The 128,860-nt window shown below is 46.3% G+C and overlaps 1 protein-coding gene across 3 annotated transcripts; it reads right to left on the bottom strand.

Moving 5' to 3' along the window:
* Positions 1-13,098: 13,098 nt before the first annotated feature.
* Positions 13,099-105,821, bottom strand: SLC8A3 (solute carrier family 8 member A3). 3 transcript variants are annotated; one of them, XM_088536588.1, is made up of 7 exons: positions 104,025-105,821; positions 36,006-36,112; positions 25,964-25,981; positions 16,090-16,214; positions 15,852-15,951; positions 14,132-14,407; positions 13,099-13,523 (listed from the first exon to the last, which is right to left on the bottom strand). In XM_088536588.1, the coding sequence occupies exons 1-7, from the start codon at positions 105,788-105,790 to the stop codon at positions 13,147-13,149; spliced, it is 2,769 nt and encodes a 922-aa protein (XP_088392714.1). In that variant the 5' UTR covers positions 105,791-105,821; the 3' UTR covers positions 13,099-13,146. The 3 variants fall into 3 exon arrangements, with proteins under 3 accessions (XP_088392714.1, XP_010224343.2, XP_088392715.1); XM_010226041.2 differs by lacking the exon at positions 36,006-36,112 and adding an exon at positions 34,532-34,635; XM_088536589.1 differs by lacking the exons at positions 25,964-25,981; positions 36,006-36,112 and adding an exon at positions 34,532-34,635.
* Positions 105,822-128,860: the final 23,039 nt, after the last annotated feature.

Raw genomic sequence — 128,860 nt, 5'->3', positions numbered from 1 at the left:
ATAATTTCTTTTAAATACTTGGGACATATTCTGTGTGTTGAAATTATTTGGTTTAGTGTATAATTATAAATGTCCCTGTTATTCACTAATTCTATTGTAGGAGAGAAGAGTGAACACAATTGTGCAAAAAAAAAAAAAAACCCTCACCTTTTCTTTATATGTTAGTTTTAGGAATTAAAAGCTCTGGGTTTTCTTTTTCTTTTTCTTTCTTTCTTTTTTTTTTTTTTTTCTTTTAATATATCTACATACAGCAAAAGTAGCAGATTGGATGAGTTATCTCATCCAACCATTGGAGGAAGTCAGTGCCCCACAAGACCAGGGGGAGCACAAACCTGCTAAAAGTCATTATCTTTTCTTCTGGAAATGCCTGTAAACCAGCCGACCCATGCTGTAGTCTGCAATGTAAATCCTACTGCAGAGCTCCTCCCTGCCCTCTAAAAGGCTGGCATTCCCATGCAGTTTGCGATTGAAATGGAATCAGCTCTCCAAGGAGGCCAAGCTAAGAGTGGCTGTTGATGTTAGCGCCGGTATGGTGAGCATCCATGTCTCTGTGCTGGAACTGACTTTGCTAATGGATTGTGGTCCAAGGTTTTCATCGTCTCCCTTTCTATCTTTACACAAGGAGTTTGGGTCACAGCATCTTCACTTGCTCTGTGTGCACAGTCCTTGGAACAGCTTCTGGCAACAGCTGTGCAAGGCCCAACCAGCATCCATGTGCACTGTCTGGGCAGGAGCTAGGTTACGGGTTATGTGCTTGTGTGTTGGAAGTTCACACAGACCGTCCTGGTCCCAACTGGGAAAAAACAGCCATCCATGGCCAAGCAGTTGGTGGTTGGTGCGTTCATCACCAGCTTCCCTCTTCTCATCTTGCTGTTCCTGCCCAAAACTGGCCAGGGGGCCCCTGGCTGTGAGGCAGGTCTGATCCAATGCCCTTCTGTGGGACGTGGCACGTATCTTCTGCTCTGCCTCGCAGCAGCAGCATCCCACCCCAGCTGGGCCGGGGTGAGGGTCAGAGCTGCACCTGAAAGCAGACCCTGGACATCTCTCCTGATCTCTACAGCTCTGCTTTGAGCAATACCTGACAGCAGCTGGGAGAGAGAAGCAGGGATCCACAGCGCATGTCATGGTCTCTTCCTGCCAGAAGCAGAATGCCTCGCTTTTGTAATTATTTTTTTTCTGATTGGGGAAGTAGAGAGTTGGAGGGAATAGCATTAACATGGCACTGCTTTCCATGGCCTTTTGGGGGAACTACTTCAAGCACAAGATTAAATCTGTATTGAACTTAAACTGCCCCAGCACATGTCTGCCTATGGCATTGTTTGGTAGACTGAAAGACATCTGTTTGATTTTGGTTTTGTAATAAAATAGATAACTTTTGTTCCAGTGTCTTGTGGTGGTTTCTTGTAACAAAATGGTAATGGGTGAGAAGCAGTTGACGTCACTTCTGGAGTTCTCTAAGACTTGAAATTAAATAATAAAAAAATAGAAAAAGAATTTAAAGAAGATGCTGCCTTGCTTTCTTACATGGGGTTGGCATAAGGTCCTACAAAAGGCCTCCCTTCCCTCTCCATGCAGTAACTCTTTGAGGAAATAGAAAAAATTTTGAACAAGTTTGCTTCAGCCTTTGCTTCCAACAGCGATATTGCCTGCAGACTCGTCTTCCTCCACCACCTTTTTCTCCCTTTATCTTTGACATAATTTTAACAAAATCACCATGCAAAATGCTGACCTTTTGACTTCTCAGCAGCCAGCCCTTGCAAGCAATTTCAGGCAAAATAGCTTGGCACTCCTCCAAAAGCTCGTAGTACATGGGACAGCAGCATCTGCAGAAGTGCTGCTACTTTGGAAAACACCTTGGGAACAAAGTGGGTTTAAAAACCACATCCCCTCAAGTCCTGGGAATATAACAGCAACTGTAGTTCATGGAGCAGTTACCTGAAAACCTGGGCCTGGCTGCCCTGGAGGGAGGGATGTATTGTGCCACTCTGCATCAGAGGGCTGCTTTCTTGGTTTAGTGATGGGTTTGTTTTTTAATGGTTCTTTGCTTGTGCACACCAGAAATTGTCTAGCTTTTTTTTTTTTTTCTTTCAGAGAAATCTGTGCTATGTGTTTTAGCACAAACATAGTCCTCATAGTCTGTAATATAAGTGGATCCAGGTCACCTTATTAAGACAAATTCAATCACAGTGCAAGCGAGTTCATTGCTTACTGTGTTTTGATATGTGAAGGATGTAGATCTGACAACGGCCATAGACCTCAGCTTGCAGTAGCTCAATGCTGTGCTTCAAGCTATAAAAACTGTGATGTTTGAGTGTATGGAGCCCCATATAGAGTAAGCCTCCAGCTTTGCATTGCACAGAGGACCTCTGCTGTCTCTCAGTCATGGTGTGGTTTTGGCTGGGACCATACAAGTAATGCCTGTTGACTTCACTGTGTCAGGAAATTGCTGACACAACATTTGGCTGAAGAAGTGGGGTGATTTCTGAAGTGACTTGGATGTTCTCATGGTGAGCTGGCAAGCTGTAACAAAGTTGCATAAAGGTGGCTGAAATTGGATCTGTTCATCTGCAGTCCAGCTTGAAAATGCATTTGCTATGAGCTGCTTTGAGTGTTTTAAGTGTTCACAGAATCACAGCATGGTTGAGGTTGGAAGGGACCTCGCTGGAGATCGCTGGAGAAAGAGACTCCACAACCTCTCTGGACAGCCTGTTCCAGGGCTCTGTCACCCTCACAGTAAAGATGTTCTTCCTCACATGGAGATGCAACTTCCTGTGTTTTAACTTGTACCCATTACCCCCTCTCTTGTCACTGGCCACCACTGAGAAGAGTTTGGTCCCATCCTCCCCACACTCACCCCTCAGGTACTTGTATACACATCCCCTCTCAGTCTTCTCTAGGTTAAAGCAGCCCAGCTTGCTTACTCTTTCCTCACAAGATAGATGCTCCAGTCCCTTAATCATCTTCATCACTCTATGCTGGACCCTCTGTAGAAGCTCCACATCCCTTTTGTGCCGGGAAGCCCAGAACGCTGCCTTCTCTGCATCCTCCGCCACCAAGGCAACCTCCCCATTCAGCAGCAGACTAACATTTTCCCTAGTCTTCCTCTTGCTGCTGATGTATTTGTAGAAGCCCTTCCTGTTGCCCCTGACATCTCTCACTAATTTCAAATGGGCCTTGGCCTTCCTCATTGCATCCCTGCATTCTCTGACAATGTTCCTATATTCTTCCCATGTGGCCTGGCCCTTCCACATTATGGACATGCTCTTTTTATCATTAAGTTTACCCCCACAGCTCCTTGCCTATCCACACAGGTCTCCTGCCTCTGCCCTCACCTTGCTCGACTTCTTCTTTCAGGAATGCACCACTCCTGAGCTTGGAGAAAGTGGTGGTTGAATAGTAGCCAACTCTCCTGGACCCCCCTTTCCTTCCAGGACCCTGACCCAGGGGATTCCTCCAAGGAGCTCCCTAAAGAGGTCAGAAGGTCTCTTGAAGTCCAGGGCTGCAATCCTACTTCTTGCCCAACTTCCTCCTCGCAGGATCATGAATTCCATCTCATGGCCACTGCAGACAAGACTGCCCTCAACCCTCACATTTCCCACTAGAACATCTCTGTTTGTATTAGGTCCAGCAGCGCCTGTCTCCTCATTGGCTCATCAACCACCTGCATCAAGAAGTTATCATCTGCAGTGTTCTGCAGGAACCTCCTGGACTGTCTGCTCCTAGCTGTGTGACTATCCCAGCAGACATCAGCGTGGTTAAAGTCACCCACAAGGCCCAGGGCCTGGGATCGTGGGGCTTCTTGCAGCTGCCTATAGAAGGCCTCATCCACTTCCTGTCTCTGGTCAGGCAGCCTGTAGTGAACACCCACAGCAGTGTTACCGCTGTTGGTCTGCCCTTACAGCCTCACTCACAGGCTCTCGCTTCTCCCTTTATCCTCCCGTATACTGAGCTCTGTACATTCTAGTTGCTGTCTCATGTAAAGGGCAACTCTGGCACCTCATCTTCCTGACCTGCCCTTCCTGAAAAGCCTAAAGCCATCCATGGCCACGTTCCTGTCATGAGAGCTGTCCCGCCATGTCTCAGTAATTGCGATGAGATCATGACCCTGCAATTGCACATGCATCTCTAGTTCAGCTTGTTTATGCTGGTGCATTTACAGAGAGGCATTTGAGTTGGGCTCCCAATGTACCTCCCATTCTAGCTGGGACACCTGCACCTTGACCATGCAGGCCTTCAGAAGTTCTCTTATTTTCTCCTTTAGTCTCTTCAGGCTTAGGCTGCCTTTCACAGGCTCTGGAGTTAGGTTGCTGTGAGTGGCATGACAGGCCATCCCCTACCTTATCACCTGATGATACTCCTCCCTCTCCCCTCAAGCCTAGTTTAAAGCCCTCTCGATGAGCCCTGCTAGCTCATGACCCAAGGCCCTTTTCCTCCTTTGAGAAGAATGGATATCATTAGATGCTATCATGCCTGGTGCCATGTAAGACTTCCTGTTGCCAAAGAAACCAAAGTTGTGGTGATGGCACCAGCCACAGAGCCATGTGTTGATGGCCTATATCCTCCCATTTCTTTCTATATTGCTGTCAGTACCGCGAAGTATGGAAGAGATTATGACTGCACACCTGAGTTCCTGATTGTCTGCCCCAATTCCTTAAAGTCCCTTTTGATAGCCCTCAGGCTGCGTGTTGCCGCTTCTTCTCCTCCCACACGTAGGACCAGCAATGGATAATAGTCTGTGAGTTAAACCAGGCTGGGAAGTTTCCTGGTGACATCCTTAACCCAGGCCCCCAGGAAGGCAGCAGACCTCTCTTAGAGGAGGGTCACATCCTACATATCGGCCCCTCTGTTCCCTGAATAAAGGAATCCTCCACGACTATAACTAACTCGCCTTCTCTCCCTTCTGCCTGTGGTCACAATATTTGAGGTTTGCCTTTCTGACTGTAGTACTGTTTTTGGAGGAGAGGGACTCTCACCTTCACTCTCCACCGAGTGCCCTTCCTCCTCCAGGGCCTTACACCAGTTGACTAGGGGTACCTGATAGGGTGATATGGGAGAAGATTTTCTCCTGCCACCTCGAGTCTAGACTTTTATCCATGCATTGCTGTGCAAGTGTCTTCCCCCTTGTGTTAGCTGGCGGATGGAATCTGTAATAAATTGTTGCTGGCCACTTCCTAGTGCCTGCCCCTGTTTCTCCGTCTCTGACTTGCAGATACTTCTTAGCTTTTCAACCTCCTCTTTTAGCTCACCTACCATGCTGAGCAGATCTTCTACCTCAGATGTTCAAATGTTTGTTAGAAGCTCCTTCTGCTCAAAATGCAATTGCTCTTTGTAAAATGAATTAATCTAAAATACTTGGACTCCAGAAGAGAAAATACCAGATATTAATGTATTCAGCAAACTGCTGGGCAGCATCTGTCAAGAGATGTTCGAAACAGTAAAAGAGATTGGAGATGTGATGACAGAGTTGTGGGTCAAAGTTCCAGTAAGAAACTATCCTGCTATAAAGGAAATGAAGGGAGAAAAGGTACAGATTAATATGGGGAATCAGGTGCCCTTTAACATCTTGAGGCTTGAAAAGGACTAGCACAAATCCTGAAAAAAGGGCACTTTTACTTACTTAGCTAAGACCCAGAATTGAGGAAAAGCCTGAGAAGGCAGGCATGAAATCAGAAAGCTTAAAACCTAACGTTCCTAGCTAAAAGACATGGAGGGAGAAGACTGTTGTAACATGGACGATGACCCAAGACTGTGATTTAAGGGAACATGGAGGGCTTAAGGCCTTCTTTACTGAGTCTTCACAGGAAAAAGTTAATTGTGACAGGAAAAGTTAATTGTGACCACTAGCTCCTTAGTGGAATTTATTTTATTAAATAAATAAGGAGCACTTCCAGCGTTAGGAGGAGAAAGAGGAAGTTAATGATGTTTAGCTCACTGAGCAGAATGAGAGCAGGACCCGCTGAAGCTCTGCCGAGGGAGTTCAAAACGCTGGCTAGGGCCTTTCTGACTCATGGATCATTGTTTCTGGAGCATCGCAGAACACATGTGCAATCCCAGAGGGCTGACACAGAAACACCACCTAAGAAGAGGGGAAAAGTCTAGAGAGTTATACACCTACCAACCTAACATTTCTAGGAGAAATTTACAAGAGTGAACTGCTGAACGAGTATTCTGTATTTGCTTAGAGAATTATAAGATTAAAAAAATGGCCAATATGGGGTTGTTAAGGTTTTGTTGAGGACAAATTGTATCAAACAAATTTGATTCTGTTCTTTGACAGGATAACTGGCCTGGTGGCTAGAGGGGGAGCAGGAGATGTGATATATCTTGACTTGGGTAGGGCTTCTGGCACTCTCTCTGAAGATATTCTCGTAAGCGAGCTGAGGAAATGCAACCTATTTAGACTCACTATTCATTGAGTTCAGTGTCAGACATGGAGCCCCATGTGAGCGTCTGTGTTGAGTGTTTTTTTTTTTCCCCAAGCACCCAGGTTGTACAAAAACTTCTGTGCACAAGTAGAACCAGTGTTTCTGCACTGCAAGCCTCTACTAACAGCAGAGACCTCTTCCAGGGAACACATCACTTTTTGCATTTTACACCCTAAGGAAAAAAAAAATCTTCCTTTTACTTCAATTTTTTTACAAATTTCAAAGTATTTCTGAGACTGAGCATTCTCAGTCAGTACTGAGTACTGAAATACTCAGTACTTCTGAGTATTTCAGAGTATTTCTGTGGGTTTTTTTGTTTGTTTGTTTTTTCATTGCAGCCTTCAAACTGAGCCTAATTCTCTGTGCATTCCTAGCCACAAGTAGCAGGCAGGCCGTGATTTTTCCCTTGAGCCACAGCTACCATGCAGCATTGCCACGTGAATGGCATAACAATAGTATTGCCGTATTTAAAAAAAAATGGTGTCCCTACAAACTCTGCCCTCCCACGTTCATTCGCAAATGGCCATCGCAAGCGGAGCTGTAGGGACGTCGGTTCCTGAGCCTTAGAGCCTAAGGAATTATACATGAAGCAGTCAGGAACAGCAAATGGCAGTCAAAATCCAGGGACAACACTTGAGATTTTTTTTTTTTTTTCAAAGCGAGACAAGGGATTTAGCCCCACAACTTCTGTTTAAATGGAGTGCCCAGAAAGGGAAGGCGGAAGGAAGGCAAAAGCTTTCAAATATAGGTCAAAGAACCTTTATTACTTAACATAAAACCCTCACACAAGTGCACTGCTGTTTGTTAGGGCTGCGTTACGCCTGGAAAGCCCCATTTTTCTTTCTATACGATTTCAAGATTATGGATAGAAGCACCTGTGAGTAGAACAAGCCCGCCAGCTAGAGGTCTGCCTAGATTTTTTTCTGCATTTCCTGGTCTGAAGAGCACATTTAAATAACTCTGGTGCAATTTTGCATTGCTTATTAGTAAGGCGGAGGTAGGAATTCTGTGTGTTTGTTTTTAATAACAGCCATGTGACATGTCAACAGCTCCTTATGTTACACCAGGGAGAAATCAGGACAATCCTCTTCTGTATTGTTTTTCTTTTCCCTCACTAAATTGGATTTTCTGGGATGCTGAAGAACTCAAGATAGCCTCAGATATGATCAAAGATCTTTCTTTGTTAAAAGAGAAAACAGTGACTCTCTCTCTATAAAACACCCTCACTCAGAACAGATCCTGGGCTCAATTCTGGTGGCAGCAGTCAGAGATGGCAGCTACTCCGTGGTTATGGCTTTCCCAGGAAGCCTGGGAGGAAAGAAACACCTCCCTGCGCTGGTTTTTACTAATGAAAAAGAGTCCAGGAGAGCTAATGCTAAACCTAATCACTAATCCATGCGATGAGGAGCAAAGTGGTTTTACAGAGAGTTAGAACTCTGAAGACAGCATTTCTGAGTCACTTAGGACAAAATTAAAAGCCTGAGTTAGGTTCCCCAGGGACCCTGTGCTGAGTTGCTGGTTTTTGTTTGTAAACCTGGACAGCCACTCGGTGCCCACTGCCCTTCCTCCAGGGCTGGCACACGGTGCTTTTCACTTGGCCAGCGCTGCTGCCAGCGCAGAGCTGGTTTCAGCTCTAAGGCAGCTGTTGCAGAGGGCACCAGCGAGCGCTGCGGCGCAGCAGCAGCTCCTTGCGGGGCCCATCGCCGTGTTGCTCCGGAGGGGCATTCCCAGGCACACGGCAGGGTGGCCGTCCTGCGAGGCTGCCAGCCGGCTCCCCACCGGGTCCAGCCCTGCTGTGAGCTCCCAGCTTGTGGCCCGTGACACGGTGTTCCTGCCTCCCTGAGCCATGTGCAAGGTCCGATGCAGCAGGGTGCATGCTTGCCCTGGGGGGAAACTAACCCAGCGTGCTCCTCAGTGACAATGTATGGCCAAGTCACCGTTCCTCACCACAGACACAGGCACAGTCTGCATCACCAGGCTGCATAGATGTGCTCATGGTGTTAAATAGCTAGATATTTGTAATAGTTCGTTCAAATACTGGAAGCCCAGGGCTCAACATGGCAGAGCCTGGGTTTGGTCATCGTGGCTTTGACTGGTGACATGTTGAAGCATGACCACCTATATCCCAGGCAGCTTCTCCATCACCATCTGTCCTGCCACAGTTTTAAGACGTAAAGGAAAAGCCTTTGCTCTTGCTTCCTGCACTTTATCTCAGCCTGGTCTGGGCACAGCAGTACTGAGTGAGGGGGCAGGAGGGGGGTAAAGCAGAACACACAGCTGATGAGGGCTTCTCTGAGGACTTTGCAGGTGGTGCTGCGTGTGGTGAGATGCTGCTGGGACAGCTGCCTGGTGTCCCAGCCCTGATACCAGGGACAAGTGATGTACAGATCAATCCAATAGCCACAGCTGTGGGATCAGAGGAGAAGCGAATAACACAGCAAGAACATTTTTGTGTTTATTTGTGCTTGTGCCAGGAGAGCCATGATCACACCACAAAACAGTAATCACCAGCAAGGTAACAAACCCAAGCCTGGAGCGCTGCTTGCCCTCATCACTGGCTTAAAGCCTTTGCTCAATAGCTCTAATGAATGTTTGTTACTTGGGTAGAATAGCTGATTCCAGCTCCCGCTGGGAGAGCCCTTTGGATTGGCACCTGGGCCTGCACACCTGGGCTGCCTGAGATGCTTCTGTGGCGAGCACTGGGCCAGGGGTGCCCACAACCCAGCTTAAAAGGCACCACAACACCCCCAAACATGTACAGAAGCAGCTCTGGCCCCTCTCCAGCCCACGCACTGGAGTCAAAGGCAATGGTTCAGGTTCTGTCCTTGGAGCCAGCAGCTGCTTGGCTTTGCCTCCATTTCCCAGGTGTTGCCCAAGTCTAGGGCTTCCTTTGCAAAGCACTTAGTGTTATTGCTACACCAAGAGCAATCCAGAGGCACAGGAAAGCCGTTCCTGCCAGCTAACATTGCAGGGATCCGTATTGACTGTTGGATTCAACGAGGCAAAGGCAATCTCAGCACTGTGAGGATGTGCATGTGATGATCTCATGCTGTGAGGATGTGGCAGACTGCACCTCCCTCTGGGCATCAAGCCTGAGGAGTTAGTGGTGTTTGGCACCTCTGTGATGTCTGCTGCCTGAAATGCTCTTGGGGGACGTGGGGGAATGATGGTGTGCTGCACTGAAATGGTATCTATCTTGGAGAGCAGAAGAGAGAAAGCGGGTGAGCAGGCAGCAGGCAAGGCTGGCCCATCTGGGACCACGATGGGTTTCTCCAGCTCTCTGGCTGTCGTGAGGGAGCCATGAGCACAAGGCAGCCACAGTTCCCAGCGCTTATTTCTCCCCTCCCTGTCGCTGGCACCACGAGTTAGCCATGGCCCTCGAGTGCCTGCCACCCTCCACCCTGCAGGGATGGCCCTCCTCTCCTGCTTGCCTCCATCAGGGCCAACATCACATGATGCTGAAAGCTGCTTCTGAGGTCACTCTTCACTTGAGGACCATGGTAAAGGCCACCGCAGTGCCCTCTGGCCTTGGTATGGTGCTTTTGGGGGTCACAAACATAAATACAAGTGCAAAAGAAGCAGGCAGCAGTGACTTGGCACCGGGAAAGGGGCAGTTTGAGGATGCACTTGAACACAGAAGGATTCCCTTCCATTCCCTTGGATTCCCATCCAAGAAGTTCAGGGACTTCTCTTTATCTGTGGGTTGATTTTGGTTTGCATAGACAAGGCACTCCACATTTACTCACAGAGGGGTGCTGTGCACCTGCACTCCAACGCCAAAGCCTGCCCATCGCCCAAGTGATCGCCAGGAACAACACAGGATCACACAGTTCATCATGGAAGAATTTCCATGTATCTCCTCAGGTTGAAAAGGGGGCAGGCAAACGAGGAAACCAAAACTCAAAAAACAACAGCCCCAGAAAAAGAAAATCCAAAAGGCACCCTTTTTTAGGTTGTATATTCTTTAATGATGTAAAAAATGAAAATAAAAGAACCGCTCCACTGATGTTGGCCTGGCGCAGCTCTCCTCCGCGCACGGAGGGCAGCAAAGCTACCATGCGGTTGGCAGTCGCAGATGCTCCTCCCTTCCCCTGCAGCCTCCCCCAGCAACGTGAGCACAAGAAAGCAGGTGAAAAACGACAGGAAAACAGCATTTCCGCTCCCCAGGCCTCGGTTTTAGCCAGGAATGGGTTAAAATAAGAACCTAACAGAATTCGTATGTCCAAATTAAAAGCAATGATGATCACAAAGCCCCCTTGAGAGCTGCCCTTTAAAACCCTGCAGCGTTTGAGTCCATTTGAGGACCTTATTTTTGGAGCCACAGGCCTGTGCTCTGGGGTCTCAGCCTAGATGGCAGCAGAAGCAGTAGATGAAGGTGGCAAAAGCTCCTCCAGGAAGTTCTCAGCACTAGTAGAGGCCAGGAAGATGGCAAATTCAGCAGGCATCAAGACTTCATTACCATCTTTTTCAGGCCCTTTTCCAAAGGCCTTGCTGAGGGGGCAGAAGGGGGGATGGTCACTGTCTTCCAACCTGAGAGCTTGCATCCACTGCTAGCGTCAATGGCCAGAGCTCCCACTGCTCACACAGGTGATAAAGATTTGTATGAAACAAACCATTCATCTGTTTTTTAAGGATCCTTGTCACTCTCTTCCATTCCACCTTCTATAACGCTGCATCTTCTTTTTGTCCATGACAACCTTGCTGCTTGCTCCCATTGCTTTTTTCTTTCTTTTTTTCACCTTGCAGACACCTTCTCCCTGCCCCTAAAGCACTGTTCAGGCAGGCAAGTATCATTTGCTGTTCTTCTTCTTTTACTTGCTAACTCCCTAGGTTTGGTTTACTATGGTGAAATTTACAGAGACCATGTTTTCCTTTACAGTACCTAATCTTCCTGATAAAGCAAAGTATCCTCATCTTGAAAACTTTGTTTTTAAGAGTAAGGTTTTAACACCCTCTTTCAGTTGTCTCCCTTAAGAAATGTTTATAGATAGCACTGGTTGTATAGATATAGCTATCATTTTTATTTATTACCAACCCAACATTTTATTTTGCAGCTGTTGATGTAATTAACGACTTCTTACTATTTCTCTCTTTTTCCTTAAAATGAAAAGGGTATCTTTTTTTTTGGTTTTTTTTTTGTTGTTGTTGTTTGATTCTGTTTTCAAATGCACTTCAGATGCTACAGGAGGCAGTTTCCAAGCTCATACTTTCCATGGGCTGAAGATCCCTAAAGACGGGGGCTCTGTGCAAAGCAGGGGAGCGAGCTAGGAAAACGCAGAGACTCTGTTTGGGGTTTCCTGCTCTTGTCACTCGTTGGGCTTTCATTTTGTTCCTGTTGTTTTTAAGGAGCCTGGCATCATCCTTGCTCTGCACAGCAAACACTGGCAGGTCACGGCAACCAGCGGAGCCTCCTGCGGGAGCACACAGATCTGGGGAGGCTGTGGATGGGGGTTGATGGGGATCATCAGGACCAACAAGGAGCCTTTCCCTTTTGCAGACCTGCGTGGCTTAAGAATGAGCTCAGCCTGGCACCAAAATGCTTAGAAACCTCTTGGAGATGGGTCGTGCCTGGAGGCATCTTGCTTGCGCCAGCACGTGAGAGCAACGTGTTATTTACACAAATTCATTTTCACTTGCAAGGACAGGGGCTGCTCCACTGCCCTGGCAGCTGAGCAAACACCACCGCAGCGTGAGCATAAGGAACGCGGGTGCCTGCTTCCCGGGCCCCGGCCTTCCCCACATGGCAGCCTGTTTCTCCGCATCCATTTATTTCTTTTGTAAATTAACATGATTTTCTCTCCCTGCAGTACCACAAGCTCAAAGTTAATTATACAAAGAGAAACGCCATAGTCAAAATATACATGATACATATTATAGTAGAGGGTTGGGGGTTGTTTCTTCCCTTTTTCTTAGCCCTGGCAGGTGATTTGAGATGCTACATGCTCCAGCCTCTGTCACTGAATCGTTCTCTCTGTGGACGTGTGTGTATACATGTTTGTATTAAAAATATATCAGTCTTGTGATGGTCTTAAAAAAGAAAGACATGGAAGGAGGTGCGGGAAGAAATGGTAATAGTGAAGTTCTTGCACTGTGTCACTGTTTGTTTTTTGTGGTTTCAAAAAATACGCATGTTCAATTCCCGCACTGATGGCAGCTTGAAGCTTTTGATTTTAATTTTTTAACATTTTCACCTTTGAGTAACAAAAAAGAAAAAAATAAAGCAATATGCCCCCTCTCTAAATAAAAAGCAATAAGCAAAAATAATAATAATAATAAAAATCCTGCTCGGATTTCTGCAATCGAAAAGCGTTTTAAAAAAAAATAAAAAGAGATTATGCCTCCTTACAGTGGAGGGGTTCAGGAAAAAAAAAGGAAGCAAGAACCTACAGAAGATGCGACCGTCGAAGACGGCTGAATTTCTGAATTTCACCGGATGGGGTCGGCGGGCGGGTTGGCTTCGTTTTACTCGAACGCCGCTGCGCTCTTGGCATTGGTTTGATTTGGGAAGGGTCTGTGGGTGGGTGTTTTGTTCGTCTGCCCGCTCCACGATGTGCTCTGCCCTTCCGGCCGGCCGGCGCCCGCGGGCACCGCGCGGGCAGCGGCGGCAGCGGCCTGGCCTGGCAGCCGTCCCTTCCGCCGAGGCCGCGCGTCGAGCACCGGTGCGCAGTGAGGTAAGGGAGGAGGGGGACGCCTTCCCCCGGCAGCACCGTCCTTCCGCCGCCTAAAACCCCTTGATGTAGCAGTAGGCCTCCAGCGTGGCGAAGAGGATGTAGAGGAGCCAGAGGCTCACGAAGAGCAGCATCGTGGCCACCTTGCAGCCGCGCGGGCCGCCCAGCTCGCCGCCGAGGTGCGGCCGCCGGCGGTAGAGCAGCACGCTGATGCAGATGAACGCGAAGATGGTGAAGAGGGTGACGGAGAAGGCCAGCGTGCCCGCCGACACCTGGAACTCCTGCCCCTGCGAGGCCCAGTAGATTGCTGCCACCGACCACGCCAGCCCGATGCCCAGGAAGACGTTGACCGCGTTGCTGCCAGTGACGTTGCCGATGGAGGCGTCCGCGTACACGTCCTGGATGGCGGCTGCTTTGCTGGCAAAAGTGTCTGGCGAGGGGGAGAGAAAAATAGTTATCAGCGGCTCAGGGAGGAGGACGGGTTCATGGTGGGACAACCATGTCACTGGGTGGGCTCCAGCAGGAACAAATGCCAAGCCCTCACTTCGAGGGGGTCAAAGTGACCAGGACAGCCTGAGGACTGGGCTTGAACCCATGGTTTGTAGCACCTTCACCAGCGGGCAAGTGCTGGTTGGCCACCTCTTGCTCCGAGTCTCTCTCTGGATGAGGTTCTTGCCCCAGCCATGCCCTCCCAGCACTCACCACTGTGCACCTCAGTGGGTCATCTACCCCACGAGGCAGGACCCCTTGGCAACACCAAGCAGGGATGAATGCTTGGAGGCAGGAGTGAGCAGACCTTGCCCACGAACAGGGAGTCACTTCCCAGCCCAACCCACATGCCAGCTAATGGGACAAGCTCCCAGAGAGCTTGTCTGGGAGCCAGGAGGAAGGGAGAGCCCAGCTCAAGCTTTGCTCAGCACATCGGCTTGTGCGGAGGCTCAGGCAGCAAGCCCAAGGCACCGCCGCCAAGGGGTCTTGCAGGGTTTGGGGAAGGCAACTCTCCTCTTAGCATTGTGCTTTGGCCTGTGGCCTCCTCACCTGGAACGGAGGTGCCAAAGGCTACGAACACGACGGCCGTCACTGAGTCCTTGAGGCCAATGGTGCAGCCGAAGTGGGAGGCGAGGTCTCCGATGACCGCGGTGAGCATGCCGATGATGAGGATGGAGACGACGAAGCAGGCCCAGCCATTGCAGTACTCTGTGGGGGGCACGCAGGCAAACAGCACCTTCCAGAAGACGGTCAGGAAGTGCATGACGTAGTCAAAGCAGGATGGCAGGCGCTCCTCGCCAGACTCATCCTCATCTTCATCGCCCGCTGCAAACAAGGCAAAAGGAGAGGATGGATCTCACGACCAGGCTCCTGCAAGGCCACCCGTCCTACACCCCAGCTGATGCCTGGTCAGTGGACCAGTGGGTGCAAGATCACCAGTGGGTACACAGCATCAAGCACTACCTGGTGTGTAACTCCTTTGTGGAGCAGCCTTGGAGCCACACGGAAGAGTGCACGGAGTGCTGCATGGGGCTTGGTGGGAAGCTGCCGAGGCTCCCAAGCACAGATCTCCGCTGCCTGACAGGGACCATGGTCACAAGCCTCCCCACACCATGGCCTCTCGCCCCTCCTGCATCATGGCTGCCCACCGGGTCCTGCTGGGCTGCCCCACGGCAGGATCCAGTGCCACCAAAGCCCGGGGACCCACACCCTGACGTGGCACTGGCTGCTGGCAAGTGGGTTGGGAGGCAGAACTGTCTCCTCTTGCTCCAGTGTTATCCCAGTACTGGTACCCGGAGAATGAGACCATGTTTATCACCATAGCAACCCAACCCTTATCCTGAAAACTGTGAGGACCAGTCAGGCATCCCGGGTTCCTCTCTCCGGGGAGACAAGAAAACGCAAGCACTTGGAAGCGAAAGGTAGGTCTGCTTAAAAGGTTAAAAACACCACAGGCAGCTAGGTACTATATAATTAATCTGTGCAACCCACTGTTGATTAGCATCATGAAGTCACACAGGTAAGTGACACTTGGGAAACTGTAGAAGGTTATAGAATTGAGTGCAATGACTGTGGTTAGGAAAACCAGAATGACACAGTCTCTTGGTCCTGACTTCAGAGCATAGATACATCAACATCCAGCTCCCAGCAAGAGCCCACATCTGTATGAGGTAAAAGGAGCAGCCTTGAAGCCCCATGGAGAGGGTTATCCCATAAATGCCAGCTGCGAGGAGTGGCTTTGGAAGCCATGAGTTTCCCAGACTGCCCGAAGAGCAGCTCGCAGGTCTCCGGGCTTTTCTGATGTCTCTGCAAGCCTTGCTGAGCACCAGGGCTCAGCACCTGAGCCCCAGCAGGGCTCCACGCAAGACTGGGCCAGTTTGGAAGACTGCCAGGAGCAGGAGATATTTTAAAAGTGCAACATCAGGCACACCAACATGAAGCTCCGTGACCAAGGACAGGAATCTGTGGTCTGCACTGGTTATTAAATCCCTAAAGCAGAAGGAGCAAAGCCTGTGCAAGCAATGTGTCAGAAAACTGGCCTTCGGGGAATGATTTTCCACTTGAGATCTCCTATTTGCAAAAGGCCAGCATATTTGGAGCTAATGAGCTCCTTGGACTGATTTAGCTGATGACCAGCCCACATACCACAGCTGGACATCACCAACTGGGCAGATGCTGTCTCAGGTGGCTCCTGAGTGTAGACAGATGTGGTCCCCATCTGTGCAAGCCTCTAGGGTTGCTGTTAAGGTCAGCTCACTGCTCATCTCACCTGCACTGACAGTAATGGCCTCCATGAACTGGTCCCTCCAGGAATGTGTGCCTACAACCAGAGCCAGGTTTGTCTTCTTGATCAGCTTGTCCACAGTGCTCTGTTGTGGGAACAAAGATGTGGAAGATTAAACCAGTTTATCAAACACCAGGTCGTAGCAGTCAAGACTGATCTCACAAGTGCCCAGTGGAGGCCTCTTCCTTTCCCTTCTTGGAGGACCCCTGGAGCAATTACTGACCTTGAACTCATAGGACTCCTCAATGATAACTTCTAGCTTGGGATGCTCGCCAAGTATGGGCTTGCCCATCTCTGCAATCCTCTTGGCTTCCTCCTCTTCAACCGTGAGCTTCCTGTCGGCCACTTCTGTGAAAGCAAAGTCAGCACTAAGTGGCAGGGAGCATCTCTCGAGCTCTAGGGAAACACCACAGAGGGATTCCCTGGACAGCCCTTGTGCAAGCCCTTCCCAATTTGCTAAGTTGACACAGAGCTTTGGGTGAGTGGGTGGGAGGGGGACGACATCAGACTACAGAAAATAAAGGACAAAGATTTCTGTATATTAGTTAAACACCAAGAATCTAAGAAAATATTGTTTTGATTAAAAAAGAAAACATGTCTTATGGTTTCAAATGGAATTTCCCTTTCATCAGAAAATCACTATTAGCACTCTGGGCTATTCAACACTTTATCTAACTCTCAGGTAATACATACACATAAGTCAAAACACACATGAGCACACATATCTGTGTGCATATATGTGGGTGTGTGTATATATATATATATACACGTATACACACACACACTTTATTCCTTCTTTTTGTGCAGCAACTACTTTTTTGCCACACTTTCCTGTGAGACTCCTACGTTTGGAAAAAAATAAACAGGAAGAAATAAGCTGGGGCCAAGTGAGTTTCTGTCCTCACATTATTGGATGTTTAATGTCTCCTCTCCCACCCATATACCCAGGTGCCAATGGAGTAGGAGTGAGAACAGCACCCCACAGAATATTCTGCAAATGAAGGCTGCACATGCAATCTTTGTATACCTTTTTTTTCTCTAACTCCCCACTGGGTTTTGTATCATCACCCAGGAACACAAATGTTTCAGAAGAATATAAATATCAGATCCCAAGGGCACATACATTTACTCGTGTTCAATGCTCTCCTAGACTCATGCCCCAGATATGGGTTCCATGAAGCTGGGGGTGTGTGGATATAAGGCTATGAAGATCAATATGAGCTCAATGTGCTCTCTAAAATCCAATAAATTCAACACCTGCCTGAAGAAGAGAGCCCAAAGCACAGGAAGACAAGTTTGGAGAGAGGAATATCTCATCTGCAGATATTCTGCAGATTTCAGAGACAGATGCCTGAAGAGTGAATACATTTTGAGGGCTGGGTGCTTTAAGAAAGCATCCTGAATCCTGACCCCCCACAGCAAGGCACAGCACAGTTCTTGGTGGGAGGGCCACTGCTAATATCCAGGTAAAATAGTAAGTCAGCGATCAGACATAACAGGACTCAAGAGGGAACTGGCTGAAGCATCTTTGTTCCTAATTTTGCATTTAGCTTGAGGATAGCAACCAGACGGAGCTGGATTTGGCTTCAGAGAGTTGTTCTTGCTGGGACAAATGAGAAATCTCTTACTGGGTGGAGGCATCAGCAGAGAAGCCTAGTGTGCCCTCAGGGTCTGTACCAGCAAACCAGAAAAGGAAGGGCTTAAAGTAGACAGAAATGCTCCAACAACAGGTATTTGCTCAGGTGGAAAAGATTCACAGAGCTAGAATAAGGCTGAGAATGCATTACTTGAATGATACCACCCAGTCCAAGTTGCCACCAGGACCACCAGCCAGTCAGCAGCTGACCCCGCTGGCTTGCAGAGGCAACAGAGTGACCTGCCCGCAGCTGCAGATTGTGCCACTGGTCACTGACATGGAGGAGTCCTGTGCGGGAGGAAGGCCACAGCTCTGGCACAATGTAGGTTGTGGGTCCCACCACTACTCCTTTCCCAATACTTAGGATGCTGCTGCAAGGAGGATGTGCTGGCACACAGATCCATCCCTGTGGTGGAGGCAGCTGTGAACCAGTGAGGACTCTCCTCTTTTATCAACAGTGATTGGGAATGTCAAGATCTTTGTGCTTACTAGGAAAAACATGCAGAGAATGAAGATGTGAGTCAATTAATACCTGTGCCAGGTTTTCTGGAAAGAATGAACATGGGTTTTCCTTGACTTCCTTGTGGGTGGTCAGTGTGAACAATTTAATTGCAGCCCAGCACCCAGGTAAGCCTGCATGGTAGCTCTGCAGAAAGGGGGAGCAGCACAAATGAAGAGGATCTTATTCTGCCTGAGCAGTGAGTCATATGTTAGCCAAGGTTTCCTGCAGCATTTACCAACACCACAGGTAATGCCTCAGCTGTTATGAGATATCTCTTGATTGCTGCAGGGTTCATCAATCCTATCCAGCCTACCTCTTACTCCACACAAAAATCATACAGAAATTGCAAACTCTGCATGGAGTCTATTTATAAACTCTGCCTTTCCTCATCAACCCTGCTAGATTGACTACAAAGACTGTAAACCTTGTAAGACCTGCAGAGTCTATAAAAAACATAAGAACTCCTATGGCAGGTAACATTACTATAACACATCATAGAAGCAGAAACAACTACAGCCATCATTTGAAATCAATGAAGTTAATCAAAATCATCACTGCCTAACCCAAACACAATGTACTCTGCACCTGGGAATCCCCAAAAGTTTACAAATGCTGACAGACACAGAGCAACAGCAGCGCCTGGAGAAAGAGATGGCAGCAAAAAGGCAATGCAGAACAGGAGAGACGTGGAGGATGACTGCAGGCAAAGGCCGGGCGACCCAAGGGGAAGAGACAGCTCAGCTGGAGAAGGGCAGAAACAGGAGTGAATCTGGCACAAAATGTTCTGCATCGTGCTATATTTGGAAGCACGAACTGATGATCATCAAGAACAAGATTCAAGTTACTCATATCCACTTAAGCAGGGATTTAGATGAAATCTCCTTTTCCAAGACAGAGATCTGGAAGGTCCAGTCCACCTCTGTCTATACCTGCAGAATTACAAGGTGTATACATTGTGAAGAATGCAGATGCTGATACAATAGTCTTCCAGCCTTACTACGCACATCCTTGCTCCTATTTGAGATCTACTGTAATCCAAAGCTAAGGTGACAAGGTGCACAGAGCTCTGCAGTGGCCCAGTTTGGCAGACCCCTCAAGAGCACGCTGACGTGTGCTGACAGCACCCAGCTGTCAGAAAAGCACAGCAGTCGTCCCAACAAGGTTGCAAAGCCCAAACGCAGGGACGATGTGGCTTACTACAACCTTCACTGAGAAGCAAATGCATCAGAAAAACTGCAGCTCACAGCTGGCAGTGCACTTCCTTGGGCTCTTGCCAACTAACTGCTGTTGCAGTGTGTAGAAACCAAAAGTCTGGGATCAGAGAAGAAGCCCAGAAAAAGGGGAATATCTGATAGAATTTCCTGGGCTTTACAAATCCAGGAGAAGCCCTAGACTAAAATCTCAGTCCCTGCATAGCTTAAGTGATTTGTCTTTGATATTGTAAGAAAATGCAGGGCCTCACTCAAATATTATCCATCTAGAAAAGTCTGATCTTCCCATGCTTCAATAAGTGTATGCATTACAGAATATACTTTGGTTCCCAGTAAGGATTTAGCTCAGACCTTACCACATTTATGCTGTTTTATAAACCTGTGCCAGACGTGTCAATGTGAGATCTGAAACTCTCTGAAGCACAGGAGTTTGCTCAGCTTCTTCTGACTGCGTGCCTGAGGTTGCCAGACAGACTGCACCAGAATACCGCCGTGTCACTCACCAGCAGCAAGAGCTTCAGCTGTTGGCAGGTTACTTTGTTGCCTCTTCAAGCCACTTGTGGATCAGCTACTGATTTGATGAAGATAGAAAACATGCCAGGCAGCTCTTAGAAGACAGTAAAGCCATCAACACTTCTATATCCAGGAATAGAAACAGAGCTCTGGCTGTCCTGGTCGGACACAGTGGTAGGAGTTGGGATGATCATGGCAGCACTAATAGAGGGGCCACCTGGAAAGTTGACCCGACTTCTGGCAAGCTTGCATAGCAAGTGCGGCACTGGGCACTCAACCAAATTAATGGTGTTTGTACCTACTACCACACCACACGGCTGTGGGACTTGGACTATTCCAGAGGGCACCTCGTTAGCTGAAGACGTGCCACCAGAGGCACCTTTGGGGCCTACACTGCATAAGCTGACGTGCCAAGCTGAGCAGCGATGGAGCCCAGCAGCCTCCTGACAGCAAGCCCACTAAGACATCAATAATACAGGAACCACCGTCATGGGGCATGGGGAAGCGGAGCGCCGAGACAAGAAACACACTTGCCCAAGAATGTATATCAAGGATGTCCTGTGGGGGCAGCGGATTGACTACTACTCCCAGGCTAAATCTGCCAACTTAGCTGCCAACCAGCTGCAGGAGAACGGGCATAGGCAACACATCTGCAAGTCCTGCCTGTCCGTTACGATGGTGGTGAGCTCAGAAGGGTGTCTCACAGCAGCACTAATAGAAGAAGCTTAAAAGTAGTAAAGAAGAGTTAATTCCTGAATTATTGATAAAGAAGGTGGTTACATTTGTAAATGTGCAACAGGAAAGAGAACCTGCCAGGCAAAGTACAGAAATGTAACACACTTCAAAGGTGAATCTGAAAGCATTGTATCTATCCTTATATTTTCACTGAGTTTATGTCCTATATTAAGAAACAAACATAGTTTAGTAAGAGTCGCATACCAATTTTGTGCCATAGCTTGCTCAATGTACTCATGCAAGTATACACAGATGTCACATGCCAGCCTGCTGATTCTCCTCTGAAGATGTCAGTGACATTTGTGGTAATAAAGACAAGCTGTGACATTGGAGGTCCAGTTAACGTGTCTCTTGCCCAAACCTGCACTCCCCATACGACTAAGGCAAAGGGCTAAGCACTTCCAAAGAACAATATCAAGTAGCTGCGTGAACCTGCTCCCTCTTCCCACTTACTGCACAGGGAACCTCAACACGAATAGAACGACTGCATGAATGAGTGCCAGCCTCACCAACACACTAGCTGCTGGCCTCTCCCTGCGTTGGGCCTACATGCAGGCACGCTCTGTTCCCATGGGAGTTTAAGTGCAGAGGCAAGTGCTGTGTGTAGAGACTCAACACCTTTCCCAAACCTCATGCTCTCTGGTGGTGAGTGGGTATGTCATGACCTGTCCCATTTGCACAGGGAAATGCAGGTGACATAACAGTAGGCAGAAACCCACCAAAAAGGAGGCTGGATCTGTAACCTGCTGCATGGGATGCCCTTAGAAAGAAAGGAACTTTTGCTTCTGGTCCTGGTTTCCTCATTCATTCCTCTACATCTCATTTTGCTCTTTGCTACAGAATGGCATTGCTGTGGCACATTCTTGGGCCAGCAAGGCCAGGAAATGACAGATTCTCCTGCACTGCCCTCAGTGCTGACCCCCAAAGCCTGTGAGAAGTCAGAGATGTCTCCCATTGGCAGCTCTTGAGAGATCACAAATTAGCTGTGCCTAACACCAAAGTCTCCTAAAAGGTTTATAAAGCTAGACAAATGCTCAGAAACATATGTCCTATATGACCATGTACAAGGTAGAGAACCCAGGAAAATATGGATTTGGGCTTGACTCCTCATTAATCTGAGATTTAACACGACAGCTCCTGCCTTTCGCTGAAGCACTTTGGCCAGCAGGTTCAGCGCTCGAGCTTGCGCTCCCAGCTGCAAGATGGTGCAGCCTCCACAGAAAATGTGGGGCACACTCTAGCATGTGCAGACGGCTCTGACTGCAGAGTCCTGAACTTGGGGAGAAATGGGTGTAGAGATGGGGGGTAGAAGGGGTCCTCCAGGAAGCAGAGACAAGGCATCTGGAGGGTACTTCTGCTCTGCCCTGCCCACACCCATCCAAGTGTGTTAGGCATCAAAGAAGGCATCAAGAGCTGTGATGAATAAGTGAAAAGCAGGAGGGAAGAAAAGACGGAGTTTTAATTTGGAAGGTCACGTCTGTCAAGGTGAGTGCTGCCAAACTGCAGCTTAATTATTAACTAGCCCCGATTTCTGTTTATATCAGCATCACTACCTACCTTTCAATGCAGATTGCACCCTGGACTTCCAGCTGTCAACCCCAATTAAGCCTGATAAGGTCTGGATGCACCAGGCAAGAAAGGGAGCTCGCCAGGGCCTCCTGGGCTGCCTCCCCCTCCTCGCTGGGGAGGGGAAGGTGGGGATGGAGAAGTCCCCAACACCCTTCCAGCCCTGCAGTGCAGGTGTGCGTTAGCCTTGGCCACAGCAGCACGGCTTGCTAAGGTTAGGCAAGCAGGGCCTGCTGCGTCACGTACTGCGTGAATATGTTCTGCTCCTCAGTGCAGGTTGCTCACCGCTCCGAGAGGAGCTGCTGCAAGTAGGGGAGAAGACCAGGTCTGATAGAATCAAAAGTTGGATAGGAGAAATGAGAAGGGCTGCAGCAATGGCCACATTTCACACGGGCATGGTGCTAGGCCCAACATTTCTTTGCAGGAAGCGACCAGAGGTTTCTGGTTAAGTCACTCTGTGCTCTGATTCTGAGTTATTCTGGCCCATTCCGAGTTAATCCAGATAGGCAAGGTAGGACAGGCAAAGGAGGGTTAGCGCCTCCCAGACATAGCTCTGCCACTGACATGCTCTGCAGCCTCGGTCACATCCTTTTCTTTTTCGTTCCTCAGCTTCCTCAGAATGTTCAAGACTCTTAGTCCTACAAGGGCACCCTGAGACTTAATTCACTGCTATTTGCAAAATGCTTTCAAATCTACACGACATGTTTTTGGGAGGATCAAACTACTGCAAAGAGGTCCTTTATTGGTATTTCCTCCAGAGAAGGCAAGACAGAGCCATGCTCACACATGATGTATTGCTCCTGGAAGGGGCTTGCTAGCAACAACACCTTCAGGTCAGCTGAAACCAAATGGGAACTGGACATTGCCTGTAGCCCCCCTGACACACCATAAATCAAAGTTAGACAAAGATCATTTCTGCAGGGTTAATCTGGCCATCATACCTTTTGTACTGAAGCAGACAACAAGGAAGGTCCCATAATGCTGCTGGAGAGGTAGATACCTATCACCTAGGAAATGCTGCAAGATACAGACCAGTTTGTATTCTCTGTCACTTGCTGAATAAATTGGATTAAAACCAGCAATGTATTCATGGAAGTCTGCTACGGAGGCCATTTCCTACCCCCTGAGCTATCCATTTCTGGAGTGGGCCTGTATCTGCATGAAGGTCACCCCTTCTGGGGACTGCGCTGCCAGGAAGAAATTAAAACGACAATTAAAGTGGGATTTCTGTTGCAGCTCAATAAAATATAATCCCAGCTAAACAAAGTAAACATTGAGCATGAATGAGTCTCTCTCTCCAGAGGGCTGTCAATCCATCAGTCACAACTGGGGAAGACTGCTGGCTAAAAGACGCTCTGGCTTCTGAGGTTAGCATATTGATATGCCCTTTAATGAAGCACATGCACACCCACAAGCACCAACACTGTGTGCTGCTTGCTAAACAGGGAGGAATCTGCTTACTTAGCCCTGAAAGCTATTTCTGTGGTGTGATACATCCAGTATACATGCCTCAGTGTCCTTAACGCCAGCTAGGAAACTCTACACATTCACGAGGGGAAGGCTAATGCACAGCTAAAATACAGGATTAGAAATTGTGCATAAATTTCTGGCTCTGTCTCAAGATTATTATTGACCCAGCTGTCCCCAACAGGACAGCTGATTGGCATTCTTGCTCCAAAGAAATGGCTGCTTGGACAAGACATAGGTTTCAGCCAGGGTCTATCTATATGCCTGCAGTGCAGTCAGGGTCTGAGGGCTCCTGTGAAGAGGATGGTCTGGTAGATTGACCTGGGGCTGTTCAGCCCAGGTGCCACACTCAGGGCAAATGTCACAGGGCTCTGGAGCAGAGGTGGCAGAGAGAAGAAACCAGGGTTGTAAGGGCTACTTGTTTCTAGGGGCTCCGTGGCAGATGCAAAAAGCCTGTGCACTTGTGTGCGTGAAGATGCACGTGCACGCTGCCGACTGACACACTGGAGAAAGTGGAGACCTCTAGAAAGAATCCGAAGGTGGCTCAGGAACGGAGCAAAGGTATGGAGCCAGGTCCGAGAGAGGCAGCCAATGGGACCAGGAAGAGGTTGTGTGAGACACTTCCAGGAGGAAGGGATTCTACTGAAATGTTCAATAACGCAGCTTTTTACAAAGATTCCTGCATTTCGTGTAATCTAAATCTAACATGACACAGACTAAATGAGAACGTCACTTCTATCTGCGCTTATTAGCCATGATTGCTGCTGAGTGACACTCCAACATGTGTTTCGGTGGTGGGATGGCACGCTCAGCCTTACCAGCATTCGGGCTGCCTGCTGGCTTTAATGGTGTGCCCAGCCTGAGCTCTGCAAGCCCAAAGCGCTCCTGGGCAGGTGGGACACTCTGTCCAGCCTGGCAAAGGGGTGGTAAGAGAGGACACGCACCTCAGGGGCCTTCCCCTTTCCTCACAGGCAGAGATACGGCCTTTCCTTTCCTTTTTTTTTAAACTGAAAAGGGACTTTCTATAGCTGGTGACCACGTTGTCCAATAACACCTGCCAGTAGCAATCAGTTTGGATCACAACAGAGAGGGAAAATTATATTATTCTAATACAAATTATTTGGTTGCTGAGGTTCTGATCAAATTAGGCAGCTACTGAATTAAAGCAATGAAATTACTGTGAAGAGGCTGTGCTCGACTTAATTTCAGTCCTCCTGGACCTGAGGAAGCAACAAAGAAAAACGTCTAAAGTGGTCAGAGGAGTTTTCCATAAATACCCCAGGCTGATATTTGGGGAACCTGGGATTTCTGCCTGTCACTAGCAATTTCCTAATTAGTCCAATATATTATGGGCTCAAGCCATTCTCTGGACAGCAGATTTAGCATACTCCTTAAAAGCAGAGGAAACTAAGGCTTACACAACAGCTACGCTGCTCCTTTGATCTGCAGCACAGCTCAGGCACACGAACATAGTGCCTTAATTTCATGTAGAGCAGAGACTCGCGGTAAACTTTAGACCCAAAGGAGTACAGCTGCCTCCTCATTGCAGCCCAGTGCAGGACCCAGAACTTCTAAACTTGAGTTTTTATTTTTCAGCTCTATTTACAAACCTGCCAGATTCAAATTCCTCTCTGTGCCCTGATTGCTGGGCCTTATCTTTTGACAAATGTTTCTTTAGGACAAATTCAACTGTAATCATATCTAGAGTTGGAGGAGTAAGAAAAATACAGGAAGCATAAATCATACTGCAATGTGATCAAGAGAGACCAAATAATGGGGATTTCAGGCAATGAAGGAGGATTCAGTATTAATGTATGTAAAATCCTGCCACATGGAAAGGAAATAGAGTGCTGAGCCAGTGCTGAGGGTGAGGAGGGAAACTGTTGATTTATACCATATCCTCAGAACACTGCCCTCATGTTGGGCACATTTCCGTGTGCTCTTGCTCCTCAGATGGAAAGGGTGTGAAAAATATTTAAGTGGATTAAAAAAAAATCACCCCTGTCACCTGCTGCAGGTAACATCACATCCATGCTTAGGGGAGAGACCCCTGGAGTGCCCCATGCTGGTACCGGCACCACCCTCCTAGGGTGACTGGTGCCACCGTCTCCTGCAGCTTGCAGGAAACTCCCGCAGCTCCTGGGTGCTTCAGGGCAACCAGAGCTGCCTGAAGATAGTGAAGTGACTACCTGCCAGTTACCCCAAACTACATGTTCTGCTTTGCAATCCTAGTTACGTCATTTCTCAGAACTGTGGCAAAATTCTAGAACCTAATGAAAGGTTTTTATATATCAATCACTTTGATTTTTTAATACATTGTTCTTGCATAGTTCCTGCTAGACATTAATACCTTGAGCTGGGATTGTCCTCGCTACTGCAACAGAGCAAACTGAAACACATAGGACCTGACTGAAGAAGATGAAAACAGAGTCAAAGCAGAGAGAGGAAAGGAGAATAGCAGTCTTACCTTGAGTGAGCAGTAGAGCTGTGGAGAAAGAAGAACAAAAGAAAAACAGGAAGAAAGCAGAAAACAAGGAAAAAGTTAATATCCCAATGGGAAGAGCTGTAAAAGCTGTTTGGCAGATGGCAACTTTCAATGAGCAATGAATGTGGCTTAATGCGAGCTCTCTATAGCCGCATGCTAGGTGCAGGTTGGTGAGCAGGCCCAGTAGCAGCAAGATGGAGATGAGGCTGGAGAGAAGAGGTGAGGAGTGGGGCTCTGGGTCCCAAAAGTATCCCCCTGCCCCCATGAGCAAAGGCAGAGGGATGGGATATGGGAGGGGAGTAGCAGGGAGGGGAGGGAAGGAGTGTGGGGAGGCAGTCACACTTGCCATCAGGACCTGACACGACCCAACCTGACCCAAAGGCATTGGCGGTGTCCCTGCCACAGGCAGGAGCTCGTGGGTGCAGAGGAAAGGCTTGACAAAACCAGGGGGGTCTTGCTAAACCGATGCAGTGTTGCTAGTCACTCATGGGGCCAAAAAGAGAGGAAGGCCACGGATGACGGCGAGCACATCGAGAACCTCATCGGGGATGTGTTTATAAAGTGGCTGTTGGCCTCAGGAGCATCATGAAGCAGAGCAGGAGGTAATGCTGCCATGCACCAGCCCCAGGACTCCCCAGGGATATCCTGACTTGCCTGGGTCTACCCCTGCACCTCACAGGTATCGTTCCCAGAGGTTCTGGATGCCAAGTTGGAGTACAGGCAGGCGTAAAGCTTTGAGGCTTCACGGGTCTCTTTGCTCCCAGCTGCATATCTGCCTGGCAGTATTGCACGGGCATTTGCTGTGCAATGCCATCACAGAAGGATGCAACTGCATTTACACAGGAATGCGACTGCATGGTCCTGTGAGATCAGAATGCGAGTTGGGGCAGAAGGAGAAGCGGGGAGGAAGATCCTTGTAAGGAACAAACTTACTCTGACTTTCCATAAAGGCATAGCCTTGGACAGTGGTTTCATGCTCCTTTCCTGCCTTGATTTCCCCACTTCCCCAAATATCACAAACAAACATCCTGCTGGATTCCTCTTAGGTGATACCCCTAGAAAGTCACAGCCTACGTCCAAGTTTCAAACTAATCATAACAGAGTCTGTGTAAGGTATCAAACAGCCAAAAAAACAAAAATCAAACCTCCTTTGAGAGGGGCTGAGCAGCAGCTCCATGCCTTAGCTCTGACTTCTACCTGTCCTTCAAACAGTAAACTGGTCTCTCAAGATGTGTTTGCGTGCTATGATGGTATTGTAATTACTAACACTTATTATCATGCACTTTTGGTCTCTGAAGCTCAAAACTCTGTACAAAAACTGAGTCACTATTAACATCCCCATTTGACAGATGGTGAAACAAGCATAGAGAGGCTAAAGGGAACATTCTGCAAACTCATAAGCAGGCTGGATTCCAGAAGTACTAATTTACCAAGGCTTCCCGGTGCAGGCCTCCGAAATGCAGCCACTTTTACAGAGGTACCTAATTTTATCTATGCTGGTTTGAAAGTGATTTCCTAAGCAATTCCTCAAAGGTCACACGGCCCATCAGAGGCACAGCCAAGGAAAGTAATCCCAAGTCCTGGCTCACCATCTCTTCTGAGCTCTGCTGGATAACACTCGTGGGCATTGCTCTTCATTTAGATTGCGAAGAGGCTCAGACCAGTCAAGATCAGCCACATGATCTGGCACTGCAAAGAAAATGCCAGCGGCCCTGCACATCAGCCTTGGGACACTATGGAGCCTGGCAGCAGTTCAGCGCCCGTCTGCATCAACATATATGAGCGCGCATGTATATATGTATATTTGGAAGAGGAAGGCTACAAATGGACAACAAGCCTCTGAACTCACTGCATCTCTATTAGCACCTGGGAACTGTTTTAATCAATGTAATGATCACTTCATAATGAGGGCACTCAGGGGAACACACTTATCCATGTGCGCCAATACTGCGTACTGGGAAAGGAGATTGAAAGGAAGGGAAGATGAAGAAGTCACTTGCTGAGTATCTCTAATGTTTCGGTCAATCCTTTTGAGAGTTAAGAATCTTTGGGGAATAAAGTCATGAACAAATCCTGCAGCAAGTAGCATGGCCACAGAGCCAAGAGAAGCAACAAGGCATTTGCTCTGCCTTCACAATCTCCTACCCTCACACAGCTTTGCCAGTAAGTTCCAGGTCAGGCACTGCTCCTCGTAGCACTAATCCGACTCTCCCACCCTGTCACATCTCCATGCTTCCTTGCAGCCTCGTTGCTCTCCCACAGTCTTCTGGTCCTCCAGACCATGTGGGAAAATTTAATTTGTATTTTTTGCAATTACAACCATTACCACAATGTGTCGATTTCAGTGTTCAAATTTAATATAATGAGATACATCGACCCCTAAGCTACAGTGGTTATTAAAAAAAAAAATCACTCATTCCTCATGTATTTTAAAACTGTTATTCTATAGCTTTGGGATTTAAGTTTATTTTTTCTCCATCTCCTTTTGAGCCTGCAAAAGAAGTATTTTTCTCCCTTTCACTTATGCTATGATACATGAATATTTGAAGAAGTCTATAAAGCTATGAATGAAACATCAAGAATATGGCATGCAGAAAGCCAAGGGATTATTTTATCTTTATATTTCTGAGTGAATGCTGTGCATGCAAGCAAGAAAATGATTTCACGGACTAAAGCTTCCTTCCTGCACACGTATCTGCTAATATGCCCTTAGTCCTGACCTGTAATGTTTCCTGACAGTCCATGTGGGGATGCTGTACCTGTGCCCTTACGACAGTCCCTGTGCTGTTCCCATCCTGCAAGGTTCCCTCTCCTGTCCCCAGCCCAGCCCAGCCGGCCTCGCTCTGTCTCCAGGGCATGTCCTCTCCTCCATTCCTGCTCCTCTTGAGTGGCCAAGTTGGTTCACCTCAGGTCTGCAGCATGGCCTCATTGCTATTGGCATCTCTGGTAGTCTCAGAGGCTCGACAAGCATACTGCTATAGGGAGCTGCTAAAATTAGCTCAGCATTCAAATCCAAAATAGCAAATCCATGTATCCCTTACCTAAACCTTGCCCAGCGCGAGTGCAGACAAATACATGTACCTGCAGACAAGGCAAGTGACACTAACTCTGCTTTTCACTCAATCCTCCGGGGACATGAAGCCTTGTCTTCAATACAAAAAAAGGGAGTGGGCATTTTCAATGTTAAAAGGAGGAAGCACACAGGAGGGATACACAGAAAAAGGCACGTAAGCTCAGCGTGACTTCCAGTATTGCTGCAAGTACCGACAGGATTGATGTAAAACATGAAGGTTTCCTACCTCAGCCTGGCCCCTGCATATTAATTAAGCCATTGCCTTGCACAAATGAGTCTGTTAGTATGAAACATCAAACGTGATCATGTGCAAAATGCCAAACGCTGCCTGTCGTATTCTTGATTAACGCAGAAGGAAGTAGGAGCTGGTCACGGGAGATCACGGGGTGCTTCCCTGGGATGAGTGCCTGGGCGCCCAGGCTCTGCACTGGGAAGAGGCGATGGCTGGGGGGACTCCCGGCAGCAGAGGGGGAAGTTGCTGCGTTGTAGCCATGTGGAGCTGGGAGAAAACAGCCCTTCACACACGGGTGCTTCCCAGACGCAGCTTGGCTCTTCACTGTATGGAAGCTGCCTTCCTTGTGCTGTTCTGTGATACTGCATTTGGCTGCATCCCAGCTTAAATTCTGGATCTCAGTTACTCCTTTATTGGGATTTCTCTGCTCTGCAGGCCTGTTTCTTTTTAGTTAGGCAAAGCCAACATTTTATGTATGAGCTCTGTCTCCCTGACATCTTGGAAAACCTACAATTTAGACCTCAACTTCGCAGCTAAAAAGATAATGACTAATAAAAAATTTAATCTTCATGTTTCCTACATGCTAAGGGGTCAAATTCTGCTGCAGTAGAAATGCTGGTGTGAAAGGGCATCCCAGTTTCCTTTTAAATGATGGAATGCCCTTTTCTGCCTCCCAGTACCTCCCAGAGGGACCTGAACACGCTACATCCTTTATTCTGTACTCTTTCTTGATTAACATAACTTTAATATTAACACATTGCCCAGATCCCATGCACACCTGGAGGAGCTCAGTAACCATGCAAACTGAGGGGTGAACGATGAATGTTTCTGGCTATTACTGCATCTCTAAAGGGTTCGTCCACACTGCAGAGCATGGAGCTCTAATACAGACCTCTGCACCAGTGTCACACACGCTGGACATGCTTGGCTCGCGTGGCTGGCACTGCTTCAGAAGTGACCCACACAGCCAGCTAGTAGAGCTAAGGAGCCCAGTGCCTGGCCCAGGGCTTGTTCTGCTTCTGCAAGTCCAGGAGATAAGGCCGGGGGTCCTGGCAAGGTGCAAACATGTGGTTAGATGCTCAGCTCGCTGACGGGGTAGCGGCCACTCCTCTTCCAGATGCAAGAGTCCACAGACTCCGACTCCACACCAAGCTGAGGTGAGCAAAGAGTTTCCCTAAAGGACTGTGCAGAACTGTAAAACTGTTTCTTTTCATAGGCTAAACAAGTCTGAGATTTTGCATCATTAGCCTGAATCCTATTACTGTTGAGGGCAATAACAAAGCTCTTACAGACTCTGAGGAACAGAACCAGGTCCATTCTCTCCATCAAGAGAACCAGCACCATTCAGCTTTATCACAGTGCAGCATGCAAACGGTTTTTACAAACGGGAAGAAGATAACAGAAATCTAAGATTTCTTTGATATTCCCTTTTACAGCTGATAGGAGAAGAAGATTCTCTGAATCTACCCATACTTCAGGAGCTGCAGCCATGTGTGCTCTTACATATTGATGCAGCTTAACTTATCTCAGCATGGTCTTGTACCAAGCTACATCATCTTCATCAATATTTTGAATCAGATAATGTGGTTTGTTCAATCCAACCTAGGAACCCATCTTTCTTTGCAGTTTAATCCTTACTCTGTGCATCCCAGCCACATCGTCTTGCTGGGACAGGCGGCTTTCCTGTGAGTGGTGTAGACACATGATTGAACAGAGATGTGTCAAGAGACTTGTCTGTACCAGGTGACTCTGTGCTGGGAGGGCTGAGGGGACTTCAGACAAAATCTCCCCAAGACAGGTCACGCCATCTATTCAATCAGGGCCATGGGGCCTCTGTGTTCCCACTTCCAGTAAAGTCATATCTTGTAAGAGACATGGTTCCCAAAGCAAAATTTTGCAAGGATGTTGCAAAAGTTTAGCGCACTTTTGCAAGAAGGATGTTTTACAAAGTGCAGCACTCCGGAATCAGCATTCATGCATCATCCCTGAGGCTGAATCTCCTACTGCTGTGCCACTGACTGAATTCTCATGAGGAGGCTCCCAATTACCCTCATGAAACATAATTTTCCAAACTAAATTTTCATCATTACCTGCTATCAGACAGAATCTTCCAAAGTAGCCTCACTTGTCATTCTGGCTTCATCAACGCTAAGGCTAACCACAAGTTAAGCAGAAGACTTGACTTCTTCCAGAAAAAAAACGTGTAAATTTTGCTCCTGTAATGCAGGACTGCATACTAAGTGTGAAAGCTGATGTGTGAAGACAGTAGAAACAGCCTGGATTTCTCTGAAATCCTGCTGGGCTGAGAGTAACAAAAACCTAGGTCTGAGCTGCGAGCTAAGTGATACTAGAGCTGCCATGAGAGTAACAATCAACCCAAAAGGCAGCATCTTGTACTAAGAGAAAAATCTTGTTTCACCACAGAAACATTTTAAAAAGGTGTTGGAAAGGAAGTTTGGCCAGAAAGGTGGCTCAGCATGCTGTGAGGTTTTGAAGCCCAGCACTATGCTGTAGATTGGGATTTGTTTTGTCACTGTACATACAGAGGAAAGATGAGACAGGAAGGATCCAGAGGTTAACTCCTTAAAAAGGAGAAGACCAAACAAACAAACAAACAAACAAAAACCCAGGCAAGAACCCTGGGGGACAGTCAGCACGATGGAGCACGATGAAGCACACACTTCACTCTCTTGACAAGTGGCTTCTTTTCGCTTATTAATTTTAACTTAACTAGCTTAAAGCAAGCACCATCTTTGCTGACATTCTTTGCATCTAATACACCCCTACCGAGGCAATATCGGTTTTCATCACCCAGAAGGGGTTGGCAAGACACTCATCTCACATCTATTCCAATCTCTCTCTGAATTACCTGAGCACATCAGCTGGTAAAGTAAAACAGTCAGCAGCAGCACAGGTACCCTCTGAAATAGCACAAGGGATTTTTAAGAATACCAGGCTCTAGAGCCAAACCTGAATTCAAAATAAACTCTCCAATTATTGACCAGGATGGTTTGAAAAGCACACATCTACTCACCTGATCACTGGCTCACCCTTGCTGCCAGTTCTGCCTTCCTCCAGGAAGAAAGGACAACACACTAAGCCTCAGGCACATTTCATCCAGTGCTCTCAGTTTTTATGCTTAAGAGGAGCTAGCAACTATGCTCTTCAAAGTAAAGTCCTTGGGTAAGGGTGGAATCCTGGCACGAAGCTATGACAGTGCAAGGACGATTGAGATGGACTGGTTGTCTGTGCATGACCCTGACAGGAGATTACTTCAAAACATAACTTGCCAGTCAGCTGAGGTGAGCAACACACTCTCGCTCCCAAAGGGGCAGGAGGAAAGGTTTTGAGGACAATATGAAGAGCCCCAAAACATCAGATACTCTTATAGCACCGAGGCACAGCCTCTGTATGAGAGCACTAAGTGGGAAGCAACAAGACGACCATCTTATCTGATGATCTAGGTGTGTTCTAATAAGTGTGTTTCTTTAAAAATTGAAGTGCAATTAGCAAATATAGGGACGTAGACTGCAACACATAACAAAAAACAGTCCAATCCTCTATATCCTGAAGCATGTGTATTTAAAAAAAAAAAGGAGAGAGAGAGAGAGAGAGATTCAGGGCTCACAGAGACCAGAATCAGGGCAGAAACTTCAGTGTGATGCTCTAGATTGTTGACAGTATAAGCAGGAGAGCGAGTCACAAGCAGGTGATTTTCTTTCTGTATTTCACACTGGTGAGATGGAGGCGGGAGCCCTATGGACAGAGAAGTGCAGAGGAGACACCAATGGTGATCCAAGAGCTGAAGGAAATACTTTGCAGTCACAAACTGAAAGGGCTATATGTAACATGTAGACACCTACATAAAGACTGAAACACTAGGCGGTTCTTTAGCCTAACATAGAAAGGCATGTGAAGAACCAGTGGCTATAAGCTGAAGCCAGACAACTTTCTTCTAGAAGTCATGCCTAGGAAGTCAAGAGCCTTACCAGAAGTCAGACTCAAGGGTCTGTGCTCAACACACAACATAATGTCCCTCATTGCTTAGAGGCCACATGAAAGGGTCTAGGGGCTTTAAATTATGAATACACTTTGACTTTAAACTTAACAAATCCATGGATGCAATGTGACATTATCATGCTAATGCAAGCTGTGTCTATCCCAAATGTCCTGTAGAGCTGCGCATGGGAGTGAGGACAGGCTAGAGGATATTGCTGTGTGCCTGAAAAAAGAGACACAAGACATTTCAACAAGGGAAAGCTGTGAGATATCCAGGCAACTGCCAGATGTTCTCACCACCTGCAGCAGTATACAGGAATAAAAATAAGCCCTTGGGCACATGCATCTGACTTTACTACATATCAGACACTCAGAATGTGGTATTCCTTTTTGTTAAATGCTTCTCTTTTAAATATAGCCCCTCCTGGGCCACCCCAAAGATGATGAATCCAATGGCAAAACTCAGCAACTGAGAAAGAGGACACAACAAGGACAAAGCTACACATAAGGGAAGACATGACTAAATGTCAGGATTTCTTCCCAATATGATCCTGATCTGCTAAGGGATCCTCAGCCTCACTGTATCCAATCCTAAACTACAACATCGACAGTGCTCCACACCCTCTGGATGAAAGGCTGTAATTATTTACAACACTTTTTTTTTTTTTGTTAAGATGAAAAATATTGAGATGTTTGCTTGTATTTTAAAAAATACAAGGGAAAAAAGTTAGCTCACACCTTCCCTCTTTTCCCAGGGCTTTTCCTCGCACCACAGGGAAACCCAATAGCACCAATGCAATGCCCTGGCAGGAACGACAGAGAGAAGGACAGCAGAGTGTACGGGGTGAGCTTAAGAGGCAGCCATGCATTTTGCCCTTTCCTTGTCTAACATGTTCTCTAAGGTCCTGCCAAAGGAGGAGGAGAGGGGAGAACAGCAAAGATGTGCTCAGAAGGGCTCAAACCAAACCAGGAGGAACCCAACCAAAATAACACAGCCTCAAAGGACCAAGCATTGCACAAAAGCAGGATCAGAAGTAGGCTAGGCTCTAAAAGGCAGAGATGACACCAAAACAGGGTGAGAGCAAGAATACAGGAGGGCAGAGAAGAAAAGTCAATCTGTCTACAGGAGAAGGAGAAAAGGAGGGAGGGGAGATAGGACAAAAAGGGTTATATTTTTGGAGCTGGGGTTTAGAGACTTGATTCTTTTTTTTTTTTTTCCATTTGTTTTTCATAAAGGATCTCACACCTGATATTCCTCGTTCCATCCATTTCGGTTCACCAAGGGCAATGAAGAAATTCTCCTGCCTTTCGTACTCCTCCTCATCTACTATTTTAACCCTTACGGTCTTCCTGTAGGGACAACAAGAGAGACAACCGTGTAGAGCGGGTCGGCCGGTCGCAGGAGACGCAGCAGCAGCAGCAGCGCACGCGTCCCGCATGCAGCCCGGTGCCCGCTGCCTGGGCGCTGTGCCGGTGGCCTGCTCGCTTGGCATCGGTCGCAGCTGCTCTTCGGGGAGGGTGTTAAGGGGAGATGGGGCTGGCGAGGGGGAGAGGGAGAGGAAGGAGGGTTGCACCTTGCTGATGGTTAGTGGGAGGTGACTTTTGCAGCACTTTTTTGTTGTTGTTGTTTTTTTTTTTCTCAGTGTCACATGGTAATAGAAAGGGTGACTGGAAAGCACCAGGAGCCACTGCACAGTACACAAGGCATTTTAGCTGGAAGGTCAATTGCTTCTGTTACCCTCACAATTAGTAATAAATCTGCAGGGACTCTGGGCTCGGAGACCGAGAAGGAGAGAGATGTGTGCTCACAGACACGCTCCCCAGCGGGGGCGAGTCGGGTCTTCGCAGCCAGCCCACAGCTCTGCCAGCTTCAAAGGATGCTGATATTCCTCATTTCCATTTTCAAAATGGCATATCTTATTGCTTCTGCTCTTTGATACAGTCTGCCTCCTCTTCCTGCCCCGAATGTTCCCTGACCGAGAGACTCCGCTTTCTGGGAGAGCAGACAGCTTTGCTGGGAGCTCGCAGAAGACAGAATGGCACTAAAATACCTCGGAGACTTGAATGAAAACAACCTTGACACTGGAGGAGAGCTGTCTCCTTCTCCCAGCCGCCAGGTTTCCAGGCTATGTCTAGCACCCCTGCCATGCACAGGGCTCAATCAAAAGTGGAGTGTCAGCTCTCTGCCCTGCCCTGAGCCGTCACTCATAGAGTTGTTCTGGAGGGCTCACAGTCTTTACCCAGTCCTTCTGGGAATTTATTAGGAGCTCCTTCTCTGCCAGGCCTTGATTCCTGTGTTTTGCTAATGTGGGACTATCAGGACACCCCACAGGGTGACAATCTCCTAGGATGCTGGATGCCTTCCTAACAAGCGCCTTCCCACTGAGGCTGCAAGACTTGCTTGGGCTGCCTTAGTCCCTTCCATCAGTAGGAATGATGGAAGGTCCCTCTCCGAGCCACTGCAAAAATATTCACAACAAGGACTGCGCTCTCCTTCTCTCTCTCCTTCCCTTGTCCCTTTTCCCAGGCCCCCCACCACACTTTCCATCCCACTCATGCTCCAGAGGTACCATGTGACACAGGTATGTGCGCACAGCAGTGTTTTGGACAGAGCAGTTGGAAACAAAAAGAAATCAGAGGAAAAGGAGAAGAGGAGGAAGGGCAAGAAAGAAAAGAGGAAAGAAGAATGTTAACGTTAGTCTGCAGGGCCAGTACTACACCTTTATGTAAACTCATATCCACCATGCGTGGGCTCATCAGCTCAAGGAAGAAATTCTTGTTTTTTTCATACTCCTCATCATCAATTACCTTGATGTGAACTGTTTTGCTGTGGATGGAAAAATAATAAGTGTCATAAAGAGGGGAAGAGAATAGAGAAGCAGAAGTGGAGGAAGGCAAGGATTGGCATGGGAGCATTAGACAGTCATAGTTTTCTCACTCACGGAACAAGTTCAATATGAGAAGGGCTAAAGCCCACTACTGCCAGTGACACTGTCCTATCTTCTGTTTAAGCAGAGGGCCTGAAGACAGGACACACTATACAAAATGTAGTTGAACACAGACAGCTCTGGCCCCCTTCCAAATGAGCACACACGCATAAAACACACGCACAAGTACACACCACGCAGGCACCAACTATAACCTCCATATTGAGAACTATCAGTCTTTCAGGGACACCTTGAGTGACCACATGGGAAGATGCTGCAACCGTTAGCTCTGAGTTCAAGTTAAAATGAGCCATCGGTGAGGCGGGTTAATCAGCTGCCTAAGGAAAAGCCTATCTCTGCAGCTGACTCTTGAGTAGTGCTATTTGCTGGACTAGCCAGGCAGAAAATGCTGCGTTTGTCCTTAGTCAAATTTCTTATGAGTTCCAGGAACATTCTGGGGGAAAAGAATGAAAGAGCTTGCCATGACCTGGTTTCTTTCACAGAAAATAGATGTCTTAAACAGAGGTCATATTCCTTGGTTCTCACTCCTATACACACGCACGCACAAACACAACAATCTAAACAACTTGACGGCTTTGCCAATTATGCTGTCTCCCTTTCAGCCAGTGTCGCTCTGATTGTCTCAGGCTGAAAATTATACCTGCACTTTGCTTGCTTTCTTATCAGTTGAAAGGCTTGCTAAAAATCACATCCCTCACCCATGATGGAATGGATTGGTGCTTTCATTCTGGGATGATCTCACGCCCTCTTAAATTTAAAATTGTCTGCATATGCACCAATGATCACGTATAATTATATTCTCGTATACATGCACGTGTTCGAAACGGGCATGCAGTTGTTATCTTGAGGCTCCTAGCCTTTCAGTCAGCCCTGAACCCAAGCTGGAACTCCATTTTTTTTAAATCAAAAGTCAATTCCACAAAAGTGCATTTCCATTACCCCAAAACAACTGGTCCCAAGAACTAGGCAAGTCGCCCATCTCACCAGGGAATGACTTCCCATCCAGCAGCTTAGCACCCACAAACACATCTCACCCCCAGCCTTCCCTGACCATCCTCAACATTTAGATCAGTCCCCTGATGAATTTGGTATCTATAATTTGTCTTGGCTGTGTATAGAAAGGAAGAAAAAGCAGGGCTGGAGATCACAGAGCCTAAGCAAGACAGACCCAGTCTTCAAATTACCATGAGTGTCTCAGTTTCCCCATAAGCGAGCTGCTCTGCTAAGGCATTCACAGGATTTTGGGGAAGATGTGGATCTTTATGACTGTCAAATACAATCAAACCTACTGATATAAAGTGCTGTAGACATAAGAAACAGCATTACGCTGTTTGACCCTTTGCCTTATAGGGAAAAGGACTGATGCACTGCAAAGGGTGTATGTTAACAAACACTCCTAGTGCCAGAATGTGCGGCATCTGGAAATCTCTCATACATATTACGAGTTGGGGACTTGAGTTCCTCCCTTCATGAGGACAGTGACGATGACTTCTTTGGCTCTCATGAGAAGCTAAAGGAGCCCAGGCCATCTGTGGAGGTACTGCCTGGCCCTCTTGCAGTAAGGAGTTGGAGTTGCTGAGCACTCTGTTGAGTTCAAGGAGAGCTGAGCACTGACTACAAACTCCAAGTTTACTCTCAAAACTCCGTTACTAACCCTTACTGCTAGCTTGTCACCCATCATCCACCAAACCCTCAGGGTGGGGTAAACATGAAGATTTCACTTGTTCAGTGCCGTAGCCCATACATTAGTGACCTTGTTTTTTAAAAAACAAACAATCAAACAAACAACCTGTACATGGCCTTACTGTGTTGAATATCAGGCACTAAATGATGCACAGTACCTTTGATCCCATAGCGCTCTGGAGAGTAAGCACTCCAGGCCCGAATCCCCGGGATGCTGTGGTTATTACAGACCCGGCTGCGTCAAAGAGCAGAAGGAACAGACCTTGGACTGTCACCCTTGCTGCCAGGCCTGGGCAAATGCAGTAGCACTGGCCCATGCTTGCTAGCTAACGCCCAAGCAACTGCTCCACTTAAGAGCAGCTGAGGGAAAGAGCACTAGCAAATTGTATAATACTTAAGGAAGGCTTTTCGATCCCTGAAAATCATCATTTCACAACACAAAATAGGAGGGTTGATTAATTTTTTTCCTGCACTTGGCATGCCTACTGGCATCATTAACAACCACAAAATCTGATTCCTGAGTCATCACTGGGTCTCCACTCTGGCTGTGGAAGTCCTGCTCCCTGTGCTGCCTCTTTTCTCACCAGATCCAAACCCTGCCTGTTAATGACGGCACAGGGGACTAGGGAAAAGTTTTAACAACCTTTACTATATACTCCAGTGCTATGAATATGCAAGAAAAGCCACCTCAGATTCTTCTTTATAAGCTAATTCATCTTTACTTTCGCCCCTGCTTGTTCTGCAAATAAGCTGCACTAATGCTAGCAAGCCTCCTTTCCCTTCTCTAGTCCTGTTCAATCTCTGCTAACACAGACTGAAAGATTTTTAACAATGTGTCTCTTCTATAAATGTTGATGCTCTGCTAAAACTTCGTGAGGATGATTTCATTGCATTTTCTTTGGAGAGGTTGACTGGATGACTTTTTTGAACCACGTGTTGTCTAGGTCTCTAGTATTTTGCAAAGGCTTTTCAATTTGCTGAATTAAATCTACATCTGATTCATAGCTCTGATCTCTTTTTTGCTCCTACTGCAGAACAGAAGATGAGGTTTTTGAAAGCAGCTAGAGCTTCCTATACTCCATTAGCTTCGGAAAATCCCATTCACAAACAGCACTGCTTATAGTTTTGAATGATGGGCAACTTCTGTTCTTCTGAGCTTTTGACTTTTCATGACTTTTAGTTGCTAACTTTTCCTTCGGCCTTTTTTTTCTGAGAAAATATGTGGAGTATTGAACACAGAAGAAATTGGTGTTTCACTTTAAAAAGCAGAACAAGTAGATATTTGTTTGTTTTCTAAAAGGTGTTTTCAGTGTGAACAGCCCCACGTTACTCAGCATCCGCAACAAAACTAGTCCAAAAAGGATGCAGACGCTGTTTCTTGGAGGCCATTTTGGTATCGTGACTACAGCTTTAGGCAAAACGTACAATAAATGCACATTATTTCAGTCTGTCTTTTTATAGCAACTATGTTTTTATGAGGCAGCTCTGCCATTTCCGTGAGTAGTGTATGTGCATACTGAAGTGGAATACCCATTTAATGAGAAAGCGTGCACGGAAGATGATCTCTGTGGCGGTATGTGTGGAAAGCCTGATTTTACGCAATGCACTCAACAGCACAATGAATACTCAAAGCTGTGGACTCGAGAAGTAATGACTCACTGTATGCACATTCTGTTAAGTGCAGAGTGGTCTATACAGCCTACTAAGTAGTTCCATAGGGGTGAGATTTTTTTGAATCATCTTTTTTAATTATAAAAAATTCCAGGAAGAGAATTGAGTAGATGTCTGTAGGGAAAATGCACTTTTAAATGTTGGCGTTACAAAAAGAAACCCCTTGAGGTGCGCAGCCGGTGTAGTCTCCTGAGGTCACTGGGAAATCTTTACTCACACCAGGGTGGCACTGTCTCACACTTGGGGCCAAACAGATCCACCTGCTAATTCTTGAATGCTGCTGACAATGAAACAGGAGGAAATTCCTTGTCTCATTTGTCGACAGACTAAAAATAGTATACCAGAGAAGGTATTTTGAAGGCTGTCCAAATACAGAGGAAGAAGTAAAATAACACGTACACTTGAGCTAGTGACGTTGGGTGACCGACCCATGTGCCTGTTTGCCATCCATCGGAGAGAACACTGTGAGGCACAGGGATTAGGGCCCTACAAATTTCAATACCTAGGGCCAAACTTAGGCAGAGGATACAGAGACTCCATACACAGATCAGAACAAAGTCCCATTCACCAGCTAAACTGCATACATCAAAGCCTGTGCAAAGGCAGCCTTACAGTTTTAGGCCCCAAAGAGGATGAGCTGCACGAGGACAGTGTTCTACCTGACCAACATAGCTTTGATGAGAGCTCCTCCTCATGGCAGACCACATGGCTTCTGCGACCCATCCTCACAACCTTAATGTGTAGGATGGCTACTCAGACACCCTGGCATCAACCTCAGTTGGCCAGCACAGCCTGGACAACTCCAGCTAAGCTCTCAGCCTCTGCCAGTATCTCTCCACTCCCAGCGACCTTCCAAGGGATAAAGGAGCTAGGCAGAAGTGAAAGAAGAAACAAAAAACTTTCCAGGGACTGTTCAGTGACACCATGAGGCGGGTGACTGCTTGCAGGGCAAGTGCTGCATAGTATGGAATATTTAACATTTCGCTATTATTTCGCAGCAGTGGGAAGAAAGACCCTCCAGGCCCGAGGCCACCCAGTAGCCTGCAAGGAATGGGTCGCCGGGCTCAGCTCACTTCCTCGTGGGGAAATGCCCTTCTCTCAGCTGGCTTGTTGCTTTGGTGACTGTCACTGCAGAAACGTCAGTTGTGATGAAGGGCATTTTGATGCCTGTCAGGCTGTTCGTCCAGCCCAGTGCGACTGGGTCAGGATTGCCTGTTCCCAAGCTCTGCAACTTCTGTAACCACTCAGACCATTTTGCTTCTCTCCAGCACTACAAAAGCATCTGTAACTACATCCTAAGCTGCAGTAAATCATCTTGAGGCCAAAACACAGATTGCTCCCTTGCAACACTGCCCTCATATCTCACCTGCAGCCACACTGAGAGCTACCTCCTAGAAAAGCCTAGAGAGCTGAGGAGATGGATGGGGAGAAGGACCAGAGCATAACACCACCCCGGGAAGACATCACGTTAATGTGACAGATATGACAGGAGGACACCAAGAGGCAGAAAACAAGCAGGAGGCTGAGGAACGTTTTGCTGCAAAAACGTAATGACAGTTCCCTGGAATTAAGAGAGGCAGACGCTGGCTCAAGAGGGTCTCACAGCACAGCAGGCCTGACAGGAGTGTTCCCCGATAGAAAGCGAGAGGTCGGAAGCACACCTTGCTCAGCCGGGCAACTTTCATTTCCCAGCAGCTGATCCCTCTGCCTAAGGGGAAGCAGGACGCTTTCCATCCTTCCTCTTCTCCCAAAAGCTTCCTCATGGCTAAGACATGTCTAGGACACTTTGAACGCTGGGGACAACAAAGGCTACCAAAAATCTCTCCTGGCAATCAACTGCCTTCATTAAACGCCAACAGGAGCTGGACAGGAGGAATTAAACAAAACTCAACCCCAAAGCTCCACAGCCAGCACCAGCCCACAGCTTAATTCAATCTCAACATTTACATGGGTTGACTTGTGGAAACAACTCTTCAATTCAGGCCTCAGTAGCCTTTTCAACAGGCTGAACTATGTTTTTAATCTGAAAAAGCATGGGTAGCTTCTCCTTCTCCATGGAAGTCTGGGAGTCAGACTAGGCCTAGAAGGGACAATCACCAAAAGGACTGAAAAATAGGTATTTCTAGCCTGGCAGGGAGCCTCCTTGGTCTTCCATCAGATCTGTTTCTGTGAGATTCCCTACTCAGCTCAGTTAAGTTGACCCGTTTTCATGTTTTCCATCAGTTCTAGTTGAGTCCCCAGTCCTCCTTTGCCAGACACAAGAGGAAAAGCAGGCCTTTCCACAGCATGCAGCTCAGCTGCTCCTGATACTGCTAGCAAATAACTCTTAAGAGGGCTGCTGGGTTTTTTTTTTTTTTTTTTATCTGCTCTGGAGGCAGTCTTTCCATGTTAGACAAGGAGACCTATCTGCAGGAAAAAAAAAAAAATACAAAGAGCAAACTGTTCGGCTTCTGATTTGAAGTCATAGGGGACCCAGTGTGTCTACAGCTGTACCTCTACTCTTAATTGGGAAGAACAAGGATAACTGAAGGACTGTGATACAGCAGGACAAGATGAGATCTGCAGTTCCCAGGGATTACACGTGCATACAAAAGTCAGCATAGCTGCTCTCTCCTGTTTTCTCCGGGGACATTGCACGCTGTTGCCAATAGGCCTCAGATTGTGCCAGTCTAGGCTCTCCTTTAGACATATACTTGAAAATAATTATTGTTTTTAAAAGTTAAGGATGGAAAAGCTCCTCTGGGGAACAACGTTAATAAGGAGATTTCCCTGAGTAAGCACCAGAAGATGAAATGAATAGACATTGATCTTCTCCTAAAGGACTTCATGCACATGACGTTGCTAAATTCCCTGTCTGGGAAGTAGAGAGGATAATCTATAAAATCATTTTATTTGACAACATGTCCCCTTCCAACACATAAGGCAACAACTGAATGGTTATTTGATTAATGTGCTAGAAAATATTGAGTATCTCTCTGTGTGGAGACTCTCATTTGCAGGAATTATTGCAGTGGAGGTTAAGAGGATGTGTCTGCATGACTTCGGAATGTAAAATAAGGCTCAGCTCTAAAAACAGTGTAAGTCAGGAAATGTCACATAGAGTATACCATTGAAACAGGCAGGGTTGTGCAAGGGCAGGATTTACAGTCCCTGGTGGGATGCTGTTAGCTAGGATGGAAAGCAGCCAGGACAGCAAGGTAAACATCCCTGGGATAGTGAGAAGTACCAGGAGATCTTTAGTAACTCATTAATGTGAATCATCAGTGCACACGCATCAGGTCAAGCCATAGCATTCTCAATGCATATCGATATACCTACCCTGTCATCCAATTTGCAGGTACAGGTCCTACAGCACGAATTTCAAATGTATAGTGCCACTCTTGCTCTTCTCCAGAGCCCTGCATGCGATTGCTGGCATTGGGATGGGTTTTCAACAAGGAGATATATGGACAGAACCTAGTTTCTCTGCCAGAAGATTTTATTGAGAAGTCATGTTCCAGCAATGCTGACCATAGAAGATGTCAAAAAATTGAGGCAAACCAGAGGGGATTAAATAAGACTGTTGAACAGTGTGGAGCTGGCTTTGTCTGGATCATTTGGAGGCAGACATTTAACAGGTCAACACAACAGCACTGGCAGACAAGGTGCCCTGGTGCAAGACACATGGAGCACATCAAGTAACTAAGACTGGGACAAGCAGAGCCATTTTGAAGCAAAGAACTATGCTGCCATGCAGCAAAAGAGGGAAATGTTTGGAGAAGAAAAGCATTAAATCCCAAAGCAGATTCCCATAGCTTGCCAAGATGATAAGTGATCATCATTTTGATGGGGCATCATGGTAACTTAAGGACCCACTCAGAGTAAGACCATAATACACATCAAGTTTCAGCTCATGCCCATGAAAGGGTATTTCTAGCTCCCGTGGTGACTGTAGAGAGGGAAACAGGTTTTGAAGCATGCCCCTGCAATCACCAGCGATAGTCACAGTTTGTTCTAACAGCCAAGTCAGAATTTAAGGCATCTCCAAGGTCAGAGCAGATCTTGGTACCAGTTACCTAAGCAGCTGCCAATAGGATAGACAAACTGTCAGGATAGAGTTTCAGGCAGATCGCTGATGTACAAGTCACTGATGTATGCGCTACAGAAAAACCAGTGCTAGTACAGAAACTGGAGACAAGCCACTGCGGGCTGATTTCCAGAAATTGGCTGTGTCATTCATTAGGACCTTGGAAGAGCAGCTATGTAAGGGACATCCCGCTCTGGGCAACAAGCACATAGTGAACAGCCTGGACAGTTTCAGCCCAGCCTGCTATAAAGTCACACACAGAAGTCCAATAATAAATTGATTTTTTTAAACATCTTTTAACTTCAGGATGGCCGATGGGATAACTAGATGATCATTATGATAGGGCTGTGTGTGTGGTGCTAATCATTATATGACCTTTGTATTTCTCCAGGCAAGCCCGAGGCCATGTAAATGATCACTTGATAATTTTGTGCTTTGGTTTCTATATCTACGCAGTGGCTGTGATCCCTATTTTCTCACAGGAGCCTGTGTAGGGGACAGTCATTACTGGAAAAACATCTGAGCTGCTCCTTTGGAAGATGCTACTGTTCTAAGTAGGGTAAGAGAAGGGAGCAGAGGGCACTTTGGGTGGTGGGTGAAATGGGATCAGTAGCCGCTTACTGTATCAATTAATTTGGCTCTTATTTGAAAAGATTTTTTTATTTCTGTAGGGCGTCTCTTCTTGCTAAAGCTCCCTTATGCCATTGGGGAACCAGAGAACTTTTCTGAGAACTCAGAAAACAGGGCTGGAGGCAACAACTAGCACTCAGCTAGTCTACCCCTCACTCTGGATGGAGCCAGTCCCACCAAGTCACTCCTGACAGGCAGTTGACCAGCTGTTTTTTCAAAAACTTTTAATGGTGGAGACTTTTCTGGATAATCTCTAGCTACCCTGGACACTCTTCCCCAATGTTTCGTATCTCTCCCCTTAGAAAATCCTTCCTAATATCCAACTCTACTCAAGGTCCTGGCACAGGTAGCCAAGGTAGTGCCATGTCCCAAACACACGGGGGAGAAATTTGCTGAGTTTGCACCTACACAGGTGACAAAGTCCTGCTGCTCTCCTTCACTGTGCAAGCAGCCCAGACTGCCCCTCTGCCCTGTTCACCAGGATGACCAACACTTCCCTCTGGTGATTCACTGTAGTAGAGGGGAAATATATATGTTGACACAGACGCTTACTTTCCCAGCTGTGCCCAAAGCAGATGCATCAGGAAACTGAAACCACACAGCCTGGTCTGAAGTCCGGGTTTCCCTCCTTCCTTGTACCATGTGGGACCTTGCCTGGAACCAGTGGGAAGTCATGGGCTGAGTCTGTCTGGCTGTGGGTTGTACAGGCACTGTTGGTGTTACACCATGTCTTGGTAAGGGGTAAAGAAGGAAATATTGACACACAAAAAGTGATTTCCTTTTGTGTATTCCCCATGTAATCGTGGCTAATTAGTAAATTGGCTAATGTCTCAATTAGAGCTATTGAAAATGCTTTAGTTACTGACACATGATAATTAAAGAGACATATTTCTTTTTTATTATTATTTGTGTTAGAAAACTTTAAAATGTTACTAGTAAGAGCTTTATATCTTTTAACTAGTGAAAAATGAATCCAGATGAAAATCTGCCTAAACATTACCCACCCTACATGCTGGAATAGAAAATTAAAGTGGTCATTTTATGCTTGGGATCAGCGTCACTTTTCAGTTCCTGTTTCGTTACTGCCAAAGCAGCACAAACCTCACCCTGCACTGCTACACAGAGACATAAAATACTGTCAAATTTATATCATAGAATTTCATACCAACTTTGGAAAGGTGCAAATAGCTGTACAAACAACAAGAAATCAGAGCAGCTAGACAGGCAGGTGAGCCCATTAAGCACTGTCATTACTTACTAAAAATCCTGAAATACTTGATACAATACATATGTCAGCCACAGGAATTAGCACTGGAACTATTAAACAGTAAATGTTAAAAACTCTGCTCTGAAGTCATGCATAAGCTGAAAAAGGCATATGGGGAGGCACAACAAAATGCTCCAGGAGCTTCCTTAATACAGTCAGCCCTGCCAGATAAGCAGATTTCCAAAGCATGCTATTTATATTTCACTTTGTTCAAACATGATAGAATTCTCTAATACGGAGGGTTCTTTCTTCAAAAAAGATGCCATGATTTGGTTTGAGAATTTCTGCAAAGGAGAGACAAATATACATACATATATATATATATATATATATATATATATTTAAAGCCCTTTCTCTCAGCTGAGTCCATAACGCAGACTGGCTGAGATATTTGATTTGGGTTATATGAGCTCAATAGTCCACCTCCACGGGACTTTTTATTTTCTTTTACTCAGATTAATAAAGCTATTTTTCATATTAAATAGTTCAAGGCCTGGCCATAATCTTTGTTCAAATTTCTGTCTGAAAAGGTTTGTGTGACAAATTCTAGACTACCATCTCCAAAGACTTAAGCCTCAAGTGTAGAAACACAAATCAGCCCTAGCATGCTAGGCCAACTTGTTCTCATTGCCCCATTAAGACTCATTGCTCAAGGCCAAAAGAGGGGACAGACTTCAGGACCTGTGGAGATATTTGCTGAGGTATGTACAACAAACATGTCTGGTAGAGGTAATAACTTGGTTAGTCCATGTAACATCAGCTCTAGTGGATGTCAGACTGGTGTAGGTGTGACGCAGTGCCACATGTGAACAGTTCCCTCCTTACTACATTAGGTTAGTTCCTGGGGACCAACATCTCTGAGATCATGTTATACCCTTTTCCTCTAAGAAAGGGAATGCTCTCTAAATGCTCAAAATGCCCAGCCTCTAAAATGCTCAAAACCACAGCCGCAATCCCACTGTGGTCATACATACAGAATTTAAGAAAAAGCACATCGAGAAGAAGGAAGTAGGAACACTGATTCCCTATTGAAGGCCTTTCATTTTTTCTACTGCCAGCTTGGTCCAACACATCAACAAGAGCCTCTGAGGTCCAAATACATCCTGGATGTTGCCAGCTAGATGATCTACTGGAGGCATTTTTGTTTGCTGTGAAGGATGGCTACAAAAACTGATAGGGTGAAGGCATGAGAATGCCCCAGACAGTAGAGGGTAGGCTGAATTACCTCAAAATGTCTTGAGATGCCCTGAGCAACCACAGAACAAGCATTCAGCTGAAAATGACCCCCCTTTCACCAAATAACTCCTGAATCTCATCTGCAAGACATTATTTACTGACTGGTATTAGCAGTCTAGCGCTTCAAGCTGACACCCCTGGTTTTAGGCTTTTAGCTGAAGGCATGGAGATTTGGAAGCTATATTTAGATGTCTTCTCTATTCTTTAGCAACACAGTGTTGCCATGGAGATGCTGGCACAGATGAGACAGTGGGGACGAAGAGGGAGAGGAAGTTGAAGAATGAGAAGTGCCAGGTTCAAAACAACAGTCATTGGCCTGGGAAGTGTTTAAATACTTTGTAGGACAAAAATTGCAGAAACTTGCTAGCTGAAATGATCCCTCTAGCACTGCCGAATTCTTACCTGCCATGTAGTGTTTAGTGCTTTATTGCACTCTTAGATTTTAAGAGACTAAACAACCAGCCTTTGGGCATTTCTCTTTTGGGAGAACGTTCACCCACTGACTAGGGCTCCCGGCTCCAGCTCATCTCCTCTGCGAGTGCTGATAACAAGCTACGTCTGCAGGACCTCCCCTCTCGGCATAGCTCTAGAGGGATGGATGTTACTGCTGTTGCTCCGCTGAGCTCTACCCTATCTTCGTTACTCTCTCCAAAACACAGGTTCTCTGAACTCCCAAAAGATTTGCAAAATTTTTCTGCTATGGGGAGCCCAGAAATGTAACACTATGGCTTCAATGACATGTCATAGCTCATTGGAGATATACTACCCACCACCGCCTGATTGCCAAAACAGGCCCGCTGTGAGCTCCCTTCAAGTCTCTTAACTCTTCCATACTTGCCAGGATAAATTACAAGCTTGTACTGACCCCGTCTCAGGTGTTCAGGTGGGAAAAAAAGGCAAGAAAAATTGATTTACCAAAGCTCTAATAGAAGGACAACCCCATGTAATGTGCCTCAGTTCAGCTTAGGAACTGAAGACTAGAAAGCATCAAGGAAAGCTAAAGTCTTGTGAAAATGCCACTAGCTATTTCTTGGAAGACTCATGACAGAATGGGTCAGTTCCAGCCAGGTTTGATGAAAATAACGTGCCTATGGACATGGACTCCAGTTGTTCTTACGTGCATAAATTTTACTGAGAAAAGAGGAGAGGAAACAAACAAGAAAAAGATTGCCATATATGACCTTTTCTATGCCTCCTGGCATTGCTGAGGTGGAAAAGAAGCCCCAGTTAGGGACACAGTTGTCCAGGGCTTGCCAGCAGCCTGCGTGCTGGTGCTTCATGGGCAGGCCAGGCAGCAGGTCACTTGCGACAGGATGGGAGGCTGGTGGCCTTGGAGTCCTGAACTTGCTGATCCTACTGTCCTGGCTGCAGTGGAAGCGAAGGTAGATACCTTGCGAGGGATTACAGGCCCTTAACCTCCTGCTGTGTCATATCTACACCCCCTTTGCTGGCCACAGACACAGACAGGCTTTCTGTGATCAGATTCTGAGCAGAGATTGGACGTGCTGCCCAAAATACTAGTCCCTACTCTTTCCAGTATAGACAATGTATTAAGAGGATCTTTGCCCTCTACATGTGGCTGTTCCAGGACTCCGCACTCTAAGCTAACTTCTGAAATTTTGTTTGCCAAGAGAGGCCAGAATGGTCACCTCAGTTTGCAGCACCGGACCTGGCATATCTTAACTCCTCTGTGCCAGCCTAGACCTCCTTCCTGGACCCTGCATATAAAAGCATCCCCTAAGTGCAGTACTCCGAGCACATGGGAAATGGTGCTTAGCAAAGCAAACCCCAAATGGTTTTATACGCTGTGAAGACAGGCAGGCCCCAGTTCTGATACATGACTAGTAAACTCATGGTTTTGTAAACACACTGCTGAAGAAAAATTACAAAATTGTGGCAGTTACAGGTCAGCTCGCATCACATGCTGCAGGTGGTGAAGAGGCCTGTCAGTGAGCAACAAAAAAGCGTCCAGCAGACGGACATGATGACTGAGAGAGTCCTTCACACTTCTGCATCTTGGGAATAAAAACTTGCCTCCCGTCGCAGGTTGCTGGTGCTATAGGAAAAGCTTTCTGCACACCAGCCTCGCAGTCCCTGTATTCTCACCCTGCTTTTCTCACACACACACACGCACATGGTGCTTTCAGCTCAGCAGGGCAGCGTTCAGCCCAGCCATTTGAGTTGCACTACATTCAGTGGAGCAGCAAGGCAGCAATCTGTAGGAAATTAATGAGCTGCAAACAACACTGTTCAGCTGCCAGTCTGAAATGAGTCTCTCCTGCAAGTTGCAGATAGAATTATTATATATGAACAAAAGGAGCTGGAGCTAGATCAGGGGTGCTTGGGCTCTGGGCACAGGCTTCTTGTGACAAAGATAAGGGACATCACACTAAAATGTCAAGGCAAAGTTACACATCCAATCATTTACACAGAGCCAAAATATTGCACCACAACTCCTTTCCTTGGCTAAGGCACTGTGCATTCAACTGGGTTCACCGCTTTCTTACTTCCCTTCTGTAGCACTGGAAATAGTGTAACTGAGTGTCTTCTACCCTGTTTTATTTCACTCCTGGGGACTGTTTTCATTCTTTTTCTTACCCAATTAAAAACACTGAAAAATAAACAGGACTATTTGTTTGCTTTGTAGAGCTGGTGCCTCAGCCAGAGTCCCCAGGAGGCCGGGCCTGCTGGGTCGGCTTAGCACCATGGCTGGGTCGGCCTAGCACCATGGCTGGGTCGGCCATGGGACAACCCAGCGCAAGTCTGCACCGCCAGGATCCAGGAGGAGCAGGGGCTCTTAACCTCAGCAGAGCCACCTCACTGTTCATAAACTAAACGAAAACTAGCTAATCAGAAAACGAAAACTAGCTAATCAGAGCCGACTTTGCAGCAAAGATGACTGGTTCTGAAGGATTAAATTTAGCAGCAGGGTACTGTTCAGGCCTTGCCCAATCTCACAGCTGGCCCTGCTTCACCTCCCAGACAGAAACATGCCAGGCACCTTCTCTGCTTCCCCATACTCAGTACCCTCACTGGACAATCCCACATCAATGAGGAGGAATAAGTCCTCCATGCAGGCACAAGCTCTGCAAAAAGCCTGACCAAACAAACCACAGCCTGCACAACCCTCATCCGGCCAAATAGCTCTCCTTTAATCAGCCTAGCAATCTATCATCTCACTCCTGTAATTTCCACTGTAGCACTTGCTCCCATCTCAACCTTCACATGTCGGTCCTGCTTTGAGGGAAGTGTTTTTGGCAACCTTTTTAGACCAATGCACATCACAGATGGCTGAAGAGATGAATCTCTGCCTGTCCTCTCTGCCTCGTGGCAAAAGTTGGTGCCAAAATCCTTCACCCTTCTTAAGAACTTGTCCTGCCCTCACCCAGACATGCTTCTCAACTCTCTTTCCCCATGTCACTGTAAAAACCTTCCCATACAACTCTCTAAGCCCCTTGGACCTTAACACACTCCATCTTCCCCCTTGCAAGTGTTGACAGCACCTCTGGACAACTGTTTGACTTAAACTGTAGGTAAATTCTGTCTTGACAAAGCCCAAACAGAATTCCAGTAAAGTTTGTTGTATGAAATGCTCACTGAATTTTTGGTTTGCAGGATAATGTCACACACTTCTCACCATCTAATTAGAACTATAAGCTGATAACAAAAAGTAACAGCTAACCCCAAAACTTGTTCGCCCAGCTTGGCAGTAGGTTTACACTTCCAGTTGATTTCACACGGGCCATCAGTCAGCTATCAGATAACTAATCACACCCCATACTCTCCTGCCCTGGATTTGACTGAAGACTTTGGTAGGAGCCTTTCAGTGCACAGGAAAGCAGCTCTATGCAACAACGTGTTACTGCAGCACCCTTCCCTCTAGCACCAGCAAATGTGTCCCTGGGGGACAACTGCCTTTAGCGAGAGCTCTGAAGGCTAAAAGCTCACACAGACCTTCCCAGCGAATGTCTTTTGTTTTCCCTGCTGTGACTGCTGTCTAACAAGCTTTTACTATTCTGCCCTCCTGCCTTAAAAACATAACTCACTGACTTTGCGAAGTCTTTCGTGATTCAGGACCTAGAAGACTTCTTAGAACTAAAAATATCAAGGTGAAAGAGCTTCTGAAGAAAAGGGAAGATTTTTTTTTCGAGCTAATTTTGATTTTTTTTTCCTGAAAGAAGGGACCAGGCAGCTCCCTGGACAGTCAGAATTCAACTGGGTTGAAATGCCATTGGTGCTTGAGCTTCACTCCCTTCCCGCTCCCGCCTCCACTGCCTTCCAGCTTGATTCACATGTGCCCTGCAGTGAGTGTCAGGGCTCTTGCAAGGAAACTGCTATACGCTGGGGAGCCTGTCAGCAATGGGAGCCTTCTGCTCTGTCTGTCTGTTTACTGGAGTGTCTGTGTTGTTACTTATTCTATATTTCAGGCTCTTTCTCTAGTTTTGTTCCCTGCTCTTACCCTCCCATTTTACCTTCCTTAGCCACCTCAGCAAGGCTCTAAAGTAAATGTACACTGGGAAATAACTGTCTCTGCATGCTAAAACCCCCTCACTAGTGACCTGGTCAGCCACAGAGCAGATCTGGACACACATCCTGCTGGCCTGAAGCTCTCCCATGGCTTTGCACTTATGGGTAGCATCAAAGACTTTCTTGGCTTCCTATGGACCAAACAGCTGGAGCAGCCAGGAACGAAGCACAGGACGAGGAGACAGCCTTGGTCCTTCCGCAGGCCTGGCCACTCGTCCTGCCTCCCTGCGGCTCGGGAGCGGCCCTCGGCCCTGCGGCGCAGCGCTGGCTCCGTGCCGGAGCACGGCCGGCTATTCCTGCTCAGTGAGCCGCTTGCAGCAGCCTTGCTGGGGCACCGAGGCTGCAGGAGCACAAGGAAGAGCGCCCCGAGCCTCCTAGGCCTCTGTCCTGCCCTCACTCCCCTGCATCAGGCAGCTCACGAGCTTGTGAGTTCTAGCTCAGGGCCTGGGCAAGAGTCAGAGGAAGATGTTTCAGGCTTCTGGACAGGGGCTGAGCTACATTTCTACTTTTCTTCCATTCTCAAGCTGGGCAAGACTCAAAGTCATGATACTGGGTAAGAGAGCTGGGGCTGCCTGGACAAGGCCATTTGCCCTACTGTAAGGGAGCTGCACTTTCTATGCATATTGCAACCACAGAGGAGATTATGTGGCCTGTAAACCAAAGGCCCTGGCTTTTTCATAGCCCTAAGGTTGAGAAGGGTCTACAGAGCCAGCCTTGAAACTCTAAATAACTCACTACTGGGGACTTCGGGCTTGCCTGCAGCAGAGAGCACCTACAGCTGTAAAAGGGCTTTCTCAAGCATACTAACCTACAAAGAACCAATAAACATCCAAATTCCAGAAAATTATAAATAATCCTTTTTTTCTTATCCTCTTAAATATTTATTTACCAGTCAGTGACTCCAGCTAAGACAGGAGTTTGGAGATCTGTGACAGAGAGAGACAAAAGCAGGGAAAAGATAAAAACACCTACTAATGACACTACCATATTTTTAAAAGGCAGCAGTCCCTATGAGTCCTTGGAGTTTCACACACAACTCTACTCTGATGGAGTGGCTGTACAGGATGGCAGTGTTGGGCTCTATTTTAATTTTAGCCTGACTGCTCCAGATCAAATTTTCACAGCCTCCAAAGAAAGCAATGGCTTTCATTAGAGACAAGAGTTACTGGTTTACAGTCAAGCTGGACTCTTTCCTTCTTGGGCCTTAGCACAAGTAATAACAGTTCTGCAGGCTAAACAAGGCTCTCCAGCCATCTGTGAGGCCCACTGAAAACTAAAAGTTTGCCCGGGTGTAATTCAGGATAAGATCTGGCTTATGGAGCATTTAATACTACTGAGATTCGCCACTGAGAGAGAAAAAGGGCTCAAAACCAAATGTTTGGAGTCAAAAAGTCCTGATAGTGCTGACAGACACTAAAACCCCTTTTTCTTTGTCTCTCAGGGCCAGTAAATCTAATTTGAAATGACCAACAGGGAATATGCGGATTTTTCTGTACAGCAAATGCAGACTTCAGACCCTGCATTGCCTTGTGTTCCCCAAGCAGAGTCCCAGGCTCAAATTCAGTCCTTGCAAAAATGGATTTGGGTAAGATGATACCCAAGGACAGACCCAAGCCTGAGCATCTATAGCATTTTCTAGCAGCGTCCTGTATCCTGGGCCATATGTTCCTAGCATGTCACCTCTCCCGAAGCACACATGGCTGTAAGTGCAATGCTTTTCTTTGTCTGAGCTCAGATGAATTTCTTCCTAAGCCCTTAGGTGTTAAACTGTTACTCTGGATCATGAGAGACTGATGCCTTTTAGTGTAATTCATAAGGAACGCTGTTGTCCTGACCTCCTAGGAGCAGGTACACTGCAGCCACGGGAAAAGACCATTATTCCACTGAGACCAGCTCTGCCCATTATATCTGCCCCATACTCAGCTCTAGCAACCTGCAGGCACCATAGAGAACAACCCAGGCCAAGAGTTTCCTCCATGCAGACCTATCTTTAGTACACGGTGGCGGGGGCTATCTGGTGAGATGCAAAGCACATGAGCCTACAGGCTTGGAGAGATGGGGCCCATGGCCATCTCCAGGCTAAAGTCAGGGCTAGCGCAGGGTTGGTAGCGCAAGCCCAAAGCCCAGGCTAGCACAAGCAGGTGGGACCTGCAGCGAGGCTGGCCAGTCATGACCCCTACTGCCACACGTCCCCTGAACTGGCCTTGCCACTCTGCCCGCCCAAAGGCGCCGCTGCTCATCGGACTCCCCGGCCCTGTGGGACGGGGCCAGGAGATCCGCGCTGCCAACTGGGCAAGGCGGTGGCACCACGAGGCACCGTCTGTCCCCTCCACTGGATCGAGTGACATCCAGCACCCTGCTGGCTGAGCTCTTGGAAGGGAAAAGCAACGGGAGCCGCGGCCACTGCCGCGCGGGGTGACGCGCGGAGGGGACAGCTGTGGCTCCACGGGGCTGCCGTCCAGGGCTGCCACGCAGCAGCGCTCCTGCCAGAGCCGCCCTGCTTCCCCCCGCTCATTATGTAACCACCACGGGCTAAAAATACAACCCGCCGCCGCGATGCGGCCCAAGCCGAGCAAGATGCAAATTTAATGAGGCTTCCATGGTAACGAGCATCATTTTGCCAGGGAAGGTGGGGGAGAGGAGGGAGAGGCAGGAGAAGGGCCTATTTGTGGGTAGAGACGCTCCGCGGCCAGAGGAAAACTGCACAGTTAAAGGCTTGTGATGGTTGGGTTTGATGGTTTTCTTACTGTCGTTACAAAAATGCTCAAGCACTCAGTGAGCTGCAGCCAACGAGCCAATCTGTGTGGTATTTTTAAGATACAAACCTGGATCTATTTCTGTCATGAGGCTAAATATTTACTAGTAAGGCTTAATTAAATTTAATCACCCACAGACAGAAATGTTAAAATAGGGATAAATCTCAGAGCTTGTTTCAGCCTACCAATACTATAAAAATCCTTTCCAGTAAGGGCCAGCTCTCATCAGCACCCGCAGAACACAGTGTCAGACCTGGCCTGCACTAAACCACAGGGACACTTAAGGTCACAGAGTCAGTGCAGTTAGTTGGTGTTTCATAGGTGGCATCCTCTGTGGTGACACAAGGAAAAGTAAAAACCAAACAAACTAGCGAACCAAACAGAAAACCAATCCCCCCTCAACACACTCATTGATGAAGGATTGGCAATGCAAACACACTCAGTGTGTGTTTCTATGAAGAACAGAACTAAGACCACTGCCTCTTGTTCTCCATGCTGACCCTTCCACATTACGGATGAGAAAGGATACCTACTATCCAAAAATCCCACTTTAGGGAGCTTAGCTCTGAGTATTAGGCCAGATGGTGAAACTTATAGCTCGAAACCTATCTTAAGTATTTAAGAGCAAATCATTACCTTCTTACTTCTTCTGACTCAGCTCTTTATTTTCAAGTATCCTTCACCTCTAAGAAATCTGCCGTTTTACTACGTTGAGCTAGTTCTGCTGATGTGAAAAGTTTTCACATGAAGACACCTAACTCTGAAATAAATGAGGTTTATATACATTCGCTCCTATTAGCTACACCTCTCCTGCTACAACAGGTCCATGTCTCATTCTAAACCTACTGCTGCACAACCCAAAGCATTTCACAAATTACCTAACAGAAAAATTACCTCTCTGACCCACAGAAAATGCCTGTTGCTGGGATGAAACGTGGCGTGTGTGAAACTACACGACATGAAAGCTAATAGCGCCAACTAAGATGTTAAAAATCACTAGAGAAAACTGGCCGCTACTGCTCACTAAGGCTGCAACATCCCCAGCACTGCAGCAGCCCTGCTCCCAGTCTCATGTGGATACGAAGCTGCAAAGAAAACATTGCCTATTCAGCCCTCTGCCTCTCTTACTGCAGCTCTTATCACCAGCCAGAGGCTGCTTGGGTGTAGCCTAACCATCGATATCCACCCGTGCCTCACACCAAGTGCTTAACGAGGCCTTCAAGCCTCCGCGGCACAAGGGTTCAGGAGGTGAACGCACAACACCCCAGTGCAGGAAAGCTGCTCCCTTGACCTCACTCCGGTCTGCTTGCTCTCTCCTCTTGGGAGAGGTGATAAAGGTAGAGGTTGGTTCATGAAGCTTTGCTTTCCCAGGAAACTTTGCCTGAACTACCAAGGCTAAACTTCATGATTTTTTTTCTCCTCTCCTGACAACTCTATTAAAAATATCAGTCTTGAAATAGGCCTGGGCTGTCATTTTGCAGTGTACAGTTATACATCTGAAACCCCCATACATTACCCCATTGAGTTCTGAAATAAATAAGCTGCATATGCCTTTCTCTGGGAAAACACAGGGAAGGCAGAGGTGAGGAATAGCTGCAGCATCCCCAGCTGCAAAGGAGGTGCTGGGGCTGTTGAAGCAGAGCACTGGAGAGCACAAGGGAAACCTGCCAGCATGCACGCCATCATTTGCACGAGTACCACGTTTGGTTTTAAAATATGGAACAATGCAATATCATTACCCATAATGTGCAGTTCAATTATGAATAGCACATATATAATCTCTATATATCACATATAGAGATCTTCCATTCAAGCACCTTTGCTTCAGCTAGATTTCTTGATCAGACAAATCTCAGCGCTAGGAGATGTCCCTCCTCTGCTCCTGCCAATGTCCTTCTTTGTGACTTTGAGATGGTTCCTTCCCTCCCTGCCTGTAAACTGGGAAAAATGCACTCCTCTGCCTCTAAAGCACATCATAAACACGAGTGTGTGCACATTTCAAGATGCTTTGATATTATGCTGGAAGGAATGCTGGAAATCCATAAAAAATAGAAGCAAGGTTTTTAAGGAGAGTTAATAGACTTTTAGTCTATTATTTGTACAGGATTTGTACCCAGCATGGACTCAGTTTAAAATTTGGGGCTTCTGTTTACAGCTGTTAAACACTCTGCAAGGCCCCAAATTGCTTTTTATTGGGAACTTACACTAATCAGTTAGGCTTGCATTCCCTCTCCTCTAGAGACTTTACCACTCTCACATCCTTAGACCATCACAGTTTACAACAACATAAATAGCTAATTAACTTTTTACTTAAAAGTAAGGAAGCAATCAAGCAGGCATCATCATCAGCTTCTACAAACGGTTCAGGTTTCCACCACAGCTCTGACTTCAGACAACTCAAATAGAAGTAACCTCAAACATTTTTTGCACAGTATCTTCCTCTGTTGTTTCAACATACAGCTCATAGTAGACAATGCAGCAGTAGACAATTTACTTATACAGCAAGATAATTTGCCCTATAATTACAGGACTAGCCACATGAGAAGCACATCATACAACATGGTGAAACAGTAACTTATGGAAAATGATAAGATATGATAAATGATATAAAAATATATGGAAAGTAAACACAGAATAAGAGAGCCACACTCTTAATGACATTCTTGTATATCTGTTGAGACCTTACTAAGACTGATGAAAGTCTGCCTGAGAAAGAATCCTATAAAAGCTGACCAGCACTGCTGTCACTAACAACAGCAGGACAGGTGTTAGTTCCTTCTAGAAATACAAAGGAACTCCTGGACTTTTTAGAAAAAGAGAAAGAGCTTAGCAGAGCCTACGAAGGACATAAGAAAAAGGAAGCATATTGGAAATGATCAATTACGCTGCAAGGACTGGAACCGCACACGCCATCAGAGACATTCCCTGCACAGCCAAGTGCTGCTCCCTGGAGAACAGGAGCAGAGAAGATGCCACAGGGCAGTCCCAAAGCATGACCTCTGCTGTCAGCCATGCTGCTGACCATGTCCATTTCCAGACTGACTGGAAATCTTGCTTTACTATGTGTACAAAATAAGATAACTCCTTTTTTGGTCTCCAAGCAAATCTCACAAGCTTGCATGTGGGTTCTTTTCACGCTTTACAGCAAGGCAGATAATTCTGACAAGTTTTCATCTCACCAAGCAGCTCAGACATCTGGTCTCAGACACCGTCAATGCTTTTTCTGTGTAGTCCCCCCTTCCAGGACTTTCTGGGTTATCCACCTTTCCGGGATTTTTCCTTAGGGATGTCTAGCAGAGCAGAACCTTCACTGGACAGCGGCGACTGTCCCGTTTTCTTTCCCCTCCCTACCCAACAGGTTTGTGGAAGGGGTCTCTGGATCCTGGGCACCCACAGCTTCAGGGACAATCAACATGGGACCAGTCATCAGAGCCAAGGCAGGCAGGACCCTGCCTCTAAGGGCAGTGAAGCTGCTGAGAGGGAACCCGCTCAAGCACCACACACCTTCTCCCATCCACCAGTTTGGGTGTATGAGGAGGCTCTGCACTAGACAAGGGTTCCTGTAATGGCAGCTACGGGTGCCAAAGGATGGCTGAACACTGCCAGGGCCTGATGGGTCCAATTCAAATTGTCCAGAAATACTTAGGTGTATGAAACTCCCCACTCTGTAAAGCAGAAGCAATATGACTCCCCACAGCTGTAGCAGCCCTTGAAGAACCAACCCTTCTCATCACTACTGAAAAGTAATGGATTTGTAGTGTATATCTTAGGTAAAATCTCATCTAAACAACCATAACAAATAACAAAGAGCAGACTGCTGAAACTGAGGTTCAATATTACTACCCACAATTAAGACATTTAAAGACAGAAGAGACCCATTAACTATTGTTTTGTGAAGGGGGGAAGGAAAAATGACCTCTGATAGAGAAGGAAACATCAGACAGACTAAAGAAACTACAGTAGAAAGTCTACAGGTGAATAAGAAATAGGACTTGGCCTACACAAATAAATGGCTCTCATCATCTTCACGTAATACAGCCTGCTATACCTTGAGGTTAGAGGGGAAGGGAAAGGTTTGCTTTTGTTTGTTGGGGCTTTCCTTTTTTTAATCTAACTGCTTTAGTCAAAAGGGGCGACATACATCTAAGCCTTCAAAAGTGACAATCATTGACTTGGATACCGAAAGAAGACATTCCTGAGGGCTTGTAGGAGCTCACATTATTCCTAGTGTGCCACCCTCACTTTCCTCCTCATGTTAGAAATCCACCCCCAAGCTTTGAGGTAATTTTCTGAAGAAGCTAAGCGTGAATTTATGTAAGAAACCCTCTCTGTTTATATCAATGGAAAAATACATATATCACACAAGCATGGTGAAGTTGGGCCCACTCCTGCATGTGCAAGTAGCCTGCCACAGTCCTTACAAGTAACTTCTGCTTGTGACAAGGTAGATCTGCAATCTCTGCTCTGCTAAGCTCCGAGACAACAGGCTATGAGGCTCAGTTTATTGCTCTGTCTGGTGTGTTCTCATTTGGCTCTAATCCTCTCCAATATATATGCAGTATTTCAAATGCTCCTGCAGAGATGGGGCTCTTTTGAAGACCTGACATTTTTATAGCCCTGGCAAGCCATCCATTTCTATTTAATTTAGTTCTTGACACAAATAAATACACACACACACCCCGAGATTTACATACAGGAAGACGAGACAATATTTTCAAGCTTGACTACTGAGGGCAGTCTCTATATTGCAATCACTGCTGTAACTACAGGTGCTGTTGAGCAACTCACATTCACTGTCACCAGCTAGACAGTGGGCTACTAGTCATGCAGCCATGGCAAGCTAAAAGCTACCTGCAAATCTGGGCAAACTTCCATTGACTACATCACTCTGTAGGCTACCACAGCTGCAGCACTGCCCAAAGCTCTTAGCCACAAGTCAAAACATACCACATGAGGACCCTGCATGAGCTAAGAAAGTACAAACCTCCAACAGTCGTTCAGGATTTCCTTGGCGTCAGGACCAAGCTGGTGTCCACACCATCACTGCCTGGGATCTTGCTGCTCCAGGGAAAGGGATTAACCAGAGCAGGCACCACCTTGACTCTCCCCAGCTGGCACCAGCCCTGGGGATGGGAGCCAGCTGTCACGAGTTAAGGCAGCCCCTGCCTACTCTAACCTGGTTTGAAAAGCAGCTTTCAGGAGGAAGAGCCACATTCCAGCCTCTCTTCACCTGCTTTGCCCCTGGCTATACTTGGAAATTCAGAGAGGTTCTCTGGATTGGTATCTTTCTTTCTTAACTGGATATAAAGTTGTTTATTCACAGAGCTCTGTTGTGGTCCCACATGCACAGCTTTGTGGTTACAGGCTGGATTTGACTTTCCTTACTAGCAACTTTGCAATAGAAAGGGAAAAAGGGAAGACAGTAGGTTCACAAGGCTCACAGCTATGTGGGAGATGGAAACGTAAGTGGATTCCTAGAAAAAGCGCTAGACTGACTTTGGAAAAGAAAAAAAAAAAAAAAAAAAGGGAAATAGAACTCTGTGAAAACAAAGGCTTAACTTCCTCAGTATTGTGCCCCTGTCAGCCAAAATGTGGGTCTCAGGCTTAACCTGGAAATCTCGTTGGTGCGAAGCAGAGCTGCCCTTCTCCCATTGCTCCCAGAGGAGCATCTACCAGGCAACAGATTCACAGGGCACAAAGGCCCTGTCTGGCTTCTAGCAACCAATTTCCTTTGCTTTGCACCCATTACTGGGGAAAAGTGTAGTGGAGGGTGACCAACTGAAAAATGTGTTTTTTCTTACACACAGAGACCATTTACACCTATGCATCAGCCTCTGACAAGGATGAATGTACTGAACAAGACCAAAATCTGTGAATAAACTGGAATGCTAAGACGTCAAGCACTGTAAAAATGATGCCTCCTTATAAAGCAATAACTTATTCCCCAAAGGGCACAGCCAACCAGTAATGGCCAAGAAACAGAGACGTGTTACGTGAGAAAACCAAAGCAAGCGGAGTACTGCAAGTTGGTCTGGGACTCATGCAAAGGTCTGTAAGGTTTGAGCTTGTGAGAGCAGTAACATCTCTGGGAACTGGGTTACTCTGGCCTGCACATATTAAATCAGCACACTGATACCTCCTCCTTCAGTCATGAAAATTCTTGCTGCTCCTGCTTCTTCTATAAGACTGCACCCCATGGAATAAGTAGAGGGAACAGTGTCCCCCCCACCTATCTGAGTCCATGACATATCCACAGGGGAAAGAGGATTGGTGACCCCTCTTCTGAGACAGATTAAACAACCAACTGAGCTTCCACTAGTAGATTAAGGAAAAAGACTTCCTGTTTCTCTGCTCTAAAAGGAAAATACAGCCTGTTTGTTATGGAGGCAGAAAATTGTTGAGAGAAAAGTCAAGCTTTGCACTCCTGGAATCTTGAACTAGAACAGCCAATGCAGAGTGGTAAAAGGACGCTAAATAATTCAGCAATTGAAAGAACATGAAGACTAAGTTATTAAAAATCCATATGGTAGACAAGAGTTCTTAAACCGTGGTCTGTGGGGCACCAGTGGCTGCCAAGTTTTCATACGTAGCCCACAGAACAGCTTCTGTCACAACGGTAAAGCATCTGTCACCCTTCAAACAGCAACATGCCCTGCTCTTTCTACTCCAGTCCAAAATTCAGAGTTTCCTGAGACTACTTGGACCAGCTCGGCAAAGAGAGAATCCAGGCTTGTTTGTCTGTACTAGGCACCAGGTTCTCCTGCAACTCCTTTGTCAAGGAAGCCATAAAAAATAACTATCAATAAAGCTAAATTAAAAGGAGGAGGACGGCAACCCATGCATGGAGCACTGTAACTAATCTATGAGATCATCTGTAAAGTAAGCAAGCAAAAGCACAAATATAATGTCAGCAGAGTGGACTAACCAGGCAACTGTGCCCATCACACGGAAAGGATCGTCACCTCATACTCTTGTTCTTAAAATCCTGATTGATGCTACCTTTCTGGGTAGCTAGTCCTGGCACTATAGCTGGGTCAAGGAAGAAATGGGGTCAAGAACTGCGAGGATACAAGAAAAGCTGCCAATGATGGGGAAGTTCAAAACATTGAGCGGTTCTCTCACGGAAATCCTTGTTGCCCAGTGTAGGTGGTTTTCAAAAGCAGAAGAGGAGCAATTCCCCTTCAGCTGCAGCTCCCCCACATGGTTATCTTGAATAGGTGCATCTCTCCCCTAGAAAAACCTGACCTGAAATCTAGTAAGAACAAGGTTTCTTCTGTTTCTTTAACTTCAGGGCCAGAAAATCCACATGAACAGTCTTTATATATTTAGGGTGTGCAGTTTCCAAGTACCTTCCAGCCATTCATTAAGCAACGTGACTAACGCTCGTCACGTGTACCCTCTTATCACTCTCATCCTCCTCGCAGGGGGAAGGCTCTGTGTGCAGCAACAGAGCCTTGTCTTGGTAGGGTGTAGGGTTTTCCTTTCCCAGGACCTTGCTGCTGAGTTGTTACATTACCTGCAGCAAGCTGGAGAGAGGCATCCAGTGCCTGCTGCCCAGCTGTGAGAGAGAGGAAGTAAAGTCCGCAGAGGTCCTGAGCTCCTGGAGGAAATCACTCCACTGCTGGGCATGGCTGTGTCTGGCTGGAAAGATGTCACAGTGTCTTGGCATCTGCCATTCAAGCCCAGGGAGAATTAACAGCAAGTATCACAGTAATATATTACTGATCTCAACATGAGATTAGAGTCAGAGATGGCCTGAAGGAAGGATCTGCAGGGCTTATATCCGCACCTGTGGAGGCGGAGGACATCCCGCAGCGCTGTGCCATGCACCCCGCATGGCCGCAACATCCCGCAGAGATGGCTCGCCTCCCACCTCGGCATTTCAGAAGAGTCCAGCCACACGCAGCAAGTCAGCCCTGAATCTCCCTCCTGACACACGCGTCTGAATGAAGTGAGGGCTGCTACAAACACGACCTATTTGTAGGCAACACGTTTGGGTGTTTTCTTCCCCCACTCCACGTGGGGAAGTAACAGCGCCCGTTTGATTTGGTGACTGGAGGCACTAGGTGACCTTATCTCCCAACCAATCTTGGCGAGGGCTCGCTCGCCCTTCGCTGCGCACAATCGCGGCGCCGCTGGCGCCCGCGGTGAGTCAGCAGCCCTGGCAGCATCTCCACCACAGAAATGCGCCCAACCCAGGGCCGTGCCGCGCTCAGCCCGGCAAGCACGGCCGCGCACCCAGGCTGCGCAAAGAAGCATCTCAGGAGGGCGCAGGTCTGCTCGTGCCAGGCAATGTCCCTCGGTTTGGGCCCCAGTGCGTGCCAGGCCGGGGCTCCCCTGCCACCGCAGCCAGGTGGCTGTGGGGTAGGCGCATCTCAGTGTTTCTGAGACAAGAAATGGTATTTTTAGAATACCTCAGCCAACATTCCTGGAGTGAAGTGTTATTACAGTAAGAAAAACAAAAACAAAATAAAACTCTGAACATTTGTTGCTAACACCTGAACCGAAGCCCTTTCCTAAGTTCTCAAAGCACTTTATTTAGCTTTTTAACTTTTCACTGCTCTTTGCATTTTCAGGCCTGGACACTCAAAAGGCTCCATAGATGAGTGTCGTTTCACAGCGTCCCTGTCACGCTCAGCCTCACACTGGCACGCTGTGAGGGAAGCTCCACGCTCAGCTGCTCGGAAGAGTCTGGGCTCATGTGAACACTCACATTCTGGATCCTTTTCTATCCGGCCCTGTTGAGGTCACCTTTAGGGCTCACTGCCTGTGTCTGCGGTTAGGAGCATGGCCCGAATCTGTCGGTCCTTAAAGCCACCATGACTTCTGCCATGGTCAATGGCTCTTTTCAAACTGAACAACACTACCCAGCAAGGCCAGAGACCAGAGCTTCTATATTTGTTTGTATGGTACCAGTCTTGAAATAATGATGCCTCTCCTGGATTTCCAGGACTCACAGCTGAGTCACTGCACATCACTGCTCCTTTACTGCTGGCACTTCATGGGGAAGAGTGTATTTCTGAGAAAAGGTAGGCTGAATTCTGCCTCAGCACTGATGGGAATGTGGCTTTTTGCCATCCCCTCTTGACCTCCCCTGCAGGGTCTGGCTGCCTCTAAAATGACTTTAATACCCCCAACACTTCTGTTGCTTCACCATGTTTTCAGGCTCTCAACCAGAATGCATCTCCTCTTCAGCAGCACAGACATTACCAGAAAAGCATATTCCTTCATGCTTTGCATAGGACATGTTGAAAGTCTTACATCCTTGATTCAACCAAATATTCACCAAAGAATTACAGACACTAATTGGGACATCTGAAAAGAGTAGTGTGTTTTATTTATGTAGTGAATTAATTTAAATGGGTTAAAAAAAATCTGATAGCCTTAAAATGATTCTTGGCTTTCACATATGCTTAGAAAAAAAACATAATTAGTGAAAATGTTGTTCCTCAGAATACAAGGCTAATTAAGTACTAATAGTGAGATCCACAAAAGACATAACCTCTCTAAGTTATTATTCTTAAAGAAACCTGGATCCTAGTTATTCTTTCCAGACTCATGAGATTCAGAATCACACCCTGCTGTAAATTCACTCCTGAAATCAAATCTTCCAGTGGCACGATGTTTAATTTGGTCTTGTGACTCTCCCTGGTATTTGCTACTATGCTAACACATTACATTCTGGATAAAATATGAAGCTAGGATATAACATCAGGGTCACACAGAGATGAGCAAGAGGAGCAATATGAGAGCCCATGGGTACTCTGATCCCTCTCTGTTGTCTGTGCTTTGAGATATTCATATTCTGCAAGGGAAGAAAGATGATACGGATTTCTACTTAGCAGCCAAAATTGGGGTGTGATAATCAAATGCCAAGGGATAGTTTTCATCCAGCACAGAGGGGACTGCTGAGAAATCACCCAGAGAACTCCTATGGCCCTACCTAGGGGGATAGGATAAGAAAAAGGGAGAGAGATGCACACGGTGCTCAGGCACGAGCACCCCAGCAGGCTGCACGTACAAACCTTTGGCAGCTCAAAAAAGCAGCCAACTACACATACACCCACACAGCCCTGTGGTACAGACTGCGAGACAGCAGGTAGCGCTTCTCTATAGTACAAATGATAGGTGTGGAGATACACACAGTAATATATGTTAACAGAGTGTACCAATAATGATACCTACGTGCCTAAACACCATCCCCACCAGGCAACGCAGGATCACACGCACACCTACAGCCTTTCCTCCCGGAGAGGCAGCCCAACCTCAGCCTCCCGCTGCAGCGGCACGCTGCAACACAGAGAGGCTGCCGGGCCCAGCCCGGGGGAAAGGATGGATATTCAGCAGAATAACCTGCCTGCCTTCCTTCTTCTCATGCCCAGGAGGCCTGGTCAAGGACGAAAGGCAGGGGAGGAGGTGGCAGTATGACACAGGAGTCAACTAGCCAGGTGGTCTTGACAAACCTGGCCTTGAATGGGTGATGGAAAGCTTATACATTCAGAAAACTAATTGGCCTGAAGTATGCGGACTGAAATCAAGCAGATTAAAAATAAAGCCTCAACGAGGGGCTACAGTTACGGTCAGATGAAGGAGCTTGAAGACAGCAGCCCGGGCCCACCATGCAGCTGGGGCTGCACTGACACTCCGTGCTTGTAATTGAGAAGGAGAGAGACAGATAAGGAAGAAGTTTCATCCCCAGTGTCTATTTGCAAGAAGAGTTTAGGAAAAGCTGAGTTAATAACTCTGCAAATGGACTTTCAGAGAGCATTTTGCCCACCAGTCTTTATCTAGGATACCTGCCCAGTAAAGGATAGCCCTCATCCAGATCCTTCCTTCTTCACTGTTATTTATTTGGGAGTTTTCAAATGGATCACAAAATATCTAAACCACATTCTTCCTGCACAAATGCTGCTATATTGAAAGAGATTAAAAGTGTCTGCTCCATGAGGAATACAGGATTAAAAGTTGTCTGTTACCCAAGTGTCCTCCTTTCTCCTGAGAGGGGAGACACCAGAAGAGGGCTCCAACTTGAACTATCTGTTCTCAGTCACACAGAGAGCAGAGCATTCACAGAGACAACCAAAGCACCCAACTTCCTGGAAACTCCAGAGTCTGCTGCTCCCATGTTCTGATTCCTTGTTTCAGGGCAAGGAATCTCAGCCAAAAAGGTCACGTTGTTGGTCTCTGGGCTGCACATGATGGATGAGCAGGTGACATGAGCAGGTCACTACGCCATGAAGCAACCCTGGCCTGAGCTGCACTGCCCAGAGACCGCGGAAGATCTGCGCCAAGCAGCGAGGGACAGACCTGAGAAAACTCCAGACTATTTGGCACCTAGAAAACTGAGAAGAGAGTCTCTTATCAAGCCGCTTGTTAACCGCTCCCTTCTAGGCATTTTTAGATCTCATGAATATGAAATACGCTTCTCTATAAAGATGCAGATAAACATGCAGCCTGTCTGGGAGAACTACTGGAAGAGCAGAGAGAGCAGCCGGCCCTTGCTGCCCGCCTTCTGCAATGCCTCCAAGGAACCCGTGAGAGAGCATGGCAGATAATCCTCATCCCTGCTGCTTTCCAAGGGTGAAGTCCAAGCTGGGAGCAGGCTAGCCTGACATGCCAGGATAGGCATCCTGAGATGCTTTCAGGAAGAAAAAAAAAAAAAAAAAAGGGGGGGGGGGCACTTACAAAACATGTGGAATATCAGCTGTATTCCACACCACCAAGCTAGCTGCTCCTTGCTTGCGCTGCAGCAAACAAAGAAGCCAGGAATGCACAGGCATTTCATTTTATTAATTAAAGTGACTGGCATTTATACAGTACCAGAGCACTTTGCAAATCTTAATTAAGCTTTGCAACAGCCCTGTGAGGTGAAACGTGTTCACATTTTACAAACAGAAAAAATGAGACGTGCTAAAGTGACCTGCTGGTGTGTTCAGGAGCTCTGTGGAGGAAAAAAAAAATGGGAAAGCATCCAGGAATCTCCTCTTTCATCCCTCTCTCCAGCCTCTACTCCACACTCCCTGCTGACTGTAGTGACTTTAACCTTGCCTGGAGACCCAGGACCCCTAGACTGCACAGCAGCAAAAAAGCAGGAGCAACACCAGTACCAAAAAGCTAAAGAGTATTCCCATGCCTGAGAGACGCCTTAGGGATCTATAAAAAAAATATATATATCATTTTTCATGTATTGAAACAGATGGAGAATCCACAGCCAGTGCTTCATACACCTCCAAAGCTCATTTTACGCCCAGGGCCACTGGTGGTTGTTGCAATGATACCAAAATCCAATGCTGGGTGTCAGGACACAGACCTGTTCTCACTGACCAACATCCCCATCCAGCAGCAAGAGGTAATGCAGCATCTCCAGGAGCAGAGAGACCCTGTCCCTACCAGGACACCTGCCTCATGCCCTCCCCAGGGCATGCAGCATCCCTCCTGCCCGCTGAGGGGCAGCCCCAGGCCCAGCACAACATTTAGTCACGTAGCCACGTGAAAAGGTGGCACAAGGACAAGGACTGCCTTCATCTGCTGGGATTCCTTCCCAGCTTGTGCTCTCCGGGTGGGACTGTGCGCTGGGAGAGGGGGGCTCTGGAAGTTAGCCTGTGCCAGAGGGCAACACGGCTGAGCAATGTTTTGCACAAACCATTGAATTATTTTTAGATGCTCAACGCATCCACTCACAAGATAGCTATCCCCACAGAGATGAACAGATCTCGCAGCCCCTTACTAATCCACTGAAACAGCTAATCTCCTTAACCCTTGCAACCCACAAAACGTGGGAGACGTGATTTCCTTTGAAAAGGCACCACACCTTTTTATTTTTATCCCAGATGCTGTGCCCAAAGGCAAGAGACCTGCAGCAGGTGTTCTTGAGGAAAAAGCATCTGACAGTGCAGCCAAAACCACAGGGATATCAGCACAATGGGACGAGAAAAATACACTTAGGAAAAGGCTCTGACAGAGGAGAGATGTTTCCTTCCTTCCTTCCCTCCTTTGCTGCTTCTTGCAGCTTGACATATGCAGAGGAATGATTCATCCCTGCCTAAACAAAACCGGGTCATCAGCAGCCATTCCAGAGCTGGGTTGAGGGAGTTAAGAGTTATTGCCCAAGTGTCTCTAAGAGCCCCAAGCGTAAAAGCCAAAGGTTTGGTTTGGCCAAGCATAGAAAAGAAACCCCCTGCAGTCACCTTCTGTTTTCCTTTGAGTTTCCATTACTTTCCCTAGAACATTATGAAGATGTTCCCATTTTGAAAGACAGTGCTCTCAGTGCTCTAAATGTACCATCTAGGCTAAACTCTGCCTTCGCCCTTCACGAGAGCCAGAGTAGGATCCTTCACAAGACTGAGGGTTCCTAGAGGCTTCATCATCACCTTTGGGTCTTCAGTGCATGCTTTAAAAGGCAGCTCTGTAAAGTTGGATCAATTTAAACAAACCTGTGAGATAAACAGCACAGGGCAAAAAACAAATAAGATTCCTGACTACATGCATACACACAAACACACACGCAAAGCCCTGGGCTGTATCCTAAAAGCTTTCTTTTCCTCACATAGCCAGGACACAAAGAGGATACCTTGACATTTCGGTACAGTTCAGGAAATATTCCAACAAATATGAGTTTGGCTGTATTTCAACCAGCACTAATAGCAATTCTGAAAAATACCTGGAACTGAGACAAAAAGGAACATACAGCACATTCACAGCAGCAAACAGATGTTGCTGTGTCCAGGAGAGATGCAGGATTGCACAGCCATGGTTGCTGGTATGACTGTACAAGTTCTGCTGCTAAACACCTTGGAAAAACCTCAATTGTTGGAGAAAAAAAAAAAAGGAGAGAGAAAGAGAGAGAGAGAGAGAGAGAGAGACGGGCTTTTCTAAAGCACTCACTACCTAACACTTTCACTTGTTAGTATATGGTTGAATTTCTGGCACGTCTAGGCTACGGAAGCAAAGGAAGAAAGATTTTTAAATCTCATGAAATTTGCACAGTCAAATCCACAAAGGGCTCTGATTTACTGTAGCAGCATGGACAGGCTTGGGTGCACTTTAACACGCCGTTTTGCCAATGCTTTCCAGTCCTGACCTCCCAGCAATTCTGCTGGGAGAATCTCAGCAGAGCCTGTCCAAGCCAGCCCTGCATGGCCTAGCAAAACTAGCAGCACACCCTGCCAATGCACAGCACAAGGACTGCCCCTTCCCAACATCTGACCACACTACAATCCTGCAAAACACCCACAAGAAAGGCTCAAAGCTACCAATCCAATGTTCACTCAAGCTACCCCAAGATTAATCCAGCAGAGACATCACAAGTCCCACCGCTGGCAGCAGGTCTGCAGCAACAAATCTAATATATGGATTACTTTTGCAAATTTAGCAACATTTTCTAAGTAATTATGGCAATGGGATGCCCACTATGTAGGTCTTTGAAGATCTGCAGACCAACGTTAGTGCCCTAGTGTTCATGTCCATCTAGAGTTACCACCACTGCTGTGGAAGGTGAATGCAGCTTGGCCACACGGCCAACACATGGCCACTCTTTGCCAACACATGGGCTTAGCTGTTCTGGAAAGCTGGGGCGGGAAAGAGCCCTCTGATGCCAGACCAGCAAACTAAACAGTTCCCTTAGGAATGATGACAGCTTTCTTCTAACCTGGTTAAACAAAGAAAAAAAAAACTACAAGAAGCTTTCTTTTGAAAGATCTTCCAACTATTCAAAGAATCATCAAAACAGGTGAACAATCTAATGAACTACAGATCTCCCCTTAAATGCTTAGGTGCAGTCCCATCAGACCAGCTTGCAGAGCAGCGCAGGAAAGTATGTGCTTTGCCGTTTTTTTCCTGTCCTGTCCTTCTCAGTTTTGTAAGCCTAAGAAGGGGAAGAAGATTGCAGCCATCCGGGACTGTCACAGTAGTACTTCCCACCAGCAAAGTCAAAATTAATGTTAAATTACCATTAATGTTTAAAATAAATTATGCTGTTCCATGCTTCACTGTTTGCAACAGGATCAGGATAATCTCTCAGAAGATTTCCACTGAGCTTCCCTGCCAGGGTACCTGCCAGAGGAGAACCAGTACTTTGCAACACTTGATCTTGTTTAATACTGTAGTGCCTGTAGATAGGGTTAGATACAAGGTTTTGCCCACGGGGCCACCCTTGCCTGACCACCAAGGGGGAGCAGAGCAAGCACGGGCTGGCCACCCTGCAGAGGTGTCCAGAGATGGTTGGCAGAGGGCCATACAGAGCATAAACTGCCCCATCCTGAACATAGAGCAAAACCCATACTTGATGCAGGCCACACAACGTCTGTGTAGTCTAATTGCTCAGCAGCAGCTCTAAAGAGGAAGCTACATCTTGTCGGAGCGCGCCCTCAGTCAACCTCCCACCGCCTCCCTGCTCCCCGCTAGCATTCCAGGACAGCAGCACACAGCCAGCTTCGTTCCCAGGTACAGACTCCACAGGCAGAGCTGACCAAAGGCCCTGGCCGCCTCTGCAGCAGGATGGAGCCCTGCGGCACGGCCCTGTCCCCGGCCGGCTGTGCCGGCATCTGGCGTGTGGCGACGGCTCCGCGGTAACTGGGTTGCGGTCGGGAGCGACGCGATGGCCTCTGACCGCAGGCGGCAAGGCCAGCTGGTAGACGTGCGCTCACGGACTTGTGCACACTGACCCTCTTTCCCAAACCAGCACTCGGGCAGCCCGAACTCCCAGCTTAGGGCGAGACATCCATGTCCCAGATGTCCCATGTGAAAGACCCCAAAACATCAGCTCATCACAGTTGAGCAGCGCCAGGCCACCATGGGGTTAAAACCAGAGAGACTAATACAAGGGAGGTAGGAGGTGAGACAGGGCTCCACCTTCATACATCAAAGCCTCAGGGAGGCTTTTTCTGAAAATCTTAGCAGGATCAGCCTGTGGAATTTACTATTATCCGGAGGTCGAAGCCCATCTATCAGCTGGCAAATGTGCCAAGTGCTCTGCCCACCACAGCAGCCAGGGGCATGGGGCCTGCAAGCCCAGGCAGCCCGAGGCTTGGCCGCTCTCTTCTCATCTCAACCTGCTCTTTTCCAGCAGGACGCAGGAAGCCGGCTGCTCCCGGCTTTCCCAGGCAGCTCCCGGCTCTGCAGCCTGGCTGCCGGCCCAGCTCTCGCCTCTCACTTGCCCAGCACACCAGCTGGCCCTGGTAGGGGGCACAGGTGAAATTCCATTCCTTGCAATTGCTGTTAAACAAGATTTAACAAGGAAGCTCCACTCACCTTTTTTTTTTTTTTCCTCCTCTTTTTTTTTTGGCTCTGTCCTCCCAACCAGTGTGATTTTATTCCGTGAAAATAAGCCTGCAGGGATTGTTTCATTTACGCTGCTCAGCACTACTAACTCCAATCATACAATTCCTAATTTGCATCACTGAGGGATGTCGATTTGCCCTAAAGAGCCTATGATCCACTCACAAAATGGTCCCCTAAACTGAAGGGAAAAGGAGCAGGGGGAGAAGATAACATCTGGGACAATCTAGAATAAAGTGAAAAATCTCTCAGATTAATGTGAAGAAGAAACAGTGAACAGGAGGAGGAATAACCTGAAAAGCCACCTTCCAGATTCTTCAAGCAAAGCTGGAATACAAATTTTCAAAATTTCCCCTGACCTGGGGGTGCCTTCAGCCACTGATTTTTGCTCCTGGACCCCCTGCTGCCTTCACAGTGAAACGCTAACAAAAGCATCAAGAAGTGGCCTGTGGAGCTGGGAAGTTGGAGTGTCACAGCTCATCACAAGAAGGAGAAAAAAAACAGCCCAAAGCTCTGACAGCTCAGCTCTGCATGTCACATCAGTGTCCGTTGAGGGAAGCAGGCACACTAATGTCTCAGTACAAAAACCACTCTACACAAAAAGCAAAGTCTGTGGGAGGGGGAGAGAGCTCATGGGGCCAGCACAGATATTTCAGAGTGGAATAAAAGGTTGCGTTTTAAGCTACCTGGAAGATCAAATCTAAGACAACCACATCTAGCTACACAGCCTCCCCCTGGGGACAGAATCCCTTTTCCAGCACATTCTCACCAGTGTTGGTGGACAAGGTACTACACACGGTTTGTGTCATGATTAATACAGGTGGGGAAGCTTTTGGGTTTGGAGCACCAGACTGAAAAAAATATTTACGTCTGGATAGTGTCACTGAGGTTTTGTGACCCAAGCCTGACTTTGAGCCACTGAAATGATGAGTGCCTTCAAAGTCACTCTTTTGCACATAACAAGAGCAATTGGGTGCATCCAAAATCCAGGCATGGGTGGCCCATGATGGGCCGAATGAGGGAGGAAAAGCAGAGACTCTTTCTCACTGTTTGCAGGCTGGGTCAAAATAGTTGCAGATTCAACACAGTATATCTGAGCCTACCTGCAACACCTGGTCTGACTTGACACTATCACAGCTGCAATAGAAGGTGAGTTGTCTCCTTTGAACTTGAAGCAATCATCACCTAATGGCTCTCCAGGAGAACTAGGACAAGCTGAATGTCTCAGAACTGTTCCCAGGGCCTGGGTAACTCAGAGTTGCTAGCAGATTTGGGGGACTTTCATCTTTAAATTGCTCATTCCTATGCAGCCCCAGTGGAGAGTGCAATTCCAAATGACTCCCTCAGTGGAGGGCTGATGGCTCTCCATCCATACATAGTATAAAGATGGTCCACGTCAAACTACTACAGCATACTGCCAAAAAGCCCCAAACTTCAAAGAGGTAACAGATATGCTGAGTAAAACAGAGTTATGCAGAGTTATAAATAACTATTGCTAAAATTGCTTCACAGAACAAACATTCAACCCTCCTCTACAAGTGAAATTTTAGATGATCATGGAAGCAATCCAAAATTTAGCCACGGTAAACCTTCTTGCACCTTCCTCTGACTCAAAGGGGCAGCAATGATTTTGATATAGCTTTTTAAGTTTTGCTGTCAAGGTAATGCCTTCTCAAGTGCCTCCTGAAATCCTCAAAAGGACAGATAGAAAAGACATCCTAGGCACACAGTCTACCTCTTCATCTGCAGTTGTCATGACCAGCCGTGCCTTCTTACCCATAAGAAAAAAAAAAAAAAAACCCTCAAATTCTCACTTAACATAAGATGTTGGATAGGTCCTGTCCTTCCCTAATCCCCTACTACAGCAACACACATTTGTCACACTGAGCAGGCAATCTCTCTGATTCACCTCAACATCCTGGCAGGACCAACTCTGGCTGGTTTGGATACAGGGCCTGCAAGACTCCCACTATCTATGTTAGATGCCTTGAAGTAGTCATCATTTTTTCCTGACTCTATCTGACATTCAGCTCATTCCTTGAAGCCCGAGGACTCTTTCCATCCTCATTTGTGCAACTGCTGATGCTACTCTTATGTTTAATTCATACAAATGTTCTTCATAAATGGGTGCAAAAGGCTTGTGCACTGGAGGAGAAGCTGCTACCAAATAAGGACTCACAGCCAAGCTCATGCTTCCTTCCACTGGAGCCCCATCTGTCACTGGTTTGCTACCCTGATGCCATGATCTGCCATCCCATAGATGCCTCTCCAAAATTCCCTTCTTCCTATTTTTTTTAATCCATTATTTTACCTCAGGATATCTCCAGACTCCAGAAAGATACAAAGACTGATTGAAGCCATTTGGTTTGAGAAAGAAAAATCTGTTTCGGATTCTCTTCTTGATGTCCATTCAAATGACCCATTATTAATCATGCACAACACGAGCCAGACATGGTACGTAGAGACTCCCTTGAGAAATATCCAAATCAACCACCTCATAAAGGTGACTAAGGTAGAAAAACAGAAAGTCTCTTGCTCTTCTCTTTGCAGAGTTTCTGGAGGTTGTTCAAAGCTCCCTGTCCACTTCCGCAACAACCCTCTGTCATTTAAAGCACTCAGAGGATTTTCTCATCATATCTAGTGCCTCAGGCACTCTGTCTGCTGCAACTTTTGTGAGGGTAAAGGACATGACCAAGGGACTGCATCCCCATTTGATCTCTCAGAAGATCCATACAGCTAAATCCAGGTTGTGTCAGTGGCATAGTTAAACCAGAGGTGCTAATGAAGCCATCTCCTCCAAACTACCTTTGAATCCTTCAGGCACAGAGGAGCACAGGCACAGAGGAGCTGGGTAAGACAGAGCTAGACAGAGTAAAAAAAATGGGAGGAGGGAATAAGGAAGGTGAAAATTTAAGGAGTTGCATTGTGCTATTCCCCAAAAGGAGCATCACACTTGTCTGGGCTTGTGTTACACTGTGAGGCAAGAGAGGAAAGAGAAGATGACAGGTAATGTCGGCCTGTCTCCACACGCGCTCACCAGCTACAGAGCCCTGCTGGCACTGCTGACAAACTCCCTTGGCATCGTTGAGTTGCAGACCCATGCACGAGTCCATCGTACACGGATGGAGAACACCCCACACTGAACTCCCACTGAAAGGGGACACATCCTACCAACCCCTGTGTGAGGAGTCACTGACACCTCTGCAAACACCCAAGGTGCAGGCCAACGCAATACTTCCCAATGTCCTTGTCATTTATGACTGGGAAAGGACAAATCTCAGCCCTTTTGTGGGTAGGGCCACAACCCTGAGATCTCGTGGGCTTGCAAGGGAATTCAGTATCAAGACAGTGCTCAACAACCAGGGCACTCTGCCAGATACAAGCAAGTGTTCTGGAAAGCACTGCAAGGCCAGAAGAGTGGACAAGGAGGACTTGCAATGGCACAAAACTGGGAGGAAAATGTCAGAGCAGACACAGAAGGTGAAGCTTCAGACTCATCAAACATGAGAACTTTGTTAGCAACTAGCTAAGAAAGGAGAAAAAGATTGGAAAGAAGATGTATTGTTCCCATTCCTGTTTTTCCATGGTGCGTCTTTTAGATAGCCATGCTATTCTCAGTTAACCAAGCAAAGAGAAGAGCATAACTAGCTTGGGAAAGTGAAGCACATTCCCCTCTTCTCAGGGGGGTCGTCTCTCAAACTTCATGGACTGTTGGCTGCCCTTGTAACACTCCACATGCTGAGATTTTCCTCCATGGGGAATTTGTCAAGAGAACTCTCCTTGCCTGCCTCTCCTGCAAGACAGGATACTGCACTTATTGCTGTTGGTAGGAGGCAGGTTGGTGCCAGGGAAATGAGCAACCTCTTCCCAGTCAAGGCAGGCAATAAAGGTGAGTGATGGTAAAGTACAACAGCAGCATAGTGGTATTCCCTCTATAAATACCAGCGCCAATAGAAGATTGCAAGCAAGGCTCATTTAGGAGCTGGTTAGGTGTGAGAAGAAAAAGCCCTTTCCTTACCAGGTTGCACCTCAAAACACAAGAACACTATGCTGGGTGCACTGTGGTAGAGATGCTTTCAGTCACCCTCCCTGACAGGACATTTGGCCCAAGTGCTCAGGTGAAACAGCCTATGAATTAAGGATGTGAGACCTGATTTTACAGAGCTGAGATCCCTGCCCATTACTGTAGCACCACCAGCTGTAGAACATTGTTAAAAATCTAACTTAAAAAAAGAATGCCTCCTATTTCTTTTCATTTCCTCCTGCCAAGAAACTGCCAGATTCTGGCCAGGAACACAGTCAGCATGCTGAAATCTAATGTGATATTCTTGCTTCTAGCTGAATTGCTCTAAAAAGTATCCAAATTTCACATGAGAGACAGGAATGTCCCTTCCAGGTTTAGGGCTGTATACAAGCTTTATAATCCAGCATTCCCATTTTTCTATGGGTATCTCCTGCCTGAGGATTCAGGAATGCAAAGATACTTCATTACAGATAGAGGTTCTGCATCTGTAATGCATCTTACATTCTGAAGGTTTCTTATTGTGATTCCTTGAGATGATAATTACAGGGAATTTAAGACAGAAGGATGAGATACTAGCCATAGCCACACCTTTCATGCCACAAATCATAAGAGCTGGCACAGTTGAACCTAGCAGTTGGGCAGACCATCTCGGCTCAGGCAGACCTCAGTTTTTCTAAAGGTCATGTCAGCACTTACAGAGCGTGCAGAATATCACAGCTAGAGTGGTCCAGAAACAGCATGCGGCTGTTCTGACACAGCAGTACCCGGACCTCAGAAGTTACCTAAGGGCAATCAATCACGCAGGGCTTCCTCAGGACAAGGATGCAAGCGCAACATCTGAAGTGAGTCCTATTTATCTTGCTGCAGTTTCTGTGAGGGCTTGGTCCTGCCCCACGCTGAATAGGGGCTTTCTAGCTCAAGTGGGCTCTCCAGCTTAGACAGTCCCTCCCATAGAGAAATATTGCTCACTTCAATGACGCTGCAGGAAGAAAAGCCTGTCACTGCCAGTCACTTCCATCACTGCTCTGAGTTAGGATTCACTCTCCCTTTAAAGAGAGTAGGGAGAACTGAAAATTCTTATCCAACTTGCTGGATTTGCACAGAAAATAAGAATGACATTCTTTCAAAAAAGCCAAGGAGAGACCTAGATCTGTTGATAGTTGTAAGGATCCCTACACTTCAACTTGTTGAAGCATTTCTGATGTGCCATGGGAAAAAATAAGAGAGGAGAGGCATTGCCATACTTCCCAACTTAGAGGAATCCTGGCAACACACATCCCACACTACATTATCACCGAGGAGCCTGAGAAAGCATCTCTGAAAAATTCAGAGTCCAAAGGAAATGCAGTTATGTATGAGTGTGCTGAAGTCAACAAGTGCAAATGTTACATTGCAACCTTGCATTGAAACTTGACAAAGTGGGGCAGTACACACTAACATCCCCAGCAGATTTACTGCCTAATCACTTTTGTTGGAAAAGGTATTCCTAAGTATCTGAAGTACTATTTACCCTGTTTTGGCAGGTATTAAGTATTTACTATGAAACCATGCAGCACGCTTTCTCAGTTGGGAAGGGCTGTTGACACGACTGTAAGAGGTCACCCGGTCCATCCCCCTCCTCTAGGCAAAGTGGATTTTACCTGTATTGCTGACTGACAGTTATCTAATCTATATTTCAAATGGACAGAGATGCTCCAAGCCCCTCAGGCTATCTGTTCTGCAGTTTAACTCTCGCATCTGAAGCGGGACAAGAACAGGGATTTCATCACTATCACAGGGCTGCTATCACCTATAATTAAGTGCTGCAGTGGGCTGCCCCGCTGCGGCTGCACTGCAGGGCTGTGAGGCCCCGCTCCGCTGGGCATCATGGAAAAGTGTGATACACAAGTCTCACCCATTTCTTGTTATGCATGCTGCTTTTGGGAAACACAGAAAAGCCCATATCGGGGAAAAAAAAAATAAACAGTAAGCCTAAACGGCAAAGATAGTTCAGGCTTCAAGGCTGGAGATGGAAAATAAATAAAGCCAAAATTAAGTAGCTATCTGGAACACCCTGGAAGCCAGATATTTGAGAATCTCATTGGTGCCACTTGGTAGGATTCAGGGTAGTTTTTTTTCTTCTATCGATTTTATATTGCTCCCAGATTGCTGAAGATGTACAAAGACACACTGATCCTAGCCCTGGAGAATCATAGGACCCGTCTTAATCAGTTGCATCAAGGATGTGGGCCCAGCTGGACAAGGGATAAGGCTGGACCCCCTGCTCTGTGGCAAGAGCAACAAGGTGGGAGCAGACCTGAATCCCCCAACAGCCTGCAAATCCAGGAGTGTTCCCCTGAGGACATGGTTGGAAGTCTCTGGAGATAGGTGGTCAGTGTGGGGAGGCAAGGCCTGCAGAGAAAGTTTATGCATGGCATGAAGCTGCAGGTGGAGCGAGTATGGCAAAGGTAGAACTTTGTGCAACCAAGCCACCCTCAGGCCACTCAGGATTCACTGCCACAGCAAAACAGAGCCTTTAAAACTCTTTTGTGGTAGTAACAAGCGATTCAAATCTATCCTCACCTGCCAGAGGCAACGACACTCAGTGCTCCACTCACTGGTGCTGCGCCCACCTTCTGCTTCAGATTTACTGCTACTTTTGACAGTCAATAAAAACCTGGAACACACTAGACAGGAAATCCTTCCCAACCCTCCAGTTAGAGAGATCTTGAAAGATTTATTACAGCAATAAAAACAAAATAGAGATGGAAAGATCTGGGGGAGTCTCCTAGCCAGGCAGTGCTTCAATAAAGCCCAAGCAGGCTCTCTGGGGGATGTCATTCTCCAGGACAGACCACATCAAACACGAGTGAGCAATTCATACTCTGGCATGGATAACGTCAACCCACTCTCACATAACACAGCTGCAGGGGGAGTGGAGGAAAGCAGAGAGAACATCAGGAGGAAGTACAAGGACTTGGCTTTCTTTAGAGCCCTTCAGCAGGAGAAGGGCCAGAAGGGGAAAGGAGATGCTCAAACCAGGCAGCTGACACATGCTGTATCAGAGCACTTCTGCCCTCCTACTCCTGCACCCCAGGCAAGAGCCATAGCAATAGCCACTGCCTCCATCCCCAGGCTTTGCCCACTCCTGCCAACACACCTTCCCGTCAAACACGCTCCCTCCCAGGCAGGGGAACTGCCTGGCAAGGGGCCAAGCAATCCCGGTGACACCACATCCCTGTGCTGCTACTGGCCAAGGGAGTTCCTCTACAGGGACCTTTATTCATCCCCTGCTTCAGGGACTGCAGGCTTCCCCCCTTCCCAGACCCGTGCACGCAGCACCGATGCTCCCGCGCCAGGATTTAAGAACAGGCAGCCCTGCTCCTGCCCTTTCTGGTGCTGCTTCCAGCCAGCAGTCATTGATCATTCCCAAACTCACTGAGGCCGCTAACATTCACCAGGAAATATATTCCCCTCTCCAAACCCCCACGTCCCTCAGCACTCAGCAAATTGGTTTCTTGCAGTAACAGTGACACCCACCAAACTTCTCCTGCACAGACATGATGTGCTCTGCAATGCCACTGTAAGGACTATGCTTTTATTTCTAAGGAGGAAGGGGTCATGTCTTTTGCATTTAAGAGAGAAAGAAGAAGGAAAGACGAGGGGGGTTTATGGCATGGAAGAGTCCTTAGAGCTTGGAAGCCTCTGTCCTACTCTGCCCTGTGCAGAGCTTCATCCTGCTCCCTTGCAAAATGGCCATCTTGCCTTAGTTTCATCAGTGAAATGGGGTGTTAGGTCTGTAAAAGATGCTGAAAAGGTTCCAGTAAAGAAGAAAGTTGCTGTTATGAAGACTGTAAGACACACAAATGCCCCTGTCCCTCTATTGCTAGTTGGGGACACTGCAGACTCAGAGAAGCCAACAGGGCAATGCAGATTCAAGCAAGCACAGTTTCTAGCCTGTGTGCACCCCATGTGCACCCCTGCTGACCTGACTTACCCAGTTCCCTTTCCCAGAGTCACCTCCCTTGGTAAGCAACATCCCAAGAGTTGCTGTTGCCAAACCCTTGTACAATCCAAAGAGTGCCTACTCCATATTTGTGACAGACCTGGCAAAAGCGACAGCAGCATGGGAGCCTCAGTGAATGTGCTCTTCCTTTTCTGCCCTGGGCCAGCGTCTCTGTAAGAAGCTCCATGGAGGGGCATCGCACTGGGTGTTGGGGTACTGTGCAAGTGTCCCAGCACTTCCACTGCTAAGGATCATCACAACCACAGAAACAGAGTCCTTTCACATTGACCAGTTACTCCGAAATCACTTTTAACTTAAGCCTGGATTCCTCAAGCAACGACAGGCAAATAATAAAAACCCATTCTGTATCCCAAATCTTGCCGCAGAGATGTGCATTCACTTCAGTTTCTGCCAACACAGAAGCAGGATTTCTGCATGCGTGCAACTAACCACTGCCTCACAACTGACCCTAGATTTAATGGGTCTCAATACTCATGCTGGGTTTCTGATGGCTGGACCCCAGACCCCTCTCACAAAGACACAACAGCAGTTTCACCTGAGCTACATTTTGACAGAACAGGTGAGAATATACAGTATGTGAGAAGAGCAGCATTAGAATACAGCAACCCCTTCTGACATTTAGCTGGCCTTGTTGACTAAGCAAAAGCAAGGCCCAAAACTCAGACTGTGATAGAAAACAAATAAAAGTGATTTCCAGTCCTCATTTTCAATAAGTAAAGCATCTATGCTTGAAGCTTACAAACACTGTCTTGTGCTCTTAAATAATTGGTTAATTCTTTCCCCTGCACAAAGCTCTTCAGTTCACCTTTAAAAGAAAGAGATGGATGATTTAGAATCCAGCATCCCAAAAGCAAATCTCTGCTCCCCATGCAAGAGGCAATAACTCAGCAAGGCTATGCTGCCATCAGTCATGCTTCTCATCTTCTCAGTGCACCTTTCCTGTCACTCCCTGGCAGGGGGAAATGGATGGCAAAATCTCCCCAGTATGTCAGTTTGGGGAGGGGGAAGATAGGAGAGGGGTGACCTTGCAAATGCCGCCAGCAAGATGCATGTGTCTTGCTCAGAGGTGGATGGTGGTCTCCTTAGTGACTGCCTGGCTTTGCTAATTAGATGCTTTGAATCTTTGAGGAAGACGTATTTAGCTCCCTACAGTGTGATCAGTGTTCGAGGGACCCTGTAATTTGTTTTCTTGCAATGGTTCCCATATGAAACAGGCTCACTTTTCAATTCAAAGATTTTTTTTTTTTTTAAACAAACTGCCACCTCTGCAAGCTCAGTCTAGGATCTGTGGGTCAAACAAGGCCTTGTCTCCTCCCACAACTTTCCTCAATAACAAAGGTCCTGTAATTATACAGGAAATTCTGGTGCATGAACCAAAAAGCATCTCGGTCTATTTTTCCATAGCTCTCGTGTTTCTGGAAGACAGAGGGAAGTTTTTCCATACTGGAAGAGGAAAGAAAGTGATTCAGAGAGACACACAGGCTTTGAAGAACAGAAAAGTTGTGAAGCTGGTAGAAAAAGGGAACAATCTGTTCTTTTTGTAGTCCGGTACCCCTCACATTCCCTGGAGCTCCGAGTACTGCACAGATCAAGAAGCACATCATATCTTGGCTCACCACAGTGGTAACTGTTTGGACAGCTCTCCAAGAGCTACCGAGCCCACCTCTAGTGGCATGACACTACCACAGCGAGAAGGGAAGCTCTGGGAGAGCCTGGCCATGATCTCTTACCACACCGAGAGCACCTAATGAAGAGCGGCTACATCCCACTGCTTGAGTCTCTCTCTTCTCCTGTGGGGGCTGGAAGTACCCCCCTCTCCAGGTCAAAGAATTCATCTAAAACTTTATACAGGAATTTTCATGAGGCTTCTGCTTGCCTTGTTGGTCCCTCCTCTCACCAGAGATGGTCATACCACCAGGGCCATCCTGTCCATTTTAAACTAGGCATGGATGCTCTCCATCAAGAAAGTGGTCGTATTGATTAAACCTCCAGACAAAGAAAAAATATTCTACCCCTCTCCTCTCTTTGAGCAGCCTCACTAACTTTACACTAGTTAGCAAGAGATACCTCTTGATAAAGATAACTCGCCCCTATGGATACATTTAAGCTAGGCAGTAAGCAGAGATTGTGGAAAGTACAGGTCCTCACACTAGCACATGACCTCATGGGGTGATGAGAAGGAGCTCAGATTTCAAAAATGATCTCAGTTTTAATTAGACACGGTGAGATTTATAATACAGGTAGGAACATTTGGATATTTGTCAAAACATTTCTTCCTTTGAGAAATACAATATGAAATTGCTAAACTGGCAGTGTCCTGAAAGTAAAAAGACCTTTCCTTTTTATCAGAAAGGAAATACGCTTCTATGCTTAATATATAAATATACACATTAGATCTAAGGGACCTAAAACAGCAGGTGACTTCAGCCCATTCTCTCCATCACAATGTGATAGGTTTTTGCTTTACTATTGAAAGATCCTAGGCTGTAAGTTGATGTGTACCTTGTTGAATGTACTTAAAAACAAAAACAACCGTTATTTGGTCTCCATCAAGAAAATGGTGCTCAGTCCCTCCTGGACATGACACGGAAGGTGCTCCATGTTATATGAATTCTGAGTTCAGTGTTCCCATGCCATCAGACACACCTCAAGCCTCAGTCCTACAAGGAGCTCTATGCCTAATGCAAGAGAGTTGCCTTCAGCTTCACCCTCAACGGCCTGCTAGGCAAGCAGACAGGACAGTTCCCTCTTCCTGACTAGGCCCCAGCCTTCTTCCAAAGCATTTCCACTCTTCTTACAAAACCCCTATTAAAAGACAACCAGCCACAGTAAGTGAAAGGAAATGAGAACATCCACAGCCTTCAGAGGCTTCCTCCCTGTACAGGCATTTATGCTCCAAAATGTAAAGTCTGGGGCTCTTTTTTCAACAGAGGGACAACAGAGATGCTTCAGTTCTAGATGATGTAGCCAGGTCACTGTTGGCCAAGGGACCAGACCTGCTTCCGCAGCTTCATGTCTGGGAGCTGTGGGTGTCAGAGGGAGAAGGGCTGCAAACACCCAACTTCATTCAGGAAAGGCTCTCACAGTCGACACCATCTCTGCGACGCACCAGGCTGTGCTCTATGAAGCAGAGATGCCCATGCTTTGTACCCAGCACAGCCTGAAGCACTTCTGCTTTAATGAGACTTGACATGGCTCTAATTATCACCTCACGTGGGTCTTTCTCCGCAAGGAGGGCAATGGGGCAGAGATGCTCACTTCTGGGTCTCTCTTGAACAGTGATCAAGGATGATATCCAGGGCAAGAAGCTTTTCATGAAAATGCAACATTTAAAAAGCTGATGGCTGCTATGTTATCCCCGTTTTACAAGCAGGGAAACTGAAGCATGGAGCACTGACATAACCTCCCTGTGGCTGCCCAGCAGACCAGGAGCAGGCCCAGGAAAAGGAGCCAGCTTTCCCCATCCTATGGGCTACAAGGCAAGGACTGGAAAAGAGAACTAACGAGGCAGGTCTGCAAAAGGCACGGACCCATTTGTAGCAAAGCAAAATGGATGTTCCTGTCCCCAGCTCACTGCAGGTTCAGCAGGTTGAGCTGCTGCTGCTAAGCCAGGAGCCTCAGCTGGGCTAGGTGCAGCCACAGACCCTTCTACCAAGGACTGGTAACTCAGAGCTGGCCAGAGGTGCTTCCTAAACTGCTCCCCTGAGAGCTGCCAGAGTTCATCCCAAAAGGCTGCCAAGCATGGCCAAAAGCAGACAGGTTCGGCTATATCACTACTGGAAAAATATCCCAAAAGAAATCATGTATCAAAAAAAAAAAAAAAAAAAAAACAGTAAAGCTGGGTTTTACTCTGACAGTTCTGGGGAGCGCAACAGGACACAACCGCACTTTCAAGCAGCATTTACAAAAATTTCTTTGATGGCTTCAGACTTAGTTGAGTCTATTTCTTCCCCAGTGCCCCAGAGTTAGCATGAGGAAGGAAGATCAGTGCTTCTGGCATCATGTAAGAAAATAACAGTTCAACAAGATCCCCTATCTACCTGGGGACCGTCAGAAATTAAACTGAATTAATTAGGAGTGTGAAGTTAAGGCAAAAGAACCCCCTGTGTGAACAACTCTCACTCTGAAGTCACATCACCTCAGTTCAGTTTAGCTTAATCTTCCTGCAAAAATAATTAGACAAGGTTCTCATTCCCATGGGAATGATAACATCCACCCTAGGATTTAACAGACTAAGTAAGGCCTGCAGACAACCCCTTAGTCAATAAAAATAAAGCAGGCCCAGGGTGGTTTTGAGAGGCTAGGCCGCCTCCGAGAGCCTTATGTTGGTGGTGACTGCCGAGGCAGCTGCACTGCCCTCCATTTCTGTTCCTCTTCTAAGTTTAATGACAAATTGTAGGTTATTTTCATCTCTAAGTGTAACAACTACCAGAAATTTCACATCTGTCATTAGCATAGAGGCCAGAACTACTAAAAGTTTCCCAGTTAGGCACAAGGACAGAAACTGACCTCAGTTACCCCAAAACACAGTTCCCACTGCCTCACTTAAAGTTTTTTTTTTTTTTTAATAGTTATTAACCATACAGACCATGATCTGCCCAGCCCAATCCAGTCAGCAGAGAACGTTTCTACATGCCACTGCATTGCAATCATTTGGTGGTTATTTTGCTGCTCTAAAATAAGCACTTGTTTTATGAATGTGATAATAAATCAACAGAAAGATATTCACACTGAGCTATTTGAGAAAATAACCCGCATTAAAAGGCAGAATTCGATTTTGCTATGGAAAGTGATGCTTGAAGCTGCGTCCTTAACTTGCTAGTGATCTGGCATACATACGACATCAACAAAATTAGATAAAAGCACAACATCAAGGAGAACATTATGATGGCAGAATTAATTTTGTCCTGGGGCATGACAGAGATACTTACCCAAATGTAATTTTTTCTCTTCACATATGGTGCAGACATTAACAGCATAACCACATATTATTTAAATATCATTATGCCATATTATATCTGTAAGTACAGTACCTCTCAGTACTGCAAATCTCTTCATGCACTACAGACACAACTTCCCCGAGTCATTCATGAGAAAAGAATTCAGTAAACTGCTCTTACACAACATACTAGAAATTAAATATAAGAGCACATAATATGACAGAAATGCTGCAGGCATATTTAGGCCACCTAAGTTTTGCAGCTAAAATAGCTCTAAAGTTAACCGCTTCGCCCTCTAAAATGCGCTGCTAATGGACAGGGACTGGCGTAATATACAGCCACTGACTTGGAAGGGGATGTTTTGCCTAAAAAGCTTAGAGCAGTGGCTTTCTACCTGCAGTTCGACTGCAGACTGTGAACTCTTCTTAAGGGGTTCAGGGAAGGTAACCAAGAAAAACAAGATCACTATGCACTATACAGCAAACTGTAGACAAGATATTACTAAGGGAACATCCCTGGGGCATTCTGAAGGACCCCCACCCCAAGAACAGCTGAAAGCTCCTGTGCTAAGCACATCCTTATTTTATTTTAATCCAGTTTACAACACTGTGACTCTCTTAATGCCAGGAGAACACCTCCTGATGCATACCAGCAGCTCAGTAAAAAAATAATAGAGAATTAGGCACAGGTCAATTCAGCTGCACGTGGCAGGAAAAGGATAATTAAATTGGTGAAAATAGTGGACTGCAAAAATATGACAAGATATTTCATATATGAAGCTCTGAGTGTGGAAGACACACAGAGTGCATTTGATTATCAGACAAACAGCTTGCAATTGTGTAACTAAATATCGTTTTGTAACTATACACACTGGGGGCAGAACTAGTGTTTTTCTTGGCGTTACTGACTTCTAGGACTTAATCGTGGAAATGGAACATTCTCTTAAGAGGAGTTTTAAAACGGCCTCGCTTCGGTTTACACAGAGAAGGCAAGGAAGAAAGGAGCTGCATCCCAGAGAATCATTTAGCCAAACAGCACAAACCCCGCTGTGAGATGCCCTGGGCCACTTGGTGCAGGAAACTGCAGGCAGGTGTCCAGCCCTGCAGATCCAAGCACTGCTTGGCTCCTACCTCACTTAACATTTCACAGGGGCTCTGGCTCTCCTGCTGAGCGCCCTGCCCCAGCTCCTGCTTCACACTGATAGCTGCTCATGACCTGCATGCACATCATGTCCACCTTGGCACTGCTGCACAAGCCAGCAGCACCAGGATGCCTTTCCATAGCACTGTAGAATAACCTGATTTCCTGACCTTGCAAAAGAGCTGAGCTTCTGCTCACCATTGCTAAATGACTGACAATGTTGGCTTACTATGGAAAACTCGGTCTTAACGCGATGAAAAAAGGAAAAGGAGAGGCGGAGCAGGAAGAGCTAGAGGACATGGCATCCATGGGCATCCATCTTAAACTCAGCCATGCCCCAGAGCCCGTGTTCTGCATGGTTCCCATGGCTGAACCCAGGCCAGCAACTGTCAGAGCAGAACAAAGCTGTGTTCCCTGCCCGATGCCAAGAGTGCCATCGAATGCCTGTCACGCTTACGTGTACTGAGCATTAAACACCATTTAGCTGGGTCCAGCGATGTTCCACTTTCCTGCTAAGGGTACTGCACGAGCGTGCCGTGTTCCTCACCCCTCACCATAAGAGGCCACGGCAGGAGCTAGCTGAGCCCTGCCCAGCATCACCTCTAACTTGGGAAAGAGCAGAAAGTAAACACTATCTTACATCAGGCAATCAATCACAGCTCGCTCTCTGCTCCTGACATGCATATAAACATAGCACGAGGGAGGATGCACTCAGAGGGGATGAAACCTTCAAGAAGGTGAGCCCTGAGACACCAGGACCTCCTGCGCTGCAGGAACTGGTATGATGAATGGTGGAGGAGCAGAATGAAAAAAAAAAAAAAAAAAAAAAAAAAAGAGCTAGTTCCAGCAAGAGTACAAGTGGGAAGAGAAGAAGGGAGACACAAGTCTTTAAATACTACATTTCTCTTCTTTTGGTAGACTCAGAATAACACTTAAAATGTCAACTTTGCCTTGAGTCAGATTTGGAAGGGCTGGTGATTGTTCCCACTGGGAAGAGATTTAGCTAAGAAACTTAAGAAAGAGTGCACTAGGAGAAGCCATGTCCCAGTCTGCACCAGCACTAGGTCTCCAATAATGGCTAGGTAAGAATATCCAAAACAGGGCACAAAAAGTGGCTTTTTTCTTAGTAGTCTAGCTTCTGGTAATCCGTAACTTAGGATCATCTGTGCCTGAATCTATATCCACAAGAGTGTTAAATACTAGGGGGGGTAGGATGAACTCTCCTAAGAGTCCCTTACTGGAGGTGACACTGACATCATGTAGGATGTTCTTCAGTTTTTCTAATATTTGCATCACTTGCCAATCCTGTCTCCTCTCTCCAAGGACTTTTCAAATGTAGGAACCTAAGGTGCACTTGGAGAGGAAGGCAGGAGGGCATCAAGAAATGAAGCAGTGCTACAGGAGAGGGAAAGGATATACATACAAGTATATGCAGAAAACAAAAAAGAAAAAAATCCATCTGGCTTCTTTCAAGCGCACAGAGGCCTGTCCCTTTCCCAGCTCCACAGCTCCCTACTGTTTTCAGAAGAATCAGTGCTCAGACAAGGAGCACAGTCATTGCTGCTGTGCAGTGCTGCCTTGTTCCTCATCCTCCCCAAGTATACATGATGAATCCAGTCAACGCTGCCAGCCTGGGGCAGGACCAGGGGTGGCTCTATCACAGGATGGCACAGCTTGCATGGGGACAACATCAAAGGCACTAAGTTCAACACTGATTTCTTCTCGCGTTGGTCTGATCCTACAACTAGTAGCCAGGACAATGCTCCATGCATTCCCAGTGGGATGCACAAACTGCAATTAGCAGCTGCATGCACTGACTTCCACGGGACTGATGAAAGCACCCCTGTCCCTATTGATTGCCAATCAATAGCTGCTTCCCAGCTCTCCCTTTCACTTTCAGCAGCACCAAGTGATAGCAATCAAGTAAGAGTGGCAACCTGACAAGATGCTGTTATCAGCGCAGCAACAAAACACCAGTCCAGATCTAATCTCCTACATCACTTCCTCAATCCTGATTGTTCCATTTAACCTCTCTGAAAACCAAAGTATGGCGTTGCAGCTGGACAGAGAAAACTTTCTGATCTCTATCAAGACACAGAAAGCCAATGGAAGAGACCCAAATTCCTGCTCTCAGTGAAATGCAGGGAAGAAGTGGGAAGAAATGCAGGAAAAGTCCTTAATGGTAGCTATTACTGCTTTCTTCATCCTCTCATTACTTCCTATTGCACTCCCAAGTTGATGGATGTCACGCAGAAGTGCATGATGCCCTCTTATTTCATATTTAACCAAGAGCCACTACCAAAAAAAATTGCACTTTTCAGAGAAGCCTTCATTTCTGTGCCTGAGAAATCTCCAGCCCCTCTTAGCTAGGAAAAGAAAGTCTTGACATTTCATGTAGGACTTATAAGACTTATCTATTTCATCACTTGCTTGAATTGCAGTTCTGGCAGATCTTTGTTAAAGCCATTCTGGCCTCATGGCTGTTTACTGTGGCCTTCTAGAGATTCTTGGACTGCCTGAAAATGGAAGCTTTAAATAAGTTGCCACAACTAGACAGATCCTGTTCTTCCAATGACCGGGTCAAAATAACAACCAAGTGATCTGTGCTCTGTGAAAACACAGTCATTGTCAACTGAATAGCAAATAACAGCAAAGAGATGGTTAACAGTTCTCTAGATCTGCTTCTACTGTGGGAGCCTTTCTATCAAATGCAACAGGCTCTTGGAAGACTACTCCTTTTAAAATTGAATATTAACAGAGAAAAAAAATAAAAATGCATTTGGCATTAGGGCTGAAAGACAGTCAGGCCGGCCTTCTGCAGAAAATATGTAGCATTCGAGATCTCAAAAAAATGCCCCCTCTCTTCTCCTTCCTGCCTTATTTATCATTAGCAATTTCTACCTGTTCTTTCTGGAACATCTTTCCTGTCTTTTCTCTCTTTAGGAAAACCTCCAATGTGCTACAATACTGGCGTCCAGAGCAGAAATCTGCTCTGGGGAGTTGCCACTGCAGGAGCAACTAGTTCCGTACAACTGTCTAGTCTGGTAGCAACAGCTTTTGCCACCACAACATCAGCAATGGCCTTTTTAAGTTTACAAATGGCATGCAAGGGTCAAAGTAAGAAATTAATAGGAGCATATGCTATTGTATTTCCTAAGCCATTTCCAGCAGCCAAGAACATCTGTGTTGAGGGATAGTCAGCAAAACCTTGTGATTACACATGGCACACAGCAATCACTCAGTAGAACATACTTGACCAGCACCCAGGCTCTTTCCCTCTTCCAAGGACTCCTCAGCAGAAGCCGTGCCTGTTGCTTCCACTTCCTTCTGGCTCTATGTGAAGACCCAGGGAGAAGGAAGTTTTGCTCAGACAGGCTATTTACCCTCAATAAGCAGGGAGGACAAGGCAGGCCAGAGAAGGTTTTCCCTTGAGATTTGAGTGAGAGCTGCAGCTTCTTACATTATTTTCAGACTGGCACTAATCACTAGCAGTGATTAAACCTCTGTCACTGCCTGCAAAATTAAAAGTCAATAACACAGAGATAGTGGGTGAATATTTAAGATCTGTTACACTGTCGACTTCTGTTCAACCTGTTGTTCATCAGGACTGCCAGGTCCGTGGAGTGCTTATGGGGCCCAGCCTGGGTAACTAGAGCTTCCAGTCAGGTATGTAAGGTTAAACAGTGCACACGATCAAAACTGTCTGAGAGGGTGTTTGCGCCGAGACAACAACGCTGAAGAGCATGGATGACATCCATCAGCCAGACCAAACAGTGACCAGGGTGTTTCCAAGGGATTTCTTAACTGCTTTGCAAGCTGATGCTTTCAAAAGAAGCAGGCAGATGGCACCAGATGGTGGCCAGCAGCCAGGGCCCATCTCAGTGCGTGCCCACGACTCAGCGGGAACTTTCCCCAGGGCACAGGGTGCACCCAACTGTGCGTGATGGCAACTCCGTGGGACTCCTTACTAAAAAACATACTGTATATTAACATTCTGTAAGGGTCTGCTAGTGAGGTTTATCCATCATACTGCTGCTATTGATCCTGCTTATATAATTCACTGATTGCTGGTTAATTGTATGTCACTGATCAATACACCGCTTCAGGCCTGATTTGGTTTAAACTGTGTGAACTGAGCAGGTTTTCCAGGCAAAACCAGACCAGCCCCTGTCTAGAGAGGCAGCCTGTACCCGCACAAGGCTTGCTCCAGCCCTGGTGCAGGACTGCATGTTTCTCCTCCAACTGTTCCCAGGTACCTTCACGTACTTAGAAATGGGACCATCCAAAAAATATCCACTGAGAGCTGGTTATGCTCATTACTGTACAAAAATCCTTTCCTTGTTGGTTCTCAGGCTGGTCCTGGTCATAGCTGTTAGTTACTTCCAAGGACCTACCAGTGTCTGGGAAGAGGCTTGGCATGAGCGAGGACTTACTGCACAGGTTTGCATGCGCATGTCCCCCATCACATTGCATAACAACAGCTAATGGGCAGATGGCAAGGAAGGCAAAGGATGGGATATCACTTTCCTGCTGCCTTCACAGACAGGTCTGCAGTCTCCAGAAGCCATAAAGATATTTGCCAAGCCCTTCAGCAGCAGGTCTTTAGAAGACACAGTATTTCAAAGAGAAAAATATATATATATATATATATTAATTACCTACCTTATTTATTACCTTCCCTCTTCTATCCACAATAAGCATGGTGCGTGCACGTGACAGAACTAGGAAAAGCTACGTCCAGTCGTGGCAAACACATAAAACAGAAATATTTCCATGGTTGCTAAGATATTACCAAGAAATTTATGCTCTATTATATGGCAGGACTCTGGTAAGAAACCACATCCCTGCAGGTGCCTTGAAATGGTGACTGACATTTAGATCAACACTGCTCCTCAGAGAGGGCAGGCACCAGCGCACTGAGGGAACGCAGAGGTGGCAGGAGGTAACAGCGCTGTGCTATGACACTCAGCCTGCCAACGTCTCTGTTTCCAAGAAGTATCCACATGCCTCATCTGTCTGCGCTGACTGAAGCGTATCGGAGCCGATGCTGGCCTGGGCACCCCAGGGATGCCTTTGTCCCAAAGCCTGGTGTTACTTAGAGGTTGTATAGGAAAGCAGGCTGTGATTTCCACAAGAGTCCTCCTTTTCTTGAAGTAAAACAGGCATTTAAAGCTCCTGCATCTTAGCTGCACTGATGACCTTGCTATCCAGAGCCCATCTCAATTTTTAATCAGGTATCACCTAATTCTCTCAGGTACATCCTTTCAGTACTGAAGCTTGCTAGCATCTCGATGTTGTCCATCCCTAACATAAAGCAACTATTCTCCTGAAAGAACATTTGCCTCCCAAATCCATTAATTCCAGTATGTCCTCCTCTCAAATCCCTCTGCGTATGCAGAAGGCAGCAACATTTGCTTCCTGCAGTGCCCGGGAGCTTCCTAGCCTGGGCTCAGCATCATGCAAAAGCAGCCACTCCAATTACAACACAAATACAGGGATGGAGGTGTATGCTGGGCATCATGATCACTGCTGCCAGAAAAGAAACACTTCTCAGATTCCAGCAAAGCCTGCTGATACCATCAATCACTTCCCATCCTACAGCATTATATAGTGCTACTGCAGGCTATCAAACAGCCCGCACTTACAGGCTGTTGCTTTTGAGTTGTAGATAAACTTATCCTTCTGTACAATTTGTTGAGCAATTTGGCATACCTACATATGAAAGGAGAAATATAAATGGAAAATATTTCTAATTGCTACAAGAAAATGCCTGAGGTAACTAAAAAAAAAAAAAAACACACACACACACTTCAATATGCCTTAGGCAATCTCTGGGCTTGGATAACTCTTGGCTTTCTGCTGTTCCACCACCTTGCTACAGAAAAAGCATTTAACTGTTTCGAAAGGCAAGTGAAGCATGAGCCAGTTGGTAAAGGTTTCCCTAGGAAGAGAAGACCAATTCCACCATAATTTCCTTGTGCAAAGGTAGGTGAGCACTGAGAGTTACTCCAGGACAGTGGCAAAAAGACAACCCATAACACAGCCAGGCAAGAGCAACGGGGCAGGCAAGTGGCACAAACATCCTACTAAGCTTCTCGCTTAGTCTAGTAATACAGGCTAGACCAGGACATGATGGTAGAGACACAGCAGGATTTACAGAATGGTTCAAAAGTTCCTTTCGTGTGGATATCATCTTTTGCTGCAAGCTTTGGGGTTAGGGATTGCCATTATGAGTATCGGAACACTAAGAGGGAGAACAAAATACATATGGGGAAGAGAGCTGCTTCTCTTCTCATCTTGATCCAAGCAATACTTGGTTAAAGGCTGTGCTAGCTAAAAAAGGTCACATGGCTTCGCAGTGTGACCTGAAGTGTTTGGAAGCAACATACAGCGGAAGAAAGTAGAATCCAAAAAGCTACGTTTTTTTTTTTAAGGGGGAGTCAGAGCATAGGCAGCAACAAGGGCAGGGGGAAGGCAGGAAGGTCAGGGGAAAACAGCCCCTTCTTCCCCTTGGCTTGCTTCTCCATCATCTCAGGCAAGGCTGAAAGTTTTTTCTCCGAGTAGCTAGTGGAGGGTGAACCAGGATACAAATTTAAATCTGCCTCCAAAACATTTCCAACTGAGAAGTCCTAATTAGAGCACCAATCTTTCCATAAGAAATCACCTCCAATCCAATGTTGGAGGAGAGCAGCAAAGTTCATTCTGAACGAACATCTCTCTTCTCATTACTACCACCCTGTTCTCCATCTGCTTTTCTTCACAGTGCCTAGCACCCCAAACCAAAGCTCCTTCTTGAGCACATAGATGCTTCCCCACGGCAGCCTGGCTAGATAGTGATTCCCCATGCAGTCCTCCTTCAAGAGAGGACAGCTCTGTCTAAACATGTTTCTGATCCACGTGTAGTGCCCCAGCCTCCCCTGCTACCTCCCCTTACCAAATGCCAGCCAGCAAGGCACATCGGAATTCAGATCAGTTGCCTTCAAGGTCAACACAATGTTCCCCTGCCTCCTAACAGGAGCAAAGCTTAGTCATTTCTCAAGCATCGCCTCCTTACGCTCTTCCTGGCTTTCATCTCATATTCCAAAGGCATCCCGCTTACTCAGGTGCTCTGGGACTGACAGGCACTAATGTAACAGCATTCACAGCAGCTATAGTCTCGTGACAGGTAGATGGGTTTAATCATTTGCGTGGGTGGAAGACTCTTCTGGGAGAGTTGTTTGAAGCTGCTGAACTACAAGGGGGTTAGGGGCAATTCAGTGCAAGTGTATCTCTTGGACAAAGGGGATCCTTTGATCACAAGGCAGCAGGAGTTAGCTAGCCTGGTTTCCCAGCAGACTTTCATTGTGGAGAAGGAAATTCTCTCTTTTCTTTTCTTTTTTTTTTTTTTTTTTTTTTTTTTTTTTTTTTTAAAAATGCTACAAAACATCACTCTGAGGCTCTGCCTTTCCCTCCCTCCCTCTCTGGATTTTCCCTGCATTGACTTGATACCTCTGGTGAGAGCTAAGTGAAATTCCAGCCTCCTGTGGAAATTCCCTACCTTTCAGTCAAGTTCAGTGTTCCTCACTTTTAACCTAAAACTGTTTCAAAGGCTAGGGGGTACTTGGTGACGCATCCTTTCACACCAGAGTTTGCTGCATTTTAGCAAGGAGTACAACCTTCAGTCTCCCCAGAGCACAGCCCCTCAAACCAAAATATTTCAGGGGCCCAGAAACATGAGATACTTTTTATGGAGCTCATTCCCATCAGCATACTCAGCATTATAGGTTGCATTACCCAACAAGGATGAAATAAAAGGTTTCTGCCCTTTAAAACCCCCAGGAAACTTCAGAGAACAAACTTAGCAGAGAGGACCACGAGCATGGAGACAAGCGGCCGTGGTCCGAGCGGTCTGCGGGAAGGGAGGTGGCGGCCACGACGTGTGGTACCCGTGCGCTTTTAACAGGTTTATTCCGCTGGCAGGGATTCCTTTCAGAAGCGTTTGGGTAAGCGCTGTACACCGCCGAGTTCAATCTGCACTAAGCAGATTAGTTCCTTACCGGTGAAAGGTTCTGGGCAGCAGTAGAGAGTTGCTCACCATGTGATACGAGGGGACTGTCATTACGTTTCACAGATATGATATAATTATATGCTCCCTGGAGGGTACTTCTAATTGAATTATAGGGTGTCTCACAAGTATTCTGGGCAGCAGTTAGAGGAAGCTTCCGTGGCCCAGAACAAGATAGAGATACCCTTTAATTCCATTAGATGTACCTTCCAGGGAGCACTCCGTTCCTCTGTGCTGTAATTTGGTTAAAAGTCATCTCCCCCCAAAGTTTGAAGGAAAGTGTCTTTAGCAGGAGTTTGCTATCACTGCATATTTGTTTCTAGGGACTCTTCTCCAAGCTCACTCAGCCCTGTAATGCCTCAACCTCATGAAACCTCCACACTTGCAACACAAAACAGCTCTGCACTGCAAGGGAGAAAACCTCTCCAAGGCAACTGTCTGGTCATGATTCAGGTCCCGTAGCCATGCGAGGAGGCCAGGAGTCTTGGTGCTGCACAAGCTGCCACCTGCCAGCCTACACAAACTCCTCAGAAAGGAGGCACCCGGGTGCCCAAAGTTATGAACCCAGAAGCCTAATCAAACCCCTAAGATTTGCTCTCTCTCTTATTCTGGACTCATTCCGTTCTTCCTCACACACTAGGGAAGCTGCAACACTTGGCTTGCAAAATAAGCTGCCCTGCTGACCCACCCCAACCTGTCTGTAAACATCACACTGGGGAATAGCAGTCATAAATGACCAGCAGCATCTCTGCAGCTCATTGACTCAAGCTCCCAAATGGCCAGAACTGCACATGGAGTCCCCTGAGGGACCTGCCCCTGCAGAGCTCAGGGAAAGGCAAGATAAGGCAGCACTAGTGCTTGGGAAGCACAAAACTATCCACCCAGTGATGCTCTCCAAACACCTGGAAAGCACCAGACACGCAGGGGGAGTACAGCCCTAGGAGTAGGCGCTCTGGTCTTTCCTCTCTCCTAGGGGGACTGCCCACCCTGTACTACTGCTCACATGCTCCGAGACTGCTGTCTACAAAACACTGTCAGCCAAGGCAGATGTCACATCTGTTGTGCCTTTTTTGCTGCTCTGTACCATAAAAAGAATGGGATAATCAAGCCCCAGAGCCTGTTTTTTTTTTTTTTTCTTTTTTTCTCTCCACCTCAAGGGGAAAAACAGCACCAGCTGCCTACCACAAATTCTAATGACCTACTGAGGCTGCCATCAGCTCAGACTCTTACAGACTGTGCTCACTTCCATGTCTACTACACGTCTAGCACCATTCCACTCATCAGGCTGCAAAAAGAGCAAGAAATACTGCTACACCAAGAATTTGCTAATTATAGAGGAACTTCTTGTAGGAAAAGAACCACATTTACCACCAAGATGAAGCACACAGCTGCTTAGGCTTCCCCAAGGCTGCAGCCTCATGTGTTAGCAGGAATCTAATACATCCCACCCCGTTAACATCTTTCAGGCACAGTGTTGCAATTGCAGCATACAACCACCCAGGCTTCAGGAGCCTGGCTGCCAGGCAAGCCATTCTTGCTCATACATAGTCCATTTGCTGCACTTCCGAATTATTCGCTGCTCTGCCCACCTCAGGTGCTGGCAGCTAACAGGACACTTTTGTGAAAAACTGCCAAATCACACATTTTTATTCCCCATCTCCAATACAGAGAGGAAAAACTGTTACCAAAACTGAATACAACAGACCACAAAAGGGCTCTGGGCATCTTAAAAAAAGCAGTTTTGATGCCTTATGAAACAGACATCTCAGTGCTTATTTAGTCTGCACTGACAGGATATTGTTTCTGACGCATTTTTCCTAAACAGCACTGTGGTCCTCTTCTGTCTTTACTAAAGAAGTAAAGAAGATAGAGATATAAATACCAAGCCAACACAATCAAGCTACTGAGCTAAAGAAGTGATGCTTTAGTCAGGAGGAAAGACATGTAAAACAGAGATAATTTAAAGATTTAATTAAATATTGATGGCTCTATCATGCCTTTTTTTTTTTTTCTTATAGAATATAAGCAGAGCAGCACAGTTGTCAGGTGATAAGTTTTACAAAGGTGGGACCTGTTTGGCTTGTTTATTTCACACACAGAAGCACAAAAGGTAATTTCTACCACATTTCGTTTTAATTGCCTGCTTTTATACAGAGCACTAAAGAGGCCTAGCAGTAGATAAACCATCTATTACACGTTCATCACAACAGAGCCTTGGCAAGGGCAGGAACAACTTCCCTTGGAAACTCCATTTGGACAGGGGAGAATGAGAGAGAGGGGAAAAAAAAAACACTCAGAAAACACAACAACAAAAAAACCTCTTTTCTCACCAACATCATCTGTAAACACCAAGGATCTTCAGTGGCCCAACACAGGCACCACAAGAACGGATCGATAGCTTTTACTTACACGCCGTACAGCATCTCGTCCCGGGCTCCTGTGACGCCGAGGAAGCCTGAACCACCAACATCTGGAAGGAGCTGCTGAGGGGGAAGGCTTTTCATTACTTCTATCGATCGCTGGCTGAGCAGCGGGTGTGAAATTATTTCTGGCAGCAGAAAGGAACCAGGGAAGCCGTCACGCACTCCAAGTCCTGAGGGGAGGAGGAGGAGGATGTCCAGGCCCTCCTTTCAACCTGCAGCCAGGGACTAAGGGGAACCCAGGTGGACTGGGCCATCCAAGAGAACGGCTCCGTAGGCTGAGGGCTGGCAAGCACTTGGGAAGAACAGGCTTGCAGGACACAGTCACTCAGGAAGGGGCTATGCTGTGCTCCACCTGAGACTTCTCAGCCAAGGCAGCAGCCTAGCAGATGTTTCCTTTCACCTTGTTAAGAACAGGCCTTCTAACCCAGGTGTAAAGGACTGATCCTAGTTCAAAATCTGAGGGTTAAACTTTCACCTGCTTCTGTTTAGCTGTATCAGGAATGTGCTAAAGGACTCTGGTTCAGGAGACTCAGCAATCTGTTCCCCTTTAAAAACATCCATGTTTAAATTCAAAACTTTGATGGGACTCTGATATGGTAGGAGCCACAAGTGCATCACAGTGATGCTGTAACACCTCCACTTTATGTTAAAAAAGTATATATTTGTGCTGGAGTGGTATCAGGTATGTCAAGCTTTATCCAGATGGTTACGAATCCTGCTTTAATAACATAAATACTTCTACTTCATCTAAGAGGACTTGTGTAGCATGAAGAGATCTGTACGAATACATACCATCATGGAAACTACTTTCATTTGTTTTCATCCTAAATCCTGAGTTTTTGGAAAAATGGTGCTCAAGACCAATTCTGCACCAGGGTACCTGTACCAGCACACAAGTACCTACTGCAAAGGATGTTAGCAAGTACACTAAAGCAAGCTTTTGGTAAACCCTATCCAGTGTATCCAGACCAAATAGACACAGACACAGCATGCTTAATTTGGATATGCATCATGCTAGCAAAAAAAACACACTTTGGCCAAAGGAACTTGTTCTAGCCCCCACGCAAAATGATAGGCAAGGTTGCTGACAAAACAGACTGTATCCAGAACAGGGCTTTTGTCAGGACACAACCTAAGGTTTGCACAGCTGTGCTGGCTAGCACTTGAGGTTGGACATGGAGTAGCCACAAGAACCTCATTAAATCTGCAACAGCTGTCCTATCAATCAGTACTTTATGACTTTCGGAAGTATTTCATTCAACCCCAGCCTTTCTTTGCTCAGAGGTATTATGGTGGCTATCTTCCTGATATTGAAGTATCCTGCTACTTCTCAGGTGAAGAACAGTTATCTGAGCCTCACCAAAGATGAATAAAATGCTTCTGTTATTGTCTCCATAGAGGAGAGTTGGTGTATGTTGGAAGATATTGTGCATCTTACCTCCGTTATAACGTCAAGGACAACATATCTGCAAACACATCTCAAATGGTAGTCCCTCAACCTACTTGCCCTATGCTACTCTTGCGCAGATGCAAATTATGTAAAGCAAGTGAAGGAAGCTCCACCCTACGTCATATTTATTTTAAGTGCCTTTCCTTCTTTCCTCCCTCTGCCTGCTTCATTCTCTTCTTTGGGTATCCAGAGGTAAAGACCAATGTCAAATCTTACCTTTGACATTCAAATGTGAGATGCATAAAACATCAGCTCATCTCAGCCCTGCAGCTGCCCTATTTGAACAACTGCCTTCTCTTCCCCTCTATAAGGCAGGGGGGGCAAACATGATCTCCACCTCTGCAAAACTGTGTGTAAAGTCCATGCTCATTCATCAGAAACTACCCATTTGCTAAGGTGTTTCATGCAATAACACTCGTCTAAGCCACAGTAAACCTGTTTCACCTCAGTTCAGTACAAGCTTGCTTTAAACGCCAAGCCCAGTTGTTCTCTTTGGCACAAGCAAAAGTAGCAAAATGTTTTTGCTGTCATTAGGAATGTCGCTGTCCTTAATGTTTTCTCCCCAGAATCACCCCGCATCAGACTTTGCTGTTAGCTGAGACTATATAGCAGCTCTGAAAGCTGACTGCTGCTGCATTTCTCTCTTCTGAGCCGGGGTCTCAAGCGCCCCTGGTTTGATGCTGTTGCATGAGCTCATACAAATGCCTCCTTTGACAGGCAACAAGTCACAGTCCTTCAGACAGGATGTCATTTGTTCTTCTTCACAGACATATGGCAAGTAACTCCTGTCAACTACCTCAACTATCTGGGAGGGTGAAGGTCAGCTCAGGGCTTCTCCCCAGGATGGTCTCACAGGCTCACATTTCCATGAGCTGATCTTACACACGCTCCAGGAACAGTCCCCCGCTGACACCTCATACTAATTCCCCATAGATCACACCACCTAGAACTCCCAGGAGGACTAAAGCAAAAACTCAGAGTATGGTATATGCAAAAATAACTTCGACTAAACTGGAAACTGATACTGTTTAAAATACTAACATGAAAGAGAATTTCAGGGCAAGAACTAAATATAGTAGCCTTGCATCACAACACGGTGAAGGAAAGTCTTTTAACTGAGACCAGCCCCGAGTCTGTAAATACCAGTGACTGAATCAAGTCCTAGAAAGAACTTGTGGCCTGGGGCAAATAGAATTCAGATGGACAGGTGGGATAACTAAACATGGGAAATTAAATTGACTGTCTCTTGCCTCTTCAGGAAATCATTATGCGAGGTGTTAGAATAGCCTTGGAACTTCTCTGAGGTGAGACTTCAGTGTTCTCTCTACTGCCGCTATCTCCCTTTGGGGACAGATGGTCTATTTTTTCTTAATTTGGATTAAAATTGGAGCTGAGAAATTCTAATTTATGTGAAGAGGCCGAGAAAAAGCCAAAAAGAGCTTGCCCACAGATGATGGCAGACGGAAGAAGAGTTTGGAGATTTCATTAGAAGCTCAGTCCAAAGAGAGCACTACTGGGAAGGAAGTATGCCCTGAGGAATGAAAGAGAAGGAAACTGCCTACCACGGCAAATTCTCACTGCCTGGAACCCCACTACTCAGGCTTGATTTTTCAAGGAAGGCTCTACTTCGAGAACAAATTGTTAGGATCAGCACATAATGAACAAAGGAGATTATAGAAACAGTCCTTTCACCACATAGGTGAAAGCACCATGGCTATTAAGCCAAGCCAAGGTCTCCAGATTCGGCACATCTCCACATTATGTGACCAAAATTTAATTTAAGAAAATAACCACCCAAAATTGTAACTACTGTTGACAGTTCTGGGGAAGTGGAGAGATATTTTGGTTCTTCCATATATCTGTACCAAGTTGCCTCATGATAGTTGGAGAGTGGTCAATGAATCTACCTGTATTTAGTACAGTTTGAAATCATATGAAATTACAAGCTTAATGTAGGCAACCCCTCCTTCTGGATAGAAGACTGGCTGGCGTTTCAGGGAGATATTTTTTATTTCCATCTTTGCCTCTGAACTGTGGAGTAATCCATAGGCAAGAGAAGCCGCTTTCTCTGCAATTTTCCCGTATCTGTGAAACGGGAATAATGACCCTCAATCTCCTTTGCAAAGTGCTGTTAGAGCTACTGATGAGATTCCACACAAAAGGGCTAAATATCATCAATAGCATCCATTTCAAAATGCCACAGTCATGGCTGGGTAGGTGATCAAATTAAAAAATAAAGCTGACAGTTTCCTCAACACTAAATTGCAAGAAGGAAGGACAATTAATTGTACCAAACTTGAGTACAGTGTCCTTCAAACAGGTCTGTCAGTCACCTTCTCCATTATCACCTTCATCAGAGCTACTGGGGCAAATTAACAACTGCCATATCAAGGTTGAGCTAGGGTTTAGGGCCCCAAAATTTTGGGTCCAAGCACAGCTGGACAAGAAGGAGGAACAGATACGGACCTTCTCACCAAACAAGTGTGGTAATACACCCAGGCAGCAGTAGCCAGTGGTGGCTGCACGAGGCAGTTGTCAGCCACCAGACTTGGGATGTAGCTGCAATCTGAGCTTGACTCAGAGAGTTCTGGTCTTCATGCCTTTCTCCCACACCCTGCACTTGGACACAGGACAGGACCCTGGCCAAGGACGACGTATCCCACAGCCACAGCAAATTCAGTAGAGCAGCCACAGCCATGCACAACACAGCCTGGGTGCTTCTCTGGAGAACAGCCATGAACGAAGGCAATATGTAATTTATAGACAACTTGCTCCTCAAACTCTGAAGGCCAAAGGCAAAAAACATCTCACTGTCTATCAAGGTGCTCTGAATGTGCTTGTCTCCAAAAGCATTCATATAAATAGGAGTTTTCCCTCCTATCTTCCTTCTACTGAGAGCTCTACATAACATACATAGCGAAATGACTATAGGTTTCCACATATTACCTGGAAGTTCAGCTATGATAACTTTGCAGAGAGATTTTGCAGGCCATTCAATATCAGTTTAATACTGGAGCTTCTCTCAGCACTCCATTCCTTCTGAGTCATAGGCAATACTTAGAGAACTATGGACTCATGGCAGATGGCCAGCTACAACTCTAGCAGGCTGCAGATCCCATAAATGTTTGAGAAAATGACAACACAGGCAAGCAACTAAGTAGGTCTCTTGGCCTTAAAATATAATTCGGTATAGCTTCAGCAAATGACATGGTAACAGCAGAACTTGGCCCTTTGTCTTCTACCTGGTATATCAGTTCATTACTAGTGCCTTATGCATCTGTCTGAAATTTCTAAAGCCAGACATAGACCAACTTCCATATGATTTTTAATGTTTTCCTCTCCTGACTGATTGAGAGTTCTTTTCATTATGCAAAAAGAAAATGCTTTAAAACCCAACTGACTTTTTGCTGTTGGCTGCTCTTGTTTTCTGTATTGCTTGGACATGATAAAGCAGCTAGATCAATCTCTCTTTTAATTTCACATCTCCAAGAACCCAACACTTATTTCCATCCCAAAGTTTTAATATGTTTAATGTTTAGTTATCTTGCAAAAAATATAAGTTCTGGACTTGATCCCTTGAGAGTTTCGTTTTAGTGAACAAGAGAACTAGGATCACACTTCAGCTGCTTAGTTCATGTGACCCTCACAGAAATTCAGAAATAACAAATATATTTAAAAAGCAGCAGAATCAACTATCTAAGACATGATCAATTCCCTTCTCAAGAGATGACAGGGTACAGGATTATACGTTGTGATTTACAGCTACGCAACACCCATACACATACACACACACACACACATTGCATAAAACAATATTGCAGTAATTACTGCATTATTTCAAGCCTGCTCAATTCAGTCTGCTTTTCTGGGGCTCCCACCCAAACGTGAGTAAGGAAACTTTGACCATGTTAGTCTAGAAAGAATCACAGAGGCAATAAGCAAGACCCGGTGGCAGGATCCATTTCCCTCTCATTCTGTAATTTACGCACCAACTCATCTGCTTTTAGTCCCACATTCCTTAGGGAAAGCCTCTTAAAAATCAACTCTTGGATAGTTAATTTTATCTCGCTACATATAAGCGAAGTCTGCTTTGCTGTCATTTTTCAGGGAAAGTGTCCCCTCTAAGCATCACAAGAATACTTGCTCTGGGGATTTGGTAGATCACATCTCTCCAATAGCTTAATCTCAAAGTTGCTGTGTAATTCAGTGATCCTCAGATTAATTAAGGAGGTCTACCTAAAAACTACTTACAAAGAGTCTGCTGCTGCAGAATTCAATCTGAAGTTTTTAATGCATGAGTTGAGAGTGTAAAGTTTTACCCTTCTTCAGTGTATGCTGATCAGAGCTATCTTTATAGCTGCAGCTCTGCAGCACCCTAGCATACACGCACAACTACCATACAGCTTAACTCTGTCTTATGTGTTGGCAAGATTGCATTAATTCACTTGCTTCCTCCATGAGTCAAGTATCTTTCTAAAAAGGGCTCCATGAGGAGAATGACAGCAAAGGAGGCAAGGAATCCATGCCAAGCATGTGTAAAATATTGCTGTCGTATCAGAACAGAAACTACTACCCAGGTCTCCCCTTTCCTATAGGGCCCAATCCCTAGGCTGAATGAGGGAACATACACTTTTCATTACTTTTCAGGCCTCTGTCCTTCTCATTGTCTGCTACTTTAGTCTTCCTGCTTTTCTCTCTCTTCTGTGTTGGATTTTGTGGCTCCTCAGTTTTGCCTTTGATATGTATGGGATGTTAATCCTTTGCAGTGGATTCCCCTCAGTGGCAAGGCCTTTAAAAAGTAGGCCCCAAAATATTCAACTCCCAGACTGTTCAGTGACCCAGTGTTTTCATACAGCCTTGCAGTGACACTGTGACTGGTCATTCACATATCGTCATCTGGGTCAGCACAGACTATCAGTAACCTATCAGACTAAGTCAAGCATGATAACTTGAGAAAAACTTCTTGACTGTGAGGGTGACAAAGCAATGGAACAAGATGCCCAGAGAGGGTGTGGAGTCTGGAGATATTCCAAATCCACCTAGATGCAATCCCATGCAGCGTGCTCTAGGTGATCCTGCCTGTGCAGGAGGGTTGGACCAGATGATCTCCAAAGGTCCCTTCCAACCTTAATCATTCTGTGATGCTGTGATCTGCAAGTCTTTACAAAGTAAATGTGACCAAAATTAGATACTTATTGTAGAAATAGTGGAATATGGGTCCAGACTCCAAACAGAGAACTGAATTGCCTCAAATTTGTTTGTAGCCTGAATATGCTATCAAAATTATTTTTCCTCATTTAGATTTAGAAAACTACAAAAAAAAGGGGGGGGGGGAGGGGGAAGAAGAGATTAAACTCACCCTTCAGTTCTTCCAGTTCTGTGTTTGTATCCACCTGCTTCTTGGATAGAGCTTATAAAGCATAGCAACTAAACAACGTTCACTAAATTTAGGGGGCAAACGATAATCACTGAAAACTTTTCATGCTTTTGGTTTAAGAGCATTCCTAGAAGACCTGGCAGGTTGAAATGAAACTTTGGTGTGAGTAAAGCTGGCCTGCTGACCTACATGGTCACACACGAGCATGTCTCACCTCCTTGTTAGGTTTATTAGTTTGATTAAGCCCTGTGCTCAACTAACTATACCACTGCTTAGCTAACTGTACTACTTGTAGTTTCAAAGAAATTCAGCTCTGTTAGCAGCATGGTCTCTATGGTCCCTCTGTCCTAAAGGGTAGAGCAACTCCTCCGTAGCTAGGAGGCTTTGTTCCCCAAGGCCTTTTGAAGTAGAAGGGAAATGTATTAGATGTGGACACAGTTTAAGTACAATACAAAGGCCTTAGCTGTGCTCCAGGGCATCCTCTTTGGGTCACAAACCACAACATTAAGTATCCTGCTTCTATCTGTTATGTGGACCAGCTTTAAGAGCTTGACCTATGAGGATGCTCATGGTTCTACCGAGCATCATTTATTTTTAAAACAAGCAAAACAAGCATGTGGGTGTGTTTGTCACCCTCTTCAAAGTAGAAAGGAAGCCTTCCATCAACAGGAAGATGAAAGAAAGGGAGCACAGGTTAGAGTGAAGTGGCTTGTGGGCTTATTCTCTGGTAAGTCAAACCCGCTGGCCTTTCACTGCTGGGATGTAAAGCCTGTTTTCTTGAAGACCTGTCTGGAGCATGGTAGCATTTCAGATAGTCTCCTTACAAGAGACTGCAATCACACAGCTAACATTCGTCTTCCCTTTCTCTAGAGAAATCAGCTTGAGGCTCCATTAAGGAGACTAACCTGCCTGACCCATCATCCTGGAGAGGCCAGATGAGAAGAGTGGATTCTTTTCCAACTTTGATCATGGCTGAATCCAGCCAAACAGGAACTTCCAGTACCTTCATAGGGAAGAACACACACTAGAGTCAGGCATCAGGACTGTAGATACTAGCTGGATTAAGTGGTTTAGAAGTCAAAGGCAGAAGTTGCTATTGAATTAGAACATCTCTATTCCACGGCATTTAAATATTAACATCTTTTTGAGTACCTTATGGGGCAGGATTGGTACAGACTTTTCCCTTCTCTGATGCCAGCTGCAACTCTGCGCAATTCTTCCTTTGATGGCTCAAGTGATTAGGTGTTAACAAGAGGAACCTAGGCACTTAACACTAGGGAGTTTTAGCACCAGGTTCACACTCCCTCTCTTTCTCAAGTCCGCGAAGGGATTTTTCTCATTCCCTGCTAATGTTAACAGCAGGTACTTAAAGCAATTAGACATTATCGCCTCTCTGGTCTTTATTACTTCCTACCTGCATATCAGCTACTTTGTAGGCAATAAAAGAGCTGAATTAACAGGACTAGTTCAGACCGTTCTGCTTCTCTTCTTTATTGTGTATGAAAACACTGGGTCATGAAGCTACATGGACAGGCTGTGAGTTGCAGTGCTTTAGAGCATTATTGCCAATTGCCATAGTATTTTATAAGGGGAAAAAGCTACAGGTAGCAAAAGAACAGACATAGGGATATCATAGAGATAATGACATAGAAGCCAAGGGGGGGAATATGGCTAGACCATCGAGACGTAAAGGCTAGAATGATTGTACAAGTCAAGCAGAGCAGCTTGCAACCATGCCTAGGCTATGAATTAGCTACCACCTCGACCATCAAGTTGAGCAGGCAGCCTAGGGAAACAGGTATGATGTGTTGCTGCTGTGAAAAGAAAGCCCTCTGTCTACCAAGCAGCTTTTGCTTGCCTGGGAATAATGGTTGTACATTTTTCATCTGGAGTTATTAAGAGGCTCCTATGCCCTCTATGCTGGATTTTCAAAAACACTTTGCTCACACATTTAGAGGCTTTCCCATATAGGCCTAGCCAGGTGAAATCTTCACCTGTTTTTCTCTCTGACTTTGTTCACAATTAACCCATTATTCTAACTGAAGGCTCCCACAATATTTCTAAGACTTTTTTTGTTGATCCCAAGAGGGAATAGAGAAGAGACTCTAAGCTCTTGAATCCTGCTGTCGGTTCTTGCCTGAAAGAGGTAATAGGGAAACTGAAGGGAAGCTGAAGGAAGTAGCCTGTCCCTAGTCAGCATTCACCTGTAATGGAGGGAAAATGTGGGATTAAACACCAAAACTATACCCAGGAACAGAAATTATTGAGGTACTTACACAGTTTCATCATTCTTGAATTCCAGTTCCCCATAAGTGTCTTCAAAATCCTCTCCACCTCCTTTTGCTGTCCCTTCTACTGTCCTATATGGTACTATGACTGTACCCCGAGCACCAGATGTCCTTAGGACTTTGACTTCCATCACACCAATGCTCTCACTGACATGTATAACATCACACTCAAACGTGAAGATGCCAGCATGGTCATCATCCAGTATAGTCACTGTAGCCACACAAGGAGAGGCCAGTATTGCCTTTGGGTATGGGGAGTTACTGAGCTCCGGAGGTTCCTCGCTGTCCACCACACGCAGGTTACTGAGCCGCACAAAGAAATGCTCATCTTCCTCAAAGATGTCATCATCAATAATTCCCACAGAGAACTCCTTCTGGGTCTCCCCTGATTTCAGGACAACAGTCCCCTCTGTGAACTCATAGTCAGCACCAGCATTAGCAGAGCCATCCTCTGTTTTATAGTCCACATAGATGGTCTTGGACACGTCCCCTCCTTTCCGCACCACTGTCAGGAGAACGGCACCACAGTTCTCGAGACACTGGTAGGAGCATGGGTCAAAATAAACTTTGGAGATGAATTCTTCAGGCTCATCAGGCCGTATCTCATGCAAGCTAGTGCTCTTCTTGGCTTGCTCAGCTGCATGTTTCTTCAGAATATTTCCAGCTCCAGTCATCATTCTGGTAGCCTGAATGCGATAAAAAGCTCTGCTCTTCTGCTGATGAGACAAGGCATAGTAATTAGCCATTTCTACCAACTGGTCCAAGTCCTTTTCTGGGTATTTCTGCTTCAGGTCCTTAAGGATCCGAATCATCTCTTTGCGAGATTCATCTACCTCCTTCCCCTCCACAGTCACTAGGTTTCCATCCAAAAAGTGGGAGTTCATCATCTTGCCATCCATCTCAATTCCCTTAGGGTGATCACCTTCTGATTCTATGATAATGCCCCTGTGCTTGTCAGTACGGTATTTTTTGTGCATATACTTATAGAAAAGCAGACGTTTATCTGCTATCCAAGCCAGAAGGACACAAAGTGGAAAGAAGAAAAGTGTAAGCAGACCTTCCCAGACCTGAACCACACCTGGAGAGAAGACAGCAAGGATCATGTACAACCAAATGTACGCAAAAATGCTCCACGCAGCTGTGACAAAGAAAACCCTCAGGTGTTTTATCTTTCTGGTTTCCCCATCAGGGATCACATAGACACAGATGGCAATGATGATAAACATATTGAAAGCAGCACTGCCAACAATCGTGGAAGGCCCCAGGTCTCCAGCTATGAATCCATGCCCACATACTTCTATCAGCGATAGAAGGATCTCAGGAGCAGAAGAGCCCAGAGCCATGAGCGTCAAGTTGGAAACAGTTTCATTCCAAATCCGAATGGTGGTGGTTGTGGTCTCTCCATTGGGTTTTCTAATTGTGATTTCTTTTTCTTGTGATGTAATAACCTCTATAGATGCCATGAAACGATCTGCAATGATGGAGACTCCAAGGAACATGTAGATCAGTGCTACAAAGTATACAATAACCCGGGCAATTTTGTCCCCAAGGGATGGGTTTTCTGGGTACCATATTGGCAGGATAACACCCTCCTTGCAGTCAAAAGATCCTGAACACGAACTGTTTTGTACTGAACTTGCTGAGTCTCCCGTCAGGCCAGCGTCCACCTGCAAACCATGCAAAAACAGCACAAAAGTAACCAGCCCAAAATGGAGGAAGGCCGAGGTGAGAGGCTGCAAGCTTAACCACGCCATACACAAGATGCAACTTCCACTGTGTAGATCCAAAAAAGGCCAAGAACCTGAAACAAACAAAAGAGAGGAGGGAGGGAAGCATGAGAGAAAAGGAAGATGCAACATTATGCAACAATTGCCCATACGCGCTTCCAAATCTCACCAATGAAGAGGACTGGTAGAGATGCATGGGTTGTCTTTCTGCCACTTTGAAGAATTTATTTACCATTAGTTGGGACTTACTGCCGCATTTAGAGGCCTAGCAGATGAAGATGAGTTGCTAAAAGAGTAGTTCAGAGAAAAATTGTACATAATATCCCATTCTTGGCCTACTGCGTCTGCAGCTGGAATACCAACCACTCAGCTACTAGTCACCTAGTGATGCCATGGTGTTGCCCAGTATCCGGCTCTTGAACTTTGCAGAAGAAACCAAATCTGATGTCTCCCCTGTCTCATACCCAGGGAAAAACCAGAAGCACCACCTATGCCCTTGAGAAATCTCTAAATCAAATTGTTTGTAGGCCATAACTCAATTATGAGGTACCATGGTGCCCAAGGACTTACCAGTCAGCTAAGATTGAGTTTTCAACCCTTCCTATTGTCATGGACCAGACTATTCCCTTTCCTTTATAACCAGATTCTGGCAGAATTTGGCCTCAGTATGTTTTGTGACACCAAGCACAGTCACGTATCTCACAGGAAACATCAAGCTTAATAGTGGCCTTATCTAAAAGACTCAGGGGGTTCAAGAGTCTCAGCTCCCACTAACTGTCCCTGAGGCTTGCACTCTTTGATGAGGAGGACTTGGCTGCTTCTCCCCTGTTGTAACTGCCTAAAACTTGGGCAGTAAGTTAAAAGAAGTCGCCTAGGCTCTCTTTGTAGTCAGTGGAAAATCACTTCTGAGGGACAATCCTTGTGTCCCACCCCTATATGACATGAAAGATGTAATTAAGACACGTGTCTCCAGAAGGGATTCAATCCTTTTCGCCCCTTTTCCCTTGGTCTACAGAGAGTGCCCCCACAGCCAGTTTAGAGCAGATGCTTAACCTTCAGCTGGCTACAGTTCAAAGAGATGAACTGGTCCCTGAACACTTGTGAAGGTCCTTTCCCTTCTCCCTTGCACTGTATGTATTCGAGACAGCATTTTAATGTTATCAGCATTAACAAATGCATCTCAAATGGTTATTCTATCATCATGTTGTGTCACTTGCATCTCCTCAAAAGCAGGTGCAATCTTCCTGATATCAACAAAAATGTTTTCAACTTTCAGATAAAAATCTATAGAGACAAGCAAAACAGCAAGACAAGCATGAACAAGGACTGCAAATGAACCAAACTGTTTCTGACAAAGCACAGCAGAGGGAAGAGAATTGATTATGCAGTATCAGGATCACAAATCCATATCAAATACCCTTGATATGAAAAATAATACACTTCATGTCATCCAGATTAATTCAAAGGAGATAGATTCTCCCACATTAGCTTTCTCAAATGCCTATTTATCTTTTCCACCCTAGATGAAACTCCAGTTCCAGTTTGAGGGGACCCTCCGGATCTGAGGAATCACAGTCCCAGTGAGAGTTGTTAGGCTGCACCAGTGCCAGCCCTGCTGCCTTTTTAAAATGCTTTACTGTCAGCACAGCTCAGGGTGACAGGGAAGACTGAGCTATCTGGCTATACAACTTGGGTAGAGTTTGAGTCTGCCATGTTGGTTCCCCTTCCTCTTTGCATGATGTTTTGCCTAATTTCTGGCAGCAGGATGTTGGGAAATCCCTGAAAAGAGGCCACGATACAGAGGCAAAGTAACTGTATGCAGCAAGCTTGAGACATTTGGACTTTGAGGCAGATGTGTGCACATGCACAGTAAAGAAGACAAGTTCCAGGTGCCTCTGACTTGAGGTACATGCAGAGATGCATGCACACAGTAGCTCCAATACACCCAGGGCACATCAAATCATCCTTTTTTTTTTTTTTTTTTGGACTGCAATTGCTGCAGGTATTCACCTCTTGACTCTTCCAGTTCCCCAAGTCTAGTTAACTGCACAGCAGCCAGTAGGCATTGTGTCTTCCAAGACAAGCATGTAGAAACGGCTGTCAGAAAGACAGGAGTAATTTCAAAAACATCTATGTGACTCAAGCACCTAAATTTGATTTCAAAAATGACTTAAGAGTCCAAGTATCACTTAAATTCTACATCTAGGAAGAGTGCAATGACTACACCACCCTCTGAAATAAATCACTGCTACCACCAACTTCACTCTGTGGTACAATCACATTTTGTAATTAACACTGCCTACCTTATATAACTCTGTAATGGTTTGTATTGCTAGCCATTCCTCAAAACATTGGCTTTCTCTTTTAATTTTTAATTTGATTTTAAGCAGAGTGCAAGTCTACATTTGAGATTATTGCTCAAACTAATTGTGCATGATTTCAAAAACAACCTCCATCTGAGGGAGCTTCTTGGAACTCCAAACTCAAGTTATGGATTGTAGAGTAAAATCCCAGAATTTGGCAGCACATTGTTTCACCGATTTTCATTTGTTTTAATGAACATCTCAATGCTAAGTGGAGGTCAAAATCATTTTCTAATACTATACAATAATGGCCTGCAATTCTTTGACATAGATAAACTTCCCCAGTGAGATCAACAGGAACGTTGCCCATAGAGACACTGCCTGGTAAGATTTTAAAATGCTTTCAGTAATACAAACAGCATTAACCTAACCAATCTAAAAAACATGGTGGAGCATTCTTATTCCCCCTCTTCCCTTGGGAACTGGTGCAAAATTGCTATGCAAGACAAAATAAGACTATTAGATTTTAACACTGCTGGTAATAAAATATTGAGGTGACAGTTTTAACACTAAGAAGTCAGAGAATAGAAGAGTTAAAATTCCAGTCTAACTCTAGGTCAGCAGTGTTGCTTACATAGTTTTGCTCTTAGATTTATCTGCTAACCTCAGTCCAGAAATTGGTGGAGGGGATCTACGTAGCTTTGGCCTCCCCAGAACAAAGTAGAGACATTGCCTTTAAGTAAGGATACTGATCTGAAGAGGGTTAACTGTGGCCTGGCCATTCAGCATGAGTCCTGCTCTGAGGATCGAGCCTTCATCTGGCAGGCAGGCTTGAAGCACAGTCCTGCTTCACAGCAAGTCAGGACCCAGGAAGAGTTGGTATCATTCCTCCTATTTTTCTCCAACAAAACAGCAAATCCACACCTGGAGGAGCCACACAGACTCTTACACAGGAAGGTATAACTCCAACTACGTCACTGCCTTTACTGTGTGGGATACAAACAACAGCAGACTGCAGCAATAGTGTAAAGTCAGTTAGCACTGAGCGATCTTCAGCTTGACACTATTATGCTCTTGAGTTGTTGATCTCCACTACCTCTTTCACAGCAGGCATCTTCTGCTCACGCAGATCTGTGCCTTCCATCACTATCTCATGAAGTACATGCAAATAAGGACAGTGGTATTGAGGGATATTTCTCCTCTCTGGTACGATAAGTCATGAAAGCATTCAATCAATGCAGCAGAGACAAAAAGCTGAAAGCATCGGTGTGACAGAACAAGCCAGCGTTCAGGAGGAAGGCTCTGGGGAAGAGGCATAACAGCTATTTTAGCAGGGAGATTGCTTTATTCTACAAGAGTTGACAATGGCCAAGTGATCCATAAATCCATAAATAAAATCCATAAATAGACAGGATCAGTTCTTAAAATACTTTTGGAGACAGTCCAGAAAGCAGCGTGGTTTGCGCTTGGAAGACATTGTCACATTAGACCTGAGATAGAAAATGACTTCAAAAACCTATCAAGCTAGTTATACCTCTTACGAGAGCTGAGTTTTAGAACAGTGATGTTTTGGGTGTGCTTAGGCTATACGGGTGTAGAAAGCTAGGAAGGCTATACCTTAAAACTTAGCTTTTGATATACAGCTACCCACATGACCCTAATGGCAGGGATATTTTCAAAAGAAAGCATCCACGGTAAGAAATCTAATCAAGAGGTAGGATAACTCACTGATTGCTGTTAACACATACCCTCCATTTACTGAGTTCTGAAAATCACTGTCAATAAATACAAAACCAAAGGCAAAGCGCCAAGTTGCTATTCATTTCTTATTAGGCAAAACTCCCCTTAAGCCACCATCAAAAATAGAACCTTTGGATTTTGCCTGCAAATAAAATCAGGTCATCTGGCCTCGCCTCCTGCTCTCCCTCCCACCCACCAAATAAATCAGAAACACTGAGTGTATTTGTGGTCATGTATACTCTCCCTCCCGGGCTCCAGACTAGCAAGAAAATGCTGCTGATTACATAAGAGTGCTGGGTTAGCCCCACTGAAGCCTGGGCGCCGTGCTGGGTGCCGCCACAGACACACCAAGACCAGGCGTTCTGTCGCTTGGCAAGCATCTGTCCCACAGCAGGGCACACACAGCACAGCTATCGGTGGTTACTGCAGCACTCCCCACTCCCAGGCTGGAGGCGACAGATATGAGGGTCATCTCCATACCAAGGATGGTCAGAGAAAGGAAAAAAAATCCTCACATGCCTTTACTCCAGAACATACTAAGGCTTTCAGATTGAGCACACATTTTTTGATAAACATAGCAAAAATTGAAATTATAGCCTTTCTGTCAAAGAACACAAGAAATTTAGCTTTCACAGAAGAGATATTATTCCTAATTCACACTCTTCCCTCCCTCACAATAAAACCATAAAAAAAAATTAATAGAAAACAAAATATATTTTCAGTTGTCTTCATTCAAATGCTATTTATCCCTTTGCTCATCATTACCACATACCAAAGTTGTGGTTTAAATTTAGTTTAAATTTCCTCACAATGCAAAAGCCAGAGCAGTGTAATCATATCCATTTTGTTAGACAAAAGCAAATTTCCAACCTAGGCCAGGGCTTATACGATCCTGTTGACAGCAGGCACTTACCTGCTAGCACACAACTGATGACCCCCAAACTCATTTTACATAGATTATTATACAGAAATGGGTAGTCTTAGTCCCTGGGACCACATCAGCTATATTTCATGTGGAGAAAAGCTCCATAATTCATACCCAGTCCATGATAAATCTCTGTAGCTTGACTCTGTAGAAAAGTTATAGCAGGGAGCAGTGGGTGCTTGTTGTTTTGTGCTCCACAGTCAAAAAAAAAAGGGGGAATTACAAAAACCTAGAAATTACAGCAACAGAATTAGCTGCCCACAGAATAAGGCCCTTAATATGTCCAAAGCAGACTTGTTTCTCTCAAGATTGTACAAAAACCTACTGTAAGAAAAAAGGCTCTCGTAGAAAGTCTTTTAATATTTATGATCAGGGGCCTGGAACATCTACCCTATGAGGAAAGGCTGAGAGAGCTGGGCCTGTACAGGCTGAAGAAGAGAAGGCTGAAAGGGGACCTGATCAGTGCCTGTAAGTATCTCAAGGGAGGGAGTGAGGCCAACCTCTTTTCAGGGGTAGCCAGAGATGGGACTAGAGGAAACGGCCACAAACTGAAGCATCAAAAGTTCCACAGGAACTTAAGGAAAAATTTCTTAACAGTGAGGGTGACAGAGCACTGGAACAGGCTGCCAAGAGAGGGTGTGCAATCTTCTTGTCCAGATCTTCAAAACCTGCCTGGATGCAGTCCTGTGCCACGTGCTCTAGGTGACCCTGCGTGTGCAGAGGGGTTGGACTAGATGACCTCTAGAGGTCCCTTCTAACCTTAATGATTCTATGATTCTATGATTTACAAGCTAGAGTCTCATATCTACTATGAATAGTTCCTACTGTTCCACCAAGGCAAATGGGTGTTAATGGGCATGAAACCTGAGGACTAATAATTTCTTACAGAACTGCTGTAATGATGGGATGTAGCATCCACCTAGTTGCATTAGATGATCCCAGGGGATGACATAAATGGAGTACAAGTTTATGTATAGTTAGAAGCAATCTCCAAACACCCAACTTGCCAGGGGCTTTCGTCTGTGATGTTTTTTAGTATTCAAGATGCTCCTGGAAAAGCAGTACCATTAATAACTAATCTTTATGCCTATAAGTTCTCCCCATTCTACATACTCTGCACTTGACTGGTTGGGCATTTTATTTCTTCACTCTCACTCCAGCTGGAAAAAACACAGTTGTCTTAGATCTCTTTAGATGGGCTGCACAGACCAGTGTTCCCTGTGCCTCACCTAGGCATCCAAAAGACGATCCCAAGAGCGAGGACCAGCTGCTGCATGGGCCACACCAGGTGATAAGAAGGCTCAGAATAGAAGCCTGCTTCAGGATTGCAGCAAAAGGGCTCTGCCTTGGCCAGAGTCCTGCCCAGCTTCCTACGTACCGGGCTGCAAGAAAGCTTTTGGCCATGCCAGAAGTCAACATGAACAGCATCTGTCAACCTCCACAAACCCCAGGTGGCAAATTTAGGGCACCAAAGGTAATGCCGAGGTGCACAGCCATCCCTAAAAGGTCCTTTGTGTCAATAAGCATTTATATTTTATAGCAGCTGTGCATCCAAGGGAGTAAGGGTTTATGCTCTGTGCACAGACCTGTAAACAACAGGGAGGCAGACACCGGAGGAAATCTTCGGTGGGTGGACACAGCCACGCTCCCGAGAACAGCCCTTATTTACAGCACAGCCCATGCTGCGCTCAGCCAGCACACAGCCTTCTCGGGAATACCAGAGGGTGCCTGAAAACCCGATTCTTCACTATCTCAAAAGACCCAGATTGAAAGCAAATTTCAAGTGCATCCTTCAGGCCTACAGTTTTGTGCCTGTGACATGAAAGACTCAGTTAAGAGGCTGAAAGCTTTTCCTTTCAGCTCTAGGAGGCTGAGAGAAATAAAGAAGTGAAGTTACTGGGTCACCCACTCCGTGGCCTCTCTGCTACCCTGCTAAGGGGCACTTTGCTCACAGGGCAGATAGATGCAACGGAGCAGCCACCCAGCCATGCACAAGACCCGTGCAGGCACCGCTTCCTCTGCTTGCCTTCAGCTGCAGTCCTCACGGCACCAGTCCTCCTCGCTCCGCTTTATAAGGAGCAACAACGTCTTTTGTTGGGGGAAGGTGGGTAGTAGGAGGGAAAAGAATCATTCTAGTGGTGTGAGAAAAACTTGTTGTCAGTAAAAGACATTTTATGTAGTGCCTGTGGTAGCTCACAGGGTGTGTTATTTACTGCTCCTGTACCAAGGACATATTACATTACTAGCTCAGGTGCCACCATCGGGGTGCAACTTATCATCCAGCAGCTACCAGCAGCCCAGAGGAGAGATGACAGTGGCAACCTGTGACATTTTTCTAGCACTCGGGTGACCAAGATCTGCATCTGCTAAAATTAAAGATTCTAGGATTTGTTCCCAATAGTGCATTTATGCTGCAGAGCCTGTAGTTATTTGTACAGAGAGTTGTGCTAAATGATAAATAAAAGAGAGTAGAAAACATTATGCTCGTACCTCAGCCTCTTTAGATGCAGGCATGGTTAGGAAAAATACAACTTTGAACAAGTTTTCTGGTAGAAGGCATTGATTTGAGGAAAAGAAAGTCCACCGTGTGATATGTTGAGGTTGATGCAACAAGTAGCCAGGCAGGGAGCCCTTCACCTAGCAGCCAGCAGGCTCCACGTGCTGCTCCAGTTCTCCTGGGATCTCATGTCCTCCTCCAGGGAAAAAGAAAAAGCTCATTCCAATTTAACTTTGGTCTGAATACAACAAAATATCTGTTTTACCAAAAATGCCATGTAATGCGCAACAGAAAGCCTGTTCAGAAGGGCTCATTGGTGGCTCAGCAAGGAAGAAGGTATTGGAACAGAGCGGAGACAGGAGCCCTGTGAGGTGGGCAGGGAAGTCAGGGCAGAAGGCAGCAAGCGAGCAGGTGGAAGAGACACTTCAGAAGTCATTTCTCCACTGCAGCAGAGAGCAAGAAGCTTGTCATTCACCTGGTTAAGCTGAAGGCTCCTGCACTCCTCTGCGTGACAGCACAGAGACGGAGGTGGGTAGGAGAAGTTCTGTAGCTTACCCCAATCACCATGGATTTCACAGAATTACTCAAACCAGAGCCAGAAGAGTTGTCTAGCCCATTCCTAGGAGACCAGTGCTAGACTGTTCCCTTCGTGAACATTATTTTCCAGTACTTTGTCCAGACCTGCTTTAAATTACCCAAGCAATGGCATTTCCACAACTTCCCAGAGAGACCCTGCCATGATGCAATTTATCTCAGAGGTTTTAGACATCTTCCTTATATTTAGGATGAAATTAAGAAAATTGATGCCACTAGTTCTCATTATACTGTCCTTGGAACACTCTCAACCATTCTCCTCCCTTCCTGAGATTTACATGCTTCAGATACTTGTAAATAGCTATTCTCCTCCACAGTTATTCTTTAGCCAAACCACACAAACTTATTTTAATCGTCATAAATTAGGCTAAGTAGCCCTTTAATCATTTATCTTGATCTCTTCTTGATCCCTCTAGATGGTCAGAACTCGCCTGGTATCTGTCTTAGCATCCACTCCCACCAAAATCGGCAGATGTCCCCTGCTCTTTTCAGGGTAGGGAATCAGAACTTGGGAAATGAAGTCTCATCTCTCAGATCTTTCTCATGAGAGGTTTTTTTTTTTTTTTTTTTTTTTTTTTTCCTCCCCTATGAGGTACTGGACTATTCTGAAAATTAAATCTAAAATGACTTATACCAGTCCACTTTATTGCTCAAATTTCTGGAACTTCTAAAATCACCATTTTACTGTGCATCCAAATTTGAGCTTGCTTGAGGGTCGACTGCCATGTTGACTGCAATACACAGGAAAAAATCCAGAGATTTCCAGGGTTTCACCTGAAGTTCAGCTTCTTAAGATAGAAGAAGTATAATAAACTGTAATACACACACCGCTGTGGATGACAGCATAGCAGGAGACAAAAAACATACACTGAGCTACGAGTTACCCTCAGATATTTCCCACTTTGTTTGGTAGGTGCCAAAACCTGTAAATTCACCCAGGTGAATAAAGGTCTCAAGCAAGATTTCAGAGAGCATTCTCACCCTTTTCTGACACAACACCCTTTACTGACAATTTAGATATCTTACCGCTTCAGCATTTATTCAGCTGTTAGTTCTGCAATTGTTTTTTTTAAAAAAAAAAAAACCCTCACACCCAGCATGATTAATTCATTCTTCATAAGTCCAAGCTGTTTATTGCTCTTTGTTCATTTATGCACTAGCTGTTTACAGATTCTCTCTTAATATCAGCTCTGTTATTTGCTAGAGACTCAAGTCATATTTACCATATGGTAATTGCTGAGATCACACGGCCAACAAACAGTGGAAGTTGATCTGTTACAGCAATTACAGTAAGTGGCAGCACTCTCCAGGCTATTCCCTGCCTCACCTTCATTCCGTCTCTCCCTACCCTGCAGTGGCTTTTCTTGGGGCTGCATAAAGCCATATGCCATTCTGATCTCTCTCGTGTTGAGAGGCAGAGATTTATTTTTCACTACAGCATCACCAGACAGGATTATTCACCTTTTTCCCTTTACAAGCCTTTCAGCTGCAGGTCTGCTCTCTGCTCTCCCTGGCAGACTCCCTCCACCTGTTCTTTCAAGGGTAGATAACCTGAAATACTGTCTGGAGCAAGGCATGGTTACCTGCCTCCCCTCGCACCGTTAGAAAATTACTGACAACCTCCTGTACCTCAGCCATGGTCTCAACGTGCTTTGTCTTGGAGACTTCAACCAAGAGAGTCACATAGGACCGGATTTTCAAAGGTAGCCAGAAGTTTAGCAGAGCAGAACTTTAATGCACTTAGGCATATTGATCCCACAGAAATCAAGGATCTTCCCTTAGACACTAAAATATGATTTAAAATTTCTGCAGGTAATCAAACAACTCTAAGAGACCACTGGTGTCTTCCCCAAAGACAGACATCAGATTTACTTCTTAGTTCCTAACAAGAGCATTGTGGAGGTCCTACACCCAAAAGGTGTAGGACTCAGCCAGGTGAAAAAATGATTTTGCTCTTCAGAAGGATAAAACAAACATTAGGACTTATTATATGTATCAGTTTAGGAGGGGTATATATAAGGAGGCACCTTGTTTGCAAAGGGTAAGGCTCACCCTGCCATTTCTAACATGTCTATAAAAATATTCCCCTTAATCCCAGCAGTTAGCAAGGCTTAACTTCGATACCAACGAAGCACATTAAGAAAACTAGATGCCAGGCAATCAGACAAATCTCCTAGCAAAGTACTGAATTATCACGGTATGATTTATCTCCACCTGGGAGGTACCACTTTGATTATATTCATGGCACTACTTACACCAGCTTCTCTCCTCTGACCCTCCTTTCCAAAACTCTCCTTTTGTGCAAAGTCATCCTAAAATGAGGACTATCTTTCTAGCTTGGAGAACTTGTATACAATCAGCTGAAGGCTGTTAGCCTGAAGAGAAAGAGGACCCTTAGGGCCAGATTTTCTTTGGTGTAAATCAGCAGAGGTCCAATGATCACCAGTCAGCAAAGCCAGTTTATTCTCCTGGAAGAGCAAGCCTGAAGAACTCTGGCAACATTTCATTTAATAAAACACTCCAATAGGAAAGCTTCATTTACTTCCTCTTTGTAATTCATGACACACACATCAGTTTGGGATACCTTCTTCCTTTCTTCATACAAATTGCACTTTTGCCCATCCTCCCCAGCTCCTTCATACTGATGCTCCATGTTGGCCCCAGATTTACTACACCTAGTCCTGCCAATAGGAGAAGCTGAGTCATGGCAGATGATTGCTTCAGCCAAATGCACTGAAACAAGGGAAGGGAAGGAGAAAAATCTCCTTCCCCCACAACCCAAGACCCATCTTCTAGCAAACAAGGCCCGGATTCTCCCTTCTCTAGAAAGTACTGAGGGCCACCTTGGATGGGCTTCTGAAAGTACCTCTGTCCTGAAGGTACAATGACAGGAGTCACTGCAGATGCTTGGAAAACGTGCTTAGCCCACGCTTAGCACCTGCTCTATTCAAGCTACTGAGGCAAAGAGTCTCTCTCCTGCCACTCTATTGGCTTTACTGAGGAGTTCAGAGTCCCCTTCAGGCACTGCAGAAAATATCTTTCCATCCATTTCTGCAAGGAGAAGATTAAAATAGAGATGTGCTCTACTTGCTTTAAGCCCAAATCTCTCCTAACACAAGGCTAACGGAAGGAAATTGCAAGGTCCTTCTTTTACAGTAGAGGACTGACTTGAGCAACAACTAAGGGAGGAATTAGCAAAAGAATTAGTTTGTTTTCACAATCTCAATCTGCCACAGGAGACCCCCCTCCCTTGCTCCCTCACCCCAAAAGGCCTCCTCCTTCCCCAGCACTTCTGAGGCAGTGCCGACGAGCGCTATGAGCTGGAGTCAGCGGTACAGACAGGTAAAAGAACAACCACAAAAGGAAACCAACCACTTTTAAAGAAAAACAAAGCCTCAAAACACACCCATTTTGCTGTGGGAGCTCAATGAGCAGCCAACTGAACAAAGTTTGCTTTCCAAGGAATTTGGACCCCACCAAGCCTCAGCTCTTCAATAACCCTTCCTTTTCCCATCCTCCATGTCCTCTGATCTCCTCAGAGACAGGCACACAAATCCTGACATCCCCTTGCCCAACTCCTCTCCTGTCACAACCCCTGGGGCCCTTCACTTCATGAAGTGTGTTAAGGATGTAACATCGAGAGACCCCAGCCTTTCTGTCAGAGGTGATCACAGCCAGCCTGCAGTGCCTAACAGCTGTTGGGAACAACTGACAGAGTACTCACAGAAGCCCCATTTTCCTAAGAAAACAGGCTAAGAACATCCCATCCCAACTCTGGATGCAAGCTCCATAAAACTTGTTAAATTGTACTCATAGTTCCTTACACCCACTGTTAAAATACATCGCCTTCCTCCCCATCCAGCCGCTGGAATGCGTTCCTCTTTCGTCTCCCAGTTGAACACAAACATCATCAGATATTAGCCCCCACGTAGATACTTGCAAATTATGATCAGGCCATCCCTTAGCATTCTCTTTTCAACATTAAGTAGATGAAGTTTCTGGAACCTTACACAACTAGGCCTGTATCGCAACCCTTCCATAACTCCCTTGGTCCGTTGCTCAGCCTTCCCCTGGAAATCAGCTGCGGTCAAAGGGACAGCGCTGGTGAACCTGACAACAAGAACCAAGAGGGTAACAAACTACAGTTTGAGAGCTCACAGGCTCAGGGCTATCTTATCTAGTGAGAAGTGGAAACTTTTTATATTCCATGCTGTGTGTTTGTGTAATCTGTGGGACACAATGCCCTAAGAAATAAATTAAGACAAATACTGGAAAGATCAAGGCAAAGCTGCATATGCATGCAAATATTCAAAACATCCAAAACTTCATCAGCCAGGGTTCATCTGCCCTCTTCCTCCAGTGCATATTCCAACCACTTTTTGTAAAACTCACCAGATCTTCTTAACTGAGCGTCTGTTTGCTTACTGGGCCAACCAACCACCTGGGCTGGCCCAGCTGCCAAGTGCATGGGCCAGTGGCAGCAAGCTACATGCATAGGATAAATGAGGGGTTGGTTTGGACATGTAGCAGATGCTGCTAGAAGGCTGGGAAGCCACAAAGCTCCGGAGTTGCTTGGTGAAGCAGTGAGTTGGGTTAGTTACTGGAGCAACACGAAGGAACCCATGGATTTAAGAGGGAAGTACAGAGGAGGGGGCCAAAGCAGGGGAAAGAAGGGATGGCCATGACTCACCAGCAGGCAAGTGGCAGAAGAGCATGGAAGCGAGGAGAGGGCTCCGGGAAAGCAACAGGTAGGCTGGCAGTTTTCCAGGGAACGACCAAGGCACATCAAGTGCAGATGAGCATCTCCTCACCGTCAGTGTCTCAGTTCAGTTCCCCAAAGGGGAGGCAGGTCCTTCGTGCTCTGAAGGTTAAACTGTGCCTTCTGCCTGGCACTAGAGCACAGCGCAGCTAACGGGTAAAACCGCCTACCTACTTACAAGCAAGCCCCAACACTGCCAGGAGGGACAGGCTTTATTTTTAGCTGGGACACCAGCAGGGTCACTGCTGGTGCTGCATTTCCCCACCAAAGCCATGGTTTCATGAAGTATGCTGTGTGCGCAGGGTCACTGCAGGGGAAACATCTGTCAGGTCAGGTTTGGGGAGATGGATTATTTAAGTTAGGGAAAAGGAAACATTTATTGGAAGAAGTGAACCTGAAACTACTCTACAAGGTTAACATAGAAGGAAAAAATGATGCTTAAAGAGTCAGAGCGGGTGGTAATTTATGTGAGGGCAGCTTCTGATGCTCCCATTTCCAAGATGCTCAGTCAGGACAATTTCCCATGATGTCTAACTACAGTGGCATCCCCTGCCCTTGCCTGGAACAGTGCAGATTTGAAAGACTCTTTTGCACCTGGGAGCTACCAAAAACAAAAGCAAGAGCACATTCCTCTCCTCCACCAGGATCCTTTTTGAAGGAAGGCCCGCATAGACAGGCAGCACTTGCATTGCATCTCGAAGGCAACGACACTGGGAATTCACCTCCCTCCTGGTACCCAGGGCACTGCACAGAGGGCCCAGTTAGCCCCAAGACAGGCAGCTCCCCTCGGGCTCTCTCAGCGAAGACAGTGCAGTGGCACACGCACGGCCCACTGCTGCCCTGTGAGGACACGCAGTCATGGCCTGCCTGGGCTGTAGTGGGTGCAAACCTGATGAAACATGTTCACACAGCTGGGGAATGTAGTCTGGAGGCTTCAGTATGCAGCTTGAGTTGCCAGAGGAAAGCAGATGAAGTCACTAGCATGAGGCTTTTGAGGGGCTTAATAGAAGGGGGAAGTTCTTGTTTTGTTCTGCTCTTGAAGAACTTTGAAGACACGTTACATCTGAGAGAGAGGCTGGCCTAGACCCTCTATGCTTGATTCTTTATCAGAATCAAACTCTGTGCACATTCTTCGGAAGATTTTATGTTTAAAATCCTTTTATCGTCTTTTCTTTCTTTCTACTGATTCTTGGGCCTCTTAATAGCTTAAAAGATGCGTTGCAGACCCCATCAGTCTTAGGTTCTTTGCAACTAATTTGCATTCATGACTACTCATCTCATCAAGAGGAGACTTCAGGGCTGAACAAACTCCAAACTTTAACTCCTTCAGGTAATTCAGGCTTTGGAGATAGAAGTGGGACTATTTAAGCCAACATGAACATTTTCCACCAGTGGTCACTTGATCCCACTCTGCATTACAACCTACCATGTGGTCACATATGCCATCATGACGCCTTCCAGAGAATGAAGCAAGAGCAGAAAAAAACAGACAGCTGGAGTTGGAAATCTACAGAAACCACATTACAAATGACATATCTGGCAGAAGTGTTCACTGTTGGGGCAGGTTTGCCTCTTGCAGCCATGAGTCCTGCAGGGCCTCCTGAAACATAGAATGCTCTTGTCCCACTGCACAGAGACAAGTGTGTACCATTATTCCCAATGAACATATGCATCCAAGGGTCACTGCACAACTCCCAGGCAAAGCTATGGAAGAGGATAAAGGCACTTATTAAGGTGGACTTCTAACTCAACATCAAAACGTTACTTCCTATCACGGAAGATACATCTCCAGGTGTTAAATCAAGACTTTCCAACCTTAATGCCCTGGAATAAGTATTCAAGATGGCAAAGAGAGCCGGGGGTGAGCCAGACAAAGAGTTCTCTGAGTTGCTCTGAGCCCCTGTCCATCACCAGCCAGGATGAGCCTGCAGCACAGGGCAGAAATAGTGCTCCTTCCCTTCTTTGGATGCAGGGAACCACAGCTCCAGGACCTTCGTGGTGGATTTCACAGCCCGTCTGGACTTTGGTGACCAATTGCTCCCTCCTACTGCTACCAGGACCAAAGCAAAGTGGGATCCCTGTAGAAGGAAACCTGCAGGCAGCACATAAACACTTTGGTAGAGTGCCTTGCATCAGCAGCACTGGGGCCCCAAGTTCCCATCAACAAAAGCTCAGCACTCAGATCTGCGTCCCTTCTCATGGTTATATATTCTGCATCACCACATTTCTCTTGTTTAAAGCCATTCCCTGCTTTGCTGCTGGATAGAGCCACTGCTTGCTGTAAGACGGCCTCCAAGCACCAGCCTAGAACTGGGTGATGATGAAAGCAGCGGCAATGCAGATTCTTATATGTCTATGGTTTCTAAACCTCTTTGACACCTCCATGGATGCAAAACATGCCCAGCAGCATCGGATATTTAGTATTTCTGACTGCTCTTGACCTGCCTGTCTCTGCTGCTGTCCTGAGTTAGGAGGTTTAGGTAAAAAGACAGCAGCGTATACGAAGGAAGCAAACAGAGCAAGCCCAGTTTTGCAGCCTTGAAATAATCTGCTACTGAATGGAAATGCTGAATGAAAACAGAATCTTTTGCTTAAATCTGCATGTTCTGGTAAAATCCCCTTTTTTATTATGATGGAAAATCCACACTGGAGTGTTTCACTTAGAAAACAAGCTATCATAAAAGAAATGTTAAGAGCCCTAAGCTGCCCTCTCTCTCATGATGTCAACTGTCAGAGACATCAATGATAGCTCAGCTGCATGATCAAAGGCTTCAGCAACCAAATTTAAAGACAGAATTCCCAGAAAATTAAGAGATGGAGGAGTGCACGTGTGTGCTGAGGGTTAAGGTGGATTTTCACCTGTTTATGTCTTATGGGGTGATGCTTTATGATGCTTGAATGTATTGCAGGAATGGTGGCCCTTGGATCTTCACAACGTGACACTACCCAGATAGGGGATGGTAGTCAGAACGGCCTGGCTCACTGCTGCTCCATACCTTGCTCTACACAGAAGTTCCTATGACAGAAATTCAGTCTCCAACCAGCCCAACAGTCCTTATGAGCTGCAGGAGACCTGAGGTGGTGCCAGGAGGTAAGTAGGGCCTGCAATCTCATTTAGTGCCGCAAACCTCTATAATCCCATGTCACTGAAATCAGCTAATGCAGGAACCATGATCTTCGCCACTCAGAAAGCGCTTTAATGTTGCCCCAAGAGCAGCTGGTGATTCCATGTGTCTCACTATGCATAAAACTCTCCAGGACAGAGACTAGCATTTATTAGACACTTGTACAGCACTCGGAAACTTGGGCCCCCAACTGGGCCGATGCCTTTAGGAGTTACTGTTGGTTAAATATTCAATCAAAATAGTATTAACGTATGCCATGATACCTAAGCACAGTGAGTGATGGTAGACAAAGCACCACAACTGTCAATTTCCTGCCTTCAGAGATCTTTTTTTTTTTCCATTTTAACAGGAGCGGTTTTTGCTCCATGTAATTTAATTTAATTTTTAAAATACAGAATTAGATATTACTGCCTGATTGGGGGAAAAAAAAAAGAAAAAAGAAAGAAATTTGGCAGGCAATCAAAGCCATTTTTTAACTGTCGAAGCACATGAAAGGCATCTGAAACAAAACAACAACAGCAAAGAACAAGGAACTATTTGTCAGTGCTGTTTGGTCATTGGGGATGCTTAGGGGAGGAGAATGATGCTGTTTGTTTAAAACAGACAAACAAAACCCTGACAGACAGACCATTTATCTATATGGTGCCCGATTTTTAAATAACGATGTAGGGAGCATCCTTTTAACTAGCTTTCTAATCAAAAGTGCTGACACACTCAGTTATGGCACTTTCAGGCCTTGGTGTGCAGAACGCTGCCTCTCTTCTCACCACAGAGGCAAGCGGTGCCCCCGCTGCCCCGCGACGGCTACGCAGAGCTTCCCAACAAGCAAGTCAGGTCAGGGTGGAGCGGGAGCTCCTGCGAGATCCCAGGGGCACCGCAGCATGACGATGAGACCCCAGCGGCGCCCGTGTGTGGATTCACCTTCGCACTCCCATTCGGGGTGCTCACACCTCCGGCGCCCACCAGCTCAAAGGACTGTCCCTGTGGCCACCAGCATCCAAAGTCGCGCGTGCCAGGCTCCTGGACAGCACCTTTACAGAGGAAGGGGGGAATCTCTCTGCAAAAGCGCTACAGAGAGGGTCCCTGAGGATGACTCTAGATCAGGCTTCCCTCTAGCAGGCAGCCACCCGCGAGCTGCAGCAGGCCCATCCTCACCATGTCCCCAAACAGAAAGGAAATATCACGAGCCAAACTGTACAAGTGAGACCCACCGAGATGAAGGGACATGCCCTGCATAGCACCGGGGGCTTCTCACCAACACTGGGAGCTACCTGCATTTCCACAGCCCTCACACAGGACCTCAGCAATGGGATTACCACAGCCTGCCATACCAAGTGCATTTGCAAAATGCTAAAATTACCGGCTTACTAGAAGAGGACTCATATTTAGCTTAGGAAGCAACCAAACCAGCCAACCCAGACTATTTATTATACTGCACCTTCTACCTAGAGCTCTGTATCATTCACACTGAATCCTCTTATTCCACAGCTGGTTACCATTTACACCCTTAATATTTGCAAGGGAGGGTAACTGACTTGACCACTAACATGGTCAGATTGAGGACTTCTGTGCTGCTCTTGCTCTTCCCTAGCCAGCCCTCAGCGGTAGCTGGACATGCTCTTTTTTAATGCTACCATTTGTGCACAGGAAACACAAGTCTTGTTCAGTTGCTCACAGCACCTTATTGTAAGCCCCAAACAAGAGTTACCTTCTCAGCTAAACCATCATCAGGGCAAACGAGTGTATGCAAGCGCACTGGATGGAGTAAGATTAGAAACTCCCTAGAAATGGTTATGCTGCATGAGAGTGATACCTCTCTCCACTGCACCAAAACTACAGAGCATCTTCAAATACACTCAAGCGTTTCCACCTGGGTCCTAGTAGTCCTCCAAAGCCAGCTCTGCTCTTGCCGGCTCCCTGAGGGCACAAGGTGAACACTCTGGCATGGGAAGATGCCACTGACTGTTACTTAAGTCCTGCAGCACTGTTCCCTCCAGAAATAAAAAGAAGCTCAACAAAACCACCCTTTTGCTCTGTGAAGAGACGTGACGCTTTGAAAAAATATACATACATGGATATATAATTTATGTTTTATATATATATGGATACACATATAAGAAGGGCAAGATATACACATGGCATATTTCAGTGCGAAACCCTCAAAACAAGCCTAGGAACAAACCAAGGGGGCAGGGACCCGGTCACTACAGTGTACTTTTGGGGGCTCTGGCGGCAGGAGAAGAAATAGCCATATATGCACCCTCCCTTCTCCCTTTTCATAGCACAACCATAAAAAACACTTGCAACAGTTTCACCGCCCAGACAGGGAGCCACTTTGGACACAGGTGCCACAGAACGAGGCTCGGAGGGAAGGCTGCGGTGGAGGCAGCCTGCGCGATCCCTGCACATTTAGGTCAGCCTCCGAGCGCGCGTGTGAGCGCGCGGACACGCAGGCGCGCGTGCCCTCCGCGCACACGCGCCTCCCCGCGCAGCTGCCCCGCGGAGAGGCGCGCGGGGGGCCGCGGCCCCGTGCCCTATTTAGGGCAGAGCCTGGCGCAGCCGCCGCCGTGTTCGCGAGGTGGGTAAACAAGCCCCGCAGCGGCGGACGGAGCGCGACAGCTGCCCGGGACACTCCGCCTGCCCCGCGGCCTGGCCGGGGCGCGGGGGAGGGGAGAAGCGGGAGGAGGGCTAAAATAATAATAATAAATATATATATATAAAAGGAAAATTTATAGCACTGCATGCGCGGCGCTGCCCTGCGCCGCCCCGGCCCGGGCGCCCCCTCCCCGGCCGCCTGCGGCGCCCGCTCCGCTCCTGGGCACATCCCTCCCCCGCACACGGAGCCATCACGGCCCCGCGCAAACATCGCGCACGCATTTACCGAGCAGCCCCGGCTAGTCCTCCCCGCCGTTAAATCACCTTCCCCCAGGAGATGATCCTGCAAGGAGCGCCGCCTCCCTCCCCCCCCAGCACTGGGGCTCCCGGGGTTTCGCATGCACGGAACGAGGAGCCGCTCCATAGCTGGAAACTTAACCGCCAGCGTCGCGTTGCCTGCGGAGCCTCCTACTTACCCCTTCCGGCTGCTTTGCTGAGTTTATTTTTTGCTTGGGGGGACGGGGAGGCTCTGCTCGCTCCCCAGTAAAATCCTTCCGGTTGCTAAAGGGGGCTCATTGCAGCTCGCGGGCGATGGGTGCGTGCGTGTGTGCGCGGCCGCCGCTTCTCCTCTGCATGTCAGTCCAACTTGCCTGGCTTGCTAAAAAACCTGTGCTCGCTTTTGCAGCTGTCAGGGCGAGCGGGGAGGTGCATCTGGAAAAGGGGGTGGCGGTAAAACGTTGGTAAATCCCCCAGCCTCGATCTTCAGCCCTGCGCAGGGTAGTTTGGCGAGGGAAGGGAGCGCTGGCAGAGGGGGAGGACGAGGAGGGTAGAGATGAACAGGGGTCGAGGGGAAAAAAAGATATATAAAAAAAGGAATTGTAGCCCAGATTGCAAGTGAGCCTGCTGGGCTTCCCCTGCTCTCACAGCATCAGGGCTCGGTGCAGGCTTCCCAGCATTACGGTGCCCGGCAAACCGCTGAGCCTGATTTCTGGGAGACGGCGAGGTTTGCACAACTGCAGCAAGAAGCCAAATCAAAAAGCCAATCTGCGAGCCTCCAAACTCCACGTCACCCTATCAGCTGGGAGCAAGCGCTGCAACAGAATTACAAGCCGTGCATATTTATTCTTCCACATCCAGGGGGGGATTTTCAGATCGTTTAAAGCAAGCCACAATGAAACTAGAGCAAAGCCTTTCCCAAATAAATACAGGCAGAGCAGCTGTCTTGCCTTTTACATGCACACATTCACACACATGAATCTCTGGGCAATCTCTACAAGCACATAGATATTTATATACGTACACACGCCAAGCAGTGATCGCTTCTGTATCCTCCAAGTGCATAGACCTGACTTTGTGTATTTTGAGTGGGGCGGGGGAAATACTGGAGCAGAGCCTCAGAGCAGAACATATTGATTGCATATCTTAAATTTAAAGGATCTGCCAAATGCAAAGATTAAATATAGAAAAGGAATTACACAGGCAGTTAGCCGTGGTGTCCCTTTGAAGCAGCATGCTTTGGTTTATGCTTACAGGAACTACCCAGTCATTTTTTTTAACCAAAGTCGAATAACAACATGTGCGGCAGCATGTCATTTTGAAGCAAAAATATATGCTGTCTCCAAAGTTGCTATTTCACTTTGGCAGAAGATGACTAGGCAGGTGGTTTCCATGGCCATGGAACAGAAGGAACGGTTGCTTTGCATCGTGTACGGGACCCACGTGTCTTCCTGGGATCCCCTCCACTTTTGGTGTTCAATGCCACAGCAAGCAGGGGCAGACGTGGCTCCAGACGAGTCACCTTCTGGCAGGGTTTTGCACTTACTTAAAGAATTACACAGCCCACACCCTGTAAGGCAGTGACCCTGCCACAGCTGCCTACATAGAGCAGCTCTGCTGCAGGATGGGCTACCTCACACTCCAAAGAGAAGTTGTCGCTGCTCCATCACACCCCGGTGGCTCCGGTCTCTCCCTGTGCCTGTGACTTGGTGGGAGCCATGAAGCAGAAGCTTTGCAGTAAAACTTGAGCGCACGCTTGTGAGGAAACCGCTCCCATCAAACGCAACTGTGTAAAGTGCCATGAGGAACATGGCCAGAGTCCTATATCAGGCAATAACTTTTACTGACAGGAGTTGTACAAAGAAGGAAGGGGACACGGTAACAAATGGTTATTGAGAAGATGACTTGTGAAATGGTTGTGTTTACTTTGGTTGTATTTACTGTGCAGTTGACCGTGTGCTGCAAATGGGCTGAGTTTAGCTGCAGCAGATCCCTGAAAATCTACATGCCTGACCTGGTTATGGATCGAGACAGCAGCCCCTTGCCCCCACAGCCTTAAAAAAGGGATCCAGACACCTGGAACAATTACTCCTCCTGGTCTGGCTCATTACAGTTTGTAGTCAGAGCAGGACATGCAAACCCAGAGACAACGGAGCAGCTGGAGATGGCCATGAGGAGGCACAGTGACTGAGGAGGAGATGGCTGCATGGAAGAGCACAGAAGGTGCTGTGGGGCCAGGCCTTGGCACAGCATCTCCCTGAACATCATCTGTTGCTCCCACTATCCTCAGACAACCCAAGTGGGCAATATTCTGTGGAAGAGCCCTTATTAACACCCCAGCAGCAGCAGCATGGTGTTGACTGTGGAGACACCAAGGCTCTGTTACGGGGGAACAGTCCTAGTAGCAGCCAGCTCATCTCCTCCAAGGCCGAGCAAAGGAGAACACCTTTCCTGGCACAGGACAAAACTCTGCCAAGCCACAACTCACTGTTAAGTGGTTCCAAATAATTGTTTTTGTTTAACTCTCAGCAAAATCAGGCCTGGAGTTGAGGAATAATGGTACAAACTGTCGTCAGCAGGAACAAGGCCTGGGGGCGACACACAAATTTACAGTTGACAATAACCTAAGACAGACCCAGCTCTTTATTGTACACAGATGTTTCATTTCACCTCATCTCCTCAACTCAGAACATAAAATCATGCCTAATACGTTTAAGAAATGCTCCTAGGCATTTCCTTCTTTCTTTCCATCCCATATGGGCCTAGTCTTATGTTACTCAGTTCATGCAGAAAATACTCATCCCAGCAGGGAGTATATGAATTTTTTTATCTCTTTAGTTTTAAAGGTGTGCTTGCAAGGTATTAATCCTGGGATGAAAGTATCAAAAAATCTTTAAATAAATGATGATATGCGTGTATGTATGTGTGTGTATATATATACAAAATTATTTGCCAAAGCTAACATAAACAAAATACTTGGATTCCAAGCTACTGCTCATCACAGTCTGACTAAACAAACACAGTATGTTTCAAGTGTTATCTAATCTAATATAAAACTACAGAATCAAATACAAAACTACACTATCAAATACTAATATCTTAAAGGATTGTATACTATTTCTTTCATAAAAGTTTCTCTTGCTCTCTGGGAATGACAGATTAAATAATTACAATGTGCAGCAGCAACAACAATATTTATAAACAACAAAATTTATAAAGCAGAACGCATTCCCCTGCAGACTTTTCCACGACTGCCTAAAACCTGGAACAGAAACCCAGGGATGCAAGATCTCTCACAGACCAGAAAGGCATCGCTTGGGCATATTTCCCCGAGCTTTCATAGTCTTAAACCAGCTCTCAAATCTGTCTTGAAGCTCTTGAGAGTTTGGCCTAAGCAAGAAATGCAAGCTTGGTTCTTTTCTTGGCCACTGAAGATGAGAGGAGATTGTTCTGATTTAATTTGTGATTTCAGCATCCCATGGGTTCATTCTTCCGCTAGCAGCCACACTGAAAATAAAGATGCTGCCAGTAGAAGTTAGCTGACAGCAGCGTTGTCAAGATGACTTACGTAACAGGCATCAACTTGCTCTGCTGGGGCAATGTCATCTATTGACATAAAAATCTGCCAGTGCCATACAACTTCTGGAAGAAACTCTTCGAGCACAGCAGTTGAGTCAGAAGACACCTGTTCTCCCTCTTCATCCACCAAATATACACATAACACCTAAAGGTAAGAATGCCACGCAGTGTCTATCTAAACTTTCAGACTGGTCTGGCCATGCTACTACTGTATTATGGGGAATACCAAAGCTCCAAGTTCATCTGCCCCCAGAGAAATTTCTAGGCAAAAAAAGTGCAGAGAGATTAAATTGCTCTCATCTGTTCCCTGCCTTCCACTGATCTTTCAACTCTTGTCCTAATGGTCCATGAATGGCCACAAACATTAGCTAAGCTCTCATTGCTTAAATACAAGCAGCCCAACTGCTCCTAGTACATCTGTATTCAAGGGCCTGGACTATCCCCCTTTTCTCATTCTGGAATTGGTCTTGATGCACCTGGATTGTGTGCCATACATTTTTTTTCATAGCTTTGCTTTTCATCCCTCATCAGCTTTCATCAGGTGCCTGCTCTCACTAGTGTCAGAAGAGATGGAATAATATGACACTTATTAGTATGATGAATATGAAGAGCTTTGAAATGAAATTCCAGATCTGAGAAAAAGTTACCTGCTAGGAAAAGAAAAGGAGTGACCAAGTTGAAGGCCATGCATGGTTGCAGAGCAA

The sequence above is a fragment of the Tinamus guttatus genome, unplaced genomic scaffold, assembly GCF_059628265.1.
Source record: "Tinamus guttatus ecotype Peru unplaced genomic scaffold, ASM5962826v1 Tinamus_guttatus_pri_ptg000676l, whole genome shotgun sequence".
Taxonomy (NCBI): Eukaryota; Metazoa; Chordata; class Aves; order Tinamiformes; family Tinamidae; genus Tinamus; species Tinamus guttatus.
The sequence above is the reverse complement of the archived record's forward strand: the minus strand, read 5'-3'. Positions and strand labels throughout refer to the sequence as shown.

Bases quoted from the DNA above. Each gene is read 5' to 3' on its own strand.
- SLC8A3 (XM_088536588.1), bottom strand. From the start codon at position 105,790: ATGGCGTGGTTAAGCTTGCAGCCTCTCACCTCGGCCTTCCTCCATTTT. The intron at 15,952-16,089 runs GTCAGTAATTGC...TTCCCACAACAG, and splicing joins AGGAGTCCTATGAGTTCAAG to AGCACTGTGGACAAGCTGAT. The intron at 13,524-14,131 runs GTGAGGAGGCCA...CCCCCTCGCCAG, and splicing joins CTTTGGCACCTCCGTTCCAG to ACACTTTTGCCAGCAAAGCA.